The sequence below is a fragment of the Amblyomma maculatum genome, chromosome 9 (genome assembly GCF_055883805.1).
Source record: "Amblyomma maculatum isolate TAMU_Amacu chromosome 9, ASM5588380v1, whole genome shotgun sequence".
In the NCBI taxonomy this organism is placed as follows: domain Eukaryota; kingdom Metazoa; phylum Arthropoda; class Arachnida; order Ixodida; family Ixodidae; genus Amblyomma; species Amblyomma maculatum.
Genome location: NC_139352.1, coordinates 132,553,299 through 132,696,362, shown reverse-complemented (window position 1 = coordinate 132,696,362; position 143,064 = coordinate 132,553,299). Strand labels below are relative to the sequence as shown.

The window sequence follows — 143,064 nt, the reverse complement described above, 5'->3', positions numbered from 1 at the left end:
TTATTATTATTATTATTATTATTATTATTATTATTATTAATATTAACGAAGATATGTCGGAAGTGCAGTACAAAAGTGATCCTAGCTATGGCTCGACTAACACTACTCGCACGGAGCATCCCATTCGCGTCACAAGGTTCGTGAGTGCAAACCAAATATCATAAATTAAGCGCAATCATTTAATAAGAACCGAAATAAAACACTGTGTAGTACAAGCTTGGATTTCACCTGCCTTCCGAGCCAGCGAGCCGGTTATATCGCGTGTTGCGCACGGAGCACGCATGTGCTTATGAGATTGCTAGCGTTCTTGTCTGATGAAACACCTCCTTCGGACTATATACTTATTCTTCTACTGCGAAATTTCCTTTGCTAACGTCGTAATAATAAAAAACAAATCCGTATATAGGTCGCATGCTACAGGCCAAAACGATGGTCAACGAGCCGGCCACTTTATTCCACAGTACTGATGATACTTTAGCAGTTTTTAAAGATATTATGTACGACAATATAATTACATAGCGGACTGACCTCGAGATGCATTTATACCTTTTTGCTAACGTGGGACGCATTCACAATCAATATTTACTCATCCCCGTCTGTCATCTGCTCTACAGTGCAGACGTGAATAAAAAGTTTCCCGCTTATATTAAAGTATCCTTCATGGAAGTACGCGTCAGGTTGCCCAATCAAGACGGAATGCGGGTTGCATGTCGTGGTGCGCCTGCGGGGGCGCGTCAATGCGCGTGCTCGTGCGAGAGAAAGCGCACGGCGCACGCCCTGAAGGCAGCGAGCGAGCCGGCGGCGTCCAGTGGTGAGTGCCCGCGCGACAAAGCAGCGCGAGACGTCTGCACGTGCGCAGAAGCGAGCGAGCGAGCGAGCGAAAGGAGAAAACTTGCACGGGATGCCTAGGTGGTGCCGCCGCGTTTATCCCCAGTTTCTATTTTTCTGTCAGAGATGGCGCTCCCTGTCAGGAGCAGCAGCGCCGCTCGACGGTGCTTTGGAAGCCTATAAACTTTGGCTGATATCTCATATGCAATGCTGCTTGGTAAAGCACTCACTTCATTTCAGTGTTTACATGTGTCTATGCCATTTTTTGTTTTTACTGTCAGCAGTCTTGGAGACGCAGCCGCTCGTTTATTCTGGACAACTTTCGCATCCTTGGCTCCCTACATGTACAGTACATGTACCAAGGTATATATATGTGCATTATATTCAGTATTTTCATTTTATTTTTCAGTGCGTGAGTATTGTTTCTGATATGGATAGCAATTTGTTAAGTGACTGAAAAACATTTATAGCTACAATTAAAACATATGAGTGTCAAGAGGCCACATTATTGCCATTGTCGTTGGTATTGTCTGGACATGCCACACCCTATACCCAATGAATTACCTGTATAGTCATTCCACCAAACTGAAATTGAATCTGGGTTGCAATACACACTTATACGCTATAATACCCCAGCACTCAACCCAACACTACGTCTCGTCTCGTAACTGCCACACTTGTTGGCTGCTTACTGCACCGAGCTACTCCAGCACTTACTGTTAGCACTACACACCCATATATTGTTTTTTATTTCTTTATTTATTTCAAATACCCTAAGGGCCTTTGCGGGCATTACATAGGGGGGGGGATTCATCAAATAAACACAAATAATTTACATTACAAGCAAAGAAAAAGCTGTAAGCAGAAATAGGTGCACAAAAAACCATGAACAATTTATGTAGCGACATCTAAATGCTAGAATCTAAGAAAGAAGACATCTAGAATGGGAGCAGTTAGGGATAAGAGTAGATGGAGAATACCTCAGTAATCTGCGATTTGCTGATGACATTGCCTTGCTAAGTAACTCAGGGGATGAATTGCAAATAATGATGACCTAGACAGGAAAAGTAAAAACGTAGGCTTGAAAATCAATATGCAGAAGACTAAGGTAATGTTTAATAGCCTAGGGAAGGAAAAACAGTTTACGTTAGGTAGCGAAGCACTGGAAGTAGTAGGCGAATATATATCTATTTAGGACAGGTAGTAACAGCAGATCCGGACCATGAAAGGGAAATAACAAGGAGAATAAGACTGGGATGGAGCACATTTGGCAAGTACTCCCAGATTATGACTAGCAGTTTATCGGTATCGCTCAAGAGCAAAGCATACAACAGTTGCATCTTACCTGTACTTACCTATGGGGCTGAAACGTGGAAGCTAACAAAGAGGGTTCTACTAAAGTTGAGGACAACGCAGAGGGCTATGGAAAAAAAAATGGTAGAGATAACGTTAAGAGATAGGAAGCGTGCAGAGTGGGTCAGAGAAGTAACTCAAGTCACTGACATTCTAATGGAAATCAAGAAGAAGAAATGGGCATGGGCAGGACATGTAGCGCGAGGAAAGGATAAGTGATGGTCGCTTAGGGCAACAAACTGGATTCCAAGGGGAGGAAAGCGTAGCAGGGAGCGGCAGAAAATTAGTTGGGTGGATGAGATTAAGAAGTTTGCAGGGGTCAAGTGGATGCAGCTCGCACAGGACCGGGTTAATTGGAGGAATATGGGAGAGGCCTTCGCCCTGCAGTGGGTATAGTCAGGCTGAGGATGATGATGATGATCTAGATGCTTAAATTAGCATTACCTCATGGTATAGACATCCGCTCACTTGTCCTTGTTGTCATCCATGGCTTGGGCTTGCAACCTCCGACTGCTTGCTCCTTCACACCCTCGTAGGATAGTCGTGCATGGCGTGTGAGTGCCGTACATATAAACCAGTATCCTTCAGTGCTCTAACCTCACCCAGTATTATTGAGCACTAGACTGGCTTCAGCATTTTGCGCTGCCCTAGCTTAAGCATCTGTTGTGAAATTAAATATTAGCAGCCACATTCTCCTGATGTTATTCTTGCTTTAAATGGACATCAGTATACAGAACAACAGAATGATGATGGGAAATCGTATTTCCACAGATACAACACAAATGGAGTTTTAGGACTCAGGAAAGCTTTAAATAAATATTTAACTTGATCTCAAACAGTTCAGGCCTGCCATAGTCAAGCCCCCACTTCGCTAAAAAAAGAAAAGCAAGCAAACAGCAACTGCACGCTAAAATGCAAATGCATATGGATACATTGACGTCATTTGAGAGGCTACACATTTCACATTCATGTGACGCAATCGTGCGCAGCCACTGTCACTTCCTTGATACTGTCCAGACCTGTACCTGCTCATTGTGCCTTACGTTCCCTATTCCTGTGAACTGTTTCAAAGCTTTCTCCTTGTCAGCGGCTTGTGTCACCTTCTTCCCACGCTTACAGCCACTTTTGCCCTTGCATGCAACATGCTTGATTCCATGATCTTGAAAAGGCTATTACAAGTTCCTGCATGCACATGGAAGCAAATTTGTAAATATGTTGTAAGGCACAATGCTTTGGTGTTATACTGCTACACTTGTCTGTTTATTTGTTTATCTGTTATGTCTGGGCAAGTTCTGTTATGTCTTTTTTTTTGTCCTACTGTTATATGTGCTTGGTTTTTCCATAACCACTTCTCTTGATGTCATACGACTCGAGATGCTTGGGGCATTAAACCCCATAAACCAGTTACCAACCTACCGTCTCTTGGCACTAGCCTGATTTCTTTTATTCCACAGTTTTTCAGTGGCAAGAAAGCATGCTGCCATCAGTCTTTCCTTCCTCCATCCTTTTGATCGCAATGTTGTTATTTCTTTCCCTGTATCATATAAGGGGGACGCTCTCCCATGTATAGATAAATCAGCAACCGTGCGGTACCCGCTTATTGCAACATTCTTAACAAAACATATTCACTGCAGCTTAAATGTGGTGCTGTCATTATATCATAAGCAGAACAGGCCTCTCGGCACCCCTGCTCCTGACCTGAAGCTCCGGATTCTACACGGCCTACCCCGACGTGAAGCAACTTTGCTGTGCTGCCTGTGGGTTTGTGTAGCATTCACAATTCTCATTCGTTTGTGATAGTGATAAGGATAAGTGGGAGGCTTAGCGCGGAACAGACAAGGACAGGAGAGGCACACAGGACGAGCGCTAACTTACAACTGAAAATTGGAAGGGAAAAAGTACGAACTCGAGGAAACAATTCATTCATCCATAGACTAGGAACCGATAAGTGCGTAAGTGAAACGTCGGTTGTTCTGTTGAAAAAGGAAGCATCGTTTTTAAATGCTGTATAAGTTTTTGTATGCTTCCGGTATTTCGTCTCTATTCTGTTTTATCTGCCTTTGGGTGGCCCTAGATTATCTTGAATTATCTTCCCAGTCATGCAAATTCAGGGCTTTACAGAGCATGCGCACATATTGTTTCCTCGAGTTCGTACTTTTTCCCTTCAAATTTTCAGTTGTAAGTTAGCGCTCGTCCTGTGTGCCTCTACTGTCCTTGTCTGTTCCGCGCTAAGCCTCCCACTTATCATGTATTACCAACTAGCCCAGAACTCTACTTTGCTCAAGTTCATTTCTTCTACATTGGGCTCTTTTCTTTGTGCTCTTCCCCTCGAGGAACAGTGTGTGCAGTGTTCCAGCTTCATCATCGCCACTACATGTAGAGCAAGATACCTCGCCTGTTGCCTTAAGAAGAACTCCTGCCCACCTCAGATTGCTTCCATTTTTGGGTGCGTTGGCCCTTCAGTCGGCCATTGGAAAAAGGGTTACTAAGATACTTAAGGCAGAATGTTGGAGGCAGGTTAGACTCTTGAACGACTGGTTGAGAGTGCTTTGCTTCCACTTGGGAGGTTACGGACCTTCCGGATTGAAGATGCTGACCAGCTTTCAGAAGTCAGTGCGGGTTGGTGTGGATTTCCTTTGGGCGAGAACCATCCCCAGCCTACCTAAACGGGCGGTAAGCAAAGCTAGTCCGATTCCTGTCACCTTTCTAGGGTCGGCTTCGGTCCCTCCCTCAATTCAGCGAGTTTTGGAACGAGGACCAAAGTTTGCCTTGGAGACATCTGTTGTCAAGCACGAATGGTTGGCTTCTGTTCGAGGTATTGCTGCAAAGACTAAGGACGAAGACAAAGGTTGGTGCCATGCCGAAGGCGTCAACACGCTATTCAAGAGCGTCGGCCTCCAGAAGGACGGCAAGCAGCTGCTTTACGACGTCGCAAAGTACTTCCGTGAGTCAAACCTTTCCCTTTTGCTCGCGATAAAGAAGGCGGGTTTGTCGCTCTGCCCCAAGACTTGTTTGAAGAAAAGGCCCAGTTTGCCGTTCAAAAAAACTTTAAAGTTACGACATTAAAACCACGAAAGGTCAAGACCAAGGCCGTCGCTTTCCTGAATGAACTAAATATGGAACGACTGAGGAAGAGTGTCCAGAAGAGCGAGGGCCTAGTACTGAATGTGTTCTTCAGTGCTAAGACGCATAAGCCACAATGCCCACTATGAGCTATAGTTACTGAACGAAATTCCTGGCAAGCTGAAGTCAGCAAATTTCTGCATCGTCACCTCAGTACGCTTCAAATTGAAGATCCGTACAAAGTGAGCAGTGCGGTCCAAGTGGTGGAAGTGCTGCGGGAAGACCCGCGTGGAGCGAACAATGGCTTCTCGGTGGACATTGAGGAACTGTTCTACTCGGTGCCGCACGACGAACTCCTTCTTGCAGTCCGGGAGAGCATTGATATGTCTGGTAGTGTCGCCTTTCAGAACAAGTACGGCCTCACCGTGGAGGCGTTTTTAGAATTACTGACGTTTTACCTCTGTTCCACTATTGTTAGCTATGAGAAAAAATGTTATGTCCAAAAACGCGGAATTTGTATCGGCTCTTGTGTAGCTCCTGTTTTGTGCGAAATTTTTCTAGCAAAATTTGACCGTGAGTTAAGCCAGAATGTGAGTAATGATTGTGTGGCGCATGTCTTTAGGTATGTTGACGACTTCCTGGTCCTTTTACAACTAAGGGATGATAACATTGACTTTGTTGCTGGCTCGGTCCAGTTCCCTTAATTTTACTTTTGAATTAGCACAAAATAATTCACTTCAGTTTTTAGATCTAAGACTGTGTTTTAACATGACAAGCCACATTTGTTGGGCCTATATGCCACGTACAAAGAAGACCCCTCTACCTTATCATTCCTCACATTCTAAGCTCGTTAAACGTGGTATTGTCTCATTGTCTTTTAAATCCGCGCTGTCTAAGTCCTGTGTTCACCAAGTGGAACCAAGTTTCGCACTTCAGGCCGAACGCCTCAAGGATGCTGGCTATCCTGTTTCTCTGCTGACGGCAGTCGCGGAAAGCTTACTTAAGCCGCTACGGAGGTATGAAAAGAGCGAACCTGCACTAAGCACTGCCTCTGATATTAGACAGAAAAAGAAATACGTGGTGGTGCCTTACGTTCACCGCGTAACGCACAACCTAAAGAGAATAGCGGGAAAGTTCGATGTAGACGTTGTTTCCACGGCACCTCGAAAACTGTCTAGTCTGTGCGCTCTGACGAGCCTAAGCCACCAGAAACCGGCATGTAGTGTAAAGCATGTTACTAAGTTCGTTACCTGTAAAGTGGGTGTTGTGTATGAAGTCCCTCTAAGCTGTGGCCGCGCCTATATAGGCCAGACTGGCCGATGTCTAAATGAACGCTTAAGGGAACATGCTGCATCGTTTAAATCGTCCCAGTCTAATAACCTGCCTAGGCATTGTTTAAGTTGCAAATGCCATCCACTTTTCGGGCAAACAAAAGTTCTTGGTCGGTCTAAGGTGCAATTAGCAAGAGAGCTTCTTGAGGCGTCATTCATCCATAGACTAGGAACCGATAAGTGCGTAAGTGAAACGTCGGTTGTTCTGTTGAAAAAGGAAGCATCGTTTTTAAATGCTGTGTAAGTTTTTGTATGCTTCCGGTATTTCGTCTCTATTCTGTTTTATCTGCCTTTGGGTGGCCCTAGATTATCTTGAATTATCTTCCCAGTCATGCAAATTCAGGGCTTTATAGAGCATGCGCACATATTGTTTCCTCGAGTTCGTACTTTTTCCCTTCCAATTTTCAGTTGAAAGTTAGCGCTCGTCCTGTGTGCCTCTCCTGTCCTTGTCTGTTCCGCACTAAGCCTCCCACTTCTCATGTATTACCAACTAGCCCAGAACTCTACTTTGCTCTCGTTTGTGATAGGTATGGCTAATAGCCCTGCATGTGCAACCTGTGGGTCTGACGAGACTATAGGCCACATTCTTTGCGAGTGGACCACATACAACGCGGAAAGACAGTTTCTCTGCCCTGCACTAGAGTGTCGATATGGACACCCGCTGACAGAAATCAAGAATATATGCCATTGGCTACGGCGATCGTCTGCGGTGAAGACCTCCCAGGCACTGCTCTGCTTCATGAAAACCACGGGCCTGATCGGTAGACTGTGATTTTGCTGTGATGCGACATGATATGGCTGTGATGTGACAGTGCTGAGTTCATATTTCTGTAACCTTCTTTTACACATCACTTTTATATCCACTTACCCCCTTCCCCCAGTGCAGAGTAGCAAACCGGTTTCTTCTTCGGTTAACCTCCCTGCCTTTCCTCCTCTTCCAACACCCCTGCCTATAGTTACACTCAGAACTTGCCTGTGCAATGAACCTAAACCTGAAGTTGCAAACCAAGATGAGGTGAAAAGCAACATAAAGTAGTGCAGTTCATGTTCAAGACTTTTATAGAGACTCCAATTATAGATTGATTCAACGGCAAGTATCCGAAGGCTTTTTGCTATGCAGCACGCACAGTGTGGATGTTCTTGATTGCATACAGCTCCCAAATTTATTAAACTGTCAGCACATAGAAACGAAAGAATGCGTCATTTCAAGCATTTAGTCGAGTATCGAGCACTCTGGTGATACGTTCATGTTCTCCTTCTTTCCCCTGGCGGTCCGTGAATGGAATGGTTTAGCCGATGAAGTGGTTAATTGCTCATCACTAGATGGGTTCAGTTCACGGCTGGCAATTGTTCCTTGAGTACCCTATATATGTGTAGCCTGACCTCTGTACAAATATAGTGAAACATGTCTTCAGCGTGATTGTATTGTATCATGTCCTTCTTTTCCATTTCTTGTTCCACACTGCCATATAGAATTATATATAAATTAGACAAGTGTGGATTGCCAGTATTCCTGTCATTTGCTGTTTCTATATTATGCCCCAAACCTGCAACAGCCTCCAAAAAGAGGCTAGCAGTATGTATGAAATAAAATAAACCAGTTTAGAAAGCTTGTGCCTTTCCTTGCTTTTTGGACGGAATACAAGTTCTCGGGCCATACAGGATCTGCAACTGCTATGGAGGGTCGCACGGGCAAGCTAGGCGCTGCCCGATCAGTTTCATTGTCAGCATATTTTATGTATTACTGAGGGATACCCCCCCCCCCTTTTTTTTTCTCACTGTGGCTAAGGCCAGACAGGAAAGGAAAGAGGACAGGCCACTAAGGGATAAATTTAAGAGAAAGTGTAAGGTCACTAGGGGTGAGTTGGCTCATTTTCCAAGGCTAGGGAACAGTGGCCTATCTTACCTTTTCTGCCTAGCCTTGGCCACACTGCCATAAGTTGCCTCCGAGTGTAATTGAAGTCGAAAATGACTATTAGTGGGATTTGTTTTTATGCTATGTATGACGTAAACATTTTTTCGTAGCCAAACTGAATCTCCCTTTCATGCCTGGCGTCTGCCTATAAACTCGTCGACTTTGCGCCTGATTTAAGCAGAAAACGCCACCCTTCTGCGCAAATTAAATTTTCAAAATTCGCGGCCATTATCATCATTATCGTTTTTGTAGCGTCTCGCGCCATCTGTTGTGTATGTACACCAAAAAGAGAAAAAAAATAAAACATTCAAGATGGCTGCCTCCATGTTTTGCGCTGAGATGCATAAGTGATCGTCTTTTTTTGAAGATTTCTCGTCCTGAATGTTTACCCATAACAAAGTTTCACGTTCCTCGCTAATAAATAACACGTCCCGCATCCAAGGTGCTGCTTTTTCTTGCAGGTAAGGACATAAGACGTCAAAGGGCCGCCGCACGTCCTCGCGACGGCGCGATTGTTCCCGCTATACGATGTGTTGCGTTTTGTTGCGCCGGTTGTTTTGTGCTTTATGAAAGTTACATCTTTGTGCTTAGGTTCAGAAGTGTGCACCTAAGTGCCAAGGAATGGGTGACGCCGAGACTAAGGAGGTTGAATCAGGACAAAGAATGTAGGCTTTTCTCTGGCTGTCTAAACTTGCTTACCGCTGTTTTTGCCCGAATTCCATCGCTTTTAATATAATTTATTAACCTTTTTTCCTTGCCCAGCACATTGATGAGCACTGTGGCTACGTAGGGCCCATCGCGCGGTATTCGAGGAAACTGCTCTTGATGGCATAGAATGCCACCACGGTAGGCAAGATTTCTCCTTTGGCTACTACTCTTGTCTGCACCCCTCGCTCTGTTGATGACATTCGAAACGGCACCGCATTTTCATTTACCTTATGGAATGAAAAACGCAAGCGGTTTAACTACTACCGAGGCACTTTTTTGTGCGACTTTTATGCTTCTGAGTGTTCTTTGCTAGAAGCTCTCCGGCACCGATGCTTGCTGCTTGTACTAGTGGAACGGTAGAAGTAGTGGCGTTCACGGTTTACAATGCTTGAAAGTAGTTTGTCTAGTGAACACTTCGCAGACTTGCAGCTTGTGTCAGCAATACGGCTATTCAATGCAGCAAAATAGAAAAATATTAATGCCATTGTCATGAGGCGAGCCCAAGCTTTTAAGAATGGAATTATCTAGTGGTTGCATAGCGTTTGACCCAACAGACAGATGACTCCACAGGCTGAGAATATTTAGTCAGCCATTTCCTTTCCTGTCCTGTGTACGTACCCTCTATTTTGTAATGTTGGTAATTTCCTACACCTAGAATAAAGCAGCTTGTGCTCTGTCCTGTGAACCATTTAACATCTGCTGTTCTAGACCTGTTCAGCACGAGTGCCAATACTTTTTTGTGGGTAGTGCACCAATCAGGCCAGTAGAAGACTTTACTGTCAAATAGTGTCATAAGCTTGAGTTTATTGAAGGCACTGTGCAGCTGAAAAAAGCCATTTAGCAATCGCCATTCCTTGCAACTTTCAGGCTCCAGGGTGTTTCCGAAATGCAAATTTATTGAAGAACCCTGGCTAGTTTTGTTCAAGCTTGGTTGCGGGCTAGAGTGAATCATTTTAAATGATGCACATTAGCCAGCTGGCAAGCTTGCACTGCAATAATTTGCACAATGCTAACGAATTAGGAACAGCCAAACAGCTTGAGTAAGCTTGAAGCATGCAATAAAAATGGATTCCTCACAGTTAAGCAAGGTGCGAAACTTTTGATTATCAGTTTTCAGATGGGCATCTTATGCACAACAGCTGTGCAGGAAACATGGATTTCATGTTTGGCGAAAGGATTTTGGCTTTGTACACATCTTTGAATGAAGCTGAGCATTGGGCTTTTCAAAATGCATCATTTCATTTTTTGCATGTGCAGCTTTGTGGCCAAGCTTTACCTTAGCTTTGGAAACAGGTGCCGGCTTTGTCACTGCAGCCTCCTTGCACACAGCGCAGGTTGTGCACAAATGTTGCTTGTTTGCCAGGCAAAATCTTCTAGAAAATGTTTCTGCACCTGCCTACAGGTACACCAGCTGGGAAAACTTTTCATGCCGTAGATCTGTTTTCAGCCATGTTCACTTGTACCCTGCTGTGGTGGCTCAGTGATAAGAGAGCTTGATTGCCGATCCCAAGGATACAGGTTTACTCTCAGCTGCGGTGGCAGCTGATGGAGGCGAAATGCAAGGCGGCTTTGTACTTTGCGATGTCAGTGCACATAAAACACCCAGGTGGTCAGAATTTTCTGGAGCTGTTCACTACAGCATCCCTCATAGCCTATAGACATTAAACCCCATAAACCGAACAGAACACTTGTCAACTGTAAACTTCCATAAGGAGAAAATCTATGCAGCTCAAAAGCAGGCCCTGTGGCTGTAGACAGTTCACCAAAATGTATATGCGAAATTAATTGCAAAATAAAGTACAATCCCTTTGTGCACGTTACATAAGGCATTGCAATCCAAGGCAAGCACAGATGGTGGAGGTAGGTGCAGCGTATGTCTAGTTATCAAAAGGCAGTATTTCTGTGCATATCAGCTAAGTATATGGGGTTTTATTTCCAGGCTGTAAGAGGGCCACAATTTTAGCCTCTTGGGAACCTTTATTGTGCACTACTAATACTGCTGCATATCATATGGGCATTTTTGTATATTGCCTCTATTGAAGCAGCATCACTTTTCTATGTAAAAGTGAATATTCTAGTGTCTCATTGCAGGTCTGCAATAATCATTGTAAAAATGTTAAGAATCTTTCAGACGACTGTGTACAAACTTGACTAACTACACATAACTTTCCGCATCCACAAAACCATATGCTGGCTTAGTCCTTTATCTCAGAGCTTCATTTGTCATTGGCAATTGTGCCAGTATTGCCAGTGACAAGTGGCACTTGTCCAACCTGCTCTTACATTGCGTGCACTGCCAATGAAAAAGTAATAGATTTGGTAAATACATTGATTGCATTTTCAACTCTACAGAGCCATAGTTATCCATGGAAAAAAATGCGCATTTCAGTCTTTAGGACACATTTTTGGCATGACAAAAGTCATTTTATGATAGTGCCACACACAAAGAGTGCCGGTGGCGGTGATGCCTCAACAAAAAAGAGCTCTTTCGTAAAGTAGTTCAGACAGCAGCTTCGCTGACAATCTAGAATTTGTACCTGACAGTTACTCTGACCCCGTTTGCGATGTGCGTACACTGGTAAAAAAAAACAAAGATGGCGAAGTGACAGCATGCTTTACTAATGAAGGAAACTTTTTAGAATTAGAATGGTATGAAAAACATTACAACTAAACCTGCCGATGTTAGTATGTTTTTCGGGAGTTAATTTGGCGGTTACAGGGTTAACGTGCAGCTAACTCCATATAATTAGCATCAATTAAATGCTGTGTATCTTGGGGACCATCATTAACAATGTCATGCATGTGAGCCATCACATGCTTGAGTTCATTAAACATACAAGATACGTAGGCACCTTTTATTCAGATAGCATATGTATACAAAATCAAAAGCACCATGGCAATGTCAGAAGCAGCTTAGGCATATAAGCACAGCCTATTTTTAACATGATGTGGAACAGGTTCCTTAGCCCTCATATTTTTCAAAGTCGGCTAACAAACAGATGTGCATTTGCAAAAACCTGCATGGTATGCAGATGAGCCATTCCTGCCATTAACAAAATGAGCCACTTCACAGATTTCCATATGGTCCTTCCAGTCTTTGAACTCTGCAAAAAGAAAGATTTTCCAAGTTGTCAAAAGTGAGTCTCAAATAAAGACAGCAAGAAACAGAACTCTTGTAGACTGGAAAATACAAAAAAAAAAGTACAGGTATTGCCAACACCAACGGATTGCACAAGAAAACTGTGTATGTTGACATCAATTTTTGGAAGCAGATTTCAGAGGTTAGGCTACACTGCCATGCAGTCAGCCATAACTACTGCTGGATGAATGTCAACATATCCAAAATGAGCTAGATAACTTCTTATCAAGTTGTCCTTTGTGTGCCTTCATAGAGGCTCTGACTAGGCTCAAACATGGCAAATAGACTTGTCCTCCGTACTCATTGGTTCTTTACGATGCCTGTCACTGAAAAGGCCTAAAGCTTTTCCTATTGGTTCATTGACTTGAACGAGAACATCTTCGGTGTAACTCCGCCTGGTTGGGTACTTGAAACAAAAGTTTAAGAAACACCATCACCAACCAAATTTTTTATTAGAACCCGACGTTTCGGGTCCAACTCGATCCCTTCCTCAGAGGCGACTAAAGTTTGAGGCCCGCAGTAGCGGGCACACGTGGCGAAGTCCAATTGTGTAGCAGAGCCAGGGTAGCGTCCCCAGATTCCTGTTCACTGCTGCAGCTGTCAGCCGGATGAACCGAAAAAAGACGTGACGTCTTTTGAAAGGATTGGTCTCCACCACATCAAGTATGTTCACCTCGTCAAAGGCGATTTTGTGGTCGGCGCATTCGCAGTACTCGGCGAGGGGGGTTGCTTTTCGAGTTCAATTGACGGGCGTCATTTTTGTGCTGCAATATGCGCAGACAGATTTTTTGTTTCGCCGATATAAGAGGCAGAGCACTCTGAGCACGAGATTTTATAAATAACGCCTGGTTATTTTTCTCTAGGAATACGGTCTTTTGGTAGCGGCAGAAAACGGCAGACTGTTGAGGTAGGTTTGTGCGACACACAGACGTGTTTGCGCAGGATGCGTGCAAGCGCCTCTCTGGTGCCCGCCACGTATGGGAGCACAATGCGAGGGCGCTTCGTCGTTTCCGTGTTGACCGACCCTCTTGTCCTGCAAGCTCGACGGCGGAAAGCACATTGGAATAAAGGCGCGTGTATAGCCATTCTTCTTCAGGTCAGCTAAGCATAGGCCGCTGCCTGCTACTGCGGGCCTCGAACCTGTCGCCCCTGAGGAAGGGACCGAGTTGGTCGCGAAATGTTGGGTTCTAATAAATAATTTGGTTGGTGATAGTGTTTCTTAAACTAGTGGTTCATCACACTGATTAACAAGCTAATGGCAGAAGGAGCACAGGTAACGTCTTCAAGAGCCTACATATGCTCTTTGCAACCATGTGTTCTTATTCCATCATTTACTATCAGCCAAAAAGAACTCAGTACTCTGTTTGACAGCATTATCTGCAGATTGGATTCACTTTCAGAGTTTATTTCGTTGCAACAATGTGCCAATCACGACAAAGGCACTGGTCATCGAACAACAGAATGCCCAGTGCTCAGTTTAAAGGCAACAAGGAAACAGGTAAACCTGCCAAGTACAATGATCAAGAACAATGTAGAAGCAGTGTTGTGTTGTGGCAATCATTCGAGGTAAATCTCTGTGCATCATCATTGTACAACAAAAAGAGTAAAAGCTGCGTCCAGGTGGTGTAAAGCGTGAAAAAAAAAAGCTTTGCGGTATGACTTCCCCCTCAAAGAAGCATCGGCCCAATGCTCTACATTGAATAGAAAGGTAGGCAAAAATAAACATCAAGCAAAATATAAATAGTGTCCATCAGTTATAATAGGGCTTTAGGCACACAACATACAATTTCTGGACATGTATCACCCCTGGGGTACAGTCAGTAACATCTGGGGACAATTCCATAGCCCATTTCATCTAGATGAGTGAACTTGATTTGCGGAAACAGCAGCGTAAAATTTATAGTTTTCATTAAATCCACGATGGTGATTCAGCATCAAAACCTAGAGTCTGTCTGCTGGCTTGTAATTTTCATTGTCATTGTAGGTTACGTTAGGCATTGGTGCCTTGCTGGCTTTTTATGCGCAGCTGGGCGAGTCGGGCTGCTTCTGCACGCTGAAGGTAGGCAGTGACACTGAGGCTGTCCTTTTCTGTTACATGTGGCATCAGCATGGCATCGAGCGCTGTATTAAGGCGAAAGCCTTTAAAGGGAAACTGCACCGCTTGTAGATTTTGATGAGTTTCAAGGAATCAAATGATTACAGCTTCCAGGTTAAGCATACAAGATATCTTCGCGCTAGCATTTCAAACAATGGCGCAAATAGCGATTTAAACCGCTTCAGCTATCGAGCTTCTCCTCACCACACAGCGACGCTTGGGGGGCACATAATGACATCATTGACGGCACCAGTATGTTTCCCGCATAGAATGGCTTGGTTGGAAGAAGTAAAAACAAGGCTACCAAAATTGAAGGCCCAGAAACATTGTTTGATGGCATCAAAAAAGGCACCGCATGATGTGGGCGAAGGTAACGTAAAGAAAAAATATTACCGTCCGTGATGTCATCATCGAGCTTCTACGCAGTCCTTCAGTGCTGTGAGGAGAAGCTCGAATTGTAATCGTTGATTACTTCATCAGTTTTAAAGATAGCACAAAAACACTTGCAAGCATTAGCGACAGCTTATGGAGAGTCAAATTCTTGAATGTCGCAGAATTCTCGAAAAGTGATGCAGCTGCGCTTTAATGGCTCATACTGTCGGCGTTCGTTCGGTCACAATATAGCTTTCAATCAAATTACATCACCTGAAACCGAAACTAATGTCATCGGAAAGGTAAAAATCCTGCATCCACCGGGAATCGAACCTGCATCCCTCGCATCGCCAGCCTAAGCTTTAACCAACTGCGCCACGCCCGGGATCGTGAACTGCACATATATCTTGTCTACAGTGATTTGGTTTGGTTTGGTTTGCGGGGTTTAACATCCCAAACCGACTCAGGCTATGATAGATGCCGCAGTGCAGGACTCCGGAAATTTCGACCACCTGGGGTTCTTTAACGTGCACTGACATCGCATAGAACACAGGCGGCCTTGCTTTCGTCTCCATCGAAAAGCGGCCGCCGAAGCCCGGTTACGATCCCGCATTCTTGGGAACAGTAGTCGAGCGACGTAACCACTGCGCCACCCCGGCGGGCCAATGTCTATCATGAGGATGAGTTAAAACGCACATCATAATTCTCCTTGTCTGCGTGATGCTAATGCGGCCACTCCCCTTTGTAGCGAGGGATCACAGAGTTCTTCATTAGGCCAATAAATAAAGGAGTAGAAAAAGAACAAAAACTATACCAACTGCTGTGCATTGGTCAAAAGTCCAGAAAAAAGAAATGAGGAAGGAAAAGGGGGGAGTCCTTCAACAATCTTTTTGTTTACGCCACCAGTCAAGGCGGTGCTTTGTCACCTCTACTGCCCTACCCAGGGTGTGCTCTTTGGGTGGTGACATCGACTGCAGACTATGTGCTGTCGAAAGAGTCTCCATTAGTGCTGATGTCGCAGTTGTAGGGGGGAGGGCCACAGTTTCGGGCACTCGATCGCTACATGCTGTATGGTTTTATCGGCTGCGTCGCACTCGGAGCACTTGTGCGCAGAAAACCACTCCGTGCCTCGCAGAGTAACCCGCTGTCGTCCGCTGTCTCGTGTGTTGTCATAGATGTTCTCATTAGCGATCGTGTGTTTTGTGCTGGAGTCCACCGCCAGGGATGACTTTGCCCGTGCTTCGCTGTGCCATCTCTTCATTTCTGCTTCTCAAACCTGGTTATGGATCTGCTCTCTCCACGCAAGCTGGAATATCTCCAACAGGCCGGCTTGTGGAATTCCGTACTCCTATGCCAACCTTCGCGTTCAAAGCATCCATCTGGTGTTGGAGCACTTGAGTACGATGTACTTGTATACCTCGCTGGACCATCTATGGCGAAGTGCTCAGCCGGCGCTGCAAGGCAAGCTTGGCGGTTGTCTCACATGCGACGATAGTAGCGCTGACAATGACGCTGCAATTAGTGATAATGACAATGACGGCATTAGCAATGATAACGGTGCATTTAGTTAATAATGATAATGAGAGCAAACGGATGCACCGTGTGCACCAGCAACGCTCAGACTTTCGCACTTCTGCAGTGTAGATTCCACAGTGCTTTTGGAATTTTCGGGCTCCCTGCCATACACAAGGTGGAATGGAGTTGACCTGCTTCTCCGCTCCTAGCCGGCAGCAACAGCGCGGCAGGCTACTGTGCTGACATTAAAGCGAGAAACTAGTTACATCGGCTTAACTTTCAGGCCGACTTACTGTTAATGCATGCAAGGAGGACAATGCCACGGACAACGGGAAGTGGGTTTTTTACACGACAGATATGATGTGCTTCTCGCTTTATGCAACGATAATTAGTCTGAAGAAGCCTTTGGCCCTTTGCTTCGGCATTGCGAGTCAGGTAGTCAGTTGCTACTATTATCCACTTGTTGCTAGATGTCAATGTCGGGAAATGACCTAGTAAGTCCATGCCGATCTGTTGGAATGGCCTCGCAAGTGATTGGTTTGGTTGTATATTCTGCAGTCTTGTTAGCAGTGTTCGGTGACGTTAGCAGTCGCAGCAACTCCTGACATAGTGCGTGACATTAGCAGATAGACGAGGCCAATATGGGCCAATATTATTTAACCTGAATGCGACTCAGAGTAAAATAAAGTTTAGACGCCCAGCTGTGGGCTCATCATGAGGTGCCTGTAGGATTTCATCGAGAAGGCCCACAGGGACAAGTAAGTAGGCGGTCAGGGTGCGAACGCCATTATAAAGCGCAAGGGAGGCTAGTCCACGTTTGAACACTCTTAAGTGGCAAGGATGACTTTCTTTCAAGGTAGTCGAAGTCTGAGTGCTGAAGTTGCGTGAAGTAGGCCCCAAAATAGCATCGTTATTGTCTTCTTCCAGCACTTTTGGACAGGGGCTCGTGAAAAGCAGTACCATGTGTGCGTGGCCAAAATAGGTGTTTAGAGCAGCTCTTGGAGCAAGAAAATATGCTTTTTGGAGCAGCTAAATGGAGCAGAAAGCAGAACAGACGTTCTGAAACGGCTATGGAGCAGAAATGTTAATGTTTTATAGCAGAAATATCGGCTTTTTGAAGAAACTTCAGAGCATGTGGTCAATTAAATCTCCAATAAGTCATAAAGGCCTTTCTACCCTTCTTGGCAGCAGAAATTGTGCTGCTTACAAACAGGCCCGCTGTTTTCTGAAGATGTTTTACTGCAGACTGACTGTAACCAACATGTGTCCAGCGTGCAGTTTAAAGGCCCATTCACGATTGAGGATTGCAAAGGGTGTGAGATTAAGGAACCGCTCAGACTGACCGATGTTCACACTTGCAAAGGCAAACCGTGGGTCGCTTTCCCAAATTGGCCTCACTCAGAACGAGACTTGTCGACCTTGACTGCTCACCAAAACAGAAGCCGGATGTAAACCGAACTTCGATTCATATCAACTGTGTTGCTGATTGGTTACCGATTTAAGACCAGGAAGGAAACGTTGGACATGTGCCTTTTTATATATGGGAGCGCTTGTTGCTAAACAAGCTAACTCTCAAAACATAAGAATAATGTGCTTCAGATAGTATGCTTAAATAATACAGCATGAGCACATCTAGCTTGGCCTTCTCGACAATCTCTAGACGAAGCCCAAAACAAGTCCAAGGATCGCTAAGGTTGCACACTATAGTGAAGGCTTGCCAAAGTAAAAAAAAATATGCGAATGAAATATTTTTGCTGAAGAAAGAAAAAGGCTCTCAGTGACCACAATCCACGGCATGCATGCAAGAGTGCCGCAGTCACCATGAAAAGCAGAAAACATGGGGATGATATCGTGTGATGTCAGTGCCCAAGGTTGCCAAACCATAAAGCTGATTTCGCTATTAATAATAAAAAAATCATTATAAACTATCTACTGCACTGAAATCTCAAATTTCGAGGATTTATAATTAACGTGAATGGAGTGAAATGCAATAATCAGTTTATGCTCAAATTTTAGCTGTCATGACCCCTTTAAGTGAATATAAATAGTTCAAGCATATGGTACCACCATAAGAAACACTACAGAATTATATGAAAATGTCACTGAACTATGAGCACGTGAATGATTAAGCTGCTAAATTTGAAAATAATACACAAGACGCGGGCAGAGTCATTAGCTCTTAGTTTAGTGACTTCACATAAAAACAGAACCTCATCTGGAAGTAGAACTTGTCTATGCGAAGAGTAATTTTTCTGTCATGGGCAGAATATCCAGGCTCGGGAACCTCAGTGCTTTTCAAAAACATCGCAAAATTATGAATGTTGCTTGTCTTAACCTCAATTATTGAAATGAAATAAATAACTTAAATAAATCGAATTTTCCAGCGTGTTTACGAGCTTTGCAAGCTCTGCAGACGTATAAAGAAGACCTCGGTGGTCAAAATTTGAGATGAATTCGTTTTTTTTTTTGTTTTTTTGCACACATAATTTGCTCAAAATTAGATACAGAATAAGTACTACATTTTGATTTGTGCCTGAACTTTCGAGACACATATCTTGCAATATACCGGGTGCACGAGGCATTTGAGGATGCAATGTTGGCTTCAGGCAGAGAATATCTCCAGCAAATATATATATTTTTTCACCAAACTTTTGGAGATATTTCTCTTACTGTTTATTTTCACATTACTCAATGAATGCGCCACTTGCAGCAATAACCAATTCAATTCGGCTTCGGAAATGGCTGCATGCACGGATCAGGTGGTTCTTAGAGGTACTGCCCATTGAGTTCGCAGTGGCGACCTTAAGAGTTTTTTGTATTATGTGGCCTTTTGTGGGCTTCTCTCTCAACGACGCCAGTGATTTCAAATCTGGACAACTAGGAGGCCCCAAGTTGGGAGTGTTGTGGTTATAGGAAGTTGTTGGCCAGCCACTCGTGGGTGACGTAGGCGGTGTGGGCGAGAGCCGAATGTTGCTGAAAGACACAAGGTTTTCCTTTCGAAACAGTATCAGTCCAGGGCTTCACAACGGTGGCAAGCACCTCTGCGTACTCGGCAGCATTAACGCGGAGTCCTTCTGCAAAACAGTGTGGCAGCATGACATCACCCTTGTTGCCGACGGCTGCTGACACCATCACAGACAGAAATTTTGTCTGCAATGCTGTCGGCACCTCATTAGCGCTTCCGTAAAGCCATCTTTGATTATGGCAATTAGCTTTTTGGTCTTGATCGAAGTTCTTTTCATCTGAAAGAAAAAAAAAGCATTCCAGGCTCTTCAGCTTGCCTAGCAAGCGCTTGTACCAGAGCAGACGATTCTCCCGACCTTTACCAGAAAAGAATTGCGGCCTCCTCATGACACAGAAATGGTACCTCACGTCCTCGTGCACAGCAAGCCTGACAGCTGACTCTACGGCATCGAACTCCTTTGCAATGTCCCATATTGACTTCTCTGGGTTGTCACTCACGATGACTTGCAGCCTCTGAAGAAAATCAGGTGTTCTGACGACGTCTGACCGCTGACTGTGCTTTTTCCTTTTCGCCACAGATGCCACGTCACCGTCACAGCACATCAGTTCTGTCCGCACTTTGTTAACGAAAGGCTTCGCAACATTTAGAAAGTTGGCATTTCCAAGTCGCTGTGGCGCACGGCCAGTGCGATGAGGACTGCGTGGCGTTTCATTTCCTGTGTCAACTTGTACGCTTCCATTATGCAACAAACTGCGCAGTATAAATGATAAGGGGTCAACCAACAAAGAAGCCGCATGCATAGATACATATGCTGAGCCTGCTGGTGTCTATGGCGATAAGGAGTAGTAACCTCAAATACCTCATGCACCCAGTGAGCTACGAGACTGCTATAACTGTGCCTAGTGACGGGCAATCAAAGTAGCTTCAACGTCCTCGAGCCTTCCCTCGTGAAGCAAGTGGTCAAATTCATCATTCGCAAAGAACACGCAGTGAGCAAAAAAAAAAAAAAAAGAGAAATTACACGCTCTAAATTTGTGTTTGAAGTTTTCAGGTGCAATAAAATCCATTCGCTACAACCCATCATGCTTCGAAAATCTTAATGGAAAGCATGGGTAAAAAATTGCTCAGAGTGCAATACGAAAGACCTGCAGTAGACCTGCAGTAGACCTGCAAGTAGTGCTAAAGGAACACTGAAAGAAAAAGTAGGCTTGCAGCGATGGTATACTGGCTCCTAATCACAAAAACACCACTTTCACTGAAAACAAAACTCTTATAAGGTAGAAAAAAGAGAACAGAAATGCAGGCATTGCAGAAATACAGAAATCGCAAATGCATGCACATTGACATGCAAGGGATCCCGGAGGCTGCCTAAAATGTATTATGGTTGCATGTTTGAATTGTTAACTTTTGTTTCAAAAATGGCAAAAAGACAGGCTAAATCATCATCATCATCATCATCAGCCTGATTATACCCACTGCAGGGCGAAGGCCTCTCCCATATCTCTCCACTTAACCCGGTTCTGTGCTAGCTGCATCCACTTGACCCCTGCGAACTTCTCAATACAGGCTAAATATTGGAAGCCAAAAATAAATTTGCGCTTGGCAGTGCCACAGGCAGTCAGTTTCGTTGTGGTATGTTTTGGTTCTTCGAAGTCACAGCTATGCATTTGGCATCACCACATGGTTTCATTTTTGATATACATGCTTTGGTTTACAAGTGCGGAGCAGCAGAGTTTTCCTCTGATGAAGTTCATGCCTCAGTAAGCGCTTCTCTATATAAAAATCTGGTATGAAATGCACACAGGATTAAGTTACAACTTACTGGGCAGAATAAACCTGCACAGACCCGAGTGGAGCTGGGAAAGAAAAGAAAGGCTGGAAAAAGTAAGATTTAAATTGCATGGGTGCTTAAGAAAAAAAAAAGCGACAAAAAAAAGAAGAAAAAAAAACGGCCTCGAACAGGATTTAATTCTAAGTCCTTTGGAGTTTTAACTGAATGTCTTAGCCATTGCACCACACGAACAGCTGAGACCTCTCGCATTACATTACTTGTGTAGTGCAATTGCATTTTTTTACACACATTTTTCACTCACCGCTAAACAATTGCATCCCAAGTGTGCTGAATGCTTTTGCTTGGCTGTTAATAGTGTCACCGATGTCTCATATCTATGATAAGCATAGGAGTTTGCCAAACTATCTCGTAATATTTCTATTTCTCTATTTTCTGCTGTCCCAGCGTGCATGCACAGACCTTACTGGCACATCAGTTTGCCATCTGCAGGGCAGCGACGCTAGAGTACAATACATAAGGTGTAGACACCCAAGGAAGCATTGAGCGAAAGGGAGCTCAGTTGGTTCATATTAAGAAATACAATAGTGAAGGAAACTAAATAAATTGAGCAAAACAGGCCCTGTGTACCCCTTTTTTCCTTTAACTTTCTGCCACAATGCATTGTTCACCCCTTGCTGCTTTTCAAAAAAGACCATCTGTAGCAGTCTTTACTCGTCACTCGTGATGGTAGCTCGGCAATGTCTGTGGCCGCATCCATAGCTTCGCTAGCTACAAACTTTGCCGCCACGCCGGCGCTCGTACATTCTATCCTGTTAGTCAAGTGACCTCAACTCTAAAAAGCACCGCATGCTCTGTGGGTGCAAAGGTCAAGATTCACTGCGAGAACATTGCAGTCAAGCTCAAGATCTATGCCTGGTGCAAACAAATAGACGGCTTTGGCGAACTGTAGCTTTAATTTCAGCTGCTGCTAGATTGCACTGCTCGCTATGCATCAAGAATCACGGAGTCTATGTCTACACCATCGTTTGCATCATTTTCCCAAGTCTAAATCCCTTGGAAGGAAAACAGACCTCTTCAACTTCAAATCGAAATATCTCGGCAATAAATGTGTCTTGCTGCCGGACAAGTGACAAAAAAGTCACGAAACACTGCACTACTGGAATCTGGCAACAAAAAATATTGTGATGGGTCCCATACTGCAGAAAATCTGGCATCCATGAAAAATTATGGGCATGTATCTGGTAAGTGGCAGGAAGGTGACGCAGCACTGCAATGACTGTCCGTCAGGTTGTGTGACAACACAAGGCTACATGACATGACCAAGTCAGCAGGTGCTGCCACACAGGGTGCTTTTTATGGTATCAAGTTAAAAAGGAAAACAAAGAGAACATCGCTTGGAGCAATTACGCACCACTATTTGTTTCTTGCAGGTGTATCCGTGACAAAGGTGCATGCAGGGCTACCTGGAATCACTTGAGGCAAATCCTTGAAGCCTTTGTTATGAAATATTAAATATTGCAGAGGTTCAGCTCTCTTTGAACCAAGTCAAAAGCATTAGCCATCGGCCGGTGCCGCATTTGTAGCTGCCGCTTCAGTCTTGGCTTGATTCCGCATTTGGTAAGCTTCTCGGCAATAGGCTAGTCTGGCTTCTCGTTCGATGTCTTGGCAACCTGTCTGGCATGGTTGCAGTCTCTGTCTTTGGCGCAAGTGGATTCCTCTACACCACACTGCCTCCTTTTGTCATGCCGCCTGGTGAATTCACCCAACACTATGCTCGCGGTCTCGACTGCACTTACCCAGAAATGTTTTAAAGCAACGAACAGAATATGGGCGCACAAAACACAGACAACAGAACATGTTGGTGCCGCTGCAAATGAATGAAAAACGAAATAGCTATTAGAAATGACAGCAGTGCCTACTCTGCTGGCAGAAATCTTGAGCAAAAATTTCTCATCAATTGGCCCTAATTGGCTATACAAGACCATGCGACATTTTCCCATGAAAATAGCAGTGACTGAAATTTTTCATACTTTCACAATCATCTTCTAGCAAATAATGGCCTCCTTTTGTTTCGTACTACATGCGCCATAGTGTCAGCAAATAAATTACAATGCTGTTTGTACAGCAAGCGACTGCAAGCAAGGGACACGTCTGGGTGATATTTTTGAGGTAGTCGTGTAAGCAAGTTTACAGGGCAAAAAAATTATGGCATGTAATTTCTTCCTAACAAAGATAACCAAAGTACTGCCTGCTGAGAACTTATTCTCGGCAAATAATTTCAACAGTGTATGGAGCACAGCATGAATTCGGGCAGCCCGAAAACCTGGGCCGGGCTGGAAAATTGCCGTTTTTATGGGTCTGGACCTGGCTCGGGCTTGACATGCAGGCCTGGGCTTGCAGCTTGCAGTGGCGGAACGAGGCCAGGCTGGGTAAAGCTGTGTATGGCTTCTTTTGGAGACGGAATTCCAGCACTAAAATCATTCCGGTGGTTTAGGAATAAACCACTACTAGTACATATGTTGACAGAGAATTAGAGAAAGCTCATTTGTAAACAGAGTTTAATCAGTGCCACTCGGTGTTTTGTCCAAGTAATTTAGTACGAACATGCCGGGCTGCATTCAATGACCCAAGTGAAAAAAGTAAAAAAGGAAAGGCTCAAAACTCGATAGCGAACTGTACTACAATGGAGGTGTTATGAAGTGCTGTAACCTGTCATGCATGACACAGCCCGTTTTGCATAAGCACGTGCCTACTGAAGTACTCAACACCATCAGCTTAGGATTTCTCAGAAATCAGTGAGCAAGAGGGTAGCTTCTAACCTTTGTGTTACCGCTAACGGCTGGACATTTGAAGCCTTATAACATCCCCTGGACAAGGACCTTCAATTGACTGCTCGGCAGGCAGCCATCTGTTCATAAAAATTCTGACTGTCTGCTTGCCCCCCCCCCCCCCTCAAAAGAATGTCTCTACGCTACAATAAATGCTGTAGGATAAGAGCTTATTGCTTTAGGAATCTTTACATATCCAATAACATATACATGCAAAATGAACAGACACTACCGCTTTTCGTCTCCACAGAGATGTGACAATGTGGCTGTGATTTCTTCAATGAATATGTAAATTTTGGTATTTTCTGCCCTTGCCCACTAATGTTACTGGGGCAAAGTTGCCAGGGGCAGTCTTTTTGTAGGTGATTAAGCAAAGAACTTGCACCAAGAGCCAATTGCTTATAAGGAGTCATAGTTAAAATGCCCATAATCCATACCTTTTAAATGTACATTGTGCTAGATAGCTTTACATAAAATGTCTTGTCAAAATATTCTTCACCATGCCTTTGCTTCTGTCGGTGCTTTAACTGTGCCCTTCTCAACCAAGAATATTTTGCAAGGTTTGTCTCTCATCTTGATTTATTGTTATGTGCTAGTTAAGCAATACATTTTTAAGGCGCCTGTTCAGACTTACTTTGCAGGTTTGGCACAGGCCCTGTCGTGGAAGCGCAGGCCTGGTCCGGGCCATTAATCATTGCCGATGGGCTTGGAACCATGGATCCGGGATGGTCTTCAAACGTGGGCCAGGGAAGGGGCTGGAAAATCCAACCCGTGCAGGGCTCTAGTAAGGAGTATAAGAAACTGAAGGTACAGGAAAAAAAATGACACACACATAAGGGGAGTTCAGTAGCGAGTTAATTACTTCGAAGCACCGCTACGTGGTCTACGTGCTACAATGGTGTTGTCTAAACGGTATTTACGATTTCTGTTGTCTCAACAGAGCTTATCCTTTTGTCGTACCCGACGCAAACTAGGCAAAATTTCATCAAAGTTACGCAAAATATCATCCATATAGCTGCCGCTTTTAGCTGTGAAAGGTTCAGTGCTAGTTTCGAGCTTTTGGTGCTCAATATGTATCACTAGTTTCAAGCTAGTGATGCTCGAGCGATATCATAGGCAAGTACTTCACCCGGATGTGATCAAAACGAACAGCGTATGGAGAATCGGGGCCAAGAACGTAAAAAGCATAAAATGAGCTTCGTCGCCCTAAGCAGCTAATCACTGACGAGTGCCGTGAGTATCTGGTTGATAGAAGACAAAGCATCAAGCGCCAGTTAGCAGCATCATAAGACAGTGCAGTGCTCGCCTTCAACAGTGCTAAATTGGCGCGTGCTGCAAGTGCATACCTTGGCACAAATTCCTGCAGTATGTGACAAATAAGAACGGTAAGCGGACAGAATATAACTACGAACATTGCCCGCAAAACGGGCAGCTAAAATTTGAACATGGCGGCACCTTCATTGGCATGCTTTGTCCACAACTAAAATCTTTTCACAGACCGGGCACTAACCTTTCTGTACCGAAGCCGCAGCAGATGTGCCAGGGTTGTTCATGGCGCGCACACCAGTCAGTTCGATCGCACCCGTCCGTGCAACAGGCACAGTCTCGTTTACTACAACAAAAGCCACGGCACCAAACCGCCGCCGCGGCACCGGCGGCATCCCCAAGCAGGGTGGGTGGCTATGGGTGGCCCGCCGGCACGCCGTGCCCTCAACTAGGGACAATCCGACCTAGGGATTGCTAGGGATTCAGGGCGGCTGTCCAGCAAAAATCCAGGCAACACTGGCATTATTCATGGCGAGTTTTAGCCGCTCCCCTTTCCAACAAGGTAGGCGCCATCTTTCGACAGAAGCCTCAAACCAGGGGGCAGAAGCCAAAGCTAGCTTGCTGGTAGCGAGAGTACCAAGCATTTCAGTGTTGCCCATTCCCTCTGGACTGCTTGTTGACTGCTTGGACTGCTGCGCTGTATACGCGATAGTTGTGTGCGATTGTTTTTTTGCGGTGATTCCCGCTAATTTCGATGGCCGGCTGTTACCGGTCGTCATCTGGACAACACTGTGCTGTTTACGCGTGTACGAGCAACCAGAAAAAAAGAAATGCGGCAGGAAAAGTGCACTGCGCAACTCACGGCGTTGTGCAATAAGTCTGCGGGTGCATCATGTTTTTATTGCACAGATTTCCGGCAGACCCTGGCTTGAGACAGCGTTGGATAACTGCAGTGAATCGCAAGGATTTTGTGCCCTCTGAGTCGTCGCGCATATGCTCGCTTCATTTTGTTGACGGCAAGCGAACGGAAAAAAATCCGGAACCCATGCTTCGCCTTGGGTACAACAGGAAGGTAAGGGCGTGTAACGAGCGCAAAACAGCTCTTCGCAAAATGCCATGAATGTCTTAATTGTTACAGGTTGTGGAAGGAAGACGACGCATAATGAAGCATGACACAGTTGTGCCCGAAAAGGTTCGTTAAGAAACAGTGTGCAAAGCGGCGTTACTAAAAGAATGGTTGTTTTTCAGCGAGCGAAGGGGGATGTTTCTGTGGGATCTGCTTCCATCCAGAGTGCCTCCCAGTCATGTGTGCGGGAAGCAGCGAATAGTTTTGACTAGGGAAGAGCCTCAATCAACGGTAAGACGTTTGTATTTTTTTTTATTCACTTAGGCTTTTTTTTTTGCCCGAGAGGAGACGTGGCCCAGTGAGCTGATATTGCTTTAATCGCACTTGCAGTCTGGCACGGACTCTAATGTTGCGTTGCAAGCGCTCTGCGATGCCGCCATGGTAATGGTAGGTGTTATTTTCCTTGTATTAAATATGCTCTGTGTTCGATTGTCTGAGGGCTGGGTTGACCAGTGAAACTGAATGGCTAAATCCTAAACACTACGTTCAGCGTGAATTTGGAGGCTTACACCCAATCTTCCATTTCCGCAGAATTTCTATTATCGCTCGTGCGGTGTGTGCGAAAATGATGCTGCTTAAAAGAAATTATTCCCTGCGTCTAAGTACATGACATTCCTAGCTCCAAATGAACCACTACTCCGATAATGTGGAAAGAAGAGGTTTTCCTATGTCAAAGCACCACACTTTTCTGCCATGTAATTCTACATATATGTTCATTCAAGGAGCATGGCTCACCTTAGCATATATTTGCAGGCATCTGAAGACGAAACCACAATTCAGTAAATACAGGAAATTCAGGAATCTGAGACGGTGAGTAAACAGTTGTGGCTTACCCCCATTTCTGTGATGGCTTCAGTTGTGTTGTTGCACTGAGTTGCCTATTGAGCAAGCTGTCTTTGTGCTGCATATTTGGGACGTCTTGAATCGAGTAACGACAGTGTGAAAAATTTTATTTCAGGCACAACAGAAAATGTTGGAAGACACTGCTGGCAGCAGCGGTGAGGCAAGGTCCGATATGCAGTATACAGTAAGTACCAGAACACTTATGTAATAGCTGCCTAAGGAACTGTTGTGGCTATAATGTTAAAATAATTATACGCCTGTTGTATCTATAAAATGCTGCAGTTTTAACTATGCTTAGGCAGGAGGGTGCCTCTTTGGCTTGTGCTTAATTTATGCAGACAATGCAGGTTACTGCTTCCTGTAACATGGAGGGAGGCCACCAGAAGCAGACTACAGACATGATAAGTTGGGCAATAGCTTTATCATAGATTTTCTATGAGCCCTGCTAGCAGCCATAAACAGTCTTATAAAAAGGAGGTTATGATGTCCTATCGGTTCACTGGATGATTGTGTGAAACATCACTGTTCAGCTTAAACAGCTTTTTAGTGCGCACTCAGTCTCACAGGTTGCTGTTCTGTTACAGGCGACACAGACCGGTGTACTATCTCTCCAAGAATTGGAAGATTACCAGTGGCAGTGTGCTGACATGGTAAGTTCAGTAATGTTTATAGTGCGTAATGTTCAGGTGTTCTTCGCAATCTTGTTACTGGGCAATGAAGCATGGATATGAATGCACAAGCAAAGTGTGTAGCAGTGTGTGTGCACCATACTGTGCAGTCACAAGTGGCAGTTTTATTTCAGGCAACACAGACAGCACCATCACATCCTAACTTGGACCGTGGCACAGACCTTCTGCACAGTTATACAGATGCGGTATGTTTATCAGGAATGCATGTTTCTCATATAAATTGCAAATATGGCTGTGTACAACAGTTCTCACATTGATTCAACTGAAAAAAAGAAAAAGAGAACATGCCAGCACCAACGTCCACCCTGATTACCGTTTCAATTTGAGACAATGCCAAAGGCTTACCGCTAGTGTAGCCAAGAGGGAAGCTGATTCAACTGAAAAAAAAAAAGATCACGCCAGCACCGTCCTCCCTAATTACTTTTAGATGCCAAAGGCTGTGGATACCACTGGTGTAGCCAAGAGAGAAGCTGATTCAACTAAAAAAAAAAAAAAAACACCCCAGAGCCAACGTCCACCCTGATTACTTTGAGATGACAAAGGCTGTGGATACCACTGGTGTAGCCAAGAGGGAACCTGTCAGCTAATTTATGCGGCATGCAAAATAGTAGCTGCATCATAGCTGCCAACCTTTCTGATGGCTCTGAAAAATGGAAGGCTACCAGAGTGCACATCATGCAAGCTTAATTGGGCACAGCAGCACTGGTTAAATGTCAGATACACTTTCTGCTGGCCTATCATTGAGTAAATCATGGTGAACGTTTAGTTGTGTTGTGTTAAACAGTGGTTCTAGAGTGTGAGGCAGACTGGCCATTGCACATAACCATATTTTTTTCACAAGTTAAACGGGGCAGCATTATGTGCAACTTTAGAAAGGCTGCACTTACACAGAAAGTTTTCTTTCAATAGCATAAATCCTTAACACGCATCCTTTATTTCAGTTAGCGGAAGCTACGGGGACCCGCTCACTAATGAGCAATAGGAATGTGAACCTCTGGCTTTTCTGGCTGTGTTTTAGCAACAAACACTGTTTGCTTGGTAGGACATTCAAGTGCTGCTGTTTTATTTCAGGCAACACAGACACCAGCAAGCTCAGACCCATGTGCCGAGATAGGTGCGGTAAGTGGGTTTTACGCTGACTTTAGCACAAGCCATGGCAGTGATAGAAATAAGTTTATTAACAGACATCATAAATCATGTCCCAAGTGCCTGCTGCATGCATATTTTCACCATAAGAGGTGAAATCTCAACTTTTACTGAGCTAGCCTTATATTCAAGCAATTATGATGGCAGAGTTCAGAATGAAGCCTTGGAACGGAACATTTTCAAGATCATTTGAGGGGCTGAATGCTCTTATATCCAAAGATAATGAGATATTACTAAACAGGTGCTTACTGGAAGGTCAGCATAGCTATAAAGAATGCTTCTTTTGATGCACTGCTTCTCCTGTTTTTCTATAGGTGTCAACGGACAATGTGGCCTCATCAGAACACAGAGCTCACGAAGACCATCCCTATGCACAAATTATTCCAAACTGTGTGCAGAGAAGCTCGTATGTTAGCACATTGTCAGGGAATGACATTGCATTTTACACAGGTTTACTGCAGCCAGCTTTCGACGGACTCGCAAAAGTAGTGTATGCACTAGCCAATAAGACTAGCAACCTCTCAACTGAGGACCAACTTTTGATGTGCCTCATGAGGCTTCGCCTTGGCCTTTTGTATGGCCATTTGGCACGACTTTTTAAGGTGGCCGTTTCAAGTGTAGGCAATTATATCAGTCGCATGCTTAAGCTTCTTTGCAATATAATGAAAAGGTCAGTTGTTTGGATACCGAGGAGCGAAATAAGGAACAGCATGCCAGTGTCTTTCATTGAGAATGGTTACGAGAGAACTACCTGCATACTGGACTGCACAGAAGTGGCTCTACAGCGAGCCAAGAAGCTCATGGCCAGAGCACAAACATACAGCAGCTACAAGGCACGGAACACAGTGAAGTTCCTTGTTGCCATTGCTCCTAATGGGTGCATTATGTTTGTGTCAAAAGCTTATGGCGGACGCGCTTCTGACAAGTTTATAACAAGAGACAGCCATGTTGGAGATTACCTTCTGCCTGGGGACGAGATTATGGCAGACAGAGGGTTTACCCTTGATGAAGAGCTCGAAGTTCAAGGGATACGCCTAAACACACCAGCGTTCACAAAAGGTATGTGTTCGCCAACTGCTGTATGTAGTTCCATACACAATGTTTCAAATGTCTTTGCAGGTCGAAAGCAGCTTACAGAGAAGGAAGTGACCATGTTTCGTCGCATCGCCTCTGTACGCATCCACGTGGAGCGAGCAATCAATCGCATAAAGACCTATAGAATTCTGAAGCAGGCTCTCCCCATCAAGTCAAAGAAGACTATCAGCGACATAATTTTTGTGTGTGCAGGGCTCTGCAACATGAAAGGGCATCTGATTAAGCCCCGAAGTGAAGCCTAAATGCAATTTCGCTTTTTCTGAAGCAGTGCAATAAAATCTGCAAAAGATATATTTTTTGGTCCATTTCATAAGTGGTGGATATCCACTGAGGATTTATGTAATACTTGAGTACTGGCCAGAAATGATATGATTCCAGGCCAGTCTTTCAATGGGAATATGACCTACATATTATGTGGCCATACGCTTGCCTTCATCCTTTTCAACTTTCAACTTTTTCTGCTCCTCACACTTTAGAGACTCCATGCTTTGTGTAAAACAAACCCTTCTAACATGTCTTGCAAAAAAGATCAAATCTCCATCGCACCCCTTGTGTTCCTTCTAATAAGTTTACAGTATAGGTGTGGTAATGAGATTTAATTTCCCAAAGCGACATTGGCTATGGGGAGGCTAAATCAATTTAGACCATTTCGGGTTCTTTGCCCCGCAGGGGTGGCGCAGTGGTTACGGCGCTCGACTACTGTTCTCAAGGATGAGGGATCGAATCCCTCGGCGGCCGCTTTTCGATGAAGGCGAAAGGCAAAGCGCCCGTGTGCTGTGCATGTTAAAGAACCCCAGGTGGTCGAAATTTCCGAAGTCCTCTACTACGGTGTCTCTCATAGCCTGAGTTGCTTCGGGACGTCGAACCTCGCAAACCAAACCATTTAGGGTTCTTTAACATGCATTGATGTGCACAGTACTTTATAACAATTTTCTACCTAGGCTGAATACTGGCTACGAGTTGCTAACATGGTGTATTTGTTGACATTTCTCACTAGGCCCTTTTCAGTGCTCCAACATTACCAGTCATACAAAAGTTGTACTCCTGAGGCAAAATTTACGCCACTGTGTGCACATGACATACCAAACTCGTATTTAGCAAAACAAAATTGGGAATTAAAGCATCTACACAATACAGTACAGCCATCATTAGCAGTTCAAAGAAGACATGGAATCACAAATGATACCTGTGGCATTACAAAAACTATCTCTGTCAAGGGCAAGTGCTAAAATATACATGCAGGGCATAGTAACTTCTATAATGCTGAATTTTAAAGCAATACATGTTTTCAGCGTTCAATACAATCAAGTAAAATTGCCATGAAGCAAGGGTACTGAACTTTGCCAGGTAGTAAACTACATCGTACAGATCTGGTCATACCTGTCGAGAATATCTAATTTTCCCTCAATGGCCAGGTCTGAGAGACGGGGAAGGAGTTCACAAAAATAAAACTTATTGAGCCGTGCGAGGTTACTTTCAATGTAATTGGAATTGAAAGGCACCTCTACAATCACGTCACTCTCCAAACTCCAGACATAAAAGAAACACGTGTCCTTTTTGGTGCACAACATCTGGAACTCAACTTGGCTGTAATAGCCATTAAGTCCATTTTCGGCTAGAAAGAGATTACCTGCCTCATCTCTGCGTACATCATATTTTCCACTGTTAATTACAGGCATACAATCAAGCACATTCGGACACTTGATTTCGACAATTGCGTTTTCGCTTTCAATTACACCATCAGGTGAGGCAGAAAGCCACGGGAAGTCTGTATTTACCACTGTTCCTGTGTTCTTTACAGAAAACTGTGTCTGGCTGGCAAACTGCTTAAAAGCAACAGGCTCCATCTTTTTTCCATGCTTTGTTGCCGCATTGCCTGAGAATGTTGGATTTATCATCCGCTCGGCTGCCTTGTCACAATTTGTTGAATCCCTTTTTGGGACTTTTTGTATGTTTGAAGCAGTCAAGCGCAGCTTACGCGAGAAATGCCATAGCGGAGTTGTCTGACTCACAGTCTCCGACTCCAGAGCACTAGCTGCTACAGATGAGACCGCCACATACTTGTCATAAAAAAATCTACACTGCATGCAGCTGTCATTGGTGTGGTCGCCGTGTGTAGGCGGCTTCATGAGCTTTGGTGGAGACTTCCGCTGCCTCACCGGCGCATGTAGTGTCTCGTACAGAATGGTGCCTGCATAAAACAAATGGAGCTTTAGGAATGAAACGCTTCATACACATCTGATTCATGCAGAAATGTGCCTGGGACGTCAACACTACAAAAAAAGGCGGCAATCTGCAATAATGCACCAGATCTAACACTGTTTAGGTAACGCTTGTACAAGCACCCAGTGCGACCCTGTTTCTGCAGTTTAAATGTACTATTGCTTGCAAACTGGAGTTACAGTAGAAGCATATTTTGCTGGTCTTATGTTGCAACAGCATAAATAAGACATTTCCTCAAGTACCTGGAAGGGTGAAGAGGTCGGCATACGGTGCTTCTTCGTGCATCTTTATGATCTCTTCTTTCGTCCTGGGCATGAACCGTGGTCTAGGGCGTTTCCTTGGGGAACCATCCACAATCCCCTTCTGCAGCTTGAAGTTGATGTCTTCAAGTACGGCTGGCTCCACATTTCTTTTAGTTCCGCTATTCCATTGTGCAGCCTTATCAGTGCAAGAGGCACCTGTCAGTCCTCTCGAAACGGCCATCTGTACTTTCCATAGTACAGCACCTACATGGCTGCATGCTTTGCCGTTGCCCGCCATACACGTGCAGCCTGCGGTTACTACCTCCCCTGTTGCTTTTACGCATACCCAAGCATTCCTTGGTGCAGCATTTACGGACTGCGATGGACACACTGCCCCTTTAATGTAGCACAGATCCGCAGATATTTTGTGCACATACACTTTCCCCACCCATCCGCTCTGAACATAATTGTACGACTCTAGGGACCTAAAGCTTTTCATTGCCTGCAGGTCACAAGCTTTAGAGTTCAGCAGGTAGTACACAATGTCTGGGCCACTGATGGATGGCCACTCTCGGGTATCATCTATCCAGGCTGTGATGCTGTCTGGGTGGGGGTAGGTGCCGCTGTCTGTAAGCAAGACAACGAAATATAAACAAAAATCTGCACTTGGCTTATTGAGTACACAGTGCTTAGAAAAGCGCGGCAAAAGCAATCCGGAGCGCGGACAACTCGCGACGACACTTTCAGTGGTGAACCCGTTTACTTGAGCACTAACGTTGATCGTTATTCAATACCATTCTACATAAAGATCCCCCTAGCAATAGATTTACGGTAAGTAGAAAAAAAAGTTTCCTTATTCCGCATTTCATTTCTTCGCTTCGCTAAAACCACTTGGCCTCGGTCGTATAAAAAAGTTCGACAGTACAGCTTACTTAGCGCAAAGCATCGTACTATGGCTCAGCTTATAAGCTCGCAACAGCGATCTAACATGCCCTCTCAGATTATAACTAAAAGTTGCAATACATATTATAGCACATACTGACATCGGCTCTCGATTACACTCCAGAGCGGGGAAAGCCTCATAGCGAGCTGGCTCTCCGCGACGGGCACACCGAACATTTTAAGTTGCTGGGAGCGCGTTCAATCAAATGCAGTCGCTTACATAACTTCGAAAGAGACGCTTACATAACTTCGAAAGAGACGCTTACATAACTTCGAAAGAGAACCGCGCAGGCAACAACCAGTTGATGTATCTAACGTCGAGATCACTACGATTCTTCAGCCTCCGTATGCGATACAAAGCAAGGTGAAAACCGATGCGCCCGGCCTGTATCAAGTAGGCAGGAGTAAGAAATGATGCTGAGTGAATAGTTGAAGGGCTCATGATTAAGTAAACCGTGGTCTTACCTCCAATGTCAAGAAGTTTGGCTTGCTGGGAACCCGTCGAGCACGACGGCGTCGCGCCGACGGCTGAGTGCGTCGATGCCATCGGGCGATCGCCCACAGTGAAATGGAAGACAAATGAGCGCAAAGTCGCCTCAAGTCTCAAGATATGATTCCGTCGCGAAACTGAGGCGAAAACACCACTCCAAAAAGTAAACACACGAGAAGCACACACACGGACAACATGGTCAGCTAGCAGGCTAGCAGTCCAAGATGGCGTCGCCGCTAGGCGTCGCCCTCCTTGTTGCTGGTCGCGCGGGGGCTGTAAAAATGGAGGCGCCTAGGAGAGCCTTGTTGGAAAGGTGTTAATTGTTTCGGCTTCACCACCGCACAGCCGACACAGTGTGCACGAGATCGTTCCGTCGTACCGGCTTCGGTATGCCAGCGTTCTGAGAGCTCCCGCTCTGGACTCAAAGAACAGGGCGCTGCCGACGCTGTTGTCATATAGATTGTCCTGCCCGATGCTGTGCTTGTAGCTCCTGTATACAGTCAGGGTGGCCTTTTCTTCCATGCTTGCGCCCCACAGAACGCGTTCAGCCTCGGCTACCCGTTCGCGCACCTCGGCAGCCCATTTGCCTGCCGTGTCTGCAGCGATGGGATTCTTGAAAAACCCGAACCTTTTTTCTAGTTGGTAGACTCGGGCCGTCCAGCTCGTCCTGAGGCAGATCGCCATGAGGTAGTCAAATACACGACGTGCCCATCGCTCGCGCGCCATAAACAGAAGTCGGCCGCGATACCGTAGCTTGCTGGAGGCTTCGCGGGCTTCGAAGCTAGACCATCCTAGGTCCCCCTGCAGGGCCTCATTGGCAACCCTTCCATGGCAGCCAAATGCGATGCGCCCGACCTCCCGCTGACGGCGCTCCAGCCAAGCGCGCGTTGTCGCTGACAGGCAGACAACCGCATTGCAGAATGTCAGCCCGGGAACATGCATCTGCTTCCAAAGGTCCCGCACCATTATATAGCGGTTCCAGCCCCACAAATATCGCCTACGTAAGATCCCCTGGGCGCGAATGGCTGCTTGACGCACTGTCTCTTCATGGCGATGGTACATGTTGCCTGTTGAGCAGAATGTGATGCCCAGGTACCTGTATTCTGTAAGGACCTGCAGAATCTCCCCACCAAGCATCAACACTGCACCAGCGCTCTCTCCAGCAAACTGGACAACGGCTGTCTTCTTCGTGTTGAACCTTAGCCTAAGGCTACATATAGTCCTATGGCAGATGTCCAGCAAGTCCTGCAGTTCCATCACAGACTCTGCCATGAGGACCATATCATCGGCCAAGGCCAGGCCCGGTAGTCGACGGTCTTGTTAGAACCCACATGTGGTATGCTGGAGCCGGAAACCAAGGCTTGACTCTATGAGGGCTCGCTCCACCCAGAATGCATAGATGATGTACAGCAGAGGTGACAGAGGGCACCCCTGCCGCAGGCCCTTGGTAACAGTCAGGCAGGGAGAGACGGTTTCTCCAAAGTGAACGGTGACTGTGTTCTGGATGTATAGGCGTTCTACTGTCAACAACAGCTCCCTCGGCATATCCAACTTGGCGAAACAGCTAAACAGCGATGCATGGGGGACACTGTCATAGGCTTTTTCGACATCCAGGAAACAACACAGAAGCAGTCGCCCCTCGCGTCAAGCAATCCCCACGCATTGTGCAAGGACAAAGACGTTGTCATCCAAGCGGCGACCAGGGCGGAAGCCGTTCTGCAGTTCCGTGAAAATCCCCTTGCCTTCCGCCCACGCACTCAGCCAGTTCTTCAGCACATGGGCAAAGAGACGATACACCACCTGTTAATCACTGTTAATGGGCGGTAATCGCATATGTTGCCTGGATCGCCTCCACGTTTAAGGATGAGCACAACCTTGCCCTGTCGCCATTCAGTAGGGATCGGTGCTCCCTGAATAACGTCCGTAAGGAATACAGCTAGCTACTCTTTTGCTTCGTCCCCTAGACTCTTAACCAGACGGGCTGGTAGGCCATCCGGACCAGTGGCCGTTTGCAGACTGATACCCTTTAGGGCGCGGTCTATTGCCAATTTACTGACAGCCCAGCGTGGGCCCATCTGGCTTGGGGTTCTCTGTGTCTCAGGTTCATTGGTAGTCGCTGAATCAGTTGTGAAGGAGTGGGGATCACTTGCCTCTGAATGCCCAAATACAGCAGCAAAGTGATGAGCAAGGTACTCAGCTGGTGAAGTCACTGGCTGATGCGTTGCAGGGTCAGTCAGCAGTGGCACAGGTGGGGCAGACCTGTCCAGAGACCTCACATACCACCAAAACTTTTCTGCCATACTCCTTCCCTCTTTTGACAGCAAGTGGATAGCGCGCAGGTTGTGGTCAGCTATTTTTGCTTGCACTAAGGCCTGGACCTTCCGCTTCAGCACTATATATAGGTCCCAAGCGGCAGTACCCACCTGACTGTCAGCTTCTTTCAGTGCTCTCCTATGCACACGATTGGCTTCCCGGCGCTCTTTCCAAGCAGCCTCGACCTCATCATCCCACCACGAGTTTATTGGGGCACGTGCACTCGGTCTGTCACGCACCATGTAATGTACTTCTCCACGACTGAAAACAGTGCCCCCATGAAGTCGTCATATGTCTGAGCTTGGCGCCTGAGTGAACTCTGTTCAAACTCCTCCATCACTGTGTCACTATAAGGTAAGTTCTGACCTTGACCTGTCGCTGCCTGACTGAGCTTCGCCAAGTGCAGGATCGACTGAAGTCAAGCAGCAGGCGGTTGTGGTCGCTCCCCACACTGCTGGCGCCCTCCTCGTCGATGGTGACTTTTTTCAACGCGGAGGTGAGGCCCGGGGAAAGTAAGGCATAGTCAATGGTCGTGGTACTGTCGCGAGCGCACCATGTGAACTGACCTTCGCATCGTGGGTGTAGGTTTGCGAGCTCAAGCTGCAGACCCTCAGCCAGTTGTATGAGGAGCTTGCCGTTCCCGTCCGTATACCCATCTAACTCATTTAGGTGCCCATTGAAGTCTCCTATTACTAACAGCTGCTTTCCTTCTGCCCAAGTGCATGCATCTTGGCAAATGCATTCCACAAGCTTCACATTTGCATCACAGTTCTGGTAAACTGAAAGGTAAACCACACATATTGCACTAGGCATACCCAATAAGTCTCCTGACATCCACAAGTGGTCGTTACAGGCACTAAAGTCCCATGCCTGCCAGCTCAAACACTGCTTCCAGAGGACACCAACTCCCCCACCTTTGCACATATTGTCCATTCTATTCTTTCCCACCCACATCCAGTCGTGATGGATGGGGGGCTCATCCATGTCATGCAGGTGGGTCTCGACACATGCGAAAATCGACAGGTCATCAGTCGCGAGCGCCCTGTACACTACAGCCCATTTCTGAGCACCACGGGCTCCATTGAGATTCAGATATCCCAACCTGAAACGGGGCCACTTCGGCCGATGCCCTCGGTGAGTCCGGCGTGTCCTGGGGTCCTCTTCACAGCCGGCAGGTGCCTTATCACGGGGTGCGGGTGCTTGACCTCCATTTTCAGCACTGTCCACTCCCCGTCCTAGCAGACAGATGGTGCTGCGGGGGCTATGCTCAATGTCGGCCTTCTCCACCACTTGGGTTGGGCAGTCATGACCAATCAGTACGTTGGCCGGGCCTTGGCCAACGCCTTCTGCACAGAGACCTCGATTATGTATGCTAGGTCGTCCTGTCGTAGGTGCGACCAATGATCCTTCTGTTGCCTTGAGCGATGTCGTGCTGCCGCCGTGCCACCTATAGCAGCTTCAAATCTGCATGTCATTTGCTCCTATGTGTTTTCTCAGTGTATCTACCTTCTACCACACCCTTCTGTGTGTCATGCATGAGCACTCAGCCGCACACTCGCTTGTTCACTCCAAGAGTTGACCACCCTGCATATAGAATAACAGGTAACAGCTGTGATGTGATGGAGAGTTTTTATTCAAATAAATGCCATCCTACGAAAAAATACCAAAAAATGTATGGTGATGCGGGCATGCTGTCGTGATATTTGGAGTGTGTTTGACAATAAGGAATATTGTGCCAGCCATATTCTTTTTGTGCTGTGATTCCGGCATTTTATAGACTGCCTTCTGCTTGCTGTATCTGACATTCCTTTTGACAAGTGTGTAAAAACTAGGAAGAGATGCCATTTACATGGCACTTCTTATAGTTACTCCATCTCCATGTAAAAGCCTTGATGCCAGTAGTACATCCAGTGGCTCATTAGAAAACCATGCAGACACACTGAGGGGAGTGTCCGGGCATAGAATTTATCTGCATTTTATTCCTGACATGCAGCAAATATTAGACTGATTACGCGGCCTTTCTGCGAATCGTAAGGATCGGAATGCAAGGCCTTGCAGGTTGCAATCTATGAGAGTGGGGCGGAAAGCGAGCACACGCCTTCCACGCGGGTGAATGGAAGCAGCAGACGCGGAGCAGTGAGGTGGTGGCAACCCCAACTAGGTGTGGAAAGGGTTGAAAGGCCATAAAAAGCGTGCTCTCCCTCGAGACGGGTCGTGCAACAGACCACTCATTTCATACAAGGAGCAGCTCCTAGATGGCAGGGTACAAATTCTGTACACAGAGGCGCAACTGGTTATTAGATCTCTACATTCCGCAAGTATATCCTAGATAGTTGCAACTCCTTTGGTTGGCTCATACACAAACCAGATTGTTTTTGTTTTTTTGTAGCTGACCAACCTGCATTCATTAAAAGAAACACTGCACTCTTCAGGGGGGTTTTATATTCTTTAGAAAGCCTCTGTAGAAAGCCAAGTCTAAAGCTCGTTATTCCACTTTGCCAGTGCTAACAGCTGGATCATACTCAAGAAAAGCAGGCTCCTTTCAAGTGCCTTCCTTGAGTCATTAGGCCACCCTGAATGATTTCACACAAGCTGCCACAACATCCTCTCTTTTGGAAATTAGCAAGTGCCGTTCAGAAAGTGGCTCAAACACTGCGGATAAATGCAGCAAATGAAAACAGGGTGCTCTCAGTCACAATTACTTGTCAGCATTGGCAGAAGGAACTGAAAACAAAACTCTACCAGCAGAGCTTTGTAGTAGTTGAGCCGGACACCAGGGAGCAACATGATGCCATTAGAGATGTATGTAGTGGGCGCCAAACAAGCCACGCTTTTCACACTGCACACTCCTCGTGTGTGGTCGACTTGCCAATACATGGTGTCAAAAGTAACAAAGATACCAGTGACATAAATGGACTGAAAACAGTGGAACCACCACGGAACCGACGGTGGCAAGAAGCAGCACAAAAAAAAGGCACTGCTATTGCATGTGGCTGGTGAAGAAGCCGTCAAAATACACAACACATTCGGAGTGGAAGGCCAGCCTAAGAGTAATGAGCGAAAGCTCCATTGTGTCAATTTATTTTTGCAACGCTTTTGCAGTTGCTGACTTCGCCTGCTTCAAAAACCTCTCTGTGTAGGCTTGCTCAAAGCAGGTGCCACTCTGGTGTCCTTTCACCATCAGCAGACTTTCTAGAGTTTTCTCGGAAACAAATGAGCAAAACTCCGAGTTTTGTGATATACGCAGATGATGTCACGATTTGGTCTGTTCATAAACAACTTGAGAGACAGAATCGGTATCTGCAAGAGGCTTTAAATACCATAGATGAGTTCGTCCAAGATGCAGGTCTAGAATTATCACCTCAAAAGTCCAGTTACATTCATGTTGCCAACAAGAATGGAAGAAAACAATTGGCAACATAAAGAGTCACCCTAAAGATTGGAAATCAGGCATTGGAAGAGGTGGATGAGTTGAGCGTTCTTGGCCTAGAAATTCACAAATCCAGCAAAGGAACACAATGACATCATAAGGTGAAAAAAGTAGCTGCAACTTCCTTAAACTTGATAAAACGCATTTCGTCTAGGGGAGGAGGAGCTCGAGCGGACATGGCAAGACGTCTTGTACAATTGGTGTTACAGCCGAGGATACTATACCAGGCCCAATTCCAAAGACTCACGAGGCAACAGTGGGTGAAATTGGAAACAACAAATAGAAACGCAATGCGCACTATCACGGCTTTACCAAAACTTACCCCTATCCCTATTCTCCAAGAGTTTGCACAGATAAATACGTTGACAGAATTAATTAAACAACGAGAGGCAACAAGGGATATGAAGCGAAAGTATGTTACGCCCATAGCATCCTTGTACAACGAAGTGGCAGTTCAAACACCACCAATGGCTGACCGTGGGAATTCACGACTGTTACGACAAACAAGACCACTCGGCTTCGTCGCAAAGAAAAGCTGGCATCTCGACCTCTGGTTGATGCACTTCCAGGTACCTGCATTGCATATACGGACGCATCAATTAAGGAAAATGTCAGTAGAACAGCAGCTACTAGTCCAACACACAGCGAACTAAAGGTAAATAAAGAATATGTTTCAGAATACCCGGACCCGCTTGTGATGGAACTCTATACAATTCGCGATGCTATGGAGGCCATAAATGAAATAGGTTCCATAATAGAAGCCCACATCTATGCAGACTCCTTAGCCTCCATAAAACAACTGAAGAAAGTGACAAAGACGCTATGTGTTACCCAGGAAATCCACGCACTCAATAAAAAAACCAAGATAAGCATCCAGATACATTGGACACAAGACGACGCTGAGAACGCTGAGCAGAGAAAAGTTGACCACCTCACACACGAAGTTCCAAACACTAATGCGCCCCCCACCAGGCTCCCTTTCGACGCCCGCTCCGCTGTTCCCATCTTAGCATCCTCTTTAAGCAAAAGTACACGTGCCCTCATTCCACGTGTACATTCCCACTCCCTCCTAACTTAACGAGGTTGGAGGAGGCTTCCCTTAGAATGATAAGAGCTGGGGCGGCCCTTACCCCGTCGGTAAAATGCCGATGGGAATCACAAGCAGACACCGGACCAACCCCATGCCCGAAGTGTTCCACACCAGCTGCAGAAGTGGATGTTCGCCACCTACTATGGACTTCTGCAGGGACAAGGGCATCAAGGACACAGATTCTGCGTGAAGTGGGACTAACCACAACAAGGGAAAAGGACTTTTCTAAATGGCTCATGGACAACGCTAAGAGCGGGAGCCTGCTCCGGTTCCTCACGGAAAACCATTTACATGAGTTTCTATAATATGCCTTATGGCAAGCTTGCATAAAAAAACCACCAAAGTTGTCCAAACACGTGAACAAAGGAACAGCCACTAGCCTGGCGGAGGCGGTATAAAGTTTTGGATATGGATTCGTGTTCTCCCGAGTAGACGATAGACGTCACTACAACGTTTGCAGCTGCCGATTATAATATCACAAATATGTATTGCCCTCTCGTGGCCGCCAAAGGTACCATAATAGTGTTAACATGACCTCCGAGATTACCCTTCCGCGTGTGTGGTGTTATCTCGGAGGCCATGATGTTAATAAATGACCGCACTTTTTTTTTTCCGAAAATAAAACATTTTTCGTAAATTTTCCGCAACATTCGTAAAATCGCAAGACTGGTCAAAATTCATACATTTTACGGAAAATTCGGAAGAGTTGCCAGGTATGCATGTGTGAAATGGCATTACTGCACTCCTGCATGAGGATGCAGAGCGACAGAATTTAGGAGTGAACATGCTATTGGTCGTCAATGACACTGACCAACTTCCAGCGAAATCATGCTATCCACACCATGACATTTTTCATAAAAGGAGAATCAAATGAAGCCCACAGGATTACACAAACTGCTTTGCATAAAGCCAGTTATTTCTAAAGAAGATCAATCAGGAACATGTATTGACAGCACAAATACATCAAAGTGCGTCAACCTCTAGATTCACGGAAGGATGTGAATTCTACAACAAGAAGGTACACATGATAATCCTTTATTACACCCAATATATCCCAGAGTACACCTCTAGCACCTGAAACATCTCTATGTGCAGGAGCCACTGACCAACTTCCGGGGAAATCATGCTATCCACACCATGACATTTTCCATAAAAGGAGAATCAAATGAAGCCCACAATATTACACAAACTGCATTACACGAAGTCGGTTATTTCTAAACAAGATCAATCAGGAACATGTATTTACAGCACAAATACTAAATGAAAGCTTGTCAACCTTGTGATTTACACAAGGATGTGAATTTTACAAGGAGGTACACATGACAATCCTTTGATACATCCAATATATTCCCAGAGTACACCTCTAGTACCTCAAACATCTCTATCTGCAAGAAAAACTCCCAACTCAATAACCATGTGCTCAGTAATCCAGCCAAAAACCAAAAGAAGTGGCCATGATAAAAAACAAAGAATATAAACTTTCACTTAAGAAATTTTATTCACAATAATTTTGGTGGTAAGTATACAAATTCAATACTACTAAGAATCTCGTGTCAGTTGAAATGGCAGAGAATGGACCCTAGGGGACAATGATGAGAAAAGATGCCATGCACATTTGTTGAATATTTAAACATTAGTGGCATTTAAAGAGTTTTACATAGCTCCCTTTACAAACAAGATGAAACAGAACACAGGAGAATAAAAAAACAATGAAGCACATACTTTTGTATGGCTAAACGGTCAGCTGGACAAGGTAAGATATGCATCACAATTCTTAAAATTAAAAATATTCCATCATATCAACTAGATGGAAATAAGCAGCCCCCATTTGGAGAGTACCAACACAAACAGAAAAAGAGAACTGTAAATTCACATCACAACCGTCATAGAAAAAAGAACCTACTGATGGCAACTGAGGAACAGCAAGCCATTTTTTTGTAAGGATCAACTTCCGAGATTCAAAATGTAGATGTCATAACCACTATTTGTGCTTCAGAAAAAGAATGGCTAAGACAGTAGAGCAAAAGCAATTCGTTATAATATAAAAACATGACATCAAAAAAAAATGCACACGTTTGTAGTCAATTCACTTCATCTCTACCACTGTTCTTGAGCAGAGAACTAATGCTCTTAAAAACAACATGAAGAGACATCTCGCAAATGTTTTACAAATGAGACACAAGCATAAGGTACAAAAACACTGTCTTCTTTAGCTTTCAGGAACTATTGGAAGGAACAAACCTCCGAACAAAAAATTGCAGCTAAACTGGGAAACATACAATGTAAAATGGCTGCCCGATTCTGATGTAGCCGACAAGCTGCCCTGCCCAGGACACCCAGGAGGGCAGCTCTTGACTTATAGAGTGTCCTCAGTTGTTGTGAATAAAGCGGACAGGTCTAAAGGGGCATGAAACTAGATCAGGTGCCTGGAAACTGCAAACTAAAAACAATATTCAACATAAGCTTTGTGACGGTCACTAGCAAAGACTTACGACCGTAGTGATGCATAGCAGAAACTTAGGGGGAGATTTTCAATGAGACCTCAGCTGACATGAAAACAGCATGCTCGAGAGAGATTTGTCCACATCCTTAAAAAACACGAACTAGACAACAAGCAGGAAAACTAATCCTAAATGCACTGTGTTCTTTTTTTCTTCCTTTCTGTAACGATGAATACCAGCTTAGCCAACCTTTCAAATCAATATATTAAGGGTTCTGCCAATGTTATACATTGATTTAAAGGTTATATACTTTCTGTAATACCTTTCTGTAACGATGAATACCAGCTTAGCCAACCTTTCAAATCAGTATATTTAGGGTTCTGCCAAGGTTATACACCGATTTAAAAAAGCTGCTGCACAGTTCACAAAATGATGTCTTCTAATGACATGTCACCTTTATAAACTTTGAATACAGTCAAACCTTGATATACCGAACAGCGCGGTGATTGCAACATAGTTCGATATAGCCGGAATTCGATATACAAAATCACGTAGAAAACGCGTCAAAAACTAGTACAAATCAATCAATGAACCAATCGTGGCACAGTGGCACAATAAATACTCACTTGAAGTTTCAAACAAAGTATTTATTCCTTTGGCTTAGGTACTCTAGCAGCGTAGCTTGCTTCAAATTGGCAACCGCGTGCTTAACCACGGCGTCCTCAACATAGTCTAAACGGTCCACAAGCGATAGTCCAGCGCCTTCTATTGCGCCGCAGTAGCGGCGTTCAAGGTCCAAAGCAGCTACAGCCTCAGTTGCAGTCGGGAGCGGGGCAGCGCTTACGGGATCAACCTCGGCAGCGTCTTCGTTTGGCCGCTCAGCAGTAACTTCTGCCGCAATCTCTACATCTGTCAACTCCGCCACTGTTCCGGTGGTGTCATCACCGCCAACGAAGTCATCAATGCACATGCTGTGTGGCTCAGCACCGACAAAGCGCTCCAACTGGCTCCAGGTTTCTTCGAGCTGGCATTCTTCCTCTGTGCCGTCGTCCAACGCTGATTCTTCAGTTGCTTGCTTGGAAGCTTCTTCAATGCGGCTTACAAAACCCGCATGCCGAAAGCAGTGAACTACTGTCGACTGCTTGACGCTGTCCCACGAGGCTTTCAGCATTTGAATGGCACCCAAAAGGTCTATCTTTAGCTCTTGGCCCATCCGCACCTTGAGAAGCAAAATGTCGATCAGATCTGATTTTCATTGTCATTGTAGGTTACGTTAGGCATTGGTGCCTTGCTGGCTTTTTATGCGCAGCTGGGCGAGTCGTCGGGCTGCTTCTGCACGCTGAAGGTAGGCAGTGACACTGAGGCTGTCCTTTTCCGCTACATGTGGCATCAGCATGACATCGAGTGCTGTATTAAGGCGAAAGCCTTTAAAGGGAAACTGCACCGATTGTAGATTTTGATGAGTTTCAAGGAATCAAATGATTACAGCTTCCAGGTTAAGCATGCAAGATATTTTCGCGCTAGCATTTCAAACAATGGCGCAAATAGCGATTTAAACCGCTTCAGCTATCGAGCTTCTCCTCACCACACAGCGACGCTTGGGGGGCACATAATGACATCATTGACGGCACCAGTATGTTTCCCGCATAGAATGGCTTGGTTGGAAGAAGTAAAAACAAGGCTACCAAAATTGAAGGCCCAGAAACATTGTTTGATGGCATCAAAAAAGGCACCGCATGATGTGGGCGAAGGTAACGTAAAGAAAAAATATTACCGTCCGTGATGTCATCATCGAGCTTCTACGCAGTCCCTCAGTGCTGTGAGGAGAAGCTCGAATTGTAATCGTTGATTACTTCATCAGTTTTAAAGATAGCACACAAACACTTGCAAGCATTACCGACAGCTTATGGAGAGTCAAATTCTTGAATGTCGCAGAATTCTCGAAAAGTGATGCAGCTGCGCTTTAATGGCTCATACTGTCGGCGTTCGTTCGGTCACAATATAGCTTTCAATCAAATTACATCACCTGAAACCGAAACTAATGTCATCGGAAAGGTAAAAATCCTGCATCCACCGGGAATCGAACCTGCATCCCTCGCATCGCCAGCCTAAGCTTTAACCAACTGCGCCACGCCCGGGATCGTGAACTGCACATATATCTTGTCTACAGTGATTTGGTTTGGTTTGGTTTGCGGGGTTTAACACCCCAAACCGACTCAGGCTATGATAGATGCCGTAGTGCAGGACTCCGGAAATTTCGACCACCTGGGGTTCTTTAACGTGCACTGACATCGCATAGAACACAGGCGGCCTTGCTTTCGTCTCCATCGAAAAGCGGCCGCCGAAGCCCGGTTACGATCCCGCATTCTTGGGAACAGTAGTCGAGCGCCGTAACCACTGCGCCACCCCGGCGGGCCCTCGTATATCATGAGGATGAGTTAAAACGCACATCATAATTCTCCTTGTCAGCGTGATGCTAATGCGGCCACTCCCCTTTGTAGCGAGGGATCACAGAGTTCTTCATTAGGCCAATAAATAAAGGAGTAGAAAAAGAACAAAAACTATACCAACTGCTGTGCATTGGTCAAAAGTCCAGAAAAAAGAAATGAGGAAGGAAAAGGGGGGAGTCCTTCAACAATCTTTTTGTTTACGCCACCAGTCAAGGCGGTGCTTTGTCACCTCTACTGCCCTACCCAGGGTGTGCTCTTTGGGTGGTGACATCGACTGCAGACCATGTGCTGTCGAAAGAGTCTCCATTAGTGCTGATGTCGCAGTTGTAGGGGGGAGGGCCACAGTTTCGGGCACTCGATCGCAACATGCTGTATGGTTTTATCGGCTGCGTCGCACTCGGAGCACTTGTGCGCAGAAAACCACTCCGTGCCTCGCAGAGTAACCCGCTGTCGTCCGCTGTCTCGTGTGTTGTAATAGATGTTCTTATTAGCGATCGTGTGTTTTGTGCTGGAGTCCACCGCCAGGGATGACTTTGCCCGTGCTTCGCTGTGCCATATCTTCATTTCTGCTTCTCAAACCTGGTTATGGATCTGCTCTCTCCACGCAAGCTGGAATATCTCCAACAGGCCGGCTTGTGGAATTCCGTACTCCTATGCCAACCTTCGCGTTCAAAGCATCCATCTGGTGTTGGAGCACTTGAGTACGATGTACTTGTATACCTCGCTGGACCATCTATGGCGAAGTGCTCAGCCGGCGCTGCAAGGCAAGCTTGGCGGTTGTCTCACATGCGACGATAGTAGCGCTGACAATGACGCTGCAATTAGTGATAATGACAATGACGGCATTAGCAATGATAACGGTGCATTTAGTTAATAATGATAATGAGAGCAAACGGATGCACCATGTGCACCAGCAACGCTCAGCCTTTCGCACTTCTGCAGTGTAGATTCCACAGTGCTTTTGGAATTTTCGGGCTCCCTGCCATACACAAGGTGGAATGGAGTTGACCTGCTTCTCCGCTCCTAGCCGGCAGCAACAGCGCGGCAGGCTACTGTGCTGACATTAAAGCGAGAAACTAGTTACATCGGCATAACTTTCAGGCCGACTGACTGTTAATGCATGCAAGGAGGACAATGCCACGGACAACGGGAAGTGGGTTTTTTACACGACAGATATGATGTGCTTCTCGCTTTCTGCAACGATAATTAGTCTGAAGAAGCCTTTGGCCCTTTGCTTCGGCATTGCGAGTCAGGTAGTCAGTTGCTACTATTATCCAGTTGTTGCTAGATGTCAATGTCGAGAAATGACCTAGTAAGTCCATGCCGATCTGTTGGAATGGCCTCGCAAGTGATTGGTTTGGTTGTATATCCTGCAGTCTTGTTAGCAGTGTTCGGTGACGTTAGCAGTCGCAGCAACTCCTGACATAGTGCGTGACATTAGCAGATAGACGAGGCCAATATGGGCATTTATTATTTAACCTGAATGCGACTCAGTGTAAAATAAAGTTTAGACGCCCAGCTGTGGGCTCATCATGAGGTGCCTGTAGGATTTCATCGAGAAGGCCCACAGGGACAATTAAGTAGGCGGTCAGGGTGCGAACGCCATTATAAAGCGCAAGGGAGGCTAGTCCACGTTTGAACACTCTTAAGTGGCAAGGATGACTTTCTTTCAAGGTAGTCGAAGTCTGAGTGCTGAAGTTGCGTGAAGTAGGCCCCAAAATAGCATCGTTATTGTCTTCTTCCAGCACTTTTGGACAGGGGCTCGTGAAAAGCAGTACCATGTGTGCGTGGCCAAAATAGGTGTTTAGAGCAGCTCTTGGAGCAAGCAAATATGCTTTTTGGAGCAGCTAAATGGAGCAGAAAGCAGGACAGACGTTCTGAAACGGCTATGGAGCAGAAATGTTAATGTTTTATAGCAGAAATATCGGTTTTTTGAAGAAACTTCAGAGCATGTGGTCAATTAAATCTCCAATAAGTCATAAAGGCCTTTCTACCCTTCTTGGCAGCAGAAGTTGTGCTGCTTACAAACAGGCCCGCTGTGTTCTGAAGATGTTTTACTGCAGACTGACTGTAACCAACATGTGACCAGCGTGCAGTTTAAAGGCCCATTCACGATTGAGGATTGCAAAGGGTGTGCGATTAAGGAACCGCTCAGACTGACCGATGTTCACACTTGCAAAGGCAAACCGTGGGTCGCTTTCCCAAATTGGCCTCATTCAGAACGAGACTTGTCGACCTTGACTGCTCACCAAAACAGAAGCCGGATGTAAACCGAACTTCGATTCATATCAACTGTGTTGCTGATTGGTTACCGATTTAAGACCAGGAAGGAAACGTTGGACATGTGCCTTTTTATATATGGGAGCGCTTGTTGCTAAACAAGCTAACTCTCAAAACATAAGAATAATGTGCTTCAGATTGTATGCTTAAATAATACAGCATGAGCACATCTATTTTGGCCTTCTCGACAATCTCTAGACGAAGCCCAAAACAAGTCCAAGGATCGCTAAGGTTGCACACTATAGTGAAGGCTTGCCAAAGTAAAAAAAAATATGCGAATGAAATATTTTTGCTGAAGAAAGAAAAAGGCTCTCAGTGACCACAATCCACGGCATGCATGCAAGAGTGCCGCAGTCACCATGAATAGCAGAAAACATGGGGATGATATCGTGTGATGTCAGTGCCCAAGGTTGCCAAACCATAAAGCTGCTTTCGCTATTAATAATAAAAAAATCATTATAAACTATCTACTGCACTGAAATCTCAAATTTCGAGGATTTATAATTAACATGAATGGAGTGAAATGCAATAATCAGTTTATGCTCAAATTTTAGCTGTCATGACCCCTTTAAGTGAATATAAATAGTTCAAGCATATGGTACCAACATAAGAAACACTACAGAATTATATGAAAATGTCATTGAACTATGAGCACGTGAATGATTAAGCTGCTAAATTTGAAAATAATACACAAGACGCGGGCAGAGTCATTAGCTCTTAGTTTAGTGACTTCACATAAAAACAGAACCTCATCTGGACGTAGAACTTCTCTATGCGAAGAGTAATTTTTCTGTCATGGGCAGAATATCCAGGCTCGGGAACCTCAGGGCTTTTCAAAAACATCGCAAAATTATGAATGTTGCTTGTCTTAACCTCAATTATTGAAATGAAATAAATAATTTAAATAAATCGAATTTTCCAGCGTGTTTACGAGCTTTGCAAGCTCTGCAGACATATAAAGAAGACCTCGGTGGTCCAAATTTGAGATGAATTCTTTTTTTTTTTGTTTTTTTTGCACACATAATTTGCTCAAAATTAGATACAGAATAAGTACTACATTTTGATTTGTGCCTGAACTTTCGAGCCACATATCTTGCAATATACCGGGTGCACGAGGCATTTGAGGATGCAATGTTGGCTTCAGGCAGAGAATATCTCCAGCAAATATATATATTTTTTCACCAAACTTTTGGAGATATTTCTCTTACTGTTTATTTTCACATTACTCAATGAATGCGCCACTTGCAGCAATAACCAATTCAATTCGGCTTCGGAAATGGCTGCATGCACGGATCAGGTGGTTCTTAGAGGTACTGCCCATTGAGTTCGCAGTGGCGACCTTAAGAGTTTTTTGTATTATGTGGCCTTTTGTCGGCTTCTCTCTCAACGACGGCAGTGATTTCAAATCTGGACAACTAGGAGGCCACAAGTTGGGAGTGATGTGGTTATTGGAAGTTGTTGGCCAGCCACTCGTGGGTGACGTAGGCGGTGTGGACGAGAGCCGAATGTTGCTGAAAGACACAAGGTTTTCCTTTCGAAACAGTATCAGTCCAGGGCTTCACAACGGTCGCAAGCACCTCTGCGTACTCGGCAGCATTAACGCGCAGTCCTTCTGCAAAACAGTGTGGCAGCATGACATCACCCTTGTTGCCGACGGCTGCTGACACCATCACAGACAGAAATTTTGTCTGCAATGCTGTCGGCACCTCATTACCGCTTCCGTAAAGCCATCTTTCATTATGGCAATTAGCTTTTTGGTCTTGATCGAAGTTCTTTTCATCTGAAAGAAAAAAAAAGCATTCCAGGCTCTTCAGCTTGCCTAGCAAGCGCTTGTACCAGAGCAGACGATTCTCCTGACCTTTACCAGAAAAGAATTGCGGCCTCCTCATGACACAGAAATGGTACCTCACGTCCTCGTGCACAGCAAGCCTGACAGCTGACTCTACGACATCGAACTCCTTTGCAATGTCCCACATTGACATCTCTGGGTTGTCACTCACGATGACTTGCAGCCTCTGAAGAAAATCAGGTGTTCTGACGACGTCTGACCGCTGACTGTGCTTTTTCCTTTTCGCCACAGATGCCACGTCACCGTCACAGCACATCAGTTCTGTCCGCACTTTGTTAACGAAAGGCTTCGCAACATTCAGAAAGTTGGCAATTTCCAAGTCGCTGTGGCGCACGGCCAGTGCGATGAGGACTGCATGGCGTTTCATTTCCTGTGTCAACTTGTACGCTTCCATTATGCAACAAACTGCGCAGTATAAATGATAAGGGGTCAACCAACAAAGAAGCCGCATGCCTAGATACATATGCTGAGCCTGCTGGTGTCTATGGCGATAAGGAGTAGTAACCTCAAATACCTCATGCACCCAGTGAGCTACGAGACTGCTATAACTGTGCCTAGTGACGGGCAATCAAAGTAGCTTCAACGTCCTCGAGCCTTCCCTCGTGAAGCAAGTGGTCAAATTCATCATTCGCAAAGAACACGCAGTGAGCAAAAAAAAAAAAGAGAAATTACACGCTCTCAATTTTTGTTTGAAGTTTTCAGGTGCAATCAAATCCATTCGCTACAACCCATCATGCTTCGAAAATCTTAATGAAAAGCATGGGTAAAAAATTGTTCAGAGTGCAATACGAAAGACCTGCAGTAGGCCTGCAGTAGACCTGCAAGTAGTGCTAAAGGAACACTGAAAGAAAAAAGTAGGCTTGCAGCGATGGTATACTGGCTCCTAATCACAAAAACACCACTTTCACTGAAAACAAAACTCTTATAAGGTAGAAAAAAGAGAACAGAAATGCAGGCATTTCAGAAATACAGAAATCGCAAATGCATGCACATTGACATGCAAGGGATCCCGGAGGCTGCCTAACATGTAGTATGGTTGCATGTTTGAATTGTTAACTTTTGTTTCAAAAATGGCAAAAAGACAGACTAAATATTGGAAGCCAAAAATAAATTTGCGCTTGGCAGTGCCACAGGCAGTCAGTTTTGTTGTGGTATGTTTTGGTTCTTCGAAGTCACAGCTATGCATTTGGCATCACCACATGGTTTCATTTTTGATATACATGCTTTGGTTTACAAGTGCGGAGCAGCAGAGTTTTCCTCTGATGAAGTTCATGCCTCAGTAAGCGCTTCTCTATTGAAAAATCTGGTATGAAATGCACACAGGATTAAGTTACAACTTACTGGGCAGAATAAACCTGCACAGACCCGAGTGGAGCTGGCAAAGAAAAGAAAGGCTTGAAAAAGTAAGATTTAAATTGCATGGGTGCTTAAGAAAAAAAAAAGCGACAAAAAAAAAAGAAGAAAAAAAAACGGCCTCGAACAGGATTTAATTCTAAGTCCTTTGGAGTTTTAACTGAATGTCTTAGCCATTGCACCACACGAACAGCTGAGACCTCTCGCATTACATTACTTGTGTAGTGCAATTGCATTTTTTTACACACATTTTTCACTCACCGCTAAACAATTGCATCCCAAGTGTGCTGAATGCTTTTGCTGGCTGTTAATGTGTCACCGATGTCTCATATCTATGATAAGCATAGGAGTTTGCCAAACTATCTCGTAATATTTCTATTTCTCTATTTTCTGCTGTCCCAGCGTGCATGCACAGACCTTACTGGCACATCAGTTTGCCATCTGCAGGGCAGCGACGCTAGAGTACAATACATAAGGTGTAGACACTCAAGGAAGCATTGAGCGAAAGGGAGCTCAGTTGGTTCATATTAAGAAATACAATAGTGAAGGAAACTAAATAAATTGAGCAAAACAGGCCCTGTGTACCCTTTTTTTCCTTTAACTTTCTGCCACAATGCATTGTTCACCCCTTGCTGCTATTCAAAAAAGACCATCTGTAGCAGTCTTTACTCGTCACTCGTGATGGTAGCTCGGCAATGTCTGTGGCCGCATCCATAGCTTCGCTAGCTACAAACTTTGCCGCCACGCCGGCGCTCGTACATTCTATCCTGTTAGTCAAGTGACCTCAACTCTAAAAAGCACCGCATGCTCTGTGGGTGCAAAGGTCAAGATTCACTGCGAGAACTTTGGAGTCAAGCTCAGGATCTATGCCTGGTGCAAACAAATAGACGGCTTTGGCGAACTGTAGCTTTAATTTCAGCTGCTGCTAGATTGCACTGCTCGCTATGCATCAAGAATCACGGAGTCTATGTCTACACCATCAGTTGCATCATTTTCCCAAGTCTAAATCCCTTGGAAGGAAAACAGACCTCTTCAACTTCAAATCGAAATATCTCGGCAATAAATGTGTCTTGCTGCCGGACAAGTGACAAAAAAGTCACGAAACACTGCACTACTGGAATCTGGCAACAAAAAATATTGTGATGGGTCCCATACTGCAGAAAATCTGGCATCCATGAAAAATTATGGGCATGTATCTGGTAAGTGGCAGGAAGGTGACGCAGCACTGCAATGACTGTCCGTCAGGTTGTGTGACAACACAAGGCTACATGACATGACCAAGTCAGCAGGTGCTGCCACACAGGGTGCTTTTTATGGTATCAAGTTAAAAAGGAAAACAAAGAGAACATCGCTTGGAGCAATTACGCACCACTATTTGTTTCTTGCTGGTGTATCCGTGACAAAGGTGCATGCAGGGCTACCTGGAATCACTTGAGGCAAATCCTTGAAGCCTTTGTTATGAAATATTAAATATTGCAGAGGTTCAGCTCTCTTTGAACCAAGTCAAAAGCATTAGCCATTGGCCGGTGCCGAATTTGTAGCTGCCGCTTCAGTCTTGGCTTGATTCCGCATTTGGTAAGCTTCTCGGCAATAGGCTAGTCTGGCTTCTCGTTCGATGTCTTGGCAACCTGTCTGGCATGGTTGCAGTCTCTGTCTTTGGCGCAAGTGGATTCCTTTACACCACACTGCCTCCTTTTGTCATGCCGCCTGGTGAATTCACCCAACACTATGCTCGCGGTCTCGACTGCACTTACCCAGAAATGTTTTAAAGCAACGAACAGAATATGGGCGCACAAAACCAGACAACAGAACATGTTGGTGCCGCTGCAAATGAATGAAAAACGAAATAGCTATTAGAAATGACAGCAGTGCCTACTCTGCTGGCAGAAATCTTGAGCAAAAATTTCTCATCAATTGGCCCTAATTGGCTATACAAGGCCATGCGACATTTTCCCATGAAAATAGCAGTGACTGAAATTTTTCATACTTTCACAATCATCTTCTAGCAAATAATGACCTCCTTTTGTTTCGTACTACATGCGCCATATTTTCAGCAAATAAATTGCAATGCTGTTTGTACAGCAAGCGACTGCAGGCAAGGGACACGTCTGGGTGATATTTTTGAGGTAGTCGTGTAAGCAAGTTTCCAGGGCAAAAAAAATTATGGCATGTAATTTCTTCCTAACAAAGATAACCAAAGTACTGCCTGCTGAGAACGTATTCTCGGCAAATAATTTCAACAGTGTATGGAGCAGAGCATGAATTCGGGCAGCCCGAAAACCTGGGCCGGGCTGGAAAATTGCCGTTTTTATGGGTCTGGACCTGGCTCGGGCTTGACATGCAGGCCTGGGCTTGCAGCTTGCAGTGGCGGAACGAGGCCAAGCTGGATAAAGCTGTGTATGGCTTCTTTTGGAGACGGAATTCCAGCACTAAAATCATTCCGGTGGTTTATGAATAAACCACTACTAGTACATATGTTGACAGAGAATTAGAGAAAGCTCATTTGTAAACAGAGTTTAATCAGTGCCACTCGGTGTTTTGTCCAAGTAATTTAGTACGAACATGCCGGGCTGCATTCAATGACACAAGTGAAAAAAGTAAAAAAGGAAAGGCTCAAAACTCGATAGCGAACTGTACTACAATGGAGGTGTTATGAAGTGCTGTAACCTGTCATGCATGACACAGCCCGTTTTGCATAAGCACGTGCCTACTGAAGTACTCAACACCATCAGCTTAGGATTTCTCAGAAATCAGTGAGCAAGAGGGCAGCTTCTAACCTTTGTGTTACCGCTAACGGCTGGACATTTGAAGCCTTATAACAGCCCCTGGACAAGGACCTTCAATTGACTGCTCGGCAGGCAGCCATCTGTTCATAAAAATTCTGACTGTCTGCTTGCCCCCCCCCCCATTAAAAGAATGTCTCTACGCTACCAAAAATGCTGTAGGATAAGAGCTTATTGCTTTAGGAATCTTTACATATCCAATAACATATACATGCAAAATGAACAGACACTACCGCTTTTCGTCTCCACAGAGATGTGACAATGTGGCTGTGAGTTCTTCAATGAATATGTAAATTTTGGTTTTTTCTGCCCTTGCCCACTAATGTTACTGGGGCAAAGTTGCCAGGGGCAGTCTTTTTGTAGGTGATTAAGCAAAGAACTTGCACCAAGAGCCAATTGCTTATAAGGAGTCATAGTTAAAATGCCCATAATCCATACCTTTTAAATGTACATTGTGCTAGATAGCTTTACATAAAATGTCTTGTCAAAATATTCTTCACCATGCCTTTGCTTCTGTCGGTGCTTTAACTGTGCCCTTCTCAACCAAGAATATTTTGCAAGGTTTGTCTCTCATCTTGATTTATTGTTATGTGCTAGTTAAGCAATACATTTTTAAGGCGCCTCTTCAGACTTACTTTGCAGGTTTGGCACAGGCCCTGTCGTGGAAGCGCAGGCCGGGTCCGGGCCATTAATCATTGCCGATGGGCTTGGAACCATGGATTCGGGATGGTCTTCAAACGTGGGCCAGGGAAGGGGCTGGAAAATCCAACCCGTGCAGGGCTCTAGTAAGGAGTATAAGAAACTGAAGGTACAGGAAAAAAAAATCACACACACATAAGGGGAGTTCAGTAGCGAGTTAATTACTTCGAAGCACCGCTACGTGGTCTCCGTGCTACAATGGTGTTGTCTAAACGGTATTTACGTTATCATTTCTGTTGTCTCAACAGAGCTTATCCTTTTGTCGTACCCGACGCAAACTAGGCAAAATTTCATCAAGGGTACGCAGAATATCATCCATATAGCTGCCGCTTTTAGCTGTGAAAGGTTCAGTGCTAGTTTCGAGCTTTTGGGGCTCAATATGTATCACTAGTTTCAAGCTAGTGATGCTCGAGCGATATCATAGGCAAGTACTTCACCCGGATGTGATCAAAACGAACAGCGTATGGAGAATCGGGTCCAAGAACGTAAAAAGCATAAAATGAGCTTCGTCACCCTAAGCAGCTAATCACTGACGAGTGCCGTGAGTATCTGGTTGATAGAAGACAAAGCATAAAGCGCCAGTTAGCAGCATCATAAGACAGTGCAGTGCTCGCCTTCAACAGTGCTAAATTGGCGCGTGCTGCAAGTGCATACCTTGGCACAAATTCCTGCAGTATGTGACAAATAAGAACGGTAAGCGGACAGCATATAACTACGAACATTGCCCGCAAAACGGGCAGCTAAAATTTGAACATGGCGGCACCTTCATTGGCATGCTTTGTCCACAACTAAAATCTTTTCACAGACCGGGCACTAACCTTTCTGTACCGAAGCCGCAGCAGATGTGCCAGGGTTGTTCATGGCGCGCACACCAGTCAGTTCGATCGCACCCGTCCGTGCAACAGGCACAGTCTCGTTTACTACAACAAAAGCCACGGCACCAAACCGCCGCCGCGGCACCGGCGGCATCCCCAAGCAGGGTGGGTGGCTATGGGTGTCCCGCCGGCACGCCGTGCCCTCAACTAGGGACAATCCGACCTAGGGATTGCTAGGGATTCAGGGCGGCTGTCCAGCAAAAATCCAGGCAACACTGGCATTATTCATGGCGAGTTTTAGCCGCTCCCCTTTCCAACAAGGTAGGCGCCATCTTTCGACAGAAGCCTCAGACCAGGGGGCAGAAGCCAAAGCTAGCTTGCTGGTAGCGAGAGTACCAAGCATTTCAGTGTTGCCCATTCCCTCTGGACTGCTTGTTGACTGCTTGGACTGCTGCGCTGTATACGCGATAGTTGTGTGCGATTGTTTTTTTGCGGTGATTGCCGCTAATTTCGATGGCCGGCTGTTACCGGTCGTCATCTGGACAACACTGTGCTGTTTACGCGTGTACGAGCAACCAGAAAAAAAGATATGCGGCAAGAAAAGTGCACTGCGCAACTCACGGCGTTGTGCAAGAAGTCTGCGGGTGCAACATGTTTTTATTGCACAGATTTCCGGCAGACCCTGGCTTGAGACAGCGCTGGATAACTGCAGTGAATCGCAAGGATTTTGTGCCCTCTGAGTCGTCGCGCATATGCTCGCTTCATTTTGTTGACGGCAAGCGAACGGAAAAAAATCCGGAACCCATTCTTCGCCTTGGGTACAACAGGAAGGTAAGGGCGTGTAACGAGCGCAAAACAGCTCTTCGCTAAATGCCATGAATGTCTTAATTGTTACAGGTTGTGGAAGGAAGACGACGCATAATGAAGCATGACACAGTTGTGCCCGAAAAGGTTCGTTAAGAAACAATGTGCAAAGCGGCGTTACTAAAAGAATGGTTGTTTTTCAGCGAGCGAAGGGGGATGTTTCTGTGGGATCTGCTTCCATCCAGAGTGCCTCCCAGTCATGTGTGCGGGAAGCAGCGAATAGTTTTGACTAGGGAAGAGCCTCAATCAACGGTAAGACGTTTGTATTTTTTTTATTCACTTAGGCTTTTTTTTTTTTTGCCCGAGAGGAGACGTGGCCCAGTGAGCTGATATTGCTTTAATCGCACTTGCAGTCTGGCACGGACTCTAATGTTGCGTTGCAAGCGCTCTGCGATGCCGCCATGGTAATGGTAGGTGTTATTTTCCTTGTATTAAATATGCTCTGTGTTCGATTGTCTGAGGGCTGGGTTGACCAGTGAAACTGAATGGCTAAATCCTAAACACTACGTTCCGCGCGAATTTGGAGGCTTACACCCAATCTTCCATTTCCGCAGAATTTCTATTATCGCTCGTGCGGTGTGTGCGAAAATGATGCTGCTTAAAAGAAATTATTCCCTGCGTCTAAGTACATGACATTCCTAGCTCCAAATGAACCACTACTCCGATAATGTGGAAAGAAGAGGTTTTCCTATGTCAAAGCACCACACTTTTCTGCCATGTACTTCTACATATATGTTCATTTCAAGGAGCATGGCTCACCTTAGCATATATTTGCAGGCATCTGAAGACGAAACCACAATTCAGCAAATACAGGAAATTCAGGAATCTGAGACGGTGAGTAAACAGTTGTGGCTTACCCCCATTTCTTTGATGGCTTCAGTTGTGTTGTTGCACTGAGTTGCCTATTGAGCAAGCTGTCTTTGTGCTGCATATATGGGACGTCTTGAATCGAGTAACGACAGTGTGAAAAATTTTATTTCAGGCAAAACAGAAAATGTTGGAAGACACTGCTGGCAGCAGCGGTGAGGCAAGCTCCGATATGCAGTATACAGTAAGTACCAGAACACTTATGTAATAGCTGCCTAAGGAACTGTTGTGGCTATAATGTTAAAATAATTATACGCCTGTTGTATCTATAAAATGCTGCAGTTTTACTATGCTTAGGCAGGAGGGTGCCTCTTTGGCTTGTGCTTAATTTATGCAGACAATGCAGGTTACTGCTTCCTGTAACATGGAGGGAGGCCGCCAGAAGCAGACTACAGACATGGTAAGTTGGGCAATAGCTTTATCATAGATTTCCTATGAGCCCTGCTAGCAGCCATAAACAGTCTTATAAAAAGGAGGTTATGATGTCCTATCGGTTCACTGGATGAATATGTGTGAAACATCACTGTTCAGCTTAAACAGCTTTTTAGTGCGCACTCAGTCTCACAGGTTGCTGTTCTGCTACAGGCAACACAGACCGGTGTACTATCTCTCCAAGAATTGGAAGATTACCAGTGGCAGTGTGCTGACATGGTAAGTTCAGCAATGTTTATAGTGCATAATGTTCAGGTGTTCTTCGCAATCTTGTTACTGGACAATGAAGCATGGATATGAATGCACAAGCAAAGTGTGTAGCAGTGTGTGTGCACCATACTGTGCAGTCACAAGTGGCAGTTTTATTTCAGGCAACACAGACAGCACCATCACATACTAACTTGGACCGTGGCACAGACCTTCTGCACAGTTATACAGATGCGGTATGTTTATCAGGAATGCATGTTTCTCATATAAATTGCAAATATGGCTGTGTACAACAGTTCTCACATTGATTCAACTGAAAAAGAAGAGAACATGCCAGCACTAACGTCCACCCTGATTACCGTTTCAATTTGAGACAATGCCAAAGGCATACCACTAGTGTAGCCAAGAGGGAAGCTGATTCAACTGAAAAAAAAAAGATCACGCCAGCACCGTCTTCCCTAATTACTTTTAGATGCCAAAGGCTGTGGATACCACTGGTGTAGCCAAGAGAGAAGCTGATTCAACTAAAAAAAAAAAACACCCCAGCGCCAACGTCCACCCTGATTACTTTGAGATGACAAAGGCTGTGGATACCACTGGTGTAGCCAAGAGGGAACCTGTCAGCTAATTTATGCGGCATGCAAAATAGTAGCTGCATCATAGCTGCCAACCTTTCTGATGGCTCTGAAAAATGGAAGGCTACCAGAGTGCACATCATGCAAGCTTAATTGGGCACAGCAGCAGTGGTTAAATGTCAGATACACTTTGTGCTGGCCGATCATTGAGTTAATCATGGTGCACGTTTAGCTGTGTTGTGTTAAACAGTGGTTCTAGAGTGTGAGGCAGACTGGCCATTGCACATAACCATATTTTTTTCACAAGTTAAACGGGGTAGCATTATGTGCAACTTTAGAAAGGCTGCACTTACACAGAATGTTTTCTTGCAATAGCATAATTCCTTAACACGCATCCTTTATTTCAGTTAGCGGAAGCTACGGGGACCCGCTCACTAATGAGCAATAGGAATGTGAACCTCTGGCTTTTCTGGCTGTGTTTTAGCAACAAACACTGCTTGCTTGGTAGGACATTCAAGTGCTGCTGTTTTATTTCAGGCAACACAGACACCAGCAAGCTCAGACCCATGTGCCGAGATAGGTGCGGTAAGTGGGTTTTACGCTGACTTTAGCACAAGCCATGGCAGTGATAGAAATACGTTTATTAACAGACATGATAAAGCATGTCCCAAGTGCCTGCTGCATGCATATTTTCACCATAAGAGGTGAAATCTCAACTTTTACTGAGCTAGCCTTATATTCAAGCAATTATGATGGCAGAGTTCAGAATGAAGCCTTGGAACGGAACATTTTCAAGATCATTTGGGCTGAATGCTCTTATATCCAAAGATAATGAGATATTACTAAACAGGTGCTTACTGGAAGGTCAGCATAGCTATAAAGAATGCTTCTTTTGATGCACTGCTTCTCCTGTTTTTCTATAGGTGTCAACGGACAATGTGGCCTCATCAAAACACAGAGCTCACGAAGACCATCCCTATGCACAAATTATTCCAAACTGTGTGCAGAGAAGCTCGTATGTTAGCACATTGTCAGGGAATGACATTGCATTTTACACAGGTTTACTGCAGCCAGCTTTCGACGGACTCGCAAAAGTAGTGTATGCACTAGCCAATAAGACTAGCAACCTCTCAACTGAGGACCAACTTTTGATGTGCCTCATGAGGCTTCGCCTTGGCCTTTTGTATGGCCATTTGGCACGACTTTTTAAGGTGGCCGTTTCAAGTGTAGGCAATTATATCAGTCGCATGCTTAAGCTTCTTTGCAATATAATGAAAAGGTCAGTTGTTTGGATACCGAGGAGTGAAATAAGGAACAGCATGCCAGTGTCTTTCATTGAGAATGGTTACGAGAGAACTACCTGCATACTGGACTGCACAGAAGTGGCTCTACAGCGAGCCAAGAAGCTCATGGCCAGAGCACAAACATACAGCAGCTACAAGGCACGGAACACAGTGAAGTTCCTTGTTGCCATTGCTCCTAATGGGTGCATTATGTTTGTGTCAAAAGCTTATGGCGGACGCGCTTCTGACAAGTTTATAACAAGAGACAGCCATGTTGGAGATTACCTTCTGCCTGGGGACGAGATTATGGCAGACAGAGGGTTTACCCTTGATGAAGAGCTCGACGTTCAAGGGATACGCCTAAACACACCAGCGTTCACAAAAGGTATGTGTTCGCCAACTGCTGTATGTAGTTCCATACACAATGTTTCAAATGCCTTTGCAGGTCGAAAGCAGCTTACAGAGAAGGAGGTGACCATGTCACGTCGCATCGCCTCTGTACGCATCCACGTGGAGCGAGCAATCAATCGCATAAAGACCTATAGAATTCTGAAGCAGGCTCTCCCCATCAAGTCAAAGAAGACTATCAGCGACATAATTTTTGTGTGTGCAGGGCTCTGCAACATGAAAGGGCATCTGATTAAGCCCCGAAGTGAAGCCTAAATGCAATTTCGCTTTTTCTGAAGCAGTGCAATAAAATCTGCAAAAGATATATTTTTTGTCCATTTCATAAGTGGTGGATATCCACTGAGCATTTATGTAATACTTGAGTACTGGCCAGAAATGATCTGATTCCAGGCCAGTCTTTCAATGGGAATATGACCTACATATTATGTGGCCATACGCTTGCCTTCATCCTTTTCAACTTTCAACTTTTTCTGCTCCTCACACTTTAGAGACTCCATGCTTTGTGTAAAACAAACCCTTCTAACATGTCTTGCAAAAAAGATCAATTCTCCATCGCACCCCTTGTGTTCCTTCTAATAAGTTTACAGTATAGGTGTGGTAATGAGATTTAATTTCCCAAAGCGACATTGGCTATGGGGACGCTAAATCAATTTAGACCATTTCGGGTTCTTTGCCCCGCAGGGGTGGCGCAGTGGTTACGGCGCTCGACTACTGTTCTCAAGGATGAGGGATCGAATCACTCGGCGGCCGCTTTTCGATGAAGGCGAAAGGCAAAGCGCCCGTGTGCTGTGCGATGTCAATGCATGTTAAAGAACCCCAGGTGGTCGAAATTTCCGAAGTCCTCCACTACGGTGTCTCTCATAGCCTGAGTTGCTTCGGGACGTCGAACCTCGCAAACCAAACCATTTAGGGTTCTTTAACATGCATTGATGTGCACAGTACTTTATAACAATTTTCTACCTAGGCTGAATACTGGCTACGAGTTGCTAACATGGTGTATTTGTTGACATTTCTCACTAGGCCCTTTTCAGTGCTCCAACATTACCAGTCATACAAAAGTTGTACTCCTGAGGCAAAATTTACGCCACTGTGTGCACATGACATACCAAACTCGTATTTAGCAAAACAAAATTGGGAATTAAATCATCTACACAATACAGTACAGCCATCATTAGCAGTTCAAAGAAGACATGGAATCACAAATGATACCTGTGGCATTACAAAAACTATCTCTATCAAGGGCAAGTGCTAAAATATACATGCAGGGCATAGTAACTTCTATAATGCTGAATTTTAAAGCAATACATGTTTTCAGCGTTCAATACAATCAAGTAAAATTGCCATGAAGCAAGGGTACTGAACTTTGCCAGGTAGTAAACTACATCGTACAGATCTGGTCATACCTGTCGAGAATATCTAATTTTCCCTCAATGGCCAGGTCTGAGAGACGGGGAAGGAGTTCACAAAAATAAAACTTATTGAGCCGTGCGAGGTTACTTTCAATGTAATTGGAATTGAAAGGCACCTCTACAATCACGTCACTCTCCACACTCCAGACATAAAAGAAACACGTGTCCTTTTTGGTGCACAACATCTGGAACTGAACTTGGCTGTAATAACCATTAGGTCCATTTTCGGCTAGAAAGAGATTACCTGCCTCATCTCTGCGTACATCATATTTTCCACTGTTAATTACAGGCATACAATCAAGCACATTCGGACACTTGATTTCGACAATTGCGTTTTCGCTTTCAATTACACCATCAGGTGAGGCAGAAAGCCACGGGAAGTCTGTATTTACCACTGTTCCTGTGTTCTTTACAGAAAACTGTGTCTGGCTGGCAAACTGCTTAAAAGCAACAGGCTTCATCTTTTTTCCATGCTTTGTTGCCGCATTGCCTGAGAATGTTGGATTTATCATCCGCTCGGCTGCCTTGTCACAATTTGTTGAATCCCTTTTTGGGACTTTTTGTATGTTTGAAGCAGTCAAGCGCAGCTTACGCGAGAAATGCCATAGCGGAGTTGTCTCACTCACAGTCTCCGACTCCAGAGCACTAGCTGCTACAGATGAGACCGCCACATACTTGTCATAAAAAAATCTACACTGCATGCAGCTGTCATTGGTGTGGTCGCCGTGTGTAGGCGGCTTCATGAGCTTTGGTGGAGACTTCCGCTGCCTCACCGGCGCATGTAGTGTCTCCTACAGAATGGTGCCTGCATAAAACAAATGGAGCTTTAGGAATGAAACGCTTCATACACATCTGATTCATGCAGAAATGTGCCTGGGACGTCAACACTACAAAAAAAGGCGGCAATCTGCAATAATGCACCAGATCTAACACTGTTTAGGTAACGCTTGTACAAGCACCCAGTGCGACCCTGTTTCTGCAGTTTAAATGTACTATTGCTTGCAAACTGGAGTTACAGTAGAAGCATAATTTGCTGATCTTATGTTGCAAAAGCATAAATAAGACATTTCCTCAAGTACCTGGAAGGGTGAAGAGGTCGGCATACGGTGCTTCTTCGTGCATTTTTATGATCTCTTCTTTCGTCCTGGGCATGAACCGTGGTCTAGGGCGTTTCCTTGGGGAACCATCCACAATCCCCTTCTGCAGCTTGAAGTTGATGTCTTCAAGTACGGCTGGCTCCACATTTCTTTTAGTTCCGCTATTCCATTGCGCAGCCTTATCAGTGCAAGAGGCACCTGTCAGTCCTCTCGAAACGGCCATCTGTACTTTCCATAGTACAGCACCTACATGGCTGCATGCTTTGCCGTTGCCCGCCATACACGTGCAGCCTGCGGTTACTACCTCCCCTGTTGCTTTTACGCATACCCAAGCATTCCTTGGGGCAGCATTTACGGACTGCGATGGACACACTGCCCCTTTAATGTAGCACAGATCCGCAGATATTTTGTGCACATACACTTTCCCCACCCATCCGCTCTGAACATAATTGTACGACTCTAGGGACCTAAAGCTTTTCATTGCCTGCAGGTCACAAGCTTTAGAGTTCAGCAGGTAGTACACAATGTCTGGGCCACTGATGGATGGCCACTCTCGGGTATCATCTATCCAGGCTGTGATGCTGTCTGGGTGGGGTAGGTGCCGCTGTCTGTAAGCAAGACAAAGAAATATAAACAAAAATCTGCACTTGGCTTATTGAGTACACAGTGCTTAGAAAAGCGCGGCAAAAGCAATCCGGAGCGCGGACAACTCGCGACGACACTTTCAGTGGTGAACCCGTTTACTTGAGCACTAACGTTGATCGTTAATTCAATACCATTCTACATAAAGATCCCCCTAGCAATAGATTTACGGTAAGTAGAAAAAAAAAGTTTCCTTATTCCGCATTTCATTTCTTCGCTTCGCTAAAACCACTTGGCCTCGGTCGTATAAAAAAGTTCGACAGTACAGCTTACTTAGCGGAACGCATCGTACTATGGCTCAGCTTAAGCTCGCAACAGCGATCTAACATGCCCTCTCAGATTATAACTAAAAGTTGCAATACATATTATAGCACATACTGACATCGGCTCTCGATTACACTCCAGAGCGGGGAAAGCCTCACAGCGAGCTGGCTCTCCGCGACGGGCACACCGAACATTTTAAGTTGCTGGGAGCGCGTTCAGTCAAATGCAGTCGCTTACATAACTTCGAAAGAGACGCTTACATAACTTCGAAAGAGAACCGCGCAGGCAACAACCAGTTGATGTATCTAACGTCGAGATCACTACGATTCTTCAGCCTCCGTATGCGATACAAAGCAAGGTGAAAACCGATGCGCCCGGCCTGTATCAAGTAGGCAGGAGTAAGAAATGATGCTGAGTGAATAGTTGAAGGGCTCATGATTAAGTAAACCGTGGTCTTACCTCCAATGTCAAGAAGTTTGGCTTGCTGGGAACCCGTCGAGCACGACGGCGTCGCGCCGACGGCTGAGTGCGTCGATGCCATCGGGCGATCGCCCACAGTGAAATGGAAGACAAATGAGCGCAAAGTCGCCTCAAGTCTCAAGATACGATTCCGTCGCGAAACTGAGGCGAAAACACCACTCCAAAAAGTAAACACACGAGAAGCACACACACGGACAACACGGTCAGCTAGCAGGCCAGCAGTCCAAGATGGCGTCGCCGCTAGGCGTCGCCCTCCTCGTTGCTGGTCGCGCGGGGGCTTTAAAAATGGGGGCGCCTAGGAGAGCCTTGTTGGAAAGGTGTTAATTGTTTCGGCTTCACCACCGCACAGCCGACACAGTGTGCACGAGATCGTTCCGTCGTACCGGCTTCGGTATGCCAGCGTTCTGAGAGCTCCCGCTCTGGACTCAAAGAACAGGGCGCTGCCGACGCTGTTGTCATATAGATTGTCCTGCCCGATGCTGTGCTTGTAGCTCCGGTATACAGTCAGGGTGGCCTTTTCTTCCATGCTTGCGCACCACAGAACGCGTTCAGCCTCGGCTACCCGTTCGCGCACCTCGGCAGCCCATTTGCCTGCCGTGTCTGCAGCGATGGGATTCTTGAAAAACCCGAACCTTTTTTCTAGTTGGTAGACTCGGGCCGTCCAGCTCGTCCTGAGGCAGATCGCCATGAGGTAGTCAAATACACGACGTGCCCATCGCTCGCGCGCCATAAACAGAAGTCGGCCGCGATACCGTAGCTTGCTGGAGGCTTCGCGGGCTTCGAAGCTAGACCATCCTAGGTCCCCCTGCAGGGCCTCATTGGCAACCCTTCCATGGCAGCCAAATGCGATGCGCCCGACCTCCCGCTGACGGCGCTCCAGCCAAGCGCGCGTTGTCGCTGACAGGAAGACAACCGCATTGCAGAATGTCAGCCCGGGAACATGCATCTGCTTCCAAAGGTCCCGCACCATTATATAGCGGTTCCAGCCCCACAAATATCGCCTACGTAAGATCCCTTGGGCGCGAATGGCTGCTTGACGCACTGTCTCTTCATGGCGATGGTACATGTTGCCTGTTGAGCAGAATGTGATGCCCAGGTACCTGTATTCTGTAAGGACCTGCAGAATCTCCCCACCAAGCATCAACACTGCACCAGCGCTCTCTCCAGCAAACTGGACAACGGCTGTCTTCTTCGTGTTGAACCTTAGCCTAAGGCTACATATAGTCATATGGCAGATGTCCAGCAAGTCCTGCAGTTCCATCACAGACTCTGCCATGAGGACCAGATCATCGGTGAAGGCCAGGCCCGGTAGTCGACGGTCTTGTTAGAACCCACATGTGGTATGCTGGAGCCGGAAACCAAGGCTTGACTCGATGAGGGCTCGCTCCACACAGAATGCATAGATGATGTACAGCAGAGGTGACAGAGGGCACCCCTGCCGCAGGCCCTTGGTAACAGTCAGGCAGGGAGAGACGGTTTCTCCAAAGTGAACGGTGACTGTGTTCTGGATGTATAGGCGTTCTACTGTCAACAACAGCTCCCTCGGCATATCCAACTTGGCGAAACAGCTAAACAGCGATGCATGGGGGACACTGTCATAGGCTTTTTCGACATCCAGGAAACAACACAGAAGCAGTCGCCCCTCGCGTCAAGCAATCCCCACGCATTGTGCAAGGACAAAGACGTTGTCATCCAAGCGGCGACCAGGGCGGAAGCCGTTCTGCAGTTCCGTGAAAATCCCCTTGCCTTCCGCCCACGCACTCAGCCAGTTCTTCAGCACATGGGCAAAGAGACGATACACCACCTGTTAATCACTGTTAATGGGCGGTAATCGCATATGTTGCCTGGATCGCCTCCACGTTTAAGGATGAGCACAACCTTGCCCTGTCGCCATTCAGTAGGGATCGGTGCTCCCTGAATAACGTCCGTAAGGAATACAGCTAGCTACTTTTTGGCTTCGTCCCCTAGACTCTTAACCAGACGGGCTGGTAGGCCATCCGGACCAGTGGCCGTTTGCAGACTGATACCCTTTAGGGCGCGGTCTATTGCCAATTTACTGACAGCCCAGCGTGGGCCCATCTGGCTTGGGGTTCTCTGTGTCTCAGGTTCATTGGTAGTCGCTGAATCAGTTGTGAAGGAGTGGGGATCATTTGCCTCTGAATGCCCAAATACAGCAGCAAAGTGATGAGCAAGGTACTCAGCTGGTGAAGTCACTGGCTGATGCGTTGCAGGGTCAGTCAGCACTGGCACAGGTGGGGCAGGCCTGTCCAGAGACCTCACATACCACCAAAACTTTTCTGCCATACTCCTTCCCTATTTTGACAGCAAGTGGATAGCGCGCAGGTTGTGGTCAGCTATTTTTGCTTGCACTAAGGCCTGGACCTTCCGCTTCAGCACTATATATAGGTCCCAAGCGGCAGTACCCACCTGACTGTCAGCTTCTTTCAGTGCTCTCCTATGCACACGATTGGCTTCCCGGCGCTCTTTCCAAGCAGCCTCGACCTCATCATCCCACCACGAGTTTATTGGGGCACGTGCACTCGGTCTGTCGCGCACCATGTAATGTACTTCTCCACGACTGAAAACAGTGCCCCCATGAAGTCGTCATATGTCTGAGCTTGGCGCCTGAGTGAACTCTGTTCAAACTCCTCCATCACTGTGTCACTATAAGGTAAGTTCTGACCTTGACCTGTCGCTGCCTGACTGAGCTTCGCCAAGTGCAGGATCGACTGAAGTCAAGCAGCAGTCGGTTGTGGTCGCTCCCCACACTGCTGGCGCCCTCCTCATCGATGGTGACTTTTTTCAACGCGGAGGTGAGGCCCGGGGAAAGTAAGGCATAGTCAATGGTCGTGGTACTGTCGCGAGCGCACCATGTGAACTGACCTTCGCATCGTGGGTGTAGGTTTGCGAGCTCAAGCTGCAGACCCTCAGCCAGTTGTATGAGGAGCTTGCCGTTCCCGTCCGTATACCCATCTAACTCATTTAGGTGCCCATTGAAGTCTCCTATTACTAACAGCTGCTTTCCTTCTGCCCAAGTGCATGCATCTTGGCAAATGCATTCCACAAGCTTCACATTTGCATCACAGTTCTGGTAAACTGAAAGGTAAACCACACATATTGCACTAGGCATACCCAATAAGTCTCCTGACATCCACAAGTGGTCGTTACAGGCACTAAAGTCCCATGCCTGCCAGCTCAAACACTGCTTCCAGAGGACACCAACTCCCCCACCTTTGCACATATTGTCCATTCTATTCTTTCCCACCCACATCCAGTCGTGATGGATGGGGGGCTCATCCATGTCGCGCAGGTGGGTCTCGACACATGCGAAAATCGACAGGTCATCAGTCGCGAGCGCCCTGTACACTACAGCCCATTTCTGAGCACCACGGGCTCCATTGAGATTCAGATATCCCAACCTGAAACGGGGCCACTTCGGCCGATGCCCTCGGTGAGTCCGGCGTGTCCTGGGGTCCTCTTCACAGCCGGCAGGTGCCTTATCACGGGGTGCGGGTGCTTGACCTCCATTTTCAACACTGTCCACTCCCCGTCCTAGCAGACAGATGGTGCTGCGGGGGCTATGCTGAATGTCGGCCTTCTCCACCACTTGGGTTGGGCAGTCATGACCAATCAGTACGTTGGCCGGGCCTTGGCCAACGCCTTCTGCACAGAGACCTCGATTATGTATGCTAGGTCGTCCTGTCGTAGGTGCGACCAATGATCCTTCTGTTGCCTTGAGCGATGTCGTGCTGCCGCCGTGCCACCTATAGCAGCTTCAAATCTGCATGTCATTTGCTCCTATGTGTTTTCTCAGTGTATCTACCTTCTACCACACCCTTCTGTGTGTCATGCATGAGCACTCAGCCGCACACTCGCTTGTTCACTCCAAGAGTTGACCACCCTGCATATAGAATAACAGGTAACAGCTGTGATGTGATGGAGAGTTTTTATTCAAATAAATGCCATCCTACGAAAAAATACCAAAAAATGTATGGTGATGCGGGCATGCTGTCGTGATATTTGGAGTGTGTTTGACAATAAGGAATATTGTGCCAGCCATATTCTTTTTGTGCTGTGATTCCGGCATTTTATAGACTGCCTTCTGCTTGCTGTATCTGACATTCCTTTTGACAAGTGTGTAAAAACTAGGAAGAGATGCCATTTACATGGCACTTCTTATAGTTACTCCATCTCCATGTAAAAGCCTTGATGCCAGTAGTACATCCAGTGGCTCATTAGAAAACCATGCAGACACACTGAGGGGAGTGTCCGGGCACAGAATTTATCTGCATTTTATTCCTGACATGCAGCAAATATTAGACTGATTACGCGGCCTTTCTGCGAATCGTAAGGATCGGAATGCAAGGCCTTGCAGGTTGCAATCTATGAGAGTGGGGCGGAAAGCGAGCACACGCCTTCCACGCGGGTGAATGGAAGCAGCAGACGCGGAGCAGTGAGGTGGTGGCAACCCCAACTAGGTGTGGAAAGGGTTGAAAGGCCATAAAAAGCGTGCTCTCCCTCGAGACGGGTCGTGCAACAGACCACTCATTTCATACAAGGAGCAGCTCCTAGATGGCAGGGTACAAATTCTGTACACAGAGGCGCAACTGGTTATTAGATCTCTACATTCCGCAAGTATATCCTAGATAGTTGCAACTCCTTTGGTTGGCTCATACACAAACCAGATTGTTTTTGTTTTTTTGTAGCTGACCAACCTGCATTCATTAAAAGAAACACTGCACTCTTCAGAGGGGTTTTATTTTCTTTAGAATGCCTCTGTAGAAAGCCAAGTCTAAAGCTCGTTATTTAACTTTGCCAGTGCTAACAGCTGGATCATACTCAAGAAAAGCAGGCTCCTTTCCAGTGCCTTCCTTGAGTCATTAGGCCACCCTGAATGATTTCACACAAGCTGCCACAACAGCCTCTCTTTTGGAAATTAGCAAGTGCCGTTCAGAAAGTGGCTCAAACACTGCGGATAAATGCAGCAAATGAAAACAAGGTGCTCTCACTCACAATTACTTGTCAGCATTGGCAGAAGGAACTGAAAACAAAACTCTACGAGCAGAGCTTTGTAGTAGTTGAGCCGGACACCAGGAAGCAACATGATGCCATTAAAGATGTATGTAGTGGGCGCCAAACAAGCCACGCTTTTCACACTGCACACTCCTCGTGTGTGGTCAACTTGCCAATACATGGTGTCAAAAGTAACAAAGATACCAGTGACATAATTGGACTGAAAATAGTGGAACCACCACGGAACCGACGGTGGCAAGAAGCAGCACAAAAAAAAGGCGCTGCTATTGCATGTGGCTGGTGAAGAAGCCGTCAAAATATACAACACATTCGGAGTGGAAGGCCAGCCTAAGAGTAATGAGCGAAAGCTCCATTGTGTCAATTTATTTTTGCAACGCTTTTGCAGTTGCTGACTTCGCCTGCTTCAAAAACTTCTCTGTGTAGGCTTGCTCAAATCAGGTGCCACTCTGGTGTCCTTTCACCATCAGCAGACTTTCTAGAGTTTTCTCGGAAACAAATGAGCAAAACTCCGAGTTTTGTGATATACGCAGATGATGTCACGATTTGGTCTGTTCATAAACAACTTGAGAGACAGAATCGGTATCTGCAAGAGGCTTTAAATACCATAGATGAGCACGTCCAAGATGCAGGTCTAGAATTATCACCTCAAAAGTCCAGTTACATTCATGTTGCCAACAAAAATGGAAGAAAACAATTGGCAACATAAAGAGTCACCCTAAAGATTGGAAATCAGGCATTGGAAGAGGTGGATGAGTTGAGAGTTCTTGGCCTAGAAATTCACAAATCCAGCAAAGGAACACAATGACTTCATAAGGTGAAAAAAGTAGCTGCAACTTCCTTAAACTTGATAAAACGCATTTCGTCTAGGGGAGGAGGAGCTCGAGCGGACATGGCAAGACGTCTTGTACAATTGGTGTTACAGCCGAGGATACTATACCAGGCCCAATTCCAAAGACTCACGAGGCAACAGTGGGTGAAATTGGAAACAACAAATAGAAACGCAATGCGCACTATCACGGCTTTACCAAAACTTACCCCTATCCCTATTCTCCAAGAGTTTGCACAGATAAATACGTTGACAGAATTAATTAAACAACGAGAGGCAACAAGGGATATGAAGCGAAAGTATGTTACGCCCATAGCATCCTTGTACAACGAAGTGGCAGTTCAAACACCACCAATGGCTGACCGTGGGAATTCACGACTGTTACGACAAACAAGACCACTCGGCTTCGTCGCAAAGAAAAGCTGGCATCTCGACCTCTGGTTGATGCACTTCCAGGTACCTGCATTGCATATACGGACGCATCAATTAAAGAAAATGTCAGTAGAACAGCAGCTACTAGTCCAACACACAGCGAACTAAAGGTAAATAAAGAATATGTTTCAGAATACCCGGACCCGCTTGTGATGGAACTCTATACAATCCGCGATGCTATGGAGGCCATAAATGAAATAGGTTCCATAATAGAAGCCCACATCTATGCAGACTCCTTAGCCTCCATAAAACAACTGAAGAAAGTGACAAAGACGCTATGTGTTACCCAGGAAATCCACGCACTCAATAAAAAAACAAAGATAAGCATCCAGATACATTGGACACAAGACGACGCTGAGAACGCTGAGCAGAGAAAAGCTGACCACCTCACACACGAAGTTCCAAACACTAATGCGCCCCCCACCAGGCTCCCTTTCGACGCCCGCTCCGCTGTTCCCATCTTAGCATCCTCTTTAAGCAAAAGTACACGTGCCCTCATTCCACGTGTACATTCCCACTCCCTCCTAACTTAACGAGGTTGGAGGAGGCTTCCCTTAGAATGATAAGAGCTGGGGCGGCCCTTACCCCGTCGGTAAAATGCCGATGGGAATCACAAGCAGACACCGGACCAACCACATGCCCGAAGTGTTCCACACCAGCTGCAGAAGTGGATGTTCGCCACCTACTATGGACTTCTGCAGGGACAAGGGCATCAAGGACACAGATTCTGCGTGAAGTGGGACTAACCACAACAAGGGAAAAGGACTTTTCTAAATGGCTCATGGACAACGCTAAGAGCGGGAGCCTGCTCCGGTTCCTCACGGAAAACCATTTACATGAGTTTCTATAATATGCCTTATGGCAAGCTTTATTTATTTATTTATTTATTTCAGTACCCTCAGGGCCCGAGGGCATTACAGAGGGGAGTGGGGTACAATAAAAGAAAGAAAAAAAAAGGAAAAGAACAGCAATCAGTATTAAAACAAATTTGAACAGTAGTATGGTTGAAACACATAAGCAAGTTACAACAAAATAAGAACACAAATTATTAGCTATTGATATAGACGTATGAGCGAATTGTATAAGCACATAAAATATACCACGTGAGCAAAACAAACAATTTTACTAGCAGGCAGGAAACAAAGTTGCTGAAATATACCATCATACACGTAATCAGCAGCACGATTCGGGGGCAAAAAGAGAAAAAAAGTTTATAAAAACAGCAGATGAACTAAAAACAATAAACAAATGGCAGTGTGGGAGAATTCAATGTTCTATGTTAACATCAGATTAGCTAAAGCAGATTTAAACGCAGAAGGGTCACTCAATTCAACAACCGATGGGGGAAGGCGATTCCATTGTGCCGATGTGCTGGGGATGAATGAGTTGTAGAAGTGATTTGTTTGGCACGAAGGAATACCAACCTTATGACGGTGATCGATCCGAGCAGACATGTAGCAAGGAGGCGTAATGAATTTTCTCTTAAGGATGGGGTTATTATAGTAGATCTTATGAAATAGACAAAGACGGAATATATTTCTACGTTGAGACAGTAGTGGCAGTGATAAGCTTGATTTCATAGCAGTGACACTAGAATTACGATGATAGTTAGATAGAATGAAACGGGCCGCACGGTTCTGAATAGATTCGAGTTCATAGATTAGTGTCTCTTGATAAGGGTCCCAGATGGATGAAGCATACTCCAGTTTACTACGAACCAACGATTTGTAAAGGAGCAATTTTACGGAACTGGAGGAAAGACTAAAGTTACGACGTATGTAGCCTAGCATGCGATTAGCGTTGTTGGTTATGTGATCTATATGAGCCTTCCAGTTAAGATTATGGGAAATAAATACACCTAAATATTTATAACAAGGCACAGACTCAAGGCTACTATTATTAAGAAGGTATGAGGGTAATAAAGTGTTACGACGAGAGACACGCATATACTTGCATTTGTTAATATTTAGTTCCATGTTCCACCTGTTAGTCCATTCAAGGGCATGATTAATATCGGATTGAAGGAGAGCAACGTCAGAATCACTGTTAATTTCCCGGTATATGACACAGTCATCCGCGAAAAGATTTATTGTTGAGCATAAGCTATCAGGTAAGTCATTGATATATATAAGAAAAAGAAGAGGCCCTAGCACAGAGCCTTGTGGCACGCCTGATCCAACTGGAGAAGTGAAGGATGATGTGTTATTAGCAGTGACAAACTGTGAACGATCTGTAAGAAAAGAATGCAGCCACCTGAGAACGTTAGGGTCAAGGTTAAGTTTACTTAGTTTCAGAAAAAGCAGTTGATGAGAGACCTTGTCAAAAGCCTTTGAAAAATCAAGAAATATGCAGTCGACAACGGAACCCCTGTCAAGGAATGAATTTAGATCATGCGTGAAAGTTAAAAGCTGCGTTTCACAAGAAAACAACTTTCGAAACCCATGTTGACTGTCAGTAAAAAAATTATTAGAATCAAGGAATGATGCAAGGTGAGAGTAAATAACATGCTCCATGATTTTACACGGAATGCTTGTTAGTGAGATTGGTCGATAATTATGTGGGGAATGTTTATCTCCGGACTTATGCAACGGAATCACCTTCCCGACCTTCCAGTCCCCCGGTATGCAGGCTGTTTGAAGCGATTGCTGAAATAGGTTAGATAGTATTATTGCGCTGTACACTTTGGTTTTAATCAAGAACTTGGAATTAATATTATCAACACCACATGATGAAGAAATGTTTTGTTTTTCGATTATTTTTTCCACACCAACAGAATCAAAGACAATAGAATCCATTGGCAAAAAGTCAGCACTGGTATATGCAGGGGTTTCAGAACGCACATATTTAGAAAACGATGAAACGAATACACTGTTAAGGACATTTGCACACTCATTTGGGTGGATTAGCTCGTCACTAGAGTCTTTAAGGCTGATGGATGAAGTGTCGTTTTTGTTAACTAAGCTCCAAAATTGTCTAGGGTTATTGATTAAGAGGGAAGGTAATGTGTCATTGAAAAATACATCTTTGGTGTGCTTGAGTGCAGCTTTATATTCAAGGGCCGCGGTCTGATAAGCAGTCCAACGTTCTTGGGAACCGGTTAGTTTTGCAGAGCGGAAAATGCGTTTTTTCTTATTGCAAAGCCGTTTTAACGATTGAGTGAACCATGGTGATTGTCGATTAGAGGTGATGACTAAACGTGGAACATATTTTTCAGTGAGCGCAGCAACTTTTTCTTTAAACAAGCTCCAGTTTGTATTCACGCAACGATCGTGAAAGTTTGGTAAGTAATCATCTAGAAAAACAGAGAGTTCATGGTTAATGGCATCAAAATTAGCACTTTTATAGTCGTGGATACATTTTTTGTGGTTACTCTGATGAGGTACGGTGCAAGATAAAGAAAAATGAAGCAGCAAGTGATCACTTAGCCCTGGTAGGAACGATAAAGGCTGAAAAAGGTCGGGCGAAGTAGTAAGAATTAAATCAAGGATGTTAGAAGTAGTCGACATGATCCGAGTTGGCTGCATCACAAGCTGGGACAAGTTGAAGTCACTGCACAAACTCAAAAATTTATCGCCTTCACTGGAAAAAGGATTACAATAAGAATTTACATCACACCACACAATGTTAGGTAAATTGAAGTCGCCTAGTAAAATGAAGGGACTGTTTGGATACCGCACAGTAATCATATGGATGACATCATGAAGGTCGTCGGCAAAGGTTGGTGAACCTGAAGGCGGACGATAGCAAGTACCCAATATCAATTTCTTGGTGCACGTGCGAATTTCAACCAAGACTAGTTCTAAATCGGTTGTACAATGGATAGGAAAAGACAAAATAGCATCACAGACGGCGATAAGCACGCCTCCACCACACCGAGCACCCCTGTCACATCGATAAATGTTGTAGCGCTTTTGACAGTCAAAGAGTTCACTGCTATCAACCTTCGCAGACAGCCAGGTTTCAGTAAGGCATACTATGTCGGCATCACAAGCATTGATAACAGAGCAAAGATCGTCGCGTTTTGGAAGTATGCTCCGTATATTTGTGAATAAAAATGAAAGTTGGTTACTGACAGGTAACTTTATTCCACTGCCCCTCGCGTAATGCTAATCAGTGATGGGCTGAGCGGATGAAGTGGAAGGAATAGATAGTGCATGCATGTCATCAGAAGATTCGACCAGTGGCGTAGAGACACTGGAAAGTACATGCACGCAATCATCAAAGGGATTGTAGGTGTAACACGTTTTATTTATGTACAATTTATTGAAGCGAAGTTTGAAGGTTAATGGTTGGGTTTTGCCAAATTCAACCAGTTTCTTCCTAGCAAGACGAGTAGCGACGGAATAGTCTTCACTAACTGCAATTTTTTCTTCCTTCAGGTTAGAACTAGCGACGAGTATTTTCTGTTTAAGTTTGTAAGACGAAAATTTAGCAATAAGTGGCCTGCATTTATTCGGAGTATACACGCCGAGCCTGTGTGCTCTTTCAACCAGAATTTCGGTGGGTGGAATTTTCAAACAGGACGAAAGCATGCCAACCAGTTTTTCCTCTGACTGAGCACAGGATTCGGATTGTGTGTCTGATAGGCCGTAGAAAATAAGGTTGTCTCGCCGCTGCCTGTCTTCAAACTCAGCCTGCTTAGAGTGCAGTTGAGAGTTTTCAGTTGAAAGACGATCAATCGACTGGCGAAGACGCTGTAGCTCCTCCTCAACTGCCTCAAGGGTGACGGTTTTGCATTCAACCCCTGTTAGCCTTCTTTCTATATCTGCCAGATTTTCTTGAAATTTAGCCTGTGTTTTTTTAAGATCGTCAACAGACTTGATTAAATCATTCTGATCCCTTTCCATTTTTTCAGTCCGCGTGTTCACAGTTTGCAATATTGCAAGTATATCGTCCATTTGCGTAGAACCAGAATCTGACGGAGAGTTCTGCGCCCTCGATCTCGTGTTCGGCGGAGGCCCAGGGTTGAGCTCAACATCACCGGACAACATAAGCAGATGGGTTGTAACATCAAAGCATTCACTGAGCACGGAAAGCAAAACTCCCGGGCGTGGGAACAGCAGCAGACAAACGTTATTCGATTTCTTAGCGTATAGAGGTGTAACAGGACTAACCTGGACGAGGAAGCAGAGCGGGTTAGAAAACCGCATCGTCGTGCTGTTCACACGCCCACTAAAGGCGCCGTGATCCCGCCAGCTCTTCATATAGGCAGCAGAGGGTGATGTTGCCGTCGATCCGGATCTTTGAAATGATGGAGGGATGACCGTGAAAATCCGGGTGTCGTGAGGCCAGGTGGATCCAATTCCGTTGTTGAAATGACAGGGCTTGCTGGCGTCAGTGGTGGGTGAAGATAGCGGTACGGTGCTGAAGTGAGCCCATGCGGTAACCTGGACGAGGAAGCAGAGCGGGTTAGAAAACCGCATCGTCGTGCTGTTCACACGCCCACTAAAGGCGCCGTGATCCCGCCAGCTCTTCATATAGGCAGCAGAGGGTGATGTTGCCGTCGATCCGGATCTTTGAAATGATGGAGGGATGACCGTGAAAATCCGGGTGTCGTGAGGCCAGGTGGATCCAATTCCGTTGTTGAAATGACAGGGCTTGCTGGCGTCAGTGGTGGGTGAAGATAGCGGTACGGTGCTGAAGTGAGCCCATGCGGGAACCTGGAGGAGGAAGCAGAGCGGGTTAGAAAACCGCATCGTCGTGCTGTTCACACGCCCACTCAGCTTGCATAAAAAAACCACCAAAGTTGTCCAAACACGTGAACAAAGGAACAGCCACTAGCCTGGCGGAGGCGGTATAAAGTTTTGGATATGGATTCGTGTTCTCCCGAGTAGACGATAGACGTCACTACAATGTTTGCAGCTGCCGATTATAATATCACAAATATGTATTGCCCTCTCGTGGCCGCCAAAGGTACCATAATAGTGTTAACATGACCTCCGAGATTACCCTTCCGCGTGTGTGGTGTTATCTCGGAGGCCATGATGTTAATAAATGACCGCACTTTTTTTTTCCGAAAGTAAAACTTTTTTCGTAAATTTTCCGCAACATTCGTAAAATCGCAAGACTGGTCAAAATTCATACATTTTACGGAAAATTCGGAAGAGTTGCCAGGTATGCATGTGTGAAATGGCATACTGCACTCCTGCATGAGGATGCAGAGCGACAGAATTTAGGAGTGAACACGCTATTGGTCGTCAATGACACTGACGAACTTCCAGCGAAATCACGCTATCCACACCATGACATTTTTCATAAAAGGAGAATCAAATGAAGCCCACAGGATTACACAAACTGCTTTGCATAAAGCCAGTTATTTCTAAAGAAGATCAATCAGGAACATGTATTGACAGCACAAATACATCAAAGTGCGTCAACCTCTACATTCACGGAAGGATGTGAATTCTACAACAAGAAGGTACACATGATAATCCTTTATTACACCCAATATATCCCAGAGTACACCTCTAGCACCTGAAACATCTCTATGTGCAGGAGCCACTGACCAACTTCCGGGGAAATCATGCTATCCACACCATGACATTTTCCATAAAAGGAGAATCAAATGAAGCCCACAATATTACACAAACTGCATTACATGAAGTCGGTTATTTCTAAACAAGATCAATCAGGAACATGTATTTACAGCACAAATACTAAATGAAAGCTTGTCAACCTCGTGATTTACACAAGGATGTGAATTTTACAGGGAGGTACACATGACAATCCTTTGATACACCCAATATATTCCCAGAGTACACCTCTAGTACCTCAAACATCTCTATCTGCAAGAAAAACTCCCAACTCAATAACCATGTGCTCAGTAATCCAGCCAAAAACCAAAAGAAGTGGCCATGATTAAAAACAAAGAATATAAGCTTTCACTTAAGAAATTTTATTCACAATAATTTTGGTGGTAAGTATACAAATTCAATACTACTAAGAATCTCGTGTCAGTTGAAATGGCAGAGAATGGACCCTAGGGGACAATGATGAGAAAAGATGCCATGCACATTTGTTGAATATTTAAACATTAGTGGCATTTAAAGAGTTTTACATAGCTCCCTTTACAAACAAGATGAAACAGAACACAGGAGAATAAAAAAACAATGAAGCACATACTTTTGTATGGCTAAACGGTCAGCTGGACAAGGTAAGATATGCATCACAATTCTTAAAATTAAAAATATTCCATCATATCAACTAGATGGAAATAAGCAGCCCCCATTTGGAGAGTACCACCACAAACAGAAAAAGAAAACTGTAAATTCACATCACAACCGTCATAGAAAAAAGAACCTGCTGATGGCAACTGAGGAACAGCAAGCCATTTTTTTGTAAGGATCAACTTCCGAGATTCAAAATGTAGATGTCATAACCACTATTTGTGCTTCAGAAAAAGAATGGCTAAGACAGTAGAGCAAAAGCAATTCGTTATAATATAAAAACATGACATTAGAAAAAAGCACACGTTTGTAGTCAATTCACTTCATCTCTACCACTGTTCTTGAGCAGAGAACTAATGCTCTTAACAACAACATGAAGAGACATCTCGCAAACGTTTTACAAATGAGACACAAGCATAAGGTACAAAAACACTGTCTTCTTTAGCTTTCAGGAACTATTGGAAGGAACAAACCTCCGAACAAAAAATTGCAGCTAAACTGGGAAACATACAATGTAAAATGGCTGCCCGATTCTGATGTAGCCGACAAGCTGCCCTGCCCAGGACACCCAGGAGGGCAGCTCTTGACTTATAGAGTGTCCTCAGTTGTTGTGAATAAAGCGGACAGGTCTAAAGGGGCATGAAACTAGATCAGGTGCTTGGAAACTGCAAACTAAAAACAATATTCAACATAAGCTTTGTGACGGTCACTAGCAAAGACTTACGACCGTAGTGATGCATAGCAGAAACTTAGGGGGAGATTTTCAATGAGACCTCAGCTGACATGAAACCAGCATGCTCGAGAGAAATTTGTCCACATCCTTAAAAAACACGAACTAGACAACAAGCAGGAAAACTAATCCTAAATGCACTGTGTTCTTTTCTTCTTCCTTTCTGTAACGATGAATACCAGCTTAGCCAACCTTTCAAATCAATATATTAAGGGTTCTGCCAATGTTATACACTGATTTAAAGGTTATACACTTTCTGTAATACCTTTCTGTAACGATGAATACCAGCTTAGCCAACCTTTCAAATCAGTATATTTAGGGTTCTGCCAAGGTTATACACCGATTTAAAAAAGCTGCTGCACAGTTCACAAAATGATGTCTTCTAATGACATGTCACCTTTATAAACTTTGAATACAGTCAAACCTTGATATATCGAACAGCGCGGTGATTGCAAAATAGTTCGATATAGCCGGAATTCGGTATACAAAATCACGTAGAAAACGCGTCAAAAACTAGTACAAATCAATCAATGAACCAATCGTGGCACAGTGGCACAATAAATACTCACTTGAAGTTTCAAACAAAGTATTTATTCCTTTGGCTTAAAGTACTGTAGCAGCGTAGCTTGCTTCAAATTGGCAACCGCGTGCTTAACCACGGCGTCCTCAACATAGTCTAAACGGTCCACAAGCGATAGTCCAGCGCCTTCTATTGCGCCGCAGTAGCGGCGTTCAAGGTCCAAAGCAGCTACAGCCTCAGTTGCAGTCGGGAGCGGGGCAGCGCTTACGGGATCAACCTCGGCAGCGTCTTCGTTTGGCCGCTCAGCAGTAACTTCTGCCGCAATCTCTACATCTGTCAACTCCGCCACTGTTCCGGTGATGTCATCACCGCCAACGAAGTCATCAATGCACATGCTGTGTGGCTCAGCACCGACAAAGCGCTCCAACTGGCTCCAGGTTTCTTCGAGCTGGCATTCTTCCTCTGTGCCGTCGTCCAACGCTGATTCTTCAGTTGCTTGCTTGGAAGCTTCTTCAATGCGGCTTACAAAACCCGCATGCCGAAAGCAGTGAACTACTGTCGACTGCTTGACGCTGTCCCACGAGGCTTTCAGCATTTGAATGGCACCCAAAAGGTATATCTTTAGCTCTTGGCCCATCCGCAGCTTGAGAAGCAAAATGTCGATCAGATCTGATTTTCATTGTCATTGTAGGTTACGTTAGGCATTGGTGCCTTGCTGGCTTTTTATGCGCAGCTGGGCGAGTCGTCGGGCTGCTTCTGCACGCTGAAGGTAGGCAGTGACACTGAGGCTGTCCTTTTCCGCTACATGTGGCATCAGCATGACATCGAGTGCTGTATTAAGGCGAAAGCCTTTAAAGGGAAACTGCACCGATTGTAGATTTTGATGAGTTTCAAGGAATCAAATGATTACAGCTTCCAGGTTAAGCATGCAAGATATCTTCGCGCTAGCATTTCAAACAATGGCGCAAATAGCGATTTAAACCGCTTCAACTATCGAGCTTCTCCTCACCACACAGCGACGCTTGGCGGGCACATAATGACATCATTGACGGCACCAGTATGTTTCCCGCATAGAATGGCTTGGTTGGAAGAAGTAAAAACAAGGCTACCAAAATTGAAGGCCCAGAAACATTGTTTGATGGCATCAAAAAAGGCACCGCATGATGTGGGCGAAGGTAACGTAAAGAAAAAATATTACCGTCCGTGATGTCATCATCGAGCTTCTACGCAGTCCTTCAGTGCTGTGAGGAGAAGCTCGAATTGTAATCGTTGATTACTTCATCAGTTTTAAAGATAGCACACAAACACTTGCAAGCATTACCGACAGCTTATGGAGAGTCAAATTCTTGAATGTCGCAGAATTCTCGAAAAGTGATGCAGCTGCGCTTTAATGGCTCATACTGTCGGCGTTCGTTCGGTCACAATATAGCTTTCAATCAAATTTCATCACCTGAAACCGAAAGTAATGTCATCGGAAAGGTAAAAATCCTGCATCCACCGGGAATCGAACCTGCATCCCTCGCATCGCCAGCCTAAGCTTTAACCAACTGCGCCACGCCCGGGATCGTGAACTGCACATATATCTTGTCTATAGTGATTTGGTTTGGTTTGGTTTGCGGGGTTTAACATCCCAAACCGACTCAGGCTATGATAGATGCCGTAGTGCAGGACTCCGGAAATTTCGACCACCTGGGGTTCTTTAACGTGCACTGACATCGCATAGAACACAGGCGGCCTTGCTTTCGTCTCCATCGAAAAGCGGCCGCCGATGCCCGGTTACGATCCCGCATTCTTGGGAACAGTAGTCGAGCGCCGTAACCACTGCGCCACCCCGGCGGGCCCTTGTCTATCATGAGGATGAGTTAAAACGCACATCATAATTCTCCTTGTCTGCGTGATGCTAATGCGGCCACTCCCCTTTGTAGCGAGGGATCACAGAGTTCTTCATTAGGCCAATAAATAAAGGAGTAGAAAAAGAACAAAAACTATACCAACTGCTGTGCATTGGTCAAAAGTCCAGAAAGAAGAAATGAGGAAGGAAAAGGGGGGAGTCCTTCAACAATCTTTTTGTTTACGCCACCAGTCAAGGCGGTGCTTTGTCACCTCTACTGCCCTACCCAGGGTGTGCTCTTTGGGTGGTGATATCGACTGCAGACCATGTGCTGTCGAAAGAGTCTCCATCAGTGCTGATGTCGCAGTTGTAGGGGGGAGGGCCACAGTTTCGGGCACTCGATCGCAACATGCTGTATGGTTTTATCGGCTGCGTCGCACTCGGAGCACTTGTGCGCAGAAAACCACTCCGTGCCTCGCAGAGTAACCCGCTGTCGTCCGCTGTCTCGTGTTGTATCGGACACGTGTAGTGACTGTTATCAGTGCCGATGCGTATCAGTGATGCGCAGTAGAGACAGCGCGCGTGTTCGTGCCTTTATAAACTGTGCTGGCAATAAACGTCGTCATTCTTGCACTGACCGTGCTGCTGTACGCGTCGTCCCTTCGAGCGGCTACATGGTGTCAGAAGTGGCCCTTTGAGGCCTGAAGGAAATCGTTCCCGAGTCCGGTGCGCAAATGGCCCTGCTGAAGACACCGGAGCCTTTGCGGCTGACTGGTAATGTAGCAGAAAATTGGAAGCGTTTTAAGCAGAAGTTTGAGTTATATCTGCAGGCGACGGCACCTACGGACCAGCCGAAAACAGAAGCAGCCAAGGCAGCACTCCTGTTGAGCGTTGCGGGCGACGACGCTTTGGACGTCTTCAACAACTTCCAGTTCGAGTTGAATGAAGAAAAGGACTACAGCACCGTGGTGAGAAAATTTGATGCCTATTGTGCCGAAGTTAGCAACGAAGTGCATGAGAGATACGTATTCCGTTCAAGAAAGCAAGCGGAGGGCGAACCATTTGAAAGGTTTATTCGCGACCTGAAAAAGCAAGCAGCACAGTGTAACTTTGGCACGTTGCAAGAATCAATGATAAGGGACCAGATAGTGTTCGGTACGCTTAATCATCGACTACGCGAGAAAATGCTTCGAGATAACCAACTGACTTTGCAAAAGGCAGAAGAAATGTGCAGAGCAGCAGAAACGGTAGCCCAGCGGAACGAAATATGGCGCAAAGGGGTCGAATGTGTCGACACGATTTCGAAGCGCCCGGCTCCTGCAAATGAGCGGAAAGAAGTTAAAGCATCTTTTCATTGTAGTAAGTGCAACCGCTGGCACAAGCCCAAACAATGCCCAGCCTTCGGTAAGAAGTGTCGCTTGTGTCACAAGGCGAACCATTTTGCAAGTGCCTGTGCGTCTGCAAGGGTGAGTGAAGTAAGGGAACTGGAAGAAGAGGACTTTGACATTCTAGAGGTCACCACCGCAAGACGAGAAAGGGATTGGATGGTCAAGGCTCAAGTTCGTAACTGCGAGGTCAGATTTAAGGTAGACACCGGATCGCAGGCAAGCCTGCTTCCCATGTCTGTTTACAAAAAACTGCGGGGAGCAGAGGAGCTGAAGCCGACTAATTCGGTCCTGCGGGCGTATAACGGTGGCACTATAACGTGTTTTGGAACGTGTACGCTAGAAGTACACCAAGCGAACATGTCTGCTACAGTGAAGTTTTTTGTGGTGAAAAACGAACGGCAGGCCATACTCGGACTAGAAGCAAGTGAAGCTCTGGGGCTAGTTCAGCGTAAAGTATGTGCCATAGACAAGACTTCATACGACGCCCTTCTAAACAATTTCAGGCACGTTTTTCATGGCCTCGGTTGTTTGAAGCAGGCGTACAGCATGGTCCTTTCATCTGATGTGGTTCCTGTAGTGCAACCAGCTCGACGAGTTCCAGTGGCGCTAGAAGAACCCCTAAAGAAAGAACTTGAAAAAATGGTACGTGCTGGTGTAATTGTCAGGGTGAACGAACCTACTGACTGGGTCAGCCCTTTAGTGTTGGCAAAAAAGAAAGATGGCGCGATACGGGTTTGCATGGATCCAAGAGCTATCAACAAGTACATAAAGCGGCAGCATTTCCCGCTTCCTAGGCGAGAGGATTTGGAAGCCCATTTAACCAATGCAAAGTACTTCAGCTGTCTTGACGCAAACTCTGGCTATCATCAGATACCGCTCGATGAGCGGACTTCTAAAATCTGCACTTTTTCTTCACCGTTTGGGAGATACCGCTTTCTCCGTTTGCCCTTCGGCATTTCTTCCGCACCGGAAGTATTTCAACAAAGCATGAGTCAAGTATTTGACGGCTTACCGGGCGTACTGATATATGTGGACGATATTTTAGTATGGGGTTCCAGTAAGCAAGAACACGATGAGCGTTTGATAGCAGTGCTTAAGGCTGCCGAGAAAGCAGGCTTAACTTTTAACGCCCAGAAATGTAAATTTGGGTTGAATGAAGTGAAATTCCTTGGTGATGTCATAAGCCGAAACGGAATATCGCCTGACCCAAAGCTAATCAAAAGCTTGGTGAAAATGCCGACACCAACGTCCAAGAATGACATCCAGCGAATGTTGGGTGTGGTTAACTATTTCAGCAAATTTGTGCCACAATTGTCCGAGCGAACAACTCTTTTGCGTGAGCTTGTAAAATCTCGGTCAGAGTTCCAATGGACCGAAAATCATGCGCTGGAGTGGAAAAAGTTAACTCAAATCTTGACCACCGCCCCCCTACTTGCAATCTTTGATCCGCAGAGACAAACTAAGATTAGTTACGATGCATCGAAGGATGGTGTTGGTGCAGCGTTACTGCAATGCTACCACGGTGAATGGAGGCCTGTAGCGTACGCATCTCGTGTCTTAACGCAAGCCGAAAAGAACTATGCACAAATCGAAAAAGAAGCGCTTGGAATACGTTTTGGCTGCGAAAGGTTTCACGAGTTTGTGTACGGGAGAAAGGTGCTTATCGAGACTGATCACAAGCCGCTGGTGGCGATAGCACGGAAAGAAATTGCTGACATGCCACCGCGAGTGCAACGATTCTTTTTGCGTTTGCTAAAATATGACTTTATCTTGCAGTACATTCCAGGAAAGCAGCTGCTGCTCGCTGACATGTTGTCACGGTCAACGGTGGAACAGGGCGAAGACCAAGTTCGCACAACAAATGATGTTGAGGTTCATGCAGTGCAGTCCTTGGGCTACATGGTAACCCCCGAAACACACCGGTCACTGCAGCTGGAAACTTGTCGAGATGCCTACCTGCAGACAGTGATTGCATGCTTGGTGAGCGGGCAGCCGGTGACAGGTGAACTCAAGCCATTTTCGAAAGAACTATCTGTCGTTAATGGAGTTGTACTAAAGGGTGCAAAAGTTGTAATTCCGAAGAGTATGCGACGACTCATGCTGGAAAGGATTCATGCGGGTCACCTCGGGTTGCAAAAGTGCAAGGAGAGGGCGAGAAAACTCGTATTTTGGCCTGGTATGAATGGAGACATAGCTACCTGTGTAGAAAGCTGCGCAACGTGCAGAAAGTACGCGTACAGACAGCCGCAGGAACCACTTCTGATGCGACCAGTTCCGAAATGTGCTTGGTACAGGGTTGGAGTGGACATCTTTTCGTATGCGGGCAAGTCGTACGTGGTTGCTTATGATGCCTTTTCCAATTTTCCTGAGGTCGACATTCTAGAAGACACAACCGCTGAAACCACAATTGCAGCCCTTAGTGCCATGTTCGCCAGGTACGGTGTACCAGTGGAAGTCTGTACGGATAACGGACCCCAGTTCTCGAGCCGCGAATTTGCCCTGTTTGCTAAAACGTACGACTTTCATCACATAACCTCGAGTCCCCGTTATCCGCAGTCCAACGGCTTGGCTGAAAAGGGTGTGCAGATCGTCAAGCGTATCCTGAAAAAGACCATCGTGGCGAGGGAGGACGTCTGGCTCGGTCTCCTAGCATACCGCTCTACACCACTCGAAGATGGCCATTCCCCGGGTGAGCTCCTTCAGAGAAGGCACCTTCGTTCTAACCTTCCTGACCAGGTATCCCGTCGCAAAGTGAGGAAACACCGCCAAGCCAGGGCTGGAAAGCCTTTGGCGGTACTACCCGGAGGCGCAACAGTGCGGCTTCAGGATGCTGCGCGTTGGTCACGCAAGGCGAAGGTCATTGCCGAAAGCGCTCCGCGATCATACCTGGTAAAAACCCAAGATCATCGCATGTTGCGGCGAAACCGCCGGCATCTGATTACGACAAAGGAGCGGTATAGCAGTAGTGAAAGCGATGACGACGAGGAAAGTTGCACAGGCTCCCAGTCCCGGACACAGCAGCCTACGAGCGGAGCTGAACCAAGTGCACAATCCTCGGGAGTCTCTTCACAAAACGGCGTGGGATCGACGCTACCAGCAAGTGGCCGTGATTCTCCGCCGAGCATCCCATCGCCACCCCCTTTGAGAAGGTCAACTCGTAGCACCCGGCCCCCAAAGAAGTTACACTATGACGAACAATTCAATCAAGTGCCATAGTTGTGATCGCTGCTTATATTTTTACAAGTGTGTAATTTTTGTTCGTCCCAAGGGAGGATGTATCGGACACGTGTAGTGACTGTTATCAGTGCCGATGCGTATCAGTGATGCGCAGTAGAGACAGCGCGCGTGTTCGTGCCTTTATAAACTGTGCTGGCAATAAACGTCGTCATTCTTGCACTGACCGTGCTGCTGTACGCGTCGTCCCTTCGAGCGGCTACACGTGTGTTGTCATAGATGTTCTCATTACCGATCGTGTGTTTTGTGCTGGAGTCCACCGCCAGGGATGACTTTGCCCGTGCTTCGCTGTGCCATCTCTTCATTTCTGCTTCTCAAACCTGGTTATAGATCTGCTCTCTCCACGCAAGCTGGAATATCTCCAACAGGCCGGCTTCTGGAATTCCGTACTCCTATGCCAACCTTCGCGTTCAAAGCATCCATCTGGTGTTGGAGCACTTGAGTACGATGTACTTGTATACCTCGCTGGACCATCTATGGCGAAGTGCTCAGCCGGCGCTGCAAGGCAAGCTTGGCGGTTGTCTCACATGCGACGATAGTCGCGCTGACAATGACGCTGCAATTAGTGATAATGACAATGACGGCATTAGCAATGATAACGGTGCATTTAGTTAATAATGATAATGAGAGCAAACGGATGCACCGTGTGCACCAGCAACGGTCGGCCTTTCGCACTTCTGCAGTGTAGATTCCACAGTGCTTTTGGAATTTTCGGGCTCCCTGCCATACACAAGGTGGAATGGAGTTGACCTGCTTCTCCGCTCCTAGCCGGCAGCAACAGCGCGGCAGGCTACTGTGCTGACATTAAAGCGAGAAACTAGTTACATCGGCTTAACTTTCAGGCCGACTGACTGTTAATGCATGCAAGGAGGACAATGCCACGGACAACGGGAAGTGGGTTTTTTACACGACAGATATGATGTGCTTCTCGCTTTATGCAACGATAATTAATCTGAAGAAGCCTTTGGCCCTTTGCTTCGGCATTGCGAGTCAGGTAGTCAGTTGCTACTATTATCCACTTGTTGCTAGATGTCAATGTCGGGAAATGACCTAGTAAGTCCATGCCGATCTGTTGGAATGGCCTCGCAAGTGATTGGTTTGGTTGTATATTCTGAAGTCTTGTTAGCAGTGTTCGGTGACGTTAGCAGTCGCAGCAACTCCTGACATAGTGCGTGACATTAGCAGATAGACGAGGCCAATATGGGCCAATATTATTTAACCTGAATGCGACTCAGAGTAAAATAAAGTTTAGACGCCCAGCTGTGGGCTCATCATGAGGTGCCTGTAGGATTTCATCGAGAAGGCCCACAGGGACAAGTAAGTAGGCGGTCAGGGTGCGAACGCCATTATAAAGCGCAAGGGAGGCTAGTCCACGTTTGAACACTCTTAAGTGGCAAGGATGACTTTCTTTCAAGGTAGTCGAAGTCTGAGTGCTGAAGTTGCGTGAAGTAGGCCCCAAAATAACATCGTTATTGTCTTCTTCCAGCACTTTTGGACAGGGGCTCGTGAAAAGCAGTACCATGTGTGCGTGGCCAAAATAGGTGTTTAGAGCAGCTCTTGGAGCAAGAAAATATGCTTTTTGGAGCAGCTAAATGGAGCAGAAAGCAGGACAGACGTTCTGAAACGGCTATGGAGCAGAAATGTTAATGTTTTATAGCAGAAATATCGGCTTTTTGAAGAAACTTCAGAGCATGTGGTCAATTAAATCTCCAATAAGTCATAAAGGCCTTTCTACCCTTCTTGGCAGCAGAAATTGTGCTGCTTACAAACAGGCCCGCTGTTTTCTGAAGATGTTTTACTGCAGACTGACTGTAACCAACATGTGACCAGCGTGCAGTTTAAAGGCCCATTCACGATTGAGGATTGCAAAGGGTGTGAGATTAAGGAACCGCTCAGACTGACCGATGTTCACACTTGCAAAGGCAAACCGTGGGTCGCTTTCCCAAATTGGCCTCACTCAGAACGAGACTTGTCGACCTTGACTGCTCACCAAAACAGAAGCCGGATGTAAACCGAACTTCGATTCATATCAACTCTGTTGCTGATTGGTTACCGATTTAAGACCAGGAAGGAAACGTTGGACATGTGCCTTTTTATATATGGGAGCGCTTGTTGCTAAACAAGCTAACTCTCAAAACATAAGAATAATGTGCTTCAGATTGTATGCTTAAATAATACAGCATGAGCACATCTATCTTGGCATTCTCGACAATCTCTAGACGAAGCCCAAAACAAGTCCAAGGATCGCTAAGGTTTCACACTATAGTGAAGGCTTGCCAAAGTAAAAAAAAATATGCGAATGAAATATTTTTGCTGAAGAAAGAAAAAGGCTCTCAGTGACCACAATCCACGGCATGCATGCAAGAGTGCCGCAGTCACCATGAATAGCAGAAAACATGGGGATGATATCGTGTGATGTCAGTGCCCAAGGTTGCCAAACCATAAAGCTGATTTCGCTATTAATAATAAAAAATCATTATAAACTATCTACTGCACTGAAATCTCAAATTTCGAGGATTTATAATTAACGTGAATGGAGTGAAATGCAATAATCAGTTTATGCTCAAATTTTAGCTGTCATGACCCCTTTAAGTGAATATAAATAGTTTAAGCATATGGTACCACCATAAGAAACACTACAGAATTATATGAAAATGTCACTGAACTATGAGCACGTGAATGATTAAGCTGCTAAATTTGAAAATAATACACAAGACGCGGGCAGAGTCATTAGCTCTTAGTTTAGTGACTTCACATAAAAACAGAACCTCATCTGGACGTAGAACTTGTCTATGCGAAGAGTAATTTTTCTGTCATGGGCAGAATATCCAGGCTCGGGAACCTCAGTGCTTTTCAAAAACATCGCAAAATTATGAATGTTGCTTGTCTTAACCTCAATTATTGAAATGAAATAAATAACTTAAATAAATCGAATTTTCCAGCGTGTTTACGAGCTTTGCAAGCTCTGCAGACGTATAAAGAAGACCTCGGTGGTCAAAATTTGAGATGAATTCGTTTCTTTTTGTTTTTTTGCACACATAATTTGCTCAAAATTAGATACAGAATAAGTACTACATTTTGATTTGTGCCTGAACTTTCGAGACACATATCTTGCAATATACCGGGTGCACGAGGCATTTGAGGATGCAATGTTGGCTTCAGGCAGAGAATATCTCCAGCAAATATATATATTTTTTCACCAAACTTTTGGAGATATTTCTCTTACTGTTTATTTTCACATTACTCAATGAATGCGCCACTTGCAGCAATAACCAATTCAATTCGGCTTCGGAAATGGCTGCATGCACGGATCAGGTGGTTCTTAGAGGTACTGCCCATTGAGTTCGCAGTGGCGACCTTAAGAGTTTTTTGTATTATGTGGCCTTTTGTGGGCTTCTCTCTCAACGACGCCAGTGATTTCAAATCTGGACAACTAGGAGGCCACAAGTTGGGAGTGATGTGGTTATAGGAAGTTGTTGGCCAGCCACTCGTTGGTGACGTAGGCGGTGTGGGCGAGAGCCGAATGTTGCTGAAAGACACAAGGTTTTCCTTTCGAAACAGTATCAGTCCAGGGCTTCACAACGGTGGCAAGCACCTCTGCGTACTCGGCAGCATTAACGCGGAGTCCTTCTGCAAAACAGTGTGGCAGCATGACATCACCCTTGTTGCCGATGGCTGCTGACACCATCACAGACAGAAATTTTGTCTGCAATGCTGTCGGCACCTCATTAGCGCTTCCGTAAAGCCATCTTTCATTATGGCAATTAGCTTTTTGGTCTTGATCGAAGTTCTTTTCATCTGAAAGAAAAAAAAAGCATTCCAGGCTCTTCAGCTTGCCTAGCAAGCGCTTGTACCAGAGCAGACGATTCTCCCGACCTTTACCAGAAAAGAATTGCGGCCTCCTCATGACACAGAAATGGTACCTCACGTCCTCGTGCACAGCAAGCCTGACAGCTGACTCTACGGCATCGAACTCCTTTGCAATGTCCCATATTGACTTCTCTGGGTTGTCACTCACGATGACTTGCAGCCTCTGAAGAAAATCAGGTGTTCTGACGACGTCTGACCGCTGACTGTGCTTTTTCCTTTTCGCCACAGATGCCACGTCACCGTCACAGCACATCAGTTCTGTCCGCACTTTGTTAACGAAAGGCTTCGCAACATTCAGAAAGTTGGCAATTTCCAAGTTGCTGTGGCGCACGGCCAGTGCGATGAGGACTGCATGGCGTTTCATTTCCTGTGTCAACTTGTACGCTTCCATTATGCAACAAACTGCGCAGTATAAATGATAAGGGGTCAACCAACAAAGAAGCCGCATGCCTAGATACATATGCTGAGCCTGCTGGTGTCTATGGCGATAAGGAGTAGTAACCTCAAATACCTCATGCACCCAGTGAGCTACGAGACTGCTATAACTGTGCCTAGTGACGGGCAATCAAAGTAGCTTCAACGTCCTCGAGCCTTCCCTCGTGAAGCAAGTGGTCAAATTCATCATTCGCAAAGAACACGCAGTGAGCAAAAAAAAAAAAGAGAAATTACACGCTCTAAATTTGTGTTTGAAGTTTTCAGGTGCAATAAAATCCATTCGCTACAACCCATCATGCTTCGAAAATCTTAATGGAAAGCATGGGTAAAAAATTGTTCAGAGTGCAATACGAAAGACCTGCAGTAGACCTGCAGTAGACCTGCAAGTAGTGCTAAAGGAACACTGAAAGAAAAAGTAGGCTTGCAGCGATGGTATACTGGCTCCTAATCATAAAAACACCACTTTCACTGAAAACAAAACTCTTATAAGGTAGAAAAAAGAGAACAGAAATGCAGGCATTGCAGAAATACAGAAATCGCAAATGCATGCACATTGACATGCAAGGGATCCCGGAGGCTGCCTAAAATGTATTATGGTTGCATGTTTGAATTGTTCATTTTTGTTTCAAAAATGGCAAAAAGACAGGCTAAATATTGGAAGCCAAAAATAAATTTGCGCTTGGCAGTGCCACAGGCAGTCAGTTTCGTTGTGGTATGTTTTGGTTCTTCGAAGTCACAGCTATGCATTTGGCATCACCACATGGTTTCATTTTTGATATACATGCTTTGGTTTACAAGTGCGGAGCAGCAGAGTTTTCCTCTGATGAAGTTCATGCCTCAGTAAGCGCTTCTCTATTGAAAAATCTGGTATGAAATGCACACAGGATTAAGTTACAACTTACTGGGCAGAATAAACCTGCACAGACCCGAGTGGAGCTGGGAAAGAAAAGAAAGGCTGGAAAAGGTAAGATTTAAATTGCATGGGTGCTTAAGAAAAAAAAAAGCGACAAAAAAAAAGAAGAAAAAAAAAACGGCCTCGAACAGGATTTAATTCTAAGTCCTTTGGAGTTTTAACTGAATGTCTTAGCCATTGCACCACACGAACAGCTGAGACCTCTCGCATTACATTACTTGTGTAGTGCAATTGCATTTTTTACACACATTTTTCACTCACCGCTAAACAATTGCATCCCAAGTGTGCTGAATGCTTTTGCTGGCTGTTAATAGTGTCACCGATGTCTCATATCTATGATAAGCATAGGAGTTTGCCAAACTATCTCGTAATATTTCTATTTCTCTATTTTCTGCTGTCCCAGCGTGCATGCACAGACCTTACTGGCACATCAGTTTGCCATCTGCAGGGCAGCGACGCTAGAGTACAATACATAAGGTGTAGACACCCAAGGAAGCATTGAGCGAAAGGGAGCTCAGTTGGTTCATATTAAGAAATACAATAGTGAAGGAAACTAAATAAATTGAGCAAAACAGGCCCTGTGTACCCCTTTTTTCCTTTAACTTTCTGCCACAATGCATTGTTCACCCCTTGCTGCTATTCGAAAAAGACCATCTGTAGCAGTCTTTACTCGTCACTCGTGATGGTAGCTCGGCAATGTCTGTGGCCGCATCCATAGCTTCGCTAGCTACAAACTTTGCCGCCACGCCGGCGCTCGTACATTCTATCCTGTTAGTCAAGTGACCTCAACTCTAAAAAGCACCGCATGCTCTGTGGGTGCAAAGGTCAAGATTCACTGCGAGAACTTTGCAGTCAAGCTCAGGATCTATGCCTGGTGCAAACAAATAGACGGCTTTGGCGAACTGTAGCTTTAATTTCAGCTGCTGCTAGATTGCACTGCTCGCTATGCATCAAGAATCACGGAGTCTATGTCTACACCATCGTTTGCATCATTTTCCCAAGTCTAAATCCCTTGGAAGGAAAACAGACCTCTTCAACTTCAAATCGAAATATCTCGGCAATAAATGTGTCTGGCTGCCGGACAAGTGACAAAAAAGTCACGAAACACTGCACTACCGGAATCTGGCAACAAAAAATATTGTGATGGGTCCCATACTGCAGAAAATCTGGCATCCATGAAAAATTATGGGCATGTATCTGGTAAGTGGCAGGAAGGTGACGCAGCACTGCAATGACTGTCCGTCAGGTTGTGTGACAACACAAGGCTACATGACATGACCAAGTCAGCAGGTGCTGCCACACAGGGTGCTTTTTATGGTATCAAGTTAAAAAGGAAAACAAAGAGAACATCGCTTGGAGCAATTACGCACCACTATTTGTTTCTTGCAGGTGTATCCGTGACAAAGGTGCATGCAGGGCTACCTGGAATCACTTGAGGCAAATCCTTGAAGCCTTTGTTATGAAATATTAAATATTGCAGAGGTTCAGCTCTCTTTGAACCAAGTCAAAAGCATTAGCCATCGGCCGGTGCCGCATTTGTAGCTGCCGCTTCAGTCTTGGCTTGATTCCGCATTTGGTAAGCTTCTCGGCAATAGGCTAGTCTGGCTTCTCGTTCGATGTCTTGGCAACCTGTCTGGCATGGTTGCAGTCTCTGTCTTTGGCGCAAGTGGATTCCTCTACACCACACTGCCTCCTTTTGTCATGCCGCCTGGTGAATTCACCCAACACTATGCTCGCGGTCTCGACTGCACTTACCCAGAAATGTTTTAAAGCAACGAACAGAATATGGGCGCACAAAACACAGACAACAGAACATGTTGGTGCCGCTGCAAATGAATGAAAAACGAAATAGCTATTAGAAATGACAGCAGTGCCTACTCTGCTGGCAGAAATCTTGAGCAAAAATTTCTCATCAATTGGCCCTAATTGGCTATACAAGGCCATGCGACATTTTCCCATGAAAATAGCAGTGACTGAAATTTTTCATACTTCACAATCATCTTCTAGCAAATAATGACCTCCTTTTGTTTCGTACTACATGCGCCATAGTGTCAGCAAATACATTGCAATGCTGTTTGTAAAGCAAGCGACTGCAAGCAAGGGACACGTCTGGGTGATATTTTTGAGGTAGTCGTGTAAGCAAGTTTCCAGAGCAAAAAAATTATGGCATGTAATTTCTTCCTAACAAAGATAACCAAAGTACTGCCTGCTGAGAACTTATTCTCGGCAAATAATTTCAACAGTGTATGGAGCAGAGCATGAATTCGGGCAGCCCGAAAACCTGGGCCGGGCTGGAAAATTGCCGTTTTTATGGGTCTGGACCTGGCTCGGGCTTGACATGCAGGCCTGGGCTTGCAGTGGCGGAACGAGGCCAGGCTGGGTAAAGCTGTGTATGGCTTCTTTTGGAGACGGAATTCCAGCACTAAAATCATTCCGGTGGTTTATGAATAAACCACTACTAGTACATATGTTGACAGAGTATTAGAGAAAGCTCATTTGTAAACAGAGTTTAATCAGTGCCACTCGGTGTTTTGTCCAAGTAATTTAGTACGAACATGCCGGGCTGCATTCAATGACACAAGTGAAAAAAGTAAAAAAGGAAAGGCTCAAAACTCGATAGCGAACTGTACTACAATGGAGGTGTTATGAAGTGCTGTAACCTGTCATGCATGACACAGCCCGTTTTGCATAAGCACGTGCCTACTGAAGTACTCAACACCATCAGCTTAGGATTTCTCAGAAATCAGTGAGCAAGAGGGTAGCTTCTAACCTTTGTGTTACCGCTAACGGCTGGACATTTGAAGCCTTATAACAGCCCCTGGACAAGGACCTTCAATTGACTGCTCGGCAGGCAGCCATCTGTTCATAAAACTTCTGACTGTCTGCTTGCCCCCCCCCCCTCCAAAGAATGTCTCTACGCTACAATAAATGCTGTAGGAAAAGAGCTTATTGCTTTAGGAATCTTTACATATCCAATAACATATACATGCAAAATGAACAGACACTACCGCTTTACGTCTCCACAGAGATGTGACAATGTGGCTGTGATTTCTTCAATGAATATGTAAATTTTGGTTTTTTCTGCCCTTGCCCACTAATGTTACTGGGGCAAAGTTGCCAGGGGCAGTCTTTTTGTAGGTGATTAAGCAAAGAACTTGCACCAAGAGCCAATTGCTTATAAGGAGTCATAGTTAAAATGCCCATAATCCATACCTTTTAAATGTACATTGTGCTAGATAGCTTTACATAAAATGTCTTGTCAAAATATTCTTCACCATGCCTTTGCTTCTGTCGGTGCTTTAACTGTGCCCTTCTCAACCAAGAATATTTTGCAAGGTTTGTCTCTCAGCTTGATTTATTGTTATGTGCTAGTTAAGCAATACATTTTTAAGGCGTCTGTTCAGACTTACTTTGCAGGTTTGGCACAGGCCCTGTCGTGGAAGCGCAGGCCGAGTCCGGGCCATTAATCATATCCGATGGGCTTGGAACCATGGATCCGGGATGGTCTTCAAACGTGGGCCAGGGAAGGGGCTGGAAAATCCAACCCGTGCAGGGCTCTAGTAAGGAGTATAAGAAACTGAAGGTACAGGAAAAAAAAATCACACACACATAAGGGGAGTTCAGTAGCGAGTTAATTACTTCGAAGCACCGCTACGTGGTCTCCGTGCTACAATGGTGTTGTCTAAACGGTATTTACGTTATCATTTTTGTTGTCTCAACAGAGCTTATCCTTTTTTCGTACCCGACGCAAACTAGGCAAAATTTCATCAAGGGTACGCAGAATATCATCCATATAGCTGCCGATTTTAGCTGTGAAAGGTTCAGTGCTAGTTTCGAGCTTTTGGTGCTCAATATGTATCACTAGTTTCAAGCTAGTGATGCTCGAGCGATATCATAGGCAAGTACTTCACCCGGATGTGATCAAAACGAACAGCATATGGAGAATCGGGGCCAAGAACGTAAAAAGCATAAAATGAGCTTCGTCGCCCTAAGCAGCTAATCACTGACGAGTGCCGTGAGTATCTGGTTGATAGAAGACAAAGCATCAAGCGCCAGTTAGCAGCATCATAAGACAGTGCAGTGCTCGCCTTCAACAGTGCTTAATTGGCGCGTGCTGCAAGTGCATACCTTGGCACAAATTCCTGCAGTATGTGACAAATAAGAACGGTAAGCGGACAGCATATAACTACGAACATTGCCCGCAAAACGGGCAGCTAAAATTTGAACATGGCGGCACCTTCATTGGCATGCTTTGTCCACAACTAAAATCTTTTCACAGACCGGGCACTAACCTTTCTGTACCGAAGCCGCAGCAGATGTGCCAGGGTTGTTCATGGCGCGCACACCAGTCAGTTCGATCGCACCCGTCCGTGCAACAGGCACAGTCTCGTTTACTACAACAAAAGCCACGGCACCAAACCGCCGCCGCGGCACCGGCGGCATCCCCAAGCAGGGTGGGTGGCTATGGGTGGCCCGCCGGCACGCCGTGCCCTCAACTAGGGACAATCCGACCTAGGGATTGCTAGGGATTCAGGGCGGCTGTCCAGCAAAAATCCAGGCAACACTGGCATTATTCATGCGAGTTTTAGCCGCTCCCCTTTCCAACAAGGTAGGCGCCATCTTTCGACAGAAGCCTCAAACCAGGGGGCAGAAGCCAAAGCTAGCTTGCTGGTAGCGAGAGTACCAAGCATTTCAGTGTTGCCCATTCCCTCTGGACTGCTTGTTGACTGCTTGGACTGCTGCGCTGTATACGCGATAGTTGTGTGCGATTGTTTTTTTGCGGTGATTCCCGCTAATTTCGATGGCCGGCTGTTACCGGTCGTCATCTGGACAACACTGTGCTGTTTACGCGTGTACGAGCAACCAGAAAAAAAGATATGCGGCAAGAAAAGTGCACTGCGCAACTCACGGCGTTGTGCAAGAAGTCTGCGGGTGCAACATGTTTTTATTGCACAGATTTCCGGCAGACCCTGGCTTGAGACAGCGCTGGATAACTGCAGTGAATCGCAAGGATTTTGTGCCCTCTGAGTCGTCGCGCATATGCTCGCTTCATTTTGTTGACGGCAAGCGAACGGAAAAAAATCCGGAACCCATGCTTCGCCTTGGGTACAACAGGAAGGTAAGGGCGTGTAACGAGCGCAAAACAGCTCTTCGCAAAATGCCATGAATGTCTTAATTGTTACAGGTTGTGGAAGGAATACGACGCATAATGAAGCATGACACAGTTGTGTCCGAAAAGGTTCGTTAAGAAACAATGTGCAAAGCGGCGTTACTAAAAGAATGGTTGTTTTTCAGCGAGCGAAGGGGGATGTTTCTGTGGGATCTGCTTCCATCCAGAGTGCCTCCCAGTCATGTGTGCGGGAAGCAGCGAATAGTTTTGACTAGGGAAGAGCCTCAATCAACGGTAAGACGTTTGTATTTTTTTTTATTCACTTAGGCTTTTTTTTTTTGCCCGAGAGGAGACGTGGCCCAGTGAGCTGATATTGCTTTAATCGCACTTGCAGTCTGGCACGGACTCTAATGTTGCGTTGCAAGCGCTCTGCGATGCCGCCATGGTAATGGTAGGTGTTATTTTCCTTGTATTAAATATGCTCTGTGTTCGATTGTCTGAGGGCTGGGTTGACCAGTGAAACTGAATGGCTAAATCCTAAACACTACGTTCCGCGCGAATTTGGAGGCTTACACCCAATCTTCCATTTCCGCAGAATTTCTATTATCGCTCGTGCGGTGTGTGCGAAAATGATGCTGCTTAAAAGAAATTATTCCCTGCGTCTAAGTACATGACATTCCTAGCTCCAAATGAACCACTACTCCGATAATGTGGAAAGAAGAGGTTTTCCTATGTCAAAGCACCACACTTTTCTGCCATGTACTTCTACATATATGTTCATTTCTAGGAGCATGGCTCACCTTATCATATATTTACAGGCATCTGAAGACGAAACCACAATTCAGCAAATACAGGAAATTCAGGAATCTGAGACGGTGAGTAAGCAGTTGTGGCTTACCCCCATTTCTGTGATGGCTTCAGTTGTGTTGTTGCACTGAGTTGCCTATTGAGCAAGCTGTCTTTGTGCTGCATAATTGGGACGTCTTGAATCGAGTAACGACAGTGTGAAAAATTTTATTTCAGGCAAAACAGAAAATGTTGGAAGACACTGCTGGCAGCAGCGGTGAGGCAAGCTCCGATATGCAGTATACAGTAAGTACCAGAACACTTATGTAATAGCTGCCTAAGGAACTGTTGTGGCTATAATGTTAAAATAATTATACGCCTGTTGTATCTATAAAATGCTGCAGTTTTAACTATGCTTAGGCAGGAGGGTGCCTCTTTGGCTTGTGCTTAATTTATGCAGACAATGCAGGTTACTGCTTCCTGTAACATGGAGGGAGGCCACCAGAAGCAGACTACAGACATGGTAAGTTGGGCAATAACTTTATCATAGATTTCCTATGAGCCCTGCTAGCAGCCATAAAATGTCTTATTAAAACGAGGTTATGATGTCCTATCGGTTCACTGGATGAATATGTGTGAAACATCACTGTTCAGCTTAAACAGCTTTTTAGTGCGCACTCAGTCTCACAGGTTGCTGTTCTGTTACAGGCAACACAGACCGGTGTACTATCTCTCCAAGAATTGGAAGATTACCAGTGGCAGTGTGCTGACATGGTAAGTTCAGCAATGTTTATAGTGCGTAATGTTCAGGTGTTCTTCGCAATCTTGTTACTGGGCAATGAAGCATGGATATGAATGCACAAGCAAAGTGTGTAGCAGTGTGTGTGCACCATACTGTGCAGTCACAAGTGGCAGTTTTATTTCAGGCAACACAGACAACACCATCACATCCTAACTTGGACCGTGGCACAGACCTTCTGCACAGTTATACAGATGCGGTATGTTTATCAGGAATGCATGTTTCTCATATAAATTGCAAATATGGCTGTGTATAACAGTTCTCACATTGATTCAACTGAAAAAAAAAAGAGAACATGCCAGCACTAACGTCCACCCTGATTACCGTTTCAATTTGAGACAATGCCGAAGGCATACCGCTAGTGTAGCCAAGAGGGAAGCTGATTCAACTGAAAAAAAAAAGATCACGCCAGCACCGTCCTCCCTAATTACTTTTAGATGCCAAAGGCTGTGGATACCACTGGTGTAGCCAAGAGAGAAGCTGATTCAACTAAAAAAAAAAAAAACACCCCAGCGCCAACGTCCACCCTGATTACTTTGAGATGACAAAGGCTGTGGATACCACTGGTGTAGCCAAGAGGGAACCTGTCAGCTAATTTATGCGGCATGCAAAATAGTAGCTGCATCATAGCTGCCAACCTTTCTGATGGCTCTGAAAAATGGAAGGCTACCAGAGTGCACATCATGCAAGCTTAATTGGGCACAGCAGCACTGGTTAAATGTCAGATACACTTTGTGCTGGCCTGTCATTGAGTAAATCATGGTGAACGTTTAGTTGTGTTGTGTTAAACAGTGGTTCTAGAGTGTGAGGCAGACTGGTCATTGCACATAACCATATTTTTTTCACAAGTTAAACGGGGCAGCATTATGTGCAACTTTAGAAAGGCTGCACTTACACAGAATGTTTTCTTGCAATAGCATAAATCCTTAACACGCATCCTTTATTTCAGTTAGCGGAAGCTACGGGGACCCGCTCACTAATGAGCAATAGGAATGTGAACCTCTGGCTTTTCTGGCTGTGTTTTAGCAACAAACACTGCTTGCTTGGTAGGACATTCAAGTGCTGCTGTTTTATTTCAGGCAACACAGACACCAGCAAGCTCAGACCCATGTGCCGAGATAGGTGCGTTAAGTGGGTTTTACGCTGACTTTAGCACAAGCCGTGGCAGTGATAGAAATAAGTTTATTAACAGACATGATAAAGCATGTCCCAAGTGCCTGCTGCATGCATATTTTCACCATAAGAGGTGAAATCTCAACTTTTACTGAGCTAGCCTTATATTCAAGCAATTATGATGGCAGAGTTCAGAATGAAGCCTTGGAACGGAACATTTTCAAGATCATTTGAGGGGCTGAATGCTCTTACATCCAAAGATAATGAGATATTACTGAGCAGGTGCTTACTGGAAGGTCAGCATAGCTATAAAGAATGCATCTTTTGATGCACTGCTTCTCCTGTTTTTCTATAGGTGTCAACGGACAATGTGGCCTCATCAGAACACAGAGCTCACGAAGACCATCCCTATGCACAAATTATTCCAAACTGTGTGCAGAGAAGCTCGTATGTTAGCACATTGTCAGGGAATGACATTACATTTTACACAGGTTTACTACAGCCAGCTTTCGACGGACTCGCAAAAGTAGTGTATGCACTAGCCAATAAGACTAGCAACCTCTCAACTGAGGACCAACTTTTGATGTGCCTCATGAGGCTTCGCCTTGGCCTTTTGTATGGCCATTTGGCACGACTTTTTAAGGTGGCCGTTTCAAGTGTAGGCAATTATATCAGTCGCATGCTTAAGCTTCTTTGCAATATAATGAAAAGGTCAGTTGTTTGGATACCGAGGAGCGAAATAAGGAACAGCATGCCAGTGTCTTTCATTGAGAATGGTTACGAGAGAACTACCTGCATACTGGACTGCACAGAAGTGGCTCTACAGCGAGCCAAGAAGCTCATGGCCAGAGCACAAACATACAGCAGCTACAAGGCACGGAACACAGTGAAGTTCCTTGTTGCCATTGCTCCTAATGGGTGCATTATGTTTGTGTCAAAAGCTTATGGCGGACGCGCTTCTGACAAGTTTATAACAAGAGACAGCCATGTTGGAGATTACCTTCTGCCTGGGGACGAGATTATGGCAGACAGAGGGTTTACCCTTGATGAAGAGCTCGAAGTTCAAGGGATACGCCTAAACACACCAGCGTTCACAAAAGGTATGTGTTCGCCAACTGCTGTATGTAGTTCCATACACAATGTTTCAAATGCCTTTGCAGGTCGAAAGCAGCTTACAGAGAAGGAAGTGACCATGTCACGTCGCATCGCCTCTGTACGCATCCACGTGGAGCGAGCAATCAATCGCATAAAGACCTATAGAATTCTGAAGCAGGCTCTCCCCATCAAGTCAAAGAAGACTATCAGCGACATAATTTTTGTGTGTGCAGGGCTCTGCAACATGAAAGGGCATCTGATTAAGCCCCGAAGTGAAGCCTAAATGCAATTTCGCTTTTTCTGAAGCAGTGCAATAAAATCTGCAAAAGATATATCTTTTTGTCCATTTCATAAGTGGTGGATATCCACTGAGCATTTATGTAATACTTGAGTACTGGCCAGAAATGATCTGATTCCAGGCCAGTCTTTCAATGGGAATATGACCTACATATTATGTGGCCATACGCTTGCCTTCATCCTTTTCAACTTTCAACTTTTTCTGCTCCTCACACTTTAGAGACTCCATGCTTTGTGTAAAACAAACCCTTCTAACATGTCTTGCAAAAAAGATCAAATCTCCATCGCACCCCTTGTGTTCCTTCTAATAAGTTTACAGTACAGGTGTGGTAATGAGGTTTAATTTCCCAAAGCGACATTGGCTATGGGGAGGCTAAATCAATTTAGACCATTTCGGGTTCTTTGCCCCGCAGGGGTGGCGCAGTGGTTACGGCGCTCGACTAATGTTCTCAAGGATGAGGGATCGAATCCCTCGGCGGCCGCTTTTCGATGAAGGCGAAAGGCAAAGCGCCCGTGTGCTGTGCGATGTCAATGCATGTTAAAGAACCCCAGGTGGTCGAAATTTCCGAAGTCCTCCACTACGGTGTCTCTCATAGCCTGAGTTGCTTCGGGACGTCGAACCTCGCAAACCAAACCATTTAGGGTTCTTTAACATGCATTGATGTGCACAGTACTTTATAACAATTTTCTACCTAGGCTGAATACTGGCTACGAGTTGCTAACATGGTGTATTTGTTGACATTTCTCACTAGGCCCTTTTCAGTGCTCCAACATTACCAGTCATACAAAAGTTGTACTCCTGAGGCAAAATTTACGCCACTGTGTGCACATGACATACCAAACTCGTATTTAGCAAAACAAAATTGGGAATTAAAGCATCTACACAATACAGTACAGCCATCATTAGCAGTTCAAAGAAGACATGGAATCACAAATGATACCTGTGGCATTACAAAAACTATCTCTGTCAAGGGCAAGTGCTAAAATATACATGCAGGGCATAGTAACTTCTATATAGCTGAATTTTAAAGCAATACATGTTTTCAGCGTTCAATACAATCAAGTAAAATTGCCATGAAGCAAGGGTACTGAACTTTGCCAGGTAGTAAACTACATCGAACAGATCTGGTCATACCTGTCGAGAATATCTAATTTTCCCTCAATGGCCAGGTCTGAGAGACGGGGAAGGAGTTCACAAAAATAAAACTTCTTGAGCCGTGCGAGGTTACTTTCAATGTAATTGGAATTGAAAGGCACCTCTACAATCACGTCACTCTCCACACTCCAGACATAAAAAAAACACGTGTTCTTTTTGGTGCACAACATCTGGAACTGAACTTGGCTGTAATAGCCATTAGGTCCATTTTCGGCTAGAAAGAGATTACCTGCCTCATCTCTGCGTACATCATATTTTCCACTGTTAATTACAGGCATACAATCAAGCACATTCGGACACTTGATTTCGACAATTGCGTTTTCGCTTTCAATTACACCATCAGGTGAGGCAGAAAGCCACGGGAAGTCTGTATTTACCACTGTTCCTGTGTTCTTTACAGAAAACTGTGTCTGGCTGGCAAACTGCTTAAAAGCAACAGGCTCCATCTTTTTTCCATGCTTTGTTGCCGCATTGCCTGAGAATGTTGGATTTATCATCCGCTCGGCTGCCTTGTCACAATTTGTTGAATCCCTTTTTGGGACTTTTTGTATGTTTGAAGCAGTCAAGCGCAGCTTACGCGAGAAATGCCATAGCGGAGTTGTCTCACTCACAGTCTCCGACTCCAGAGCACTAGCTGCTACAGATGAGACCGCCACATACTTGTCATAAAAAAATCTACACTGCATGCAGCTGTCATTGGTTTGGTCGCCGTGTGTAGGCGGCTTCATGAGCTTTGGTGGAGACTTCCGCTGCCTCACCGGCGCATGTAGTGTCTCGTACAGAATGGTGCCTGCATAAAACAAATGGAGCTTTAGGAATGAAACGCTTCATACACATCTGATTCATGCAGAAATGTGCCTGGGACGTCAACACTACAAAAAAAGGCGGCAATCTGCAATAATGCACCAGATCTAACACTGTTTAGGTAACGCTTGTACAAGCACCCAGTGCGACCCTGTTTCTGCAGTTAAATGTACTATTGCTTGCAAAATGGAGTTACAGTAGAAGCATATTTTGCTGATCTTATGTTGCAAAAGCATAAATAAGACATTTCCTCAAGTACCTGGAAGGGTGAAGAGGTCGGCATACGGTGCTTCTTCGTGCATCTTTATGATCTCTTTTTTCGTCCTGGGCATGAACAGTGGTCTAGGGCGTTTCCTTGGTGAACCATCCACAATCACCTTCTGCACCTTGAAGTTGATGTCTTCAAGTACGGCTGGCTCCACATTTCTTTTAGTTCCGCTATTCCATTGTGCAGCCTTATCAGTGCAAGAGGCACCTGTCAGTCCTCTCGAAACGGCCATCTGTACTTTCCATAGTACAGCACCTACATGGCTGCATGCTTTGCCGTTGCCCGCCATACACGTGCAGCCTGCGGTTACTACCTCCCCTGTTGCTTTTACGCATACCCAAGCATTCCTTGGTGCAGCATTTACGGACTGCGATGGACACACTGCCCCTTTAATGTAGCACAGATCCGCAGATATTTTGTGCACATACACTTTCCCCACCCATCCGCTCTGAACATAATTGTACGACTCTAGGGACCTAAAGCTTTTCATTGCCTGCAGGTCACAAGCTTTAGAGTTCAGCAGGTAGTACACAATGTCTGGGCCACTGATGGATGGCCACTCTCGGGTATCATCTATCCAGGCTGTGATGCTGTCTGGGTGGGGGTAGGTGCCGCTGTCTGTAAGCAAGACAACGAAATATAAACAAAAATCTGCACTTGGCTTATTGAGTACACAGTGCTTAGAAAAGCGCGGCAAAAGCAATCCGGAGCGCGGACAACTCGCGACGACACTTTCAGTGGTGAACCCGTTTACTTGAGCACTAACGTTGATCGTTATTCAATACCATTCTACATAAAGATCCCCCTAGCAATAGATTTACGGTAAGTAGAAAAAAAAGTTTCCTTATTCCGCATTTCATTTCTTCGCTTCGCTAAAACCACTTGGCCTCGGTCGTATAAAAAAGTTCGACAGTACAGCTTACTTAGCGCAAAGCATCGTACTATGGCTCAGCTTATAAGCTCGCAACAGCGATCTAACATGCCCTCTCAGATTATAACTAAAAGTTGCAATACATATTATAGCACATACTGACATCGGCTCTCGATTACACTCCAGAGCGGGGAAAGCCTCATTGCGAGCTGGCTCTCCGCGACGGGCACACCGAACATTTTAAGTTGCTGGGAGCGCGTTCAGTCAAATGCAGTCGCTTACATAACTTCGAAAGAGACGCTTACATAACTTCGAAAGAGACGCTTACATAACTTCGAAAGAGAACCGCGCAGGCAACAACCAGTTGATGTATCTAACGTCGAGATCACTACGATTCTTCAGCCTCCGTATGCGATACAAAGCAAGGTGAAAACCGATGCGCCCGGCCTGTATCAAGTAGGCAGGAGTAAGAAATGATGCTGAGTGAATAGTTGAAGAGCTCATGATTAAGTAAACCGTGGTCTTACCTCCAATGTCAAGAAGTTTGGCTTGCTGGGAACCCGTCGAGCACGACGGCGTCGCGCCGACGGCTGAGTGCGTCGATGCCATCGGGCGATCGCCCACAGTGAAATGGAAGACAAATGAGCGCAAAGTCGCCTCAAGTCTCAAGATACGATTCCGTCGCGAAACTGAGGCGAAAACACCACTCCAAAAAGTAAACACACGAGAAGCACACACACGGACAACATGGTCAGCTAGCAGGCTAGCAGTCCAAGATGGCGTCGCCGCTAGGCGTCGCCCTCCTTGTTGCTGGTCGCGCGGGGGCTGTAAAAATGGAGGCGCCTAGGAGAGCCTTGTTGGAAAGGTGTTAATTGTTTCGGCTTCACCACCGCACAGCCGACACAGTGTGCACGAGATCGTTCCGTCGTACCGGCTTCGGTATGCCAGCGTTCTGAGAGCTCCCGCTCTGGACTCAAAGAACAGGGCGCTGCCGACGCTGTTGTCATATAGATTGTCCTGCCCGATGCTGTGCTTGTAGCTCCTGTATACAGTCAGGGTGGCCTTTTCTTCCATGCTTGCGCCCCACAGAACGCGTTCAGCCTCGGCTACCCGTTCGCGCACCTCGGCAGCCCATTTGCCTGCCGTGTCTGCAGCGATGGGATTCTTGAAAAACCCGAACCTTTTTTCTAGTTGGTAGACTCGGGCCGTCCAGCTCGTCCTGAGGCAGATCGCCATGAGGTAGTCAAATACACGACGTGCCCATCGCTCGCGCGCCATAAACAGAAGTCGGCCGCGATACCGTAGCTTGCTGGAGGCTTCGCGGGCTTCGAAGCTAGACCATCCTAGGTCCCCCTGCAGGGCCTCATTGGCAACCCTTCCATGGCAGCCAAATGCGATGCGCCCGACCTCCCGCTGACGGCGCTCCAGCCAAGCGCGCGTTGTCGCTGACAGGCAGACAACCGCATTGCAGAATGTCAGCCCGGGAACATGCATCTGCTTCCAAAGGTCCCGCACCATTATATAGCGGTTCCAGCCCCACAAATATCGCCTACGTAAGATCCCCTGGGCGCGAATGGCTGCTTGACGCACTGTCTCTTCATGGCGATGGTACATGTTGCCTGTTGAGCAGAATGTGATGCCCAGGTACCTGTATTCTGTAAGGACCTGCAGAATCTCCCCACCAAGCATCAACACTGCACCAGCGCTCTCTCCAGCAAACTGGACAACGGCTGTCTTCTTCGTGTTGAACCTTAGCCTAAGGCTACATATAGTCATATGGCAGATGTCCAGCAAGTCCTGCAGTTCCATCACTGACTCTGCCATGAGGACCATATCATCGGCCAAGGCCAGGCCCGGTAGTCGACGGTCTTGTTAGAACCCACATGTGGTATGCTGGAGCCGGAAACCAAGGCTTGACTCTATGAGGGCTCGCTCCACCCAGAATGCATAGATGATGTACAGCAGAGGTGACAGAGGGCACCCCTGCCGCAGGCCCTTGGTAACAGTCAGGCAGGGAGAGACGGTTTCTCCAAAGTGAACGGTGACTGTGTTCTGGATGTATAGGCGTTCTACTGTCAACAACAGCTCCCTCGGCATATCCAACTTGGCGAAACAGCTAAACAGCGATGCATGGGGGACACTGTCATAGGCTTTTTCGACATCCAGGAAACAACACAGAAGCAGTCGCCCCTCGCGTCAAGCAATCCCCACGCATTGTGCAAGGACAAAGACGTTGTCATCCAAGCGGCGACCAGGGCGGAAGCCGTTCTGCAGTTCCGTGAAAATCCCCTTGCCTTCCGCCCACGCACTCAGCCAGTTCTTCAGCACATGGGCAAAGAGACGATACACCACCTGTTAATCACTGTTAATGGGCGGTAATCGCATATGTTGCCTGGATCGCCTCCACGTTTAAGGATGAGCACAACCTTGCCCTGTCGCCATTCAGTAGGGATCGGTGCTCCCTGAATAACGTCCGTAAGGAATACAGCTAGCTACTCTTTTGCTTCGTCCCCTAGACTCTTAACCAGACGGGCTGGTAGGCCATCCGGACCAGTGGCCGTTTGCAGACTGATACCCTTTAGGGCGCGGTCTATTGCCAATTTACTGACAGCCCAGCGTGGGCCCATCTGGCTTGGGGTTCTCTGTGTCTCAGGTTCATTGGTAGTCGCTGAATCAGTTGTGAAGGAGTGGGGATCACTTGCCTCTGAATGCCCAAATACAGCAGCAAAGTGATGAGCAAGGTACTCAGCTGGTGAAGTCACTGGCTGATGCGTTGCAGGGTCAGTCAGCAGTGGCACAGGTGGGGCAGACCTGTCCAGAGACCTCACATACCACCAAAACTTTTCTGCCATACTCCTTCCCTCTTTTGACAGCAAGTGGATAGCGCGCAGGTTGTGGTCAGCTATTTTTGCTTGCACTAAGGCCTGGACCTTCCGCTTCAGCACTATATATAGGTCCCAAGCGGCAGTACCCACCTGACTGTCAGCTTCTTTCAGTGCTCTCCTATGCACACGATTGGCTTCCCGGCGCTCTTTCCAAGCAGCCTCGACCTCATCATCCCACCACGAGTTTATTGGGGCACGTGCACTCGGTCTGTCACGCACCATGTAATGTACTTCTCCACGACTGAAAACAGTGCCCCCATGAAGTCGTCATATGTCTGAGCTTGGCGCCTGAGTGAACTCTGTTCAAACTCCTCCATCACTGTGTCACTATAAGGTAAGTTCTGACCTTGACCTGTCGCTGCCTGACTGAGCTTCGCCAAGTGCAGGATCGACTGAAGTCAAGCAGCAGGCGGTTGTGGTCGCTCCCCACACTGCTGGCGCCCTCCTCGTCGATGGTGACTTTTTTCAACGCGGAGGTGAGGCCCGGGGAAAGTAAGGCATAGTCAATGGTCGTGGTACTGTCGCGAGCGCACCATGTGAACTGACCTTCGCATCGTGGGTGTAGGTTTGCGAGCTCAAGCTGCAGACCCTCAGCCAGTTGTATGAGGAGCTTGCCGTTCCCGTCCGTATACCCATCTAACTCATTTAGGTGCCCATTGAAGTCTCCTATTACTAACAGCTGCTTTCCTTCTGCCCAAGTGCATGCATCTTGGCAAATGCATTCCACAAGCTTCACATTTGCATCACAGTTCTGGTAAACTGAAAGGTAAACCACACATATTGCACTAGGCATACCCAATAAGTCTCCTGACATCCACAAGTGGTCGTTACAGGCACTAAAGTCCCATGCCTGCCAGCTCAAACACTGCTTCCAGAGGACACCAACTCCCCCACCTTTGCACATATTGTCCATTCTATTCTTTCCCACCCACATCCAGTCGTGATGGATGGGGGGCTCATCCATGTCGCGCAGGTGGGTCTCGACACATGCGAAAATCGACAGGTCATCAGTCGCGAGCGCCCTGTACACTTCAGCCCATTTCTGAGCACCACGGGCTCCATTGAGATTCAGATATCCCAACCTGAAACGGGGCCACTTCGGCCGATGCCCACGGTGAGTCCGGCGTGTCCTGGGGTCCTCTTCACAGCCGGCAGGTGCCTTATCACGGGGTGCGGGTGCTTGACCTCCATTTTCAACGCTGTCCACTCCCCGTCCTAGCAGACAGATGGTGCTGCGGGGGCTATGCTGAATGTCGGCCTTCTCCACCACTTGGGTTGGGCAGTCATGACCAATCAGTACGTTGGCCGGGCCTTGGCCAACGCCTTCTGCACAGAGACCTCGATTATGTATGCTAGGTCGTCCTGTCGTAGGTGCGACCAATGATCCTTCTGTTGCCTTGAGCGATGTCGTGCTGCCGCCGTGCCACCTATAGCAGCTTCAAATCTGCATGTCATTTGCTCCTATGTGTTTTCTCAGTGTATCTACCTTCTACCACACCCTTCTGTGTGTCATGCATGAGCACTCAGCCGCACACTCGCTTGTTCACTCCAAGAGTTGACCACCCTGCATATAGAATAACAGGTAACAGCTGTGATGTGATGGAGAGTTTTTATTCAAATAAATGCCATCCTACGAAAAAATACCAAAAAATGTATGGTGATGCGGGCATGATGTCGTGATATTTGGAGTGTGTTTGACAATAAGGAATATTGTGCCAGCCATATTCTTTTTGTGCTGTGATTCCGGCATTTTATAGACTGCCTTCTGCTTGCTGTATCTGACATTCCTTTTGACAAGTGTGTAAAAACTAGGAAGAGATGCCATTTACATGGCACTTCTTATAGTTACTCCATCTCCATGTAAAAGCCTTGATGCCAGTAGTACATCCAGTGGCTCATTAGAACACCATGCAGACACACTGAGGGGAGTGTCCGGGCACAGAATTTATCTGCATTTTATTCCTGACATGCAGCAAATATTAGACTGATTACGCGGCCTTTCTGCGAATCTTAAGGATCGGAATGCAAGGCCTTGCAGGTTGCAATCTATGAGAGTGGGGCGGAAAGCGAGCACACGCCTTCCACGCGGGTGAATGGAAGCAGCAGACGCGGAGCAGTGAGGTGGTGGCAACCCCACCTAGGTGTGGAAAGGGTTGAAAGGCCATAAAAAGCGTGCTCTCCCTCGAGACGGGTCGTGCAACAGACCACTCATTTCATACAAGGAGCAGCTCCTAGATGGCAGGGTACAAATTCTGTACACAGAGGCGCAACTGGTTATTAGATCTCTACATTCCGCAAGTATATCCTAGATAGTTGCAACTCCTTTGGTTGGCTCATACACAAACCAGATTGTCTTTGTTTTTTTGTAGCTGAGCAACCTGCATTCATTAAAAGAAACACTGCACTCTTCAGGGGGGGTTTATTTTCTTTAGAATGCCTCTGTAGAAAGCCAAGTCTAAAGCTCGTTATTCCACTTTGCCAGTGCTAACAGCTGGATCATACTCAAGAAAAGCAGGCTCCTTTCCAGTGCCTTCCTTGAGTCATTAGGCCACCCTGAATGATTTCACACAAGCTGCCACAACAGCCTCTCTTTTGGAAATTAGCAAGTGCCGTTCAGAAAGTGGCTCAAACACTGCGGATAAATGCAGCAAATGAAAACAAGGTGCTCTCACTCACAATTACTTATCAGCATTGGCAGAAGGAACTGAAAACAAAACTCTACCAGCAGAGCTTTGTAGTAGTTGAGCCGGACACCAGGGAGCAACATGATGCCATTAGAGATGTATGTAGTGGGCGCCAAACAAGCCACGCTTTTCACACTGCACACTCCTCGTGTGTGGTCGACTTGCCAATACATGGTGTCAAAAGTAACAAAGATACCAGTGACATAAATGGACTGAAAACAGTGGAACCACCCCGGAACCGACGGTGGCAAGAAGCAGCACAAAAAAAGGCACTGCTATTGCATGTGGCTGGTGAAGAAGCCTTCAAAATATACAACACATTCGGAGTGGAAGGCCAGCCTAAGAGTAATGAGCGAAAGCTCCATTGTGTCAATTTATTTTTGCAACGCTTTTGCAGTTGCTGACTTCGCCTGCTTCAAAAACTTCTCTGTGTAGGCTTGCTCAAAGCAGGTGCGGCTCTGGTGTCCTTTCACCATCAGCAGACTTTCTAGAGTTTTCTCGGAAACAAATGAGCAAAACTCCGAGTTTTGTGATATACGCATATGATGTCACGATTTGGTCTGTTCATAAACAACTTGAGAGACAGAATCGGTATCTGCAAGAGGCTTTAAATACCATAGATGAGCACGTCCAAGATGCAGGTCTAGAATTATCACCTCAAAAGTCCAGTTACATTCATGTTGCCAACAAGAATGGAAGAAAACAATTGGCAACATAAAGAGTCACCCTAAAGATTGGAAATCAGGCATTGGAAGAGGTGGATGAGTTGAGAGTTCTTGGCCTAGAAATTCACAAATCCAGCAAAGGAACACAATGACTTCATAAGGTGAAAAAAGTAGCTGCAACTTCCTTAAACTTGATAAAACGCATTTCGTCTAGGGGAGGAGGAGCTCGAGCGGACATGGCAAGACGTCTTGTACAATTGGTGTTACAACCGAGGATACTATACCAGGCCCAATTCCAAAGACTCACGAGGCAACAGTGGGTGAAATTGGAAACAACAAATAGAAACGAAATGCGCACTATCACGGCTTTACCAAAACTTACCCCTATCCCTATTCTCCAAGAGTTTGCACAGATAAATACGTTGACAGAATTAATTACACAACGAGAGGCAACAAGGGATATGAAGCGAAAGTATGTTACGCCCATAGCATCCTTGTACAACGAAGTGGCAGTTCAAACACCACCAATGGCTGACCGTGGGAATTCACGACTGTTACGACAAACAAGACCACTCGGCTTCGTCGCAAAGAAAAGCTGGCATCTCGACCTCTGGTTGATGCACTTCCAGGTACCTGCATTGCATATACGGACGCATCAATTAAAGAAAATGTCAGTAGAACAGCAGCTACTAGTCCAACACACAGCGAACTAAAGGTAAATAAAGAATATGTTTCAGAATACCCGGACCCGCTTGTGATGGAACTCTATACAATCCGCGATGCTATGGAGGCCATAAATGAAATAGGTTCCATAATAGAAGCCCACATCTATGCAGACTCCTTAGCCTCCATAAAACAACTGAAGAAAGTGACAAAGACGCTATGTGTTACCCAGGAAATCCACGCACTCAATAAAAAAACAAAGATAAGCATCCAGATACATTGGACAAAGACGACGCTGAGAACGCTGAGCAGAGAAAAGCTGACCACCTCACACACGAAGTTCCAAACACTAATGCGCCCCCCACCAGGCTCCCTTTCGACGCCCGCTCCGCTGTTCCCATCTCAGCATCCTCTTTAAGCAAAAGTACACGTGCCCTCATTCCACGTGTACATTCCCACTCCCTCCTAACTTAACGAGGTTGGAGGAGGCTTCCCTTAGAATGATAAGAGCTGGGGCGGCCCTTACCCCGTCGGTAAAATGCCGATGGGAATCACAAGCAGACACCGGACCAACCACATGCCCGAAGTGTTCCACACCAGCTGCAGAAGTGGATGTTCGCCACCTACTATGGACTTCTGCAGGGACAAGGGCATCAAGGACACAGATTCTGCGTGAAGTGGGACTAGCCACAACAAGGGAAAAGGACTTTTCTAAATGGCTCATGGACAACGCTAAGAGCGGGAGCCTGCTCCGGTTCCTCACGGAAAACCATTTACATGAGTTTCTATAATATGCCTTATGGCAAGCTTGCATAAAAAACCACCAAAGTTGTCCAAACACGTGAACAAAGGAACAGCCACTAGCCTGGCGGAGGCGGTATAAAGTTTTGGATATGGATTCGTGTTCTCCCGAGTAGACGATAGACGTCACTACAACGTTTGCAGCTGCCGATTATAATATCACAAATATGTATTGCCCTCTCGTGGCCGCCAAAGGTACCATAATAGTGTTAACATGACCTCCGAGATTACCCTTCCGCGTGTGTGGTGTTATCTCGGAGGCCATGATGTTAATAAATGACCGCACGCTATCCGCTATCCACACCATGACATTTTTCATAAAAGGAGAATCAAATGAAGCCCACAGGATTACACAAACTGCTTTGCATAAAGCCAGTTATTTCTAAAGAAGATCAATCAGGAACATGTATTGACAGCACAAATACATCAAAGTGCGTCAACCTCTACATTCACGGAAGGATGTGAATTCTACAACAAGAAGGTACACATGATAATCCTTTATTACACCCAATATATCCCAGAGTACACCTCTAGCACCTGAAACATCTCTATGTGCAGGAGCCACTGACCAACTTCCGGGGAAATCATGCTATCCACACCATGACATTTTCCATAAAAGGAGAATCAAATGAAGCCCACAATATTACACAAACTGCATTACATGAAGTCGGTTATTTCTAAACAAGATCAATCAGGAACATGTATTTACAGCACAAATACTAAATGAAAGCTTGTCAACCTCGTGATTTACACAAGGATGTGAATTTTACAAGGAGGTACACATGACAATCCTTTGATACACCCAATATATTCCCAGAGTACACCTCTAGTACCTCAAACATCTCTATCTGCAAGAAAAACTCCCAACTCAATAACCATGTGCTCAGTAATCCAGCCAAAAACCAAAAGAAGTGGCCATGATTAAAAACAAAGAATATAAACTTTCACTTAAGAAATTTTATTCACAATAATTTTGGTGGTAACTATACAAATTCAATACTACTCAGAATCTCGTGTCAGTTGAAATGGCAGAGAATGGACCCTAGGGGACAATGATGAGAAAAGATGCCATGCACATTTGTTGAATATTTAAACATTAGTGGCATTTAAAGAGTTTTACATAGCTCCCTTTACAAACAAGATGAAACAACACAGGAGAATAAAAAAACAATGAAGCACGTACTTTTGTATGGCTAAACGGTCAGCTGGACAAGGTAAGATATGCATCACAATTCTTAAAATTAAAAATATTCCATCATATCAACTAGATGGAAATAAGCAGCCCCCATTTGGAGAGTACCAACACAAACAGAAAAAGAGAACTGTAAATTCACATCACAACCGTCATAGAAAAAAGAACCTACTGATGGCAACTGAGGAACAGCAAGCCATTTTTTTGTAAGGATCAACTTCCGAGATTCAAAATGTAGAAGTCATAACCACTATTTGTGCTTCAGAAAAAGAATGGCTAAGACAGTAGAGCAAAAGCAATTCGTTATAATATAAAAACATGACATCAAAAAAAAAGCACACGTTTGTAGTCAATTCACTTCATCTCTACCACTGTTCTTGAGCAGAGAACTAATGCTCTTAAAAACAACATGAAGAGACATCTCGCAAATGTTTTACAAATGAGACACAAGCATAAGGTACAAAAACACTGTCTTCTTTAGCTTTCAGGAACTATTGGAAGGAACAAACCTCCGAACAAAAAATTGCAGCTAAACTGGGAAACATACAATGTAAAATGGCTGCCCGATTCTGATGTAGCCGACAAGCTGCCCTGCCCAGGACACCCAGGAGGGCAGCTCTTGACTTATAGAGTGTCCTCAGTTGTTGTGAATAAAGCGGACAGGTCTAAAGGGGCATGAAACTAGATCAGGTGCCTGGAAACTGCAAACTAAAAACAATATTCAACATAAGCTTTGTGACGGTCACTAGCAAAGACTTACGACCGTAGTGATGCATAGTAGAAACTTAGGGGGAGATTTTCAATGAGACCTCAGCTGACATGAAACCAGCATGCTCGAGAGAGATTTGTCCACATCCTTAAAAAACACGAACTAGACAACAAGCAGGAAAACTAATCCTAAATGCACTGTGTTCTTTTCTTCTTCCTTTCTGTAACGATGAATACCAGCTTAGCCAACCTTTCAAATCAATATATTAAGGGTTCTGCCAGCGTTATACACTGATTTAAAGGTTATACACTTTCTGTAATACCTTTCTGTAACGATGAATACCAGCTTAGCCAACCTTTCAAATCAGTATATTTAGGGTTCTGCCAAGGTTATACACCGATTTAAAAAAGCTGCTGCACAGTTCACAAAATGATGTCTTCTAATGACATGTCACCTTTATAAACTTTGAATACAGTCAAACCTTGATATATCGAACAGCGCGGTGATTGCAAAATAGTTCGATATAGCCGGAATTCGATATACAAAATCACGTAGAAAACGCGTCAAAAACTAGTACAAATCAATCAATGAACCAATCGTGGCACAGTGGCACAATAAATACTCACTTGAAGTTTCAAACAAAGTATTTATTCCTTTGGCTAAAGTACTGTAGCAGCGTAGCTTGCTTCAAATTGGCAACCGCGTGCTTAACCACGGCGTCCTCAACATAGTCTAAATGGTCCACAAGCGATAGTCCAGCGCCTTCTATTGCGCCGCAGTAGCGGCGTTCAAGGTCCAAAGCAGCTACAGCCTCAGTTGCAGTCGGGAGCGGGGCAGCGCTTACGGGATCAACCTCGGCAGCGTCTTCGTTTGGCCGCTCAGCAGTAACTTCTGCCGCAATCTCTACATCTGTCAACTCCGCCACTGTTCCGGTGATGTCATCACCGCCAGCGAAGTCATCAATGCACATGCTGTGTGGCTCAGCACCGACAAAGCGCTCCAACTGGCTCCAGGTTTCTTCGAGCTGGCATTCTTCCTCTGTGCCGTCGTCCAACGCTGATTCTTCAGTTGCTTGCTTGGAAGCTTCTTCAATGCGGCTTACAAAACCCGCATGCCGAAAGCAGTGAACTACTGTCGACTGCTTGACGCTGTCCCACGAGGCTTTCAGCATTTGAATGGCACCCAAAAGGTATATCTTTAGCTCTTGGCCCATCCGCAGCTTGAGAAGCAAAATGTCGATCAGATCTGATTTTCATTGTCATTGTAGGTTACGTTAGGCATTGGTGCCTTGCTGGCTTTTTATGCGTAGCTGGGCGAGTCGTCGGGCTGCTTCTGCAAGCTGAAGGTAGGCAGTGACACTGAGGCTGTCCTTTTCCGCTACATGTGGCATCAGCATGACATCGAGTGCTGTATTAAGGCGAAAGCCTTTAAAGGGAAACTGCACCGATTGTAGATTTTGATGAGTTTCAAGGAATCAAATGATTACAGCTTCCAGGTTGAGCATGCAAGATATCTTCGCGCTAGCATTTCAAACAATGGCGCAAATAGCGGTTTAAACCGCTTCAGCTATCGAGCTTCTCCTCACCACACAGCGACGCTTGGGGGGCACATGATGACATCATTGACGGCACCAGTATGTTTCCCGCATAGAATGGCTTGGTTGGAAGAAGTAAAAACAAGGCTACCAAAATTGAAGGCCCAGAAACATTGTTTGATGGCATCAAAAAAGGCACCGCATGATGTGGGCGAAGGTAACGTAAAGAAAAAATATTACCGTCCGTGATGTCATCATCGAGCTTCTACGCAGTCCTTCAGTGCTGTGAGGAGAAGCTCGAATTGTAATCGTTGATTACTTCATCAGTTTTAAAGATAGCACACAAACACTTGCAAGCATTACCGACAGCTTATGGAGAGTCAAATTCTTGAATGTCGCAGAATTCTCGAAAAGTGATGCAGCTGCGCTTTAATGGCTCATACTGTCGGCGTTCGTTCGGTCACAATATAGCTTTCAATCAAATTACATCACCTGAAACCGAAACTAATGTCATCGGAAAGGTAAAAATCCTGCATCCACCGGGAATCGAACCTGCATCCCTCGCATCGCCAGCCTAAGCTTTAACCAACTGCGCCACGCCCGGGATCGTGAACTGCACATATATCTTGTCTACAGTGATTTGGTTTGGTTTGGTTTGCGGGGTTTAACATCCCAAACCGACTCAGGCTATGATAGATGCCGTAGTGCAGGACTCCGGAAATTTCGACCACCTGGGGTTCTTTAACGTGCACTGACATCGCATAGAACACAGGCGGCCTTGCTTTCGTCTCCATCGAAAAGCGGCCGCCGAAGCCCGGTTACGCTCCCGCATTCTTGGGAACAGTAGTCGAGCGCCGTAACCACTGCGCCACCCCGGCGGGCCCTTGTCTATCATGAGGATGAGTTAAAACGCACATCATAATTCTCCTTGTCTGCGTGATGCTAATGCGGCCACTCCCCTTTGTAGCGAGGGATCACAGAGTTCTTCATTAGGCCAATAAATAAAGGAGTAGAAAAAGAACAAAAACTATACCAACTGCTGTGCATTGGTCAAAAGTCCAGAAAAAAGAAATGAGGAAGGAAAAGGGGGCAGTCCTTCAACAATCTTTTTGTTTACGCCACCAGTCAAGGCGGTGCTTTGTCACCTCTACTGCCCTACCCAGGGTGTGCTCTTTGGGTGGTGACATCGACTGCAGACCATGTGCTGTCGAAAGAGTCTCCATCAGTGCTGATGTCGCAGTTGTAGGGGGGGAGGGCCACAGTTTCGGGCACTCGATCGCAACATGCTGTATGGTTTTATCGGCTGCGTCGCACTCGGAGCACTTGAACGCAGAAAACCACTCCGTGCCTCGCAGAGTAACCCGCTGTCGTCCGCTGTCTCGTGTGTTGTCATAGATGTTCTCATTAGCGATCGTGTGTTTTGTGCTGGAGTCCACCGCCAGGGATGACTTTGCCCGTGCTTCGCTGTGCCATCTCTTCATTTCTGCTTCTCAAACCTGGTTATGGATCTGCTCTCTCCACGCAAGCTGGAATATCTCCAACAGGCCGGCTTGTGGAATTCCGTACTCCTATGCCAACCTTCGCGTTCAAAGCATCCATCTGGTGTTGGAGCACTTGAGTACGATGTACTTGTATACCTCGCTGGACCATCTATGGCGAAGTGCTCAGCCGGCGCTGCAAGGCAAGCTTGGCGGTTGTCTCACATGCGACGATAGTAGCGCTGACAATGACGCTGCAATTAGTGATAATGACAATGACGGCATTAGCAATGATAACGGTGCATTTAGTTAATAATGATAATGAGAGCAAACGGATGCACCGTGTGCACCAGCAACGCTCAGCCTTTCGCACTTCTGCAGTGTAGATTCCACAGTGCTTTTGGAATTTTCGGGCTCCCTGCCATACACAAGGTGGAATGGAGTTGACCTGCTTCTCCGCTCCTAGCCGGCAGCAACAGCGCGGCAGGCTACTGTGCTGACATTAAAGCGAGAAACTAGTTACATCGGCTTAACTTTCAGGCCGACTTACTGTTAATGCATGCAAGGAGGACAATGCCACGTACAACGGGAAGTGGGTTTTTTACACGACAGATATGATGTGCTTCTCGCTTTCTGCAACGATAATTAGTCTGAAGAAGCCTTTGGCCCTTTGCTTCGGCATTGCGAGTCAGGTAGTCAGTTGCTACTATTATCCACTTGTTGCTAGATGTCAATGTCGAGTAATGACCTAGTAAGTCCATGCCGATCTGTTGGAATGGCCTCGCAAGTGATTGGTTTGGTTGTATATCCTGCAATCTTGTTAGCAGTGTTCGGTGACGTTAGCAGTCGCAGCAGCTCCTGACATAGTGCGTGACATTAGCAGATAGACGAGGCCAATATGGGCCAATATTATTTAACCTGAATGCGACTCAGTGTAAAATAAAGTTTAGACGCCCAGCTGTGGGCTCATCATGAGGTGCCTGTAGGATTTCATCGAGAAGGCCCACAGGGACAAGTAAGTAGGCGGTCAGGGTGCGAACGCCATTATAAAGCGCAAGGGAGGCTAGTCCACGTTTGAACACTCTTAAGTGGCAAGGATGACTTTCTTTCAAGGTAGTCGAAGTCTGAGTGCTGAAGTTGCGTGAAGTAGGCCCCAAAATAGCATCGTTATTGTCTTCTTCCAGCACTTTTGGACAGGGGCTCGTGAAAAGCAGTACCATGTGTGCGTGGCCAAAATAGGTGTTTAGAGCAGCTCTTGGAGCAAGCAAATATGCTTTTTGGAGCAGCTAAATGGAGCAGAAAGCAGGACAGACGTTCTGAAACGGCTATGGAGCAGAAATGTTAATGTTTTATAGCAGAAATATCGGCTTTTTGAAGAAACTTCAGAGCATGTGGTCAATTAAATCTCCAATAAGTCATAAAGGCCTTTCTATCCTTCTTGGCAGCAGAAATTGTGCTGCTTAGAAACAGGCCCGCTGTGTTCTGAAGATGTTTTACTGCAGACTGACTGTAACCAACATGTGACCAGCGTGCAGTTTAAAGGCCCATTCACGATTGAGGATTGCAAAGGGTGTGCGATTAAGGAACCGCTCAGACTGACCGATGTTCACACTTGCAAAGGCAAACCGTGGGTCGCTTTCCCAAATTGGCCTCATTCAGAACGAGACTTGTCGACCTTGACTGCTCACCAAAACAGAAGCCGGATGTAAACCGAACTTCGATTCATATCAACTGTGTTGCTGATTGGTTACCGATTTAAGACCAGGAAGGAAACGTTGGACATGTGCCTTTTTATATATGGGAGCGCTTGTTGCTAAACAAGCTAACTTCTCAAAACATAAGAATAATGTGCTTCAGATTGTATGCTTAAATAATACAGCATGAGCACATCTATTTTGGCCTTCTCGACAATCTCTAGACGAAGCCCAAAACAAGTCCAAGAATCGCTAAGGTTGCACACTATAGTGAAGGCTTGCCAAAGTAAAAAAAAATATGCGAATGAAATATTTTTGCTGAAGAAAGAAAAAGGCTCTCAGTGACCACAATCCACGGCATGCATGCAAGAGTACCGCAGTCACCATGAATAGCAGAAAACATGGGGATGATATCGTGTGATGTCAGTGCCCAAGGTTGCCAAACCATAAAGCTGCTTTCGCTAATAATAATAAAAAAATCATTATAAACTAGCTACTGCACTGAAATCTCAAATTTCGAGGATTTATAATTAACGTGAATGGAGTGAAATGCAATAATCAGTTTATGCTCAAATTTTAGCTGTCATGACCCCTTTAAGTGAATATAAATAGTTCAAGCATATGGTACCAACATAAGAAACACTACAGAATTATATGAAAATGTCATTGAACTATGAGCACGTGAATGATTAAGCTGCTAAATTTGAAAATAATACACAAGACGCGGGCAGAGTCATTAGCTCTTAGTTTAGTGACTTCACATAAAAACAGAACCTCATCTGGACGTAGAACTTCTCTATGCGAAGAGTAATTTTTCTGTCATGGGCAGAATATCCAGGCTCGGGAACCTCAGGGCTTTTAAAAAACACGCAAAATTATGAATGTTGCTTGTCTTAACCTCAATTATTGAAATGAAATAAATAATTTAAATAAATCGAATTTTCCAGCGTGTTTACGAGCTTTGCAAGCTCTGCAGACGCACAAAGAAGACCTCGGTGGTCAAAATTTGAGATGAATTCGTTTTTTTTGTTTTTTTGCACACATAATTTGCTCAAAATTAGATACAGAATAAGTACTACATTTTGATTTGTGCCTGAACTTTCGAGCCACATATCTTACAATATACCGGGTGCACGAGGCATTTGAGGATGCAATGTTGGCTTCAGGAAGAGAATATCTCCAGCAAATATATATATATTTTTTCACCAAACTTTTGGAGATATTTCTCTTACTGTTTATTTTCACATTACTCAATGAATGCGCCACTTGCAGCAATAACCAATTCAATTCGGCTTCGGAAATGGCTGCATGCACGGATCAGCTGGTTCTTAGAGGTACTGCCCATTGAGTTCGCAGGGGCGACCTTAAGAGTTTTTTATTATGTGGCCTTTTTGTGGGCTTCTCTCTCAACGACGCCAGTGATTTCAAATCTGGACAACTAGGAGGCCACAAGTTGGGAGTGATGTGGTTATTGGAAGTTGTTGGCCAGCCACTCGTGGGTGACGTAGGCGGTGTGGGCGAGAGCCGAATGTTGCTGAAAGACACAAGGTATTCCTTTCGAAACAGTATCAGTCCAGGGCTTCACAACGGTGGCAAGCACCTCTGCGTACTCGGCAGCATTAACGCGGAGTCCTTCTGCAAAACAGTGTGGCAGCATGACATCACCCTTGTTGCCGACGGCTGCTGACACCATCACAGACAGAAATTTTGTCTGCAATGCTGTCGGCACCTCATTACCGCTTCCGTAAAGCCATCTTTCATTATGGCAATTAGCTTTTTGGTCTTGATCGAAGTTCTTTTCATCTGAAAGAAAAAAAAAGCATTCCAGGCTCTTCAGCTTGCCTAGCAAGCGCTTGTACCAGAGCAGACGATTCTCCCGACCTTTACCAGAAAAGAATTGCGGCCTCCTCATGACACAGAAATGGTACCTCACGTCCTCGTGCACAGCAAGCCTGACAGCTGACTCTACGGCATCGAACTCCTTTGCAATGTCCCACATTCACTTCTCTGGGTTGTCACTCACGATGACTTGCAGCCTCTGAAGAAAATCAGGTGTTCTGACGACGTCTGACCGCTGACTGTGCTTTTCCTTTTCGCCACAGATGCCACGTCACCGTCACAGCACATCAGTTCTGTCCGCACTTTGTTAACGAAAGGCTTCGCAACATTCAGAAAGTTGGCAATTTCCAAGTCGCTGTGGCGCACGGCCAGTGCGATGAGGACTGCATGGCGTTTCATTTCCTGTGTCAACTTGTACGCTTCCATTATGCAACAACCTGCGCAGTATAAATGATAAGGGGTCAACAAACAAAGAAGCCGCATGCCTAGATACATATGCTGGGCCTGCTGGTGTCTATGGCGATAAGGAGTAGTAACCTCAAATACCTCATGCACCCAGTGAGCTACGAGACTGCTATAACTGTGCCTAGTGACGGGCAATCAAAGTAGCTTCAACGTCCTCGAGCCTTCCCTCGTGAAGCAAGTGGTCAAATTCATCATTCGCAAAGAACACGCAGTGAGCAAAAAAAAAAGAGAAATTACACGCTCTCAATTTGTGTTTGAAGTTTTCAGGTGCAATCAAATCCATTCGCTACAACCCATCATGCTTCGAAAATCTTAATGAAAAGCATGGGTAAAAAATTGTTCAGAGTGCAATACGAAAGACCTGCAGTAGACCTGCAGTAGACCTGCAAGTAGTGCTAAAGGAACACTGAAAGAAAAAGTAGGCTTGCAGCGATGGTATACTGGCTCCTAATCACAAAAACACCACTTTCACTGAAAACAAATCTCTTATAAGGTAGAAAAAAGAGAACAGAAATGCAGGCATTGCAGAAATACAGAAATCGCAAATGCATGCACATTGACATGCAAGGGATCCCGGAGGCTGCCTAACATGTATTATGGTTGCATGCTTGAATTGTTAACTTTTGTTTCAAAAATGGCAAAAAGACAGGCTAAATATTGGAAGCCAAAAATAAATTTGCGCTTGGCAGTGCCACAGGCAGTCAGTTTCGTTGTGGTATGTTTTGGTTCTTCGAAGTCACAGCTATGCATTTGGCATCACCACATGGTTTCATTTTTGATATACATGCTTTGGTTTACAAGTGCGGAGCAGCAGAGTTTTCCTCTGATGAAGTTCATGCCTCAGTAAGCGCTTCTCTATTGAAAAATCTGGTATGAAATGCACACAGGATTAAGTTACAACTTACTGGGCAGAATAAACCTGCACAGACCCGAGTGGAGCTGGGAAAGAAAAGAAAGGCTGGAAAAAGTAAGATTTAAATTGCATGGGTGCTTAAGAAAAAAAAAGCGACAAAAAAAAAGAAAAAAAAACGGCCTCGAACAGGATTTAATTCTAAGTCCTTTGGAGTTTTAACTGAATATCGTAGCCATTGCCCCACACGAACAGCTGAGACCTCTCGCATTACATTACTTGTGTAGTGCAATTGCATTTTTTTACACACATTTTTCACTCACCGCTAAACAATTGCATCCCAAGTGTGCTGAATGCTTTTGCTGGCTGTTAATAGTGTCACCGATGTCTCATATCTATGATAAGCATAGGAGTTTGCCAAACTATCTCGTAATATTTCTATTTCTCTATTTTCTGCTGTCCCAGCGTGCATGCACAGACCTTACTGGCACATCAGTTTGCCATCTGCAGGGCAGCGACGCTAGAGTACAATACATAAGGTGTAGACACCCAAGGAAGCATTGAGCGAAAGGGAGCTCAGTTGGTTCATATTAAGAAATACAATAGTGAAGGAAACTAAATAAATTGAGCAAAACAGGCCCTGTGTACCCCTTTTTTCCTTTAACTTTCTGCCACAATGCATTGTTCACCCCTTGCTGCTATTCAAAAAAGACCATCTGTAGCAGTCTTTACTCGTCACTCGTGATGGTAGCTCGGCAATGTCTGTGGCCGCATCCATAGCTTCGCTAGCTACAAACTTTGCCGCCACGCCGGCGCTCGTACATTCTATCCTGTTAGTCAAGTGACCTCAACTCTAAAAAGCACCGCATGCTCTGTGGGTGCAAAGGTCAAGATTCACTGCGAGAACTTTGCAGTCAAGCTCAGGATCTATGCCTGGTGCAAACAAATAGACGGCTTTGGCGAACTGTAGCTTTAATTTCAGCTGCTGCTAGATTGCACTGCTCGCTATGCATCAAGATTCACGGAGTCTATGTCTACACCATCGTTTGCATCATTTTCCCAAGTCTAAATCCCTTGGAAGGAAAACAGACCTCTTCAACTTCAAATCGAAATATCTCGGCAATAAATGTGTCTTGCTGCCGGACAAGTGACAAAAAAGTCACGAAACACTGCACTACTGGAATCTGGCAACAAAAAATATTGTGATGGGTCCCATACTGCAGAAAATCTGGCATCCATGAAAAATTATGGGCATGTATCTGGTAAGTGGCAGGAAGGTGACGCAGCACTGCAATGACTGTCCGTCAGGTTGTGTGACAACACAAGGCTACATGACATGACCAAGTCAGCAGGTGCTGCCACACAGGGTGCTTTTTATGGTATCAAGTTAAAAAGGAAAACAAAGAGAACATCGCTTGGAGCAATTACGCACCACTATTTGTTTCTTGCAGGTGTATCCGTGACAAAGGTGCATGCAGGGCTACCTGGAATCACTTGAGGCAAATCCTTGAAGCCTTTGTTATGAAATATTAAATATTGCAGAGGTTCAGCTCTCTTTGAACCAAGTCAAAAGCATTAGCCATCGGCCGGTGCCGCATTTGTAGCTGCCGCTTCAGTCTTGGCTTGATTCCGCATTTGGTAAGCTTCTCGGCAATAGGCTAGTCTGGCTTCTCGTTCGATGTCTTGGCAACCTGTCTGGCATGGTTGCTGTCTCTGTCTTTGGCGCAAGTGGATTCCTTTACACCACACTGCCTCCTTTTGTCATGCCGCCTGGTGAATTCACCCAACACTATGCTCGCGGTCTCGACTGCACTTACCCAGAAATGTTTTAAAGCAACGAACAGAATATGGGCGCACAAAACCAGACAACAGAACATGTTGGTGCCGCTGCAAATGAATGAAAAACGAAATAGCTATTAGAAATGACAGCAGTGCCTACTCTGCTGGCAGAAATCTTGAGCAAAAATTTCTCATCAATTGGCCCTAATTGGCTATACAAGGCCATGCGACATTTTCCCATGAAAATAGCAGTGACTGAAATTTTTCATACTTCACAATCATCTTCTAGCAAATAATGACCTCCTTTTGTTTCGTACTACATGCGCCATAGTGTCAGCAAATACATTGCAATGCTGTTTGTACAGCAAGCGACTGCAAGCAAGGGACACGTCTGGGTGATATTTTTGAGGTAGTCGTGTAAGCAAGTTTCCAGAGCAAAAAAATTATGGCATGTAATTTCTTCCTAACAAAGATAACCAAAGTACTGCCTGCTGAGAACTTATTCTCGGCAAATAATTTCAACAGTGTATGGAGCAGAGCATGAATTCGGGCAGCCCGAAAACCTGGGCCGGGCTGGAAAATTGCCGTTTTTATGGGTCTGGACCTGGCTCGGGCTTGACATGCAGGCCTGGGCTTGCAGTGGCGGAACGAGGCCAGGCTGGGTAAAGCTGTGTATGGCTTCTTTTGGAGACGGAATTCCAGCACTAAAATCATTCCGGTGGTTTATGAATAAACCACTACTAGTACATATGTTGACAGAGAATTAGAGAAAGCTCATTTGTAAACAGAGTTTAATCAGTGCCACTCGGTGTTTTGTCCAAGTAATTTAGTACGAACATGCCGGGCTGCATTCAATGACACAAGTGAAAAAAGTAAAAAAGGAAAGGCTCAAAACTCGATAGCGAACTGTACTACAATGAAGGTGTTATGAAGTGCTGTAACCTGTCATGCATGACACAGCCCGTTTTGCATAAGCACGTGCCTACTGAAGTACTCAACACCATCAGCTTAGGATTTCTCAGAAATCAGTGAGCAAGAGGGTAGCTTCTAACCTTTGTGTTACCGCTAACGGCTGGACATTTGAAGCCTTATAACAGCCCCTGGACAAGGACCTTCAATTGACTGCTCGGCAGGCAGCCATCTGTTCATAAAAATTCTGACTGTCTGCTTGCCCCCCCCCCTCCAAAGAATGTCTCTACGCTACAATAAATGCTGTAGGATAAGAGCTTATTGCTTTAGGAATCTTTACATATCCAATAACATATACATGCAAAATGAACAGACACTACCGCTTTTCGTCTCCACAGAGATGTGACAATGTGGCTGTGATTTCTTCAATGAATATGTAAATTTTGGTTTTTTCTGCCCTTGCCCACTAATGTTACTGGGGCAAAGTTGCCAGGGGCAGTCTTTTTGTAGGTGATTAAGCAAAGAACTTGCACCAAGAGCCAATTGCTTATAAGGAGTCATAGTTAAAATGCCCATAATCCATACCTTTTAAATGTACATTGTGCTAGATAGCTTTACATAAAATGTCTTGTCAAAATATTCTTCACCATGCCTTTGCTTCTGTCGGTGCTTTAACTGTGCCCTTCTCAACCAAGAATATTTTGCAAGGTTTGCCTCTCATCTTGATTTATTGTTATGTGCTAGTTAAGCAATACATTTTTAAGGCGCCTGTTCAGACTTACTTTGCAGGTTTGGCACAGGCCCTGTCGTGGAAGCGCGGGCCGGGTCCGGGCCATTAATCATTGCCGATGGGCTTGGAACCATGGATCCGGGATGGTCTTCACACGTGGGCCAGGGAAGGGGCTGGAAAATCCAACCCGTGCAGGGCTCTAGTAAGGAGTATAAGAAACTGAAGGTACAGGAAAAAAAAATCACACACACATAAGGGGAGTTCAGTAGCGAGTTAATTACTTCGAAGCACCGCTACGTGGTCTCCGTGCTACAATGGTGTTGTCTAAACGGTATTTACGTTATCATTGCTGTTGTCTCAACAGAGCTTATCCTTTTGTCGTACCCGACGCAAACTAGGCAAAATTTCATCAAGGGTACGCAGAATATCATCCATATAGCTGCCGCTTTTAGCTGTGAAAGGTTCAGTGCTAGTTTCGAGCTTTTGGTGCTCAATATGTATCACTAGTTTCAAGCTAGTGATGCTCGAGCGATATCACAGGCAAGTACTTTGCCCGGATGTGATCAAAACGAACAGCGTATGGAGAATCGGGGCCAAGAACGTAAAAAGCATAAAATGAGCTTCGTCGCCCTAAGCAGCTAATCACTGACGAGTGCCGTGAGTATCTGGTTGATAGAAGACAAAGCATCAAGCGCCAGTTAGCAGCATCATAAGACAGTGCAGTGCTCGCCTTCAACAGTGCTAAATTGGCGCGTGCTGCAAGTGCATACCTTGGCACAAATTCCTGCAGTATGTGACAAATAAGAACGGTAAGCGGACAGCATATAACTACGAACATTGCCCGAAAAACGGGCAGCTAAAATTTGAACATGGCGGCACCTTCATTGGCATGCTTTGTCCACAACTAAAATCTTTTCACAGACCGGGCACTAACCTTTCTGTACCGAAGCCGCAGCAGATGTGCCAGGGTTGTTCATGGCGCGCACACCAGTCAGTTCGATCGCACCCGTCCGTGCAACAGGCACAGTCTCGTTTACTACAACAAAAGCCACGGCACCAAACCGCCGCCGCGGCACCGGCGGCATCCCCAAGCAGGGTGGGTGGCTATGGGTGGCCCGCCGGCACGCCGTGCCCTCAACTAGGGACAATCCGACCTAGGGATTGCTAGGGATTAAGGGCGGCTGCCCAGCAAAAATCCAGGCAACACTGGCATTATTCATGGCGAGTTTTAGCCGCTCCCCTGTGGAGTGGGTCCCCCGGGGCTCAGGTTGGAGACGCGCAGGCGCACTGGCCAACGTTTGCTAGCCAACGAAGCTCTGGCGCCGCTTCGGAGTCCGCGGTGTCGCCACACACCGTCACCCAAGGGCCTGCTAAGGTGCTCCTGCGGGGTCCTGTTTCGACGGAATATGGAAAGCACTTGGCTCGGAAACCCACAGTGTCGCCACTCACCGACACGCCACACAATGGGCGTGCTCCTGTGGGAGGATGCTATTGCATATACAGGGGTTGGAGACAGCTTCGGCCAACCTGGGTTGCCAAAGCTGGATTGCCGATGCTTATGAATATGCATCCCTCTAGAGTCAGTAGGATAGTTTCCACCGACAGGCTATGTCATGGCGACGATGGAGTAGTTGTTCAGTCGCTAATAAACCAACAGCAATCTCGGTAGTTATCTGAACTTGACGAGCGCTACTTTCGCGAACTGGAGTAGTCAACTCTGGGCGCGAAATCGCGTTTTCCCCATTAGTATACAAGTAAACAAAAATGTTCAAAGCGGTATCTTGATTTCCCTGTCCACCTGGGAGATTGTCGCTGTGGTAATAACAACCGTGTAAGCAATATAACGGATTATAAAAACATTAAATATTTCGAAGACGATTCCTTTTCATAGCGCCGCGTTACCGATATGCCTGAGCGTGAACTGACCACCATTAAATGCGCGAGGCGCTTGCGCTAACCACAGGAACATATGCAACAAATATTAATTCGATAGCGTCAAGGGCCCCGTGGCACAGAAAAGCAGAAGTTGGTGTTGCTCTCCTTTGAAACTCGAATATCTGCGAGGAAGCAAATAAATAGAATTTGATCTCAGCGTACCAGAAATCGACCTCCGGCACTTCACTGCGTGACGAGCACGCATCGATACAGTACCGTGCAAGGTAGCTACATTCGAGTGAAGTTGCATTAGTTTATGAGTTGCCGTTGGGCTGTATGCTAACGAAGAGCTGTGCCATTAGAAAGGAACAATTAAGAAAGTAACAATTAGGCAAATAACAAAGTATAATTCCGCTAGTTTTGCGCTTTGGTTGCATGAAATTGTAGCATAGCATAGCATAGTGTCATGAAATTGTAGCATAGCATAGCATAGTGTGATGAAATTGTAGCATAGCATAGTGTCATGAAATTGTAGCATAGCATAGCATAGTGTGATGAAATTGTAGCATAGCATAGCATAGTGTCATGAAATTGTAGCATAGCATAGCATAGTGTGATGAAATTGTAGCATAGCATAGCAGTGTCATGAAATTGTAGCATAGCATAGCATAGTGTGATGAAATTATAGCATAGCATAGCATAGTGTCATGAAATTGTAGCATAGCATAGCATAGTGTGATGAAATTGTAGCAAAGCATAGCATAGTGTCATGAAATTGTAGCATAGCATAGCATAGTGTGATGAAATTGTAGCATAGCATAGCATAGTGTCATGAAATTGTAGCATAGCATAGCAAAATGTGATGAAATTGTAGCATGGCATAGCATAGTGTCATGAAATTGTAGCATAGCATAGCATAGTGTGATGAAATTGTAGCACAGCGCATGGTGGTAGCGCGAGTAGAGAAAGAGTAGAAGGAAGAAGTGCAGAGTAATAAGAAAAAGTAAAAAAGCATTGGAGCGTTTTCGCTGGTCTTCATAGTTCTGGCTCTGGGTTTTGGTTATTTGTAGCCATCCCCGGCACCCTAGCGTCTGGAGAGGACCTCCACGCATCGATACCACACCCACAGCTGTGGCTTCGCAGAATCCACAGCACTGGATCCGGCGTCGCCACGGACTTGCAGGTGAGTGGACACCACACCTGACACTGAGAACGAGTTTGACCCATCCTGGGCCCTTAATGGCATCACAATCTGGCGAGCGTGAAAATTTCGGGCGTCGTTTCCCGCCGTGCGCGGTCTGAGCCTCTGCGAGTTGAGAAATTGGAACTAGAGAAGTTGGCTGCTATCGGGACCCAACTTGGATTGTTGGGCTTAGAACTTAGTACCTGGATCGGGAATAAACAACAGCACTACGAGCTGATGGCGCAGCCGAACGAGAAGCAATTCGCCAAGCCGCAGAAAAAGAGAAGCAAATGGCCGAAAGTAGAATGGAAGTAGCGGAGAGAGAGAAGGAGGTATTGAAATTAATGCTCAGGCTACAGGATTGTGCCCGTACTGATATGAATACTGATGCCGAGATCACGGGTGCGCCTAGCTCCTCCCGTTCTCTCACCTATCAAATTACTTCCTTTGTTCGACGGACAATGTGAGGATCTTCATTTTTATCACCGGCGACTCGAGCGTGTGGCTACCGGACAGCAGTGGCCTCCATAGAAATGGGCTGTAGCCGTTAGTATGTGTCTAACTGGGAAGTCCTTGTATTCATCGTTCGTATAACAGCGGAAGATTCGTTTGATTATATAAGGGTTAAAAATGCCTTGCTGCAGCGGTTCCAGTTCACTGCACAAGGATATCGAGAGACACGGGCAGAAGATGGTGAAATAGGAAAACAGCTGATCGCTCGCATCTCCAGTTACTTTGATCACTGGATAGATATGGCTGAGTTCCACCGGACGTTTGAAGGGATAAGGGTTTTGATCGCAGAGCAATTCCAGCGATGTTACTACCCACACCTCGTAGTCTTTCTCAAAGAACGGAACTGCAAGACTGGCTAATCCTGCTGATATGACGGGCAATTTCATTGAAGCCCAGAACCTTGCCAACATCGGTATGGTTGGGGATGAACTGAAGGACCGCGAGAAAAACTACGCTTCCCCTGGAATGAAGCAACTACCATGGTTTATCCTGTGTCACAAGTTGGGTCATATTTCCGCAGACTGTCGACTTGTTTGCAGTGATGTACCCGGGTGCAATGCGTGTGGTCGATTTTGACACAAGGCCAACGACTGTGGAATGCGACGAAATGAGAAATCTGCTTCGTGTGTTTTGTGAAATATGCCAAAGCGAGCTTCTGGACACACGGCTTCCGAGCTCCTCTGTGCGGCCAAGTCGAGTACTCCCACTGATCACGGAAATTAAACCACAAGAGCCTTCTTTTGTTATAGCAAAACAGGCTCCCTGAGCACTGTGCTCGATGCAGTGGGTGTGAGCCGCGGCTGAACGAGAAACGGATTCTGGGCAGAAGCGTAGATAAGAAGGCGCGTGAACTGCTTAAGCTTTTCATATAAGAAAGATGGGGGAGGGGTGTATTTGCTATATATTTCGAGGGTCTTTGCTATATATTGCAGATCTTTTCAGTGCAATAAACCAGATGTAGTGGCGCTTGTCCCGGGTCCCTCCTTTTCTCTCGTGTGCGTGTGTGTGTGTGTGTGTTTTTGCGCTAAGAATGCCGTCTGAAGATTAACAGTTAGCTCTTGCGAACCTTTAGTAGCAACGAATCAAGCACTTCTAACGCCTGTAAATGTTTCTGTAGACTCAAAGTGGCTTAGATCAGCCAAAAGCCTTTTTCCTCAGGATTGGCCTAAAAGGTAAATCGGCTATGATCTGCATTACATGCAGTTGGGTGGTATGCACAGGTAGATTTATTTGTTAAGATGCTGCAACAAACAGTTCCGAGAGCTCTACAGAATCTGCAATGGGGAAATGCGAAAGCCTGAGCTTTGCTCCTACGCACGGTATACCGCGCGCCCCTTGTCGAACACAACCAGCGTTCTGTTGAACGCATCAAAGTTCACCGGCGTTTTAAAATTGGCTTGCATGAAAGGAAAGGCGCAGTATCTGTCACGCGCGGAATCTCGCTGACAAATCTCGCCGACGCAACTACGTAAGGGATTTTCTCACAGGTCGAAGAGCCGAACTAAATTTTGGAACCTTAAAATGTGACACTATATCACTTGGCAGCCGCGCATTCCACAGGGGTTCATGCTGACCGAGTTATTTGGGCGCCCATCTCGGCGGCGGGAGGTGGTCAGTTCGAAACCCGCCGCCGGACGCCCACCTGTAAAATTGGGTAAAAGCGTCCCCCAGCCCGGCGCCCGGCTCTTTCAGGGGTGTGCGTTCGGAAGAGGCTCAGCTAACCCTGCTGTGCTCCTTCGAGGTATTAAAGTTTCGAACAACAAATGGCCTCCAAAGGCCGGGCTGACAGAAAACAAAACCAGAAAAATAGGGCCACATAATCGGCTTTTGCCGCGCGAGGCGGACTTATTGTTGTCCGATGGCGGAACAGATCACTGCCACATCGGCGCAACTATTTGGGCCGTGACCCCTTTTCCCAAGCATTTCACCCCAGAAGAGCCGTGCGCCAGGCCGGGGGAAAGCTTGTACATATTAAAAAACGAATGGGTAGCCGGCGGCGCCAGGATTCGAACCCGGTACCTCCCGAAGGCGAGGCGGATGCTCTACCTTCTTCAAGGACAATGCGCTTCTTCAAAGACAATGACCTTCGTCTGCTTCAGGCAGACAAGGAGGGGGGGCTTCGTCGCCATCACGTCTGGAAGGTTCTGGGAAAAAGCCGCAGAGGCCATACATAAGAGCAGGAGGAGGAGGAGGAAAAAACTTTATTAAAAAAAAAATGTAAACACTCCCAGGAGGACCTCTTAGTCCAGGAGCCCTCTGGCTGTTCCTTCTAGCTTAGCCCGCTCGACCAGCCGTAACTGATCTGCAGGTTGCGTGGCTAGAAGGGCAGCCTCCCAGGAGGAGGGGGTGGGGTTTTTGACGGGAGGAACGCGGATTGGATGTGGGCATTCCCATAAGTAATGATAGAGAGTGGGTGGGGTGGCGTTGCATGTGGTGCAGTACGGTGGGAAGTCCGTGGGGTGAAATATGTGGGCAAATTGAGGAGATGGAAACGAATGTGTTTGGAGTTGTCGCCAGTACGTGCTGTCGATGTGAGAAAGCGTGGGATGTGGTGGCGGGAACGTGGCACGGCAGCGACGATAGTACTGAACAATTGTAGTGTACATACATAAGAACTTTAAGGACTTTAAGGAAACGAAGTCGAAGCCAGCAAAGGTAAAAAGCCGAGCCGTTGCGCTTTGTGAAGAGTTTGAGTTGCAAAAGCTAAGCAGTTCTATTCAGAGTAGCAAACTGAATAGCTTGCATCTCTTTTTCGCGGCTAAAACTCACAAAGAAAATATTCCCTTTAGAGGTATTGTCAGTGAAAAAGGAGCCTGGCAAAACATGGTTAGTCAGTTTCTTTAGAGACAGCTTAACACACTGATTATTGACGATCCTTTTGCTGTAAAAATAGCCTTGAAATGATTTAATTCTTGTCTGAAACAAAGTTGGCAGGACGTATGTTTTCTTTAGATATTGTGGACCTATATTATTCCATCCCACAGAGCGAATTACTGGCCGCCGTTTAGTGTTGCAATGAAACTAATTGTCCGGTGCCTTTCCAAAATAGTGCTGGTATGGCTGTTGACAATTTCTTGACAGTTATAGAGTTTTATTTGTGTTCGACCAGCATTTCCTTTAAAGATAAAGAGTATATCCAGAAGAATAGAATCTGTATTGGGTCGTGCGTCGCTCCAGTGTTGTGCAATATTTATCTCGCTGCTGTTGACAGGGCTTTTTCACAGGTACCTGCTTCAAGTTACGTGCTTAGTGTGTTTAGATTTATGGACGAGTTATTCATTGTTTTGAAATAGTCACCGTCGACCTATCTACAGCTCATAGGGATATAAATACTAATTTCAGAAAACTAGCCAAGGGACTTGATTTTACTTTCGAACTTCCTAAGGACAACAATTTTTAAATTTAACCTTAAAATACCTTTTAGGGACGATGGCTTTTGTTGGAAATACCAACCACACGCAATGAAAGGGCTGATTCTATTTGATTCAAAGCACTCAAAAACCGTTAAGCGTGCCGTGGCTTTCACGTGCCTTGAGTCGGCACTCAGAAAATCCTGCTGCCACCAAGCGCAAGATAGCTTTGAGGGTCAGGTCACGAACCTAAAACGGGCAGGCTTTCCTTCGACTATGGTTAGCACCGTTGCGGAAGGTTTGCTAAAGAAGTTAAAGTTCAGTTCAGTCGTTCAGTCGTGTCCGACTCTTCGTGACCCTATGAACCATATTGTCACGGGTTCTACCGCTACCCGGACGGCAGTCCAGAAGGACAGAGTCAAAGGACGGGGTTGAGGCACAGGAGGCAGAGAGCAGGCGCTTTACCAGGCAAAAGCAGCGGCGTCCCAGAACTACGCGCACTCCGCAGAACTTCGTCTTCTACTCCCTCCAGAACTGACACGGTTAGCGCGGGTTACACTACTTCTCCCCCTGAAAGGCGCATCGTCTTGATGCGCGCTCCAGCGTAACTGAAACGTTAAATCGAGCAGAACTCAGAGTCAGAATACGTGGTTCTAGCGTTCACAGTAAGTTTTGAGGCGAACCACATGCACCACTTCAGGATGAGGGGGCCGACGAGATGTGCTTGGAACAATCGGAATCACCTCGTAATTTACGTCGCTTATACGGCGAACGACCTCGTATGGGCCAAAGTAACGTTTTAGCAGCTTCTCGCTGAGACCGCGACGGCGAACGGGAGTCCACACCCACACTTTATCACCAGGTGCAAAATGAACTTCACGATGCCGGAGGTTGTACCTGCGTGCATCGACGTGCTGGCGGTCTTGGATGCGTAGTCGTGCCAACTGTCGGGCTTCTTCTGCGTGCTGGGTTACCAGTTGGACATCGTCGTAAGAGTAGGCCTCCGGCTCATGGGGAAGCATGGAGTCAAGCAGAGAGAGAGAGAGAGAAAACTTTATTTCAAAAAAAAAAAAAAGGGGGGGGGGGCAGTGGAGTCTTCATTTCAAGACCCCAGTGGCCTGGGCTGCCGCTCTTGCCTGAGTTACCAGCCTACGCTGGGTCTCTAGATCAGAGCATTGCAGAGTGGTCTCCCACTGCGCCTCCGAATGGTGCATGTTTATGTGTGGAGGTTTGGGGCCTGTGCACCCCCATGTGACATGGTAGGCGGTGGGCTGGTCATTGCACCAAGGGCATATGTCTGTGTAGTGTTCTGGGAACATTATGTTGTATTGATGTAGGTTGGGGTAAGTGTTGGTTTGAAGCTGTCTCCATTCCCGCATTTCTTGTGCATTTAGACCCTTGTGTGGAGGGGGATAAATCCTACGTTGTTCCCGTAGGTACTTAAGTCGCGCGCCGTAAGTCGCTGGGACACGAATGCTGGTTGTGAGATCGGGATTAGTGGCCGCTCGGTTTGTGTGACCTCGAGCTAGCCTATCCGCGACCTCATTACCTTCCAATCCAGAGTGCCCCGGAACCCAAGTGATCTGATGTTTGAGCTGTGAGGTTGTAGCCAATGGGTTAGTTGTGAAGCGAGATAATTTTTTAGGTATTCTGCCTGCAAGGAGGAGCCGACACGCCGCTTGTGAGTCGGTGATTACGTGCAGCTCTCGATTGGTCGCGTCTCCGTAGGCAATGGCCAGTACGATCGCCGCCACTTCCGCTTCTGTGATAGTAGAGTGCTGGATAGACATGCTGGAGACTTCTGTGTATGAAGAGCCCACCACCACGGCTGCTGCTGCGTTCGGTGTATGCTCGTATAGAGCGGCATCCACATAGACAGTTTTCGGACTGCGTTCCACTGCACGTTTAAGATAATTCACTCGGGCGTGCCTTCTGCCTTCGTTGTGGACTGGAGCCATGTTCTTTGGGAGCGGGGACACATATACTCTTGCCCGGTACGGAACAGGAATGTTAGTCGTTGACTGTATAGCTTGTACGTCCGAAGGATAGCCAACGCGCTCGAGAATGAGCCGGCCAGTCTCAGTTGACAGAAGGCGTTCCCTTTGGGACAGGAGGACAGCCTCTTGAATTTCTTCAAATGTGTTGTGCAGTCCAAGAGCTTCCAATTTGACGTTGGAGGTGTATGGTGGGAGGCCTAACGCGTTCCTGTAAGCTGCACGTATCATTGCGTTTACTTTGTTGAGATCTCTTCGGAGCAGGGTGAGGTAAGGTAGTCCATAGGAGAGGCGACTGATGACCAGCGCCTGCACCAGACGGATAGTGTCTTCTTCCCGCATGCCTTTTCTGTTTCTTGCCACCCGGCGGATCATTTTAGAGATCTGCTGTGTTGTGTTCTTGAGGAGGTGGAGCACGTGGTCTACTTTTCTATCGCTTTGGAGCCAGAGACCCAGGATTCGTATGAGTGGCACTTCCCGGATTGGGACCCCACGCAGGAGGATGCTAAGATTGCCTGGTGATGTATAGTGGTACCCACGTATACGGATGACTTCAGATTTATCTGGGGAGCATTGGAGCCCGCATCGAAAGGCCTCTGTTTCCACGCAGGTTGCGGCTGCTTGAAGTGTTTCTTCTTTCTGGCCTAGAGAGCCGGTGGTTGTCCAGATCGTAATGTCATCAGCATACAGGGTCTATCCAATGTTCGGAACCTGTTGCAGAGCCCTTGCGATTCTAATCATGGCGATGTTGAAGAGGAGCGGGGAGATGACCGATCCCTGTGGCGTGCCCTTGTTTGGCATGTCGTGAAGATCCGATCTGATGTCACCCATTCCTATTGTTGCCGTTCGGTTGGACAAAAAATTCTTGACGTATCGGAAGGTGCGTTCTCCGCAGTTTAGGTTACTGAGCTCGGATAATATTGCTTCGTGAGACACGTTATCAAACGCGCCTTTTAGATCTAGCGCCATAATGAGGTGCTCGCCTCCTCTCGGAATGTTAGAAAGTACCTCCTCCTTGAGGAGAAGAAAAGCGTCTTGAGTGGACAGGCCCGATCTGAAGCCGATCATGGAGGGATGGAAGAGGCCGTTATCTTCTATGTAGTGTCGAAGTCGCGTCTGGATGACTCGCTCGTAGAGCTTGCCCAGGCACGAGGTGAGTGATATGGGTCGTAGCGTTTCGACCGCCGGCTTCTTGCCCGGTTTTGGAATTACGATTATCTCCGAGCGCTTCCACTCAGAGGGAATTTCATTCTTCTCCCACAGCGAGTCGTTCAAATACTTGGTGAGGTCGCTGATTTGTGCCTTGCTGAAGTTGCGGATCATGGCGTTGCTGATCTTGTCCGTTCGCGCCGCCGTGTTGCGGGTGCATGATCGAACTGCAGCATACACCTCGGCTTCAGAAATGGGAGCATCGAGTGCCGGATTTTCCTCGCCCTGGTAGGTCAAAGAGCATGGAGGAACTGGGCTGGTGCCGATATATTTGTCCTTAAGAGCTTGAAGCAGCGTGGCGTCGTCCCCTGGAAAAAGGTGAGCAATACGCTTCAGGGTCCGTGTAGATGCGGATTTTGATTTAGAGGGGTCAATCAGGTTCCGCAGGATTGTCCAAGTACGGGATGTTCCCAGCGTTCCTCTCAATGACTCGCAAAATTGTTTCCAATTTTGTTGTGCTAGGTTGGTGGCGTATGTCTGGGCTTCCTCCGTGAGCTGCGCAATCCGCAGACGGAGAAGTCTATTTAGGCGCTGTCTTTTCCATCGCCTCACAAGGCGGCTGCGCTTCTGCCATAGCTTGAGAAGATGGCGGTCTACCTCTGGGGCTTCCAGTGTGCGTTGTATTATTTCGGTGGCTTGCTTGTGTGCTTGTCTGATGTCTTCGCTCCAGTCCTGTATGGACTGAATTGGACCTGATGGGACGTATGCGTTGCGGAATTTGGGCCAATCGGTGATGTGGGCAGCGCCCAGATCCCTCCGGATTTTGGTAGATGATATGGATACGCTTAGTATGCAGTGGTCACTTCCCAGGGTTTCTTCTAGGTTCGTCCATGTAGCCTCAGCAACGTTCTTGATCAGGGTGAGGTCCGGGCAGGAGTCACGGGAGACGCTGTTGCCTTCCCTTGTCGGATATAGAGGGTCGGTGAGGAGTTCCAAGCCGAGGGCTTCTATTGCTCGCGCAACTGTCACTCCTCTGGCTGAGTTTGACTGGTACCCCCAGTCCCGCTGAGGCGCGTTGAAGTCCCCGACCACGACAAGCTGATTTGCTTGCGCCAGGTGGGTGGCTTCGGAAAGGAGGTTGGTGAAGTCGGCCTTTGCGGGTCGTGGCGGCTTGTACATGTTGATGACGAATGTACTCTTTCGACCTCGTTTGTTAGGCACTATTTCTATCGCTAAGTGCTCAACTTCCGGTTCGGATAAGGAGTGCTCGATTAATGGCGTTTGCGACGAGGATTGCAACCGACGGCATGTGGGGTTGGCGGACCGTGTAGTAGCCATCTAGCGTCGGTGACCTGTCGGCTCCTACCTCTTGCAGACAGATAATGTCAGGTCTGATGAGGGTGGTGCAGAGATATTGTTTCAGCAAACCCTGTTTTCGTCTGAAGCCCCTACAGTTCCACTGCCAGATTTCTATGTGTTCGATGTTCGCGCTACGGTGTGGGGTGCCAACGGGCAAGGGACGCGAGGCCACCTGACTGCTAGGGCCCATACTGAGTTCGTGCGCGGATTTTGTCCGAACGTTCGTGCAAAATAGAGCACGACTCATGTCCTGCATGATGATTCGACGGGCGACCGGCGGCAGCACAGGGGGCACACTTAATGTTGGGGTCCCGGACGGAGCGAGGGCAAGCCGCCAAAGCATGTGACCCCGCACAACGGGTACAACACGCCTTCGAAGGGTCATTCTTGAGCTTGGACTTCTTCAAAGCATGGCCATACTGCGCACAAAAAGTGCACAGGGGAACGTGCAGGTCCTCACGGACCTCGACGGAAGTCCAACCGATGGTTACACGACGCGCCGCACAGAGGCGGGCAAAAGCGGGTGGGTCAGTTTCAATAACATGAACAAACTGTCCAGAGCGCTGTGCAAAAGAGAGCCTGACCTTACAGGAAGAAGGGTCCAGATGAAGAGCGTGGTTCCGATGATTGAGTGCCGCGATGAGCTCCTCTGGCCTTATATCGGGGTCAACCCCAGTCAGTCGTACGTGCGGGTTCCGCTGCTTGGGAATTCGGACGTTCACGGAGTTCCGCGTTGCCTCGATCCGTGAGATTGCGGATTTCAGACGGTCGAGGTCCTCAGGGTCCCTGGAGGTAACCGTCAGGGCGCGATGAGAGGTCTTGAGAGTAACAGCTCCGATTCCCTCGGCTTCTGGATCGATGTTCGCCTTGAGTAGAGCAGCCACCTCGCTGCCAACGTTGTCCAAGGGTGCAACAGAAGTTAGGAACATCTGGTGCAGCTGAGGATCCGGGCAGGAGTCTCCAGGCTGAGGAGGCCTGTACAGATGAGAGGTCGCAGCAGGAGCTGCAATGGCAGCGCCTCCCCGTTGATGAGATTTTGAAACGCCGCTCAACGTGGCAGCATACGTCCGAGGGACCTGGGGTTGCCGCCTCACGTCGCAGAGGTCCGCCGCAGTAGTGGTGTCCTGGGTAGTCCCGCAAGCAAGCCGCATGCGGAGGACACCAAGCTCATGCTCTCGCGCCGCCAAAGAGGTCCGGAGCGTTTCTGAATGGTTCAACTCAGCGACCGCACACGCAAAGAAGTGCGCAGTGTGTCGGTACAGGGCACAGACCAGAGGCAAAAGGACTGCCCTGGTTCCGGGACCAATCTTGTTATCTTTATCCAGAATTGCCGCAACAATCTGCTCATGGACCCTCATGGCGTCCGTGTCTGTGCCAAGCTCCAAGCGGTTAGACTGTGGCGACTGTGGAGTCAAGCATGGTAATCACCTCTCGGCCATGCACCAGGCGGAACGGCGAAAACCCGGTTGTTTCCTGAGTTGCGGTGTTGTAAGCGAAAGTTACGTAGGGGAGAATGTCGTCCCATGTACGGTGCTCGACGTCCACATACATAGATATCATGTCGGCCATAGTCTTATTAAGGTGCTCTGTGAGCCCATTCGTTTGGGGGAGGTATGCGGTAGTTTTGCGGTGGTGCGTGTTGCTTAAACGCAAGATCTCCGCCATTAGCTGGGACACGAACGCGGCACCGCGATCTGTGATCAAGACTTCGGGAGCACCGTGACGCAGGACGATGGACTCGACGAAAACCTTCGCTACATCAGCCGCTGTTGCAGAAGGTAAAGCTCGCGATTCAGCATACCGTGTGAGGTAATCCGTAGCAACAGCAATCCAGCGGTGTCCCGAGTTGGACGTAGGGAAAGGTCCTAGCAGGTCCATGCCTACCTGCTGGAACGGAGTCATAGGCGGCGGAATAGGGTGAAGATGTCCTGCGGGTTGTACGGGCGGAGTCTTACGTCTTTGACATTCGCGGCAGGTCCTGGTATAGTGACGAACAGTCTTAGCAAGTTGAGGCCAGTAATACTTGGAACGAATTCGTGCGAGTGTTCGGCTGTATCCCAAATGCCCGGAAGTTGGGTCGTCATGACAGGCGTCCATAATTTCATTACGTAGGTCAGCCGGAATAACCAGTAGCCAAGACCTCGCACTCGCTGTGAAGCTCTTTTTGTATAGTACATTGTTGCGAAGACGTAATGCGTGTAAAACGCGCAAGAAGACGCGTGGAATGGTGCCTTCTTGACCTTCCAGATGGGCGATTACTTCACGGAGTTCAGTGTCGTGTCGCTGCCGTGCTGCCATATCGACCGTGCTTATGGTACCTATAAAAGCATCTTCATACTCGTCGGCTATACCGTCAGATGCTGGTTCTATAGGGGCTCTCGAGAGGCAGTCAGCATCTGTGTGCCTGCGACCGGACTTATAAACTATTGTAGCATCGAATTCTTGCAACCGAAGGGCCCACCGTGCAAGTCGCCCTGAAGGGTCTCTCAGAGTACTGAGCCAACATAGAGAGTGATGGTCGGTAACCACCTGAAATGGGCGTCCGTACAAGTAGGGTCTGAACTTATTAATCGCCCAAACTACCGCGAGACATTCTTTTTCAGTGGTCGAGTAGTTAGCCTCCGCCTTCGATAATGTTCGACTTGCGTAAGCGATTACACGCTCGGTCCCGTTCTGTTTTTGAATGAGCACGGCTCCGAGGCCCTTGTTGCTGGCGTCTGTATGAACTTCAGTCTCGGCGTCCTGGTCAAAGTGCCCGAGTACAGGGGAGGTCTGTAAGCTTTGTTTAAGGCGGTCGAATGCACGCTGCTGTTCATCCGACCACTGGAAGGCGACGTTCTCCTTCGTGAGATGAGTAAGTGGTGCAGCGACATGAGAAAAATTGGGAACAAAGCGCCTATAGTAAGCACAGAGGCCCAGAAACCTCCGTACAGCGTTCTTGTCCGATGGTGTAGGAAAGGAGGTGACGGCGGCTGTTTTATCGGGATCTGGACAAACACCCGCGCTGCTGACGACGTGGCCAAGAAATTTTAATTCATCGTAGGCAAACTTGCACTTTGTTGGCTTCAGAGTGAGGCCTGCGCTTCTTATAGCTTGTAGTACTGCTCTCAGGCGTAGAAGATGATCGGAGAACGTGCTTAAGATTACAACATCGTCGAGGTAGACCAGACAAGTTTGCCACTTCAATCCGGCCAATACGGTGTCCATAACGCGCTGAAAGGTTGCTGGGGCGGTACAGAGGCCGAACGGCATCACTTTAAACTCATATAGACCATCCGGGGTGATAAAAGCAGTCTTCTCTCGGTCGCGCTCATCAACTTCGATTTGCCAGTAACCACTTTTCAGATCTATAGATGAAAAGTAACGGGCATGTCGTAGATGATCAAGTGCGTCATCAATGCGAGGAAGGGGATAAACATCCTTCTTGGTGACGTTGTTGAGACGGCGATAGTCAACACAGAATCGAAGAGTGCCATCCTTTTTCTTTACTAGTACCACTGGAGCTGCCCATGGGCTGTGCGAGGGTTGGATTATATCGTCGGCTAGCATTTCTTGCACTTGGTTCTGAATAATTTCACGTTCTTTGAAAGAAACTCGGTAAGGCGACTGACGAACAGGGTGAGCAGCGTCATCGGTAATTATTCTGTGTTTGGCAATGGTCGTCTGGCGAACTCCGGATGACGTAGAGAAGCAGTCTTGGAATTCTGCAAGCAGCGCTATCAATTCGGCCCTCTCGCTCACAGAGAGATTAGGTGCAATGCTTACACCCAAAGGTGCATCGTTCTGCTGCGAAGAGGATGAGCAAGCACCTTCAGACAGGGCAACAACTTGAATAGGGGCGGTAATGCTCTCCATGGTACCGAGAGCCGTGCCTTTCGTAAGGCGCTGTGGAGTGCCACAAAAGTTGGTGACTAGGACGTGTACGCAGCCAGTATCCAGCTGCGCGATACCTCGAGCAACACCAAGACCCCGTTCAAGAAGCAGTTGAGCACTTCCTTCCAGCAGAACTTCGCCAGAAGTAACGTGGTCGGACGTGACAGGGAGAAATACGCTAGACTGGGGCGGTACGGTTACGTGCTCCGCCAAGACGCGTGCCGTGCAAACTTGGGGCTTTGTTTGCGCCGAGGTATATCGAGGTTGACAAAGCGTGAGGCGGCGGTCGGTAAAGGCGATTACAGCGCTGCAATCACTCAAAAAATCCATGCCGAGAATAATGTCTCTGGAGCATTTCGATAGTACAACAAAGGTAACCGGGCACCTGAGACCGTTAATCTCAATACGAGCAGTGCATCTGCCGATTGGTCTCACGAGGTGGCCTCCAGCGGTTCTGATATCGGGGCCATCCCACTGCGTCGTTACTTTGCGAAGTCGGCGGCATAGCTCCCCACTCATAACAGAATAGTCTGCACCGGTGTCAACGAGGGCCGTCACGTCGTATCCGTCGATCACAACATCGAGGTTATTGTACACTGTGGCGCGACGGTCGTCGGAAGCTCCGTCGGGGAGTTCGTCGTGAAGTTGGTCAGAAAGCTCGTCGGAAAGTTCGGCGGGAAGTTCGGCGAGAAGTTCGGCGCGAAGTCCGTCGGGAAGGTCGTCGGGTTGATCGTCGGTTCGCGTGGGGGAGCGGGGCGAAAAACGTGGAGGCTCTTTAACAGGAACGGGTTCGGCAACGTCACCCCCAGACGTCGCCGGGCTTAGTTTTCCCGGTGAGGGGACAGGCTTTGCCGTCGATTGCTGCGAAGGGGAGAATCGTACCGGCGGGACGGTGTCGAACGAAGGTCGCGGCGTGAAGACCGGTCGGGTGGTTGTGAACGACGCAGATAGTCCGCGATGTCGCGGGGTTGCTCGCCGAACTCCGGGCGGGGAGCATTCCGCTGGAAACCGCGAAGACCAAGCTCGCGGTAAGGGCAGCGACGGTAGACGTGGCCTGCTTCTCCGCAGTGGAAGCATAGTGGGCGTTGGTCGGTTGTCCTCCACGCGTCAGCCTTGCTCATCCATTGCTGCTGCGGACGAAGATCGTACACAGGGACACGGGGTTGTGCAGGCAAGTACTGACGGCGAGCAGGCGGCGGTGGTGGCTGCTGCGGCGGCGGGCGACTAGCAACGGACGCGTACGTCTCAATGGGCTGAGTAGGTGAAGAAGCAACGGAGCACTGTGGATAAAGGGCACGTTGTACTTCTTCGCGGACAGCATCCGTGAGGGCGCAGGATGCCGTACCATCAGCAGGTGGAAGCAGCTGCCGTATTTCCTCGCGTACAACTTCGCGGATGATCTCGCGTAGGTTTGCGGTGTCGAGGGAACCGACAGGAAAGCGAGCAGCTGAAAGGTTGGAAACGCTGGGACCTCCAGCAAGGCGACGATAATAGTCCGCTCGCGTAACCAAGGCTCGCTCGATGTTCGTCGCCTCATTTACAAATTGTGCCACTGTAGTCGGCGGATCACGAATAAGCCCGCCGAAAATGTCACTCTTGACGCCCCGCATAAGTGCACGCACCTTTTTTTCCTCGGTGGCACGGGGGTCGGCACGGGAGCTAAGTCGTAGGACGTCTTGAACAAAGCTCGTTACAGTTTCGTCGGGTCGTTGTACTCTCGTTTGCAGAAGGTCTTCTGCTCGCTGTCGCCGATACTGATTGGCGAACGTCCGTCGCAGCTCTTCCTTACAGGTGTCCCAGGATGTAAGGGAGGCCTCGTGGTTTTCGAACCAGTGCCGAGCCGTACTGTCCAAGCAGAAATACAAATTCTGAAGACAGTTTTCGGCATTCCAGCCATTGTGGCGGGCCACACGTTCGTACTGCTCCAGCCAATCCTCCACATCTTCGGAGGCATCGCCATGGAACGTGGCAGCCGCTCGAGGAGCCATCGGTAGGTACACCACGGACGGTGCAAGAAACGAGTCCGTCTGTTGACATTGGGTCGTGGTACTCCGGGCCATTGTAAGTAGTGAAGAGCCTGAGTTCGGCAACAGACCAAATTCAGGGGCAAGCCCTTGAAGTCGCCGGCTGGCACGTATCTCGGCCTCCTCGTCGAAGGGGCGGCGGCTGAGACTTGGGGGCGAACTCAGAGTAGCGGGTTTTGAGGGGCTGTGATGCATTTACCCCGCGTCTCCACCAGAATGTCACGGGTTCTACCGCTACCCGGACGGCAGTCCAGAAGGACAGAGTCAAAGGACGGGGTTGAGGCACAGGAGGCAGAGAGCAGGCGCTTTACCAGGCAAAAGCAGCGGCGTCCCAGAACCACGCGCACTCCGCAGAACTTCGTCTTCTTCTCCCTCCAGAACTCACACGGTTAGCGCGGGTTACAATATCACGCCACGCTTTCCGGTCTCTCACTATCTTCCTAACATCACATAACTTCATCTGCATCGCCTCGAGGATGCCATCTAACCATCGCGTTCACTGCCTATCCCTTCTCCAGTGGCCGTCAACCTTTCCCAACATTAAGTCTTTCTCCAGCGACTCCTCTCTTCTCATCAGATGACCAAAGTAGCTGAGGTTTAACTTTAGAATTTGACATCCCAATGAGCAGTCAGGATGTATGGTCGACAATATCGACTGATTTGATCTTCTGGCCGTCCCAGGAACTCTCAAGATTTCCGCCAGCACCACAATTCAAAGGCGTCAATTCTTCGGCGGTCAGCCTTCTTCACAGTCCAACTCTCGCATCCATACATCAAAACTGGAAAGACCATAGCACGATTTATACGGATCTTGGTTGGCAGTGTAATGTCTCTGCTCTTTACTAGGCGGCCAAGGCTAGCCATGGCTCTCTTTCCCAGAAGCAGGCGTCTCCTAATTTCATGGCTGCAGTCTCCTTCCGCGGTAATCATGAAGCCCAAGAAAAGAAAATCTGTCACAGCTTCCACTTCTTCTCCCTTGATGCTCCAGGACTTGATAGCGCAAGACGCCATAATCTTTGTCTTTTTAATGTTCAGTTTAAGCCCAAGCTTCTCCCTCTCTTCTTGTAGGCGCATCAGAAGTCTCTTGAGTTCCACTTCACTTTCTGCCATTAAAGTGGTATCGTCCGCATATCTGAGGCTGTTGATACGTTTTCCAGCAATCTTCACTCCAGCTGAAGACTCGTCCAGACCGACCTTCTTCATGATGCACTCAGCATATAGGTTAAATAGGCAGGGCGACAGTATGCAGCCTTGTCTCACTCTTTTCTCAAGTTAAAACTAGAAAGTAAAAGGAAAGACAAAATGTTGGCTGAATTACTAAGAAAGTAAAACCTGTGGTCATCCCTTATCAGCATAAAGTGTCGCACAATCTTAAGCGCGTGGCAAAAAAGTACAACGTGCCTGTTGGTTTTTCTGCCCTTCGAAAACTTTCTTCCTGATGTCGGTTGGTGTTGCGCGACTATGACAACAGCAGGGACTGCTCTATTCAGCATCGTAATAGGTTTAAGAAGTGCGATAAAGGTGTAGTGTACAGTATTCCTTTGAAATGCGGGAAGGCTTACATTGGACATTCGGGTCGTTGTATCAACGACCGCCTACGAGAGCATAAGTTGGCGTTACGAACCGGTACTGGCCCTCACCTACTATCTCACATTACCGATTGTGGAAAAGAAAAATTGCTTGAGTGCGATGCCAGTCTCCAAGGAACTTGCGTCTTGTGTAGAAGCTCTGACACGCTGGCGCGGGAGCTGGTCGATTCATATCAAATCAAGAGATGTGGAACTGATTGTGTCAGTACGCCATCCAAAGGAATTTATAATAGATTGTTTTTCTTGATACTGTCAAAGAATGCTAGGTTTAGACGGCAAGGTCGTAACGGCAAGACCAGCGATGCCTTGTCTAGCGTTTTAATCCGATGACGAAACCCAGGCGCGTGCCGGAGCCCGCGCCGCGGGACGATGATGATGGTATGTACAAATGAAAGAGGAAGATCATGGCATGTACAAATTAAAGAACATCCCCGGAAGGCTCACACAATCTGCCCGCTATTATCGCTGAGCCGCTGCGGAACCGGACAAGACTTGACGGGAAGGGGATGCCGCGTGCAAGATGACTATATTGTCACGTAGTGGTGACAAGGCCCTGCACGCCAAAAGAAAACACAGGCATGATGGTACTGAAATAACTCTTTA

At 46.3% G+C, this 143,064-nt stretch overlaps 7 protein-coding genes, 1 long non-coding RNA gene and 1 pseudogene across 9 annotated transcripts; 3 read left to right on the top strand and 6 right to left on the bottom strand.

Annotated features, from left to right (window-relative positions):
* Positions 1-12,148: 12,148 nt before the first annotated feature.
* Positions 12,149-25,665, bottom strand: LOC146180407 (uncharacterized). Of its 2 annotated transcripts, none has more exons than XR_014700978.1 (3): positions 25,415-25,665; positions 24,539-24,705; positions 12,149-12,302 (listed from the first exon to the last, which is right to left on the bottom strand). XR_014700978.1 is itself a non-coding variant. In XM_084579963.1 (3 exons), exons 1-3 carry the CDS (start codon positions 25,563-25,565, stop codon positions 12,187-12,189), a joined length of 414 nt encoding a protein of 137 aa, XP_084436089.1. In that variant the 5' UTR covers positions 25,566-25,665; the 3' UTR covers positions 12,149-12,186. The 2 variants fall into 2 exon arrangements, 1 of the variants encoding a protein (XP_084436089.1); XM_084579963.1 differs by having other exon boundaries at positions 24,539-24,685.
* A 1,009-nt stretch (positions 25,666-26,674) lies between these two features.
* Positions 26,675-30,311, top strand: LOC146180406 (uncharacterized). The gene is made up of 4 exons (XM_084580385.1): positions 26,675-26,683; positions 27,724-27,789; positions 29,289-30,033; positions 30,094-30,311. The coding sequence occupies exons 1-4, from the start codon at positions 26,675-26,677 to the stop codon at positions 30,309-30,311; spliced, it is 1,038 nt and encodes a 345-aa protein (XP_084436511.1).
* Positions 30,312-31,424: 1,113 nt separating this feature from the next.
* Positions 31,425-34,023, bottom strand: LOC146180405 (uncharacterized). Its single transcript, XM_084580384.1, has 3 exons — positions 33,942-34,023; positions 32,535-33,161; positions 31,425-32,260 (listed from the first exon to the last, which is right to left on the bottom strand). The coding sequence occupies exons 1-3, from the start codon at positions 34,021-34,023 to the stop codon at positions 31,425-31,427; spliced, it is 1,545 nt and encodes a 514-aa protein (XP_084436510.1).
* A 20,653-nt stretch (positions 34,024-54,676) lies between these two features.
* On the bottom strand, positions 54,677-55,637 carry LOC146180404 (uncharacterized). Its single transcript, XR_014700977.1, has 2 exons — positions 55,473-55,637; positions 54,677-54,711 (listed from the first exon to the last, which is right to left on the bottom strand). It is a non-coding gene; the product is annotated as an uncharacterized LOC146180404 (long non-coding RNA).
* Positions 55,638-57,564: 1,927 nt separating this feature from the next.
* Positions 57,565-60,360, top strand: LOC146180403 (uncharacterized). The gene is made up of 4 exons (XM_084580383.1): positions 57,565-57,600; positions 57,786-57,851; positions 59,338-60,082; positions 60,143-60,360. Exons 1-4 carry the CDS (start codon positions 57,565-57,567, stop codon positions 60,358-60,360), a joined length of 1,065 nt encoding a protein of 354 aa, XP_084436509.1.
* Positions 60,361-61,483: 1,123 nt separating this feature from the next.
* On the bottom strand, positions 61,484-67,525 carry LOC146180402 (uncharacterized; annotated as a pseudogene).
* Positions 67,526-74,368: 6,843 nt separating this feature from the next.
* LOC146180401 (uncharacterized) lies at positions 74,369-75,943 on the bottom strand. The gene has a single exon (XM_084579962.1). It carries the CDS (start codon positions 75,764-75,766, stop codon positions 74,396-74,398), a length of 1,371 nt encoding a protein of 456 aa, XP_084436088.1. The 5' UTR covers positions 75,767-75,943; the 3' UTR covers positions 74,369-74,395.
* A 20,334-nt stretch (positions 75,944-96,277) lies between these two features.
* LOC146180400 (uncharacterized) lies at positions 96,278-99,562 on the top strand. Its single transcript, XM_084580382.1, has 5 exons — positions 96,278-96,361; positions 96,742-96,795; positions 96,981-97,046; positions 98,540-99,284; positions 99,345-99,562. Exons 1-5 carry the CDS (start codon positions 96,278-96,280, stop codon positions 99,560-99,562), a joined length of 1,167 nt encoding a protein of 388 aa, XP_084436508.1.
* Positions 99,563-100,686: 1,124 nt separating this feature from the next.
* Positions 100,687-103,284, bottom strand: LOC146180399 (uncharacterized). The gene is made up of 3 exons (XM_084580381.1): positions 103,203-103,284; positions 101,796-102,422; positions 100,687-101,522 (listed from the first exon to the last, which is right to left on the bottom strand). Exons 1-3 carry the CDS (start codon positions 103,282-103,284, stop codon positions 100,687-100,689), a joined length of 1,545 nt encoding a protein of 514 aa, XP_084436507.1.
* Positions 103,285-143,064: the final 39,780 nt, after the last annotated feature.

Coding starts and splice junctions, on each gene's coding strand:
- LOC146180403 (XM_084580383.1), top strand. CDS start 57,565: ATGGAGGGAGGCCGCCAGAAGCAGACTACAGACATG. Junction 57,601..57,785: donor AGAAGCAGACTACAGACATG/GTAAGTTGGGCA, acceptor GTTCTGCTACAG/GCAACACAGACCGGTGTACT. Junction 57,852..59,337: donor AGTGGCAGTGTGCTGACATG/GTAAGTTCAGCA, acceptor GTTTTTCTATAG/GTGTCAACGGACAATGTGGC.
- LOC146180406 (XM_084580385.1), top strand. Junction 27,790..29,288: donor AGTGGCAGTGTGCTGACATG/GTAAGTTCAGTA, acceptor GTTTTTCTATAG/GTGTCAACGGACAATGTGGC. Junction 30,034..30,093: donor CACACCAGCGTTCACAAAAG/GTATGTGTTCGC, acceptor ATGTCTTTGCAG/GTCGAAAGCAGCTTACAGAG.
- LOC146180405 (XM_084580384.1), bottom strand. CDS start 34,023: ATGGCATCGACGCACTCAGCCGTCGGCGCGACGCCGTCGTGCTCGACG. Junction 33,162..33,941: donor CAAACTTCTTGACATTGGAG/GTAAGACCACGG, acceptor TCTTGCTTACAG/ACAGCGGCACCTACCCCCAC. Junction 32,261..32,534: donor CGACCTCTTCACCCTTCCAG/GTACTTGAGGAA, acceptor TGTTTTATGCAG/GCACCATTCTGTACGAGACA.
- LOC146180407 (XM_084579963.1), bottom strand. CDS start 25,565: ATGCCGCCGGTGCCGCGGCGGCGGTTTGGTGCCGTGGCTTTTGTTGTA. Junction 24,686..25,414: donor TGCGGCTTCGGTACAGAAAG/GTTAGTGCCCGG, acceptor ACTCCTTACTAG/AGCCCTGCACGGGTTGGATT. Junction 12,303..24,538: donor GCCTGTGCCAAACCTGCAAA/GTAAGTCTGAAC, acceptor TTCTTTTTGCAG/AGTTCAAAGACTGGAAGGAC.
- LOC146180400 (XM_084580382.1), top strand. CDS start 96,278: ATGGCTCACCTTATCATATATTTACAGGCATCTGAAGACGAAACCACA. Junction 96,362..96,741: donor AAATTCAGGAATCTGAGACG/GTGAGTAAGCAG, acceptor CAGACAATGCAG/GTTACTGCTTCCTGTAACAT. Junction 97,047..98,539: donor AGTGGCAGTGTGCTGACATG/GTAAGTTCAGCA, acceptor GTTTTTCTATAG/GTGTCAACGGACAATGTGGC.
- LOC146180401 (XM_084579962.1), bottom strand. CDS start 75,766: ATGAAGAGCTGGCGGGATCACGGCGCCTTTAGTGGGCGTGTGAACAGC.
- LOC146180399 (XM_084580381.1), bottom strand. CDS start 103,284: ATGGCATCGACGCACTCAGCCGTCGGCGCGACGCCGTCGTGCTCGACG. Junction 102,423..103,202: donor CAAACTTCTTGACATTGGAG/GTAAGACCACGG, acceptor TCTTGCTTACAG/ACAGCGGCACCTACCCCCAC. Junction 101,523..101,795: donor CGACCTCTTCACCCTTCCAG/GTACTTGAGGAA, acceptor TGTTTTATGCAG/GCACCATTCTGTACGAGACA.